At 45.4% G+C, this 144,179-nt stretch overlaps 1 protein-coding gene across 1 annotated transcript; it reads left to right on the top strand.

The window, feature by feature from the left end:
- Positions 1-26,316: 26,316 nt before the first annotated feature.
- On the top strand, positions 26,317-89,101 carry LOC147748407 (volume-regulated anion channel subunit LRRC8D-like). Its single transcript, XM_086961232.1, has 2 exons — positions 26,317-26,919; positions 84,412-89,101. Exon 2 carries the CDS (start codon positions 84,414-84,416, stop codon positions 86,883-86,885), a length of 2,472 nt encoding a protein of 823 aa, XP_086817358.1. The 5' UTR covers positions 26,317-26,919; positions 84,412-84,413; the 3' UTR covers positions 86,886-89,101.
- Positions 89,102-144,179: the final 55,078 nt, after the last annotated feature.

Consider the following 144,179-nt stretch of genomic DNA (forward strand, 5'->3'; position numbering starts at 1 on the left):
GAAGGCAGCCAGATTTTCCACAGAATCACTGGATGTTGAGCCACGCTGAGACTCGAACCCGGTTACCCAACTCCGAAATCGGCAGCTCTAGCCATTAGGCAAAGTCCTCTCCAGAATAATAAGTGGCGGGGCTCTAATTTGGAGGCAGTTTACACCAGCAAATTTCTCCTGTTAGCGCTGCCTCCTGAGGAGAGCCCCGGCACTTTTTATTTTACAAATTAACCACTGACAGAGCCTGACAAGACCTCGCCTCATGGATCCCTCTGACCCCACTGCACGACTCTAGCACAGCTGAGCCCCGTGGAAGGCGCCGGGACCCATGGAAGCAGGTACCTTGAAAAGTCAACAACTTGCTAACAGTGCAGCTCCTGAGGCCTCCTCGAAGCTGTGCCCTGGGGACTGAGACACCCTGACAACGAGCTCCACCTGCACCGAAGACCAGCCATCCACACTCCACGAGATCTGCGTGGGGCCCTTCTGCCTGTGTTCTGCTCGACGCGTTGTTCGGTTGATGGCCCGTTGGCTAGCAGCCCCTGGTGATGATCCTTTGTGAAAATCCATCGCTGGTCTGGTTGCTCCAGACTGGCCCTTGCTTCCTTGCAAAGGTGAAGTACCTCAGACCCTCCTGGTCTGCACCAGAAGCTCTTGTGTATCCTGCGTGAGTTGCCTTTGCTTAGGCTTGTTGGCTCTGATCTTGAAGCCGACCCCTCCATCTACGAGATCCTTCATGGGACAGCTCCTCCCCAGCACCTGATCATCCTCGACACCTCCTGGTCCGCGTGGCTGCAACTACAAGCTTCACCCCAGCACCTGATTGCTCCTCAACGACGTCTGGTTCCTTCCCTGGTTCCATTCGGTCACTGGCTAGTGGCCTAGACTCTGTCCCCTCTACTTTCAGGTCCTCTTCATCCTCGATCCACCCTTGGATCCACCCGGACATCTTCCTCCTGAGGTTCCGTGAATTCTGAACCCATTTCATAAAGGTCATGGTTTCGTTACGAGTTTGATAGTAGCGAACCGTAACCAGTGAGTGCGGCATGTACGAGTGATTTCGCCATGCTAGACCGATGGATTCACTATGTATTCATGGATTCTGTTCTGAACCCTCTGGTTCCATTTTGTGTACGGCAGCCATTTTGTGGTTGCCCTCACATAGGCCGATGACTACGGCCGAACGAGTCTTTAGTACACGTACACCTTAGCTCGAGTTTGAGCTGCCTTCTGAATGACCTAAGTGAGCTGACCTCGTTGCCTGAAGCTAACCTTGCTAAGCCAGTTCCTTGTCCGGTAGTTGATCGAGATTAGGATCAAAGAACAGGACATTGTTGAGTTTATTACACACGCACACAACCTTCATCTTGCTTCTTATCTGTTTCTGTTTCTTCTTTTATGGTCTATTTATGATATGGGTTGTGGTCCATTATTATGGGTCTGTCCGGCCTGTCCGAGCAAGAATGTTGGGCTTTCCCGTGTAATTGATGGTGGGCTGGACAACTGAAAAGTGGGTTTGTCGACATGCGATACCTTTTGAAATGTTACCTTTGATTGGACAATTCGTAAATAATGGGTGTTTGTCAGGAATGTGATTTTTAGCATAAAAGACGATGTCTCGCAATACGAAAATTGAGCAGTCTCCGACGAATATACCTGTGTCGTACTTCGTGGACTTCTGTTCCTGGTTGCAGCCAATAAATTTGATCTATCACGCCACCGAGAAGTATCCCGTGTCTCTGTATTCTAAGACAGGTGAACTCGAAGACTTTGGGCGTGCCCCTGGCGCCGCTGGGTTCTAAAACCTGGTTCTTCAGTTGGCGCCCACGTGGGGAGACTTCAGTGGTACCAGTCCAAGCCTGAAGATCGTGAGGAGCTTCGTGAGAAAATTCTGGAGGAAGGCCAACCACTTCATCGACCCCTGTATGTCGTCGTTGTCCGAAGGTTTTTGCTGCGAGGCTTCCCGCTTTCCCACGGCTACGAAGGACTGCTGCCCTGACTGTCGCCCTGTCTTGGACCCTTTGTGAAGATTTGTAGAGCAAGACGATAAACGGGTCTTCTGGTGACGTGATCGATACTTCAGTAAAGTATAAGTGGAACGTTTCCCAGTCCTTAGTTTTGGTTTCCTTCGGGATCTTTGATTTGGAACTTGCAAGTGCCAAAGTCGAGGGACTCGTATATTTGCGAGACTATCGTGTTTGGTAATCCCTTGAAGTTTGAAGCTAGATTAGTGAGCGGAGATGCCTGGTCTTAGCAGAATTTGGAATTTATTTTGTTGTAGTTGTAACAGGGATTCGCAATTGGAGGACTCGTGTGCGATACCTCCGGTTGGAACTCCGACTTATGAGCTCTATTCTAAACATGGTGTGGGCCCCATTACGTATAATGAACTGTGGGTTCGATACACTAGGAAGGACGGTGTTCTAAAATGGCCCCAACATGGTAGCTATGACACAGAGATTTTAGATAATTTAGAAGTTAAACTATTTAAGAAGAAAGCCCGGCCTGCGATGTTTGACTCTTTTCGCCTCTGGCGTACGGAAGCCAAACAGAGAGAAATTAAACATGCAAAGAGAAATAAAAGAGAGAAGGGTATATCGATAATGCAAGCTGCTATACAGTTTAAAGATAATGAAGAAGAACAAGCGAGTGAGCAGTTGCATAGGCAACATAAAATGGCCATCGATAAATGTTATCCAGCTTTGTCACCTCTCCTATAAGGTGCAACGAAGGACCCTGAAAAGGATCCTTTGATGTCACATTTGTTGAGTTCGCCACCCCCTTATGTGCAGAGTGCTACGGCACCGCCACAACCTTTAGTTGCGCAACCTCCAGCTGTTCAGCTTCCTGTTGTTGCACAGCCACCAGCTCACCTTCAGCTGGTTCCTTCTCCTTTGGCACAGCCTTCTCTAGGGCCGCTGACTTTGCTAACAGTTCCGCCTCCAATTCCTACGACTTTTTCTCCTGTATTTGCTACTTCTTCTGTTGCTACTCCTAAGTTTGCTTTGTCTCTGCCTGCTTTGCCTCCTGTCCTTATGACAGCTTCTCCTTCTGTTCGACAGAGGATGACTGATACTGTTACTGGTCTTTTGTCTCCTTTCTTTGGGTCATTGACTGTGACCCCTGTTTCGGCGCGTAAACAGTTGCGTAGCCAGCTCCCTGGTCCCGAAGAGCGGGCAGTATTGGATCATTTGGCTCGTAAATGGGTTACTAATTCTTCGAATTATGATTTAGAGTCGGTTATGGATGTCTTCCGACAACGGGAAGCACCAAAGCAGAGGTATGTCTTCGACATCATGTGTACTTTTCTTCGTGAAGAATGGGAAGATGGTGAGTTGGGTCAGACTCCATCGGAGTTGTTTATTGTACATCCGAATTTGTGAAAGGAACGATAGTGGGTTATGATGTTGAGAAAGCAGTTACGACGTTGCTTGCCTTTAGGAGTGAGCGTCCTTCTCGGTTGTTGTTTGAGCCTGATTTCTATTTCTATTTCTATTTAAAATTATTTATACAGCGCACGTACACCAGCGGTTTCATGGCGCTAAGCTGACCGAGAACTGGGCAGAAAACCAGGAGCTGAAATTGGAGAAAGAAGATGAGCAACTAGTGTCTTAATTAAAAAAAAAGTAGCAAAAAGATGTGACTTGAGCTGTTTCCGGAACAGGAGGTATGAAGTTGAAGCTCTGAGCTCTAGGGGCAAAGAGTTCCAAAAAATGGGAGCGAGGGTCGCAAACTTCGAGCCTCCCCATTTCTTTCTCCGGAACCGAGGAACTGTAAGAAGGGATTGGGTAGACGAGCGTAGTTCCCTGGAGGGAACATAGGGGATAATCTCAGATGAGATGAAGGCCGGTGCCGTGCCCAGTCGTGCCTGAAAGGTGATAGTGGCAAGCTTAAACTGGACACGAGCACAGACAGGAAGCCAATGAAGGGACTTTAGGAGGGGAGTGGTATGGTGGGACTTTGGGAGTTTGAACACCAGGCGCGCCGCCTGGTTTTGTATCTGCTGCAGACGCCGAAGACTATAAGCAGGTATACCTGCATATAGGGCGTTGCCATAATCCAGGCGGGATACGACCATGGCAAGGGTAATCAGTTTTAGGGCATCAAATGAGAAAAAACGGGACACCTTGCGAATGGTTCGCAGTGCCAGAAAGGAAGAAGAAACCACAGAGCTGACCTGGGAGTGAAGGGTGAGTTGGGAATTGAGCTTGATGCCTAGAGTTTTAACTGAGGTAGTGGGAGGAGGTGGGGGACCAAGGGAGGGGGCCAAAAGATGGGGGACCAGGGGCTGGATGAACCACCCGTCAACACCAGCTCAGTCTTGTCTGGGTTGAGTTTAAGATGGTTGTGGTTCATCCAATCTCGGATGTGGATCATGATGGTTTGAAAATTAAGAGCAGAAACGGGAGAAGAGGAAAGATTGAAAACAAGCTGGAGGTCGTCCGCATAATTGAATACGGCGACCTCCATTTGTTGCAGTGAAAAGATAAGAGGGGAGAATAAAGGTTAAATAAGAGGGGGGAGGGGGAGGAACCTTGGGAGACCCCACACCGAACATCGCGGAAGTCCGCAGTAAAATCGCCCAGGCGAACTGCCTGGGTGCGGCCCCTCAGGAAGGACATAACCAGACCAACGCAGTGCCCCCGATCCCCGCCGCCCTGACACGGGAAAGCAAGATGGAATGATCCACCGTGTCAAAAGCGGCTGAGAGATCGAGGAGGACCAAGGCCTGAGGTTCGCTGGTGTCCATTCCCTCCCTGAGGTTATCAAGGACCGAGAGCACTACGGACTCCGTAGAGTGCCCGGGGCGGAACCCGGCCTGGCGGGGGGCGAGAGCCCCGTTCTTCTCCACGAAAGAGCTCAAGGCGCAGGTGACGTGGCGCTCGAGTACTTTCGCCAAGAATGGCAGGAGGGAGATGGGGCGAAAATTAACTGGGACTGAGGGGTCGGCGCCCGGTTTTTTCAAGATGGGGACGATGACAGCAGATTTAAGTGAGTTAGGTACCACGCCCTGAGAGAGAGAGCAGTTGAGAAGGTGAAGGGGGGGGGGTCTGGACAGCTAGAAAAGATGTGGCGGAGAATATGGGCCGGGCAAGGATCTAGCGGGGAACCAGATTTGACAAGTGGAATTATGGCAGTCAGAGCTTCCTTAGTTAGAGGTGGGAGGGCAGTAAGGTGTTCCTTGGGGGGAGGACACTGGGGGTCCACAAAGGTAGGGGAAGGAGGGGGGATGTTGGCTTTAATAGCAACAATTTTTTGAATAAAGAAGTTATTGAGGGAGTGACAGAGTTCCTGGGAAGGAGTGGGTTTAAGGGAGGTTCTGTCCGAAAACGCCAGATTGTGTACGATTGAGAAGATTTCCTTGGATTTGTTTTCGGCTGCGAGGATTTTGGAGGAGAAATAGATGGTTTTTGCCTCCAGGATGTTTTTTTTATATAGATTCAGGATGTTAGTAAATTCCAAACGCAGAGAGGGGCAATAGTTTCTCCTCCAAGCCCGCTCCGCTCGGCGTACCGCCAATTTCGTGGCTTTAAGATCTTGATTGAACAACTGATTGGCGTCCTTCTCTTGTTTGGTTGAGACCCGTTTCAAGGGGGCAATGGAGTCACAGCCTGAAGAGAGCCATTGTTCAATGGCCGTGACCTGGGAACAGGTAGATAGACCTTGCAGGGAAGGAAGGGAAGTGGTAAGTAGGGAGGATAGACTATCAGGGTCCACTCGACCCCAAGCACGAACCCAGATGTTTTTGGGGAGTGGGGGCTTGGCCGGGGGATGAAAGGAAAGAGAAAAGGAGAAAAGCGCGACAGTACCCAATGAGAGAGGTTCCTCCGGTATGGAAAGAGGAAGTTCAGGCCGATGTTAACAATGGTATTGCAGCTGTAGAAGCTCATTTTCATCGTGTTTGGGTACATGTTCCATGGAAGCGAGCTGAAGTTTTGGCTCTTAAGCAGACTCTACCTGATCCCCGAAAGAATCCTGCAGGGTATTATAATGAGTTGTCACAGACAGCTGATGCGTGCATTATGAATTTAGCCGATATAGATATGTTGGTTGGTAATGTAGTTCCTCAACCCTTGTGGGGAACGATTCGTCATGTGGATCATGCGCAAGAGTTAGGTGATACATGGGCTAACATTATTGCTGCAGATGGTCTTCAGGGTGGTGGAGCTAAACCTGAAGCTTTAGTTGTGGAACTCCCTGGTAGGATTATTAATTATATGAAGACTTTGATGCCTGCTATGCGAGTGAATTGGGATAAATTGTCTGCATGTAAGCAGAATAAAATTGAAAGTGTGTCTGATTTCTTCACTAGGTTTAAGGAGACGTTTATAGATCATAGTGGTCAGGACATGAGTACGGAAGTTTTTTGATACGTTTGTTCATAACTTGCTTCCCGAGTTGTGAAATAAGTTGAAGGATTCAGAGAGTTCATGGACTGTTTCTTCGTCGGCCCAGATATTGGCAGCTGCACAATATTATGAGAATAGGGATAAGGATGAGAAAGAGAAGGTAGAGAGAAAGACTAAAGATTTAAAGACGAAGGTTCTCTTGCAACAGGCGTATCCGCCTCGTTATAATCAGCGTGAATTTAAGCAACCTCAGCAGTTTCAGAGAGGATCTCAAAGGACCGAGTCTTTTCAGCAGCGTGTTCCTGTAGGCCCTAATCAGTGTGCGTATTGTTGAGAAGAAGGTCACTTTAAGAGTGGTTGTCCGGTTCTGTTACAGCGTACGAATGGCGCTTCTGGTGTGAGAGGTTGAGGTGTTCAGCAAGCTCCTAGAGGTAGAGGACGTGGTGTGTTTCCCCAGAATGCACGATCCTTTCCTTCACAGAATACGATGAATTACTTTGATTAGCAGAATGTTGTGTCTGGTAGATCGACTCAGTACTATGCTGATGATTACTATGTTGAGAGTAAGAATGTTGACGGTAATGATTGCTAGGACAGCCATAGACAAAGGGAGGGAGTTGTTTCAGTAGATCAGAGTGGACCTTATGTTGAAGTGATTACATCAGGTGTGTCAGAGCCTTTTCTTTTGGATACTTGTGCAGCGAAGAGTTCTATCATGCACTCTAAACTCCCTGGCACACCTTTGTCTGGCTTAACGAATGTTTTGGTAGGATTCTCTGGCGCCCCAGTTCGTAATCCAGTTTCTCGTCCTTTGTCTCTTTCGGTTGGACCTTGTGAATTGGAATCACCCATCATTTTGAGGACAGGTTGTGCTGAGAATTTGTTGGGTTTGGATTTGTTGAAGAGGTTACATGCAACATTGTATTGTTCTCCTTCAGGTGTACAGCTTACGTTGGGTAAGAAAGTGATTTCTCCGATGTATTTGTCTAAAGATCGGCTCCCACCTGAAATTGAGTTCTCTCCCTGATACTCTTTGGGCTACTGGTCCTAATGATGTGGGTCTTTTGGAGATTCCACCTTATGTTGTGATGCTTAAAGCGAATGTTAAATTGCCACGTATTCCCCAATATAGGATTTCTAGCAATGGTGAAAGAGCACTTTTAGCGATCATCTATGATCTGATTGAGAAAGGTGTAATTGAAGAGACTAGAGGTAATGTGTGCAATAGTCCGGTTTTGCCTGTCCTGAAACGTACTGATTCTTCGCAACCGCCTGTGTATAGGTTTGTGATCGACCTTCGAGAAGTGAGCAAGATGGTCGTGCCACAGTTTCCTGTTGTTCCAGACATTACTGCTTTACTGACTATGATTCCTGCTTCAGCTACCTGGTTTTCGGTTATTGATCTGAGGAATGCTTTCTTCCGGTTTAAGAGCGCTCCTCAAGGTTATTGTGAAAGTCCCTCCATCTATAGTCAGGCGTTGAAAACACAGCTTGATACGATTGTCTTGCCTGATGGTGCTACTCTTATTCAGTATGTAGTAGATTTGTTAGTTGCTGCTGATGATGAGGAAACTTGTAAAGAAGCTACTCTTTCTTTGTTGCGACATTTGTCTGCCCTTCATCATAAAGTGTCACCTTCGAAGTTGCAGTATTGTCGACAAGAAGTGACCTACTTAGGTCATCTCTTATCGAAGGAGGGAAGAAGGTTGACCCCAGAACGAATTCAAGCGATTGCAAAAATGAATGTGCCAACTACACAGAGAGAAGTGTGTGCTTTCTTGGGTATTACTCCGTGCAGTGGATTCCAAATTTTTCGTTGCTTGCGAAACCTTTGTTAGCACTTACTCTTAAGGATACTCCGAATCCTCTTCCTTGGTCTGACGAATGCCAGAAGAGTTTTTCTGAATTACGTAATGCATTGTGTTCGGCTCCTGTGTTGGGTACCCCTGACTACAGTAAGCCTTTTACACTCTATGTCCATGAGAGAGAGGGATGTGCATTGTCAGTTTTGACTTAGCAGTTTGGCGATAAACAGTGTCCATGCGCATATTTCACGTCGACGTTAGATCCGGTAGCTAGAGCGTTGCCGAGTTGTTTGAGAGCTACAGCGGCAGCAGCTGTTTCTATCCGACAGTCTGCTGGTTTGGTATTGGATAATATTTTGATTGTGATGGTTCCACATGCAGTGGATACTTTATTAAACAGGACTAAGACCCAAAACTTGACTAGTGCTTGATTGTCAGGTTATGAGTTGACACTTTTGGCGAGTCATGTGCATATAAAGCGATGCAACACGTTGAATTCAGCTACGTTGTTGCCGATTTCTGTTGAGACGGATGTTCAGAAACAGCATGATTGTTTTCTTAGGACAGGGGAAGAAACAAAGGGTAGAATTGATCTGATAGACACTCCTCTTGCTAAATCTGATGGTACCTTATGGGTAGATGGTTCATTCTTTAAGCTTCCGATTAGTGATACGACGGCAGCAAATGTGGTTACGACTTTGCATACGATTGTTGAAACTGCACTTATCCCACAAAATTCAGCTCAAGCAGCAGAGTTGATTACACTGACGAGAGCGTGTGTGTTGTCGAAAGGAAAGAGAGTGACTGTGTATACCGATAGCCAGTATGCGTTTGGTGTTGCTCATAGCTTTGGGCGTTTGTGGAAGGAACGTGGATTCCTTACTTCTCATGGTACGAAGATTCAGCATGGACAGTTGGTGAACGAACTTCTTGAGTCACTTACATTACCGATGCAAGTTGCGATCGTGAAATGCAGTGCACATAAGAAGGTTACCGATGACGTTGGGCGTGGTAATGCGTTTGCAGATGAAGTTGCAAAAGAGACGGCGAAAGATGTGACGAGTCGAATGTATGTTGCGGGTCCAGCGAGATGGGTTCCGGATAGAGGAATGTGTGAGGATACGATAGAGAGTGTGAAATTAATTCAGGCTGAAGCTACTGAGAAAGAATTGAGTGTATGGAGAGAGAGTATGGGAAATTTGGATTTGACTGGTTGTTGGATTGAGTTGTCAGAACATTAGCGATGGTTGTTACCTGATGCATATGTGCTTGCAGTGGTTACAATGGCGCATGGAATGGCTCACATTAGTGCGAAAGGGATTTGTAAGTTGTTGGCTCCAGTGTGGCAGAATGCTGGAATTCCTAAGTGTACGGAGAATCTGGTCAAGAATTGTATGGTTTGTTTGATGTATAATCCTGGCAAGGGAACCCCAACTCCAGCTGGTCATTTTGCGCCTCCCATGTACCCGTTCGAGGTGTTGCAATTGGATTTTATCCATATGGAGAGATGCAACAACTTAAAGTACGTCCTTGTAGTTGTTTGTGCCTTTTCGAGATGGGTAGAAGCATACCCCCTGAAAGATAATACTGCCTTGTCCACTGCTAAAGTCATACTCAAGGAATTTTTCCCCAGATATGGTTTGCCAAGGATGGTGTGGAGTGATAATGGAAGAGAATTTGTGGGTCAAGTCATGAAGAGAGTGTGTGAAGGTTTGGGCATCAGGCAGAAATTCCATGCTGCAAATCACCCCCAATGAGCTGGTTTAGTCGAATGCTATAAAGGAACATTGAAGCTGAAGTTAGCCAAGATTCAGGCGAGCTCTGGTCTTCAATGGCCCGATGCTTTGCCATTGGCACTTTTGTCAACCAGAACGACAGTACATTCTCGAGTGGGCCTTAGTCCGTATTAGATTGTGTTTGGTCGCCCGGGAAATGTATGGGGAGTGCCGAGGCCAACAAAGTTTAGCGAGATTGAACATCCTGTGCTGATTGACTATTTGTATGAGTTGACGCTAAATTGCGTGTCTTACACCAACAGGTTTACGATACATTGCCACAAGCATCTGAAGATCCAGGGCACGCCATTTATCCTGGCTCGTGGATTCTGGTGCAGAATTTTCAGCGGACAAAGCGATCAGCCCCGCTGGACTGGAGCATTTCAGGTCCTTTTGGCGACGCGTACCGCAGTGAGAGTTCACGGCAAAAAGAACTGGATCCACTGCGTACATTGTAAGAGGGTTTCTTTGCCTCTGCCGTATGACCAGTGGGTCCAGGACTGAGACTGTGCCAAAGTTCATTCCATTCAGTGATGCACGTTTGATTGGGACAAGCTCTGAGCATGAGGATGACGATATTTTACAAGCAGCTGTGTCTCGTTCTTTGAGACTGGACACTACTGAGCCTGAGTTGTTGTTTCGAGATCAGACAGTGCCTGGTAAAGGCCGTTATAATTTGCGACCAAGAGTCGATGAACAAATAAAATAATTCCTTTTTGTTTTTGAAACTACGCTCTCTCATCCAAAACGCTGTTTTGACCTATTTTTCTTTTTCGAACCGCCATCCGGGTTCAGCTGTAGGGTCGCGGTATCAAGACTTAGGGTGTACAGCCGGTAGATACAAGGTTGACGGTTCTGGTTTGTTCTAGGGTGCTCCCTGGGACATTCAGATGTACATCTGAGCAGAAGAGAATCAACTGCCGCGAACAGCACGGTTAGAGGGTGGAGTTTTTTGAGATCAAGAGAGTTGTTGAAGAAATGAACTTTAAGAGAAAACTGTGTAAATTAATGAGTAGAAAATATTTTTTGATAACGTGTCTTTTAATGCTACTTAGCATGACGATGTTTTTGGTGGGATATGTTGTTTTCTCTTTTCAAGTGACGTTTGCACCCACCACACAACCTATGTCTTTTCCTACTACTTCTTCACATTCTTTTCATCCTTTGCCGAACATGAATCTATTAGAAGATCGGAATTCGTAAATAATTCCTTTGTGCAACTTTTGCATCAGCATCAGTTAGTAGTGAACACCACTGATTGTTGGGTGTGTGGGCTTATGCCTCATACTACGGATAAAGGTATCCCTTATTTGGTCCTGCCATTTAGCTATAATGGATCTGTGTGGGCATATAGGACGATGTTCATCTATGCCCATGAAGTTTATCCCCTGCGTTCCATGAAAGATAATCCGAGTAATAGTGCTCTTGTGAAGGGAATAGTAGATATGATTAGAGGTATTGATTCCAATGAGACTATTCCTAAAGAAGAGACACTAGCTTATATTGGATGGAACGTGACTGGATATGGTGTTAGTCTGAGTGAAAAGCAGCAAGGGAAAAGGTCATCCCCGATTTGGATCGTACCCCATTGTGGTCATTTTTTGTCTTCAAGGTAATGGCAAGAATCCGAGAGCTCAGTTAGGGAAGAGTGTTTGTTCTGAGATGAATGTTTTTGCGTTCCAGACTTCCCCACCATTTTTAGCAGCTAAGGGTACGTATTTTGTCTGCTATGACAGAGCATATACATGGTTGCCCCCTGATTTTTCAGGAAAATTTTATGTTTTGTTTCTGTTGCCCCCTACGTATACTGCAGCGGCAGATTACCACAGAACGAGAATTGTTAGAGGTGCCTTCAGTAAGGAAGATACTGTAGGACAAGAATTGGGAGACTTTTTTAAGGGTTTCCTGCCATTTTGGGGACCTATGGTAAACAGCAGGAACATACGGCAATTGACGAGAGTGGTTGAGTCCACCATAGTTGAGACTTCCGGTGCCCTTAGTAACTTGACTGCTGAGCTCCAGTCTGATCGTCTTATGACGTTGCAGAATCGAGTTGCGTTAGTTGTCATACTTGCAGATAGAGGAGGGGTATGTAAATTGATTCAATCGAGCTGCTGCATTTTCATTCCAGACAATGCTCCGAACAGTGTACCAGGCCATTTCTAAGCTACATAAGATCTCTGAGTCTGTACATGTGGACGAAGGAGATTGGTCGTTGACTGGATGGTTTTGGGAATTGTTATCCACTTGGGGATGGAAGATTCTGATGATCAATGGGATGGCTTTAGTGATTCTTTTCCTGTTCTGTCTTTGTGTACAGTGTGCTACTGCTATATGTGGCCTGTGTGCTACTATGTGTGTAAGGAAACCTGTCTCGAGAGAATTACTGAGTAACAGGATCATGCTCCAGCAACATCTTGATGATCTGATGAATATAGACCTGGATTCAGATTGACGTGAGTTTAGGTTATTGCCTATGTAAGGGCAAAAGGAGGGTCTGAGGTTCTGTGAATTCTGAACCCATTTCATAAAGGTCATGGTTTCGTTACGAGTTTGATAGTAGCGAACCATAACTAGTGAGTGTGGCAGGTACGAGTGATTTCGCCATGGTAGACCGATGGATTCACTATGTATTCATGGATTCTGTTCTGAACCCTCGGGTTCCATTTTGTGTACGGCAGCCATTTTGTGGTTGCCCTCACATAGGCCGATGACTACGGCCGAACGAGTCTTTAGTACACGTACACGTTAGCTCGAGTTTGAGCTGACTTCTGAATGACCTAAGTAAGCTGACCTCGTTGCCGGAAGCTAACCTTGCTAAGCCAGTTCCTTGTCCGGTAGTTGATCGAGATTAGGATCAAAGAACAGGACATTGTTGAGTTTATTACACACGTACACACCCTTTATCTTGCTTCTTATCTGTTTCTGTTCCTTCTTTTATGGTCTATTTATGATATGGGTTGTGGTCCTTTATTATGGGTCTGTCCGGCCTGTCCGAGCAAGAATGTTGGGCTTTCCCATGTAATTGATGGTGGGCTGGACAACTGAAAAGTGGGTTCGTCGACATGCGATACCTTTTGCAATGTTACCTTTGATTGGACAATTCGTAAATAATGGGTGTTTGTCAGGAATGTGATTTTTAGCATAAAAGACGATGTCTCGCAATACGAAAATTGAGCAGTCTCCGACGAATATACCTGTGTTGTACTTCGTGGACTTCTGTTCCTGGTTGCAGCCAATAAATTTGATCTATCACGCCACCGAGAAGTATCCTGTGTCTCTGTATTCTAAGACAGGTGAATACGAAGACTTTGGGCGTGCCCCTGGCGCCGCTGGTTTCTAAAACTCGGTTTTTCACTCCTGGTCGCCTGCAGCCTCTTTCTTCACAGGCTCCATAGACTTCAACTGCGAAACCTGACACATCTTCACACCTATGCACCCGCTTCCTGTGGGTGAGGTAACGCGAGTACTTCGGTGCTCTCAAGGGTATTGACTATCCACGTGTCTAAGTTTTTAGTTGTATCCTTCTAGCTAGAACAGAAGTGTCCTAAATCTTCATTTACTTACCTTTTACGTTCCTATTGACTTTCTATTGACTCTCGCGTGAGAGTACTGACTCTGCACGCGCCACCTGTGGGCCTCCTACTCCTAACCTAAGGGTCAGATAGTGTAGCCCCAGCGATTCCCTAGGCCCTAGGCCTTCTCCTTTCCCAAGTCGTGGTTCTTATACCACTTACTTAGTATATGGTTTGACGCGCCCCTAGGGCCTAACTGTACATTGTGCTATTTAAAGTATTTCTAAGTGTAACTTGTTATGTGCTTTTGCCTCTGATCTCATAAAGAGTTCAGAGGAGTGTGTTAGTAAATAAATACACATATATTTTATATATATCCTGTGTGGTGTCCTTTCGTTTGATATTCAAGGGGTTACATATGGTAAAACAGCTGGCTTTACACGCCCTCAAGAGTCTTTTAGCCTAAGGCTGTTCTGTCCCCGCTACCTCTAGGATAGCTGGTCTATAAGGTTGACTTTACAACCATCACCATAAGGGTTGTTTGGACTGGTGCAAGGTGCTCACTAGAATAGTGAACATCATATACCAGGCCAACTTCTCACACTTGTAATGTAATCTAGGAAAATAGTACTGAAAAAGAGGATAATAAATGATCTAGTGCAGATCAGGGCCCACAAATAGTTGCATCGTAGTCAAGTGCATTACAAGAGGTTGGAGCACTGGCATATAAAGCTGATGAAATTTTGTTATGTGCATTTATGTATCATTAAGACGTCACTTGAACAATCAAGTACATTATAAGTGGAGACTTCCAAACTCAATAGGAGTGGTCTGTGACTAGCTTTGTCTTAAATGGCTTTGCGAAGGCTAGTGGAGCTATGCTGTTTGCAGGGCTCCTCTGCTCCAGGTGACAGCAGCTACATGGATTGCCAGCCTGTGGGGGATTTGGAGAAACACACTTTAGTGAAGTCACCAGGTATGCAGTATCTCATTGAAGAAAATGTTGTCAAATATGATATTTGAAGCATTATTTGGGAAGGATGTCCATATTGATTCCTGATGTAAGGAAACCAGTACAGTGAAAAAAGTGTGGCTTTGTGATAGAAGACCTTTGGTTTATTTCTCATATTGGAAACAGTGCTCCATAAATGTATATGTGGAGAGGTAAATAGTCTATCCGAGCAAATCAATAAAGGAATTACACATTAAATGAGATGAGGCCAGAAATATCTATATGCAAATTCTGTAAAACTTGAACTGTATGTTCATTTTGCCCTTGCCGTTATAGTTGTTATAAAACGTGCCAAATAATGATTCATATTAATTTACAAATTAGTTATTTGTGGCAAAAAACACTTCAATGAGGGAGTGGTAGGCATGTAAATGGTCCTCTGGGTGAAAATTTAAATGTGTTGTTTTCCCCCGGATGAAGGCATTCTTTGAACCAGATATATGACTAGACAGAGCTAATGAAAGGGGCAACTCATCTCCCGTTAAGAAGCAAAGGTTTTGCAGTGAGAGACATAGGGCTGGGAGTAAGGGTGAAAAGAGGAGGATAGTCCTGTTGCCAGGCAATTCTGAGTCCAGTCCTGTTTGGCTCCAAGAGTAACAACCCCAGCAGTGACCCCTTCACATCTTCAACATGCCACAGCAGCATTAAAATATAATACTCTCGTGCATCAATACATCAAATTAAGGAGATGACAAGACATACCTTTTGTGGTCTGACCCCGTTTTATCTAGACCGTTCCGATCACATCGTGCAGAAATCCGACTCTGCTCTTAGAACATAAAACTGCTGAGCTAGACATTTGGCTTAAGCCTTCATTAACTTGCCCACCTCAGTTATTATCTCTGATACCAACACACCTGTCTATACTCCAAATGGGGGGAAAAAGAAGATTTCTCCTTCCATACATACCGGTAAATCCTAACAACACAGAGGCAGAATACAAGGATATGCACTCACAAATTAAGCACTCCAAACTACTTTTCAGAAACACAGGACGGTCTCATATCTCAGTCTATCAAATCACCTGAAATCAAAGGTAAACATGAGTAAGAAAGTGCAGCAAAACTAATAACAACATTAAAACACACTTTCACTGTGAATTTCATCTGGAATTATTAAATTACTTGGGAAAAAATGTAATCTGTAGATAGAAATGATCAACCCTGAAAAGTTGTCTGATTGGTAGGGAACACAACAGTTTGCTAGAAGTATAGAGAAGCCCTTTTTAAGGGGTAAGACTACATGTCTGGATGTTGCTGTAGACTAGAAGCCGTCACTCTTATGTTATGCAAGTGACTGTGCAAGTGTAACTACAGCAAATGGTTAAACATTACTATGCATATGATGATAGGAGCACATCATTAAACATTGGTGTTTATTTTATTTACCGTTTAAACAAGTCAGAGTACCTCAAAGGTAGTGCCACTTCAGGGGAAAGGTACACATTCCTAATTTATAAAAAATATATGTGTAACTTTCTGGCCAGAGCGCTGCAGTGCTACTGACTGAAATGCCTGCAAGGCAGAGACCGAGATTCCTGTCAACACTCAGCTAAGACTTCAGTGATCAAAGTAGTGACTGCAAAGCTCAGTCATCGTGCCTGCCAGTCAGGACATGGCATCGGACGGATTATTACATATACCAAGAATATACTGAACAGCCATAAAAGGGCCGTTCTCTTGTTTTCGAAAGCAGTTTTGAAAAATCAATCCACCAGTTGCAGTTTACTGTACAAAAAGAGAGTAAACTCACATCCCCCCATAGTTTATCATGCAAAATCATGACTGAACCCGAAACAATCTGCGTGAGTGACACTGTTTTTCACTTTTGTAAAAGGAGAGAGGAAACGGGAAATCGAAAATGTGCAAATTGTCACTGAGCCACGCACTGCGTTTGCTCTGGTGCTGGTCGATGTCTGTAGAGGGGGAGAGAAACGGGGGCAGCATTTCAGTCTCGCAGTGTTTGGGAGCATGTCTAGGGGAGACCTATAAAAAGGTGTCTGGAGAAGCCATGTCTTGGAGAAGATGGCCGCTTGGAGAAGAGATGAAAATACCAGGTAGTGTTTTGTGGAGGAGAGTGGTGTTGTTCACAAACCATTAAAGGCACGCTTAACGTGACAGCGCCGCCGTTCACGACACAATAAAGGCGAGCTTAAAGTGAAAGCAACACACATTCACAAATAAATAATAAAGGCGTGAGACCATGCTGAGTGGTAACGTGCAGTGCTCACCTCTGCCACTTTTTACATTTCGATTGACAGGGGTACCATGGAGAAGAACTAGAGAAAGGTGCACTGCTATGCTGCTAGTTAAATTTAAAGTGAACGCAATGTTCCAATGCACTTTAAAACTGGAACGGAATAGTGTGCCATGCCTGCTTCAGCAATTTAAACAAGTGCAGCCGTGAAAGTTAAAGCGACGCGCACTCTTGTGGAGGTGAGGTGAAGGGGGCGTGCATGGGGACCAAACACACACAGCATTTCCCTGCGGGAGCGAGCAGGCAACATCTGTTTTGAAGATAATTACTAACAGATGGTGCCGCTGCTAACTCCCACAGGGAAACGGCAAACTTGCAAGCGTTGCAATACAAAGCAATGCAAAACGTGCACACGTTTAGGCAAAAGTGGTGATCAATTGCTAAAGGTCCCCTCCTTTGCAGCGCTTGCAGGCTGCATGGCGAGACCTAAAAACTGCCCTAGGGAGAATGTGTCCTCCTGGTAGAAGAAATCCCAGCTGCACATGTTTCATCTGTGCCTTTGGCTCAAATACCAGGTGTAGAGTAAATGGTGTGCCCTTGTGCACACAGTGATTGTTGCACACAATTGTGTTTCCCATCAGGCTGTCTTTCGCCCTCTTCAGACAAAGCAACGTACGCACTGATATTCCATGGGCCTTAAATTTGTGGACTCAGAAAATAACAGGGTGAAAAAAAACAACACTGTCCTACCAACCTATGTATGCGTAAGTACAAAACAAAGCTGAGCTCCCTTCTGTATATGCTGTGAAATGGGTATATTTTATCGCTAGCCATTCAGGGAATGCGCATCCCCTCACAATTTTATTCCTGTCTCCTCTCAGTGGCATAACAAAACTGGAGGTGGCCCCCGGCTAAGTATGTGGAGGGGCCACCTACACTCCAGACCCAGTGAGGAGCTCTCAGGCCAGAAGCCCGCCCCATGCACAATACCAGATAGGGCCCCCTGGAACTTGCCCCCCCCCCCCCCCCTCCCGCGCACACCACAGACTGCAGGGGCTAATGTCACTTCCCTGCCACCTCTCCTCACCTGCCAAAGTTTGGGAAGTAAGCCCATGAAGAGTGATTTTTTTCCGGGTTGTGGAAGCGTTTACATTTTACAGAAAGCTTGAATTTTTGTTTCATCAACTTCCATAAATGTTTGCATTGGGATGAACATGGTCCTCTTGAGCCAGTAGGGTATCTTTTAGCTAAACTTCAAATCTCTGCTATGCCAGCTTACAGAGAAGTTTATCAGGAACTGGGATGCAAGTTGCTGATTTCTCAAGGAAAGACCAAGCCTAGGACTCTGGAGAAGCTCTTTTGCTGTACCCTGTCCAGGAAGAAGGTACACTTTCCAGTGTGCAAAAGAGCTGGCCTTTGATTAGGAGGACAAGAAGCAGGCCCAGCTAACCAAAGCCCGAAAAGTTCAATTGAATGAGCCACCAGGAACCACGAGGACCTTGTAGATCGGCTGACTAAACCAAAGCCAAAGACATCTGCGATATGAGAAGGGCCAAGGCCCTGCAGAATACATTCCAGGACTGTGAAAGTGGCTGGCCTGTGATACTCAAACCGCTGGGTAGCATGGCTCATTCTGTGGGAATCTATAATGCCTCTTTTCAAGGCAGAGATGAATATTTTTTTTCTTTTTACTCTAGAACTTGATGTGGCAGGTTGTCCAAAACATGCCAGTAAAGAAAAGAGTTACTTTTAAAATCTGCTGCTAAACCTATAAAGCCCTTCAGTAAAAAAGGTTCCCAACATCTCTGTGAGAAACTCAAGCGCTATCTTCCCACTAGGAATCTGCGTTCCTGTGATAAACAGCTGCTTGTGATTACACGCATTTGACGTGCTAGATATGGTGCTAGAGGCTTTTCTTATGTGACCCCCACCGCCATGTGGAACAGATTGTCTTTCTCTCTTCAAACTTGCCCTAACTACACCAACATCAGGAAAGTATTATAAAACAGTACTGTACGATGAGTGTAACGCTAATATAATGTCATCAATAAAAAATTTATAAAAAATAAACAGTACTGTTCTAGATCACAGGCTTGAATTGACCCAGCGCCGAGATACCCCTGCTGTGGTGATTTTTGCGCAATATGAAATGGTATTAATAAATAATAATAATGTGGTAGTTGGAATTGATCACCATGGTTCTGGAACTGTTTAAACCAGGGGTCTCCAAACCGGTCTTGGAGGGCCGGATCCATGCCAGATTTTTGGGATATCCCCATTGAGATACATGTAGTAATTTAAAAAATCTGACATGGATCCAGCCCTCCAGGACCGGTTTGGAGACCCCTGGTTTAAACCATCAATTTACCCCATGCGTTTTTAGAGATATTGTTATTTGAAGGCACAGAGGGATTATAACTTTAAACCCAAGTTTGGCAGTTACTTCTGGGATTTTTTTGGTTTGTACTGATGCCCTGGTTCAACCAACCTCACCAACCAAGAACCTTCAGAGTCCTCAGGTTTCCAGGCCAAGTATATTGCCTTGGTGTGCAGGCACTAAAATGTGGGCTCAGGTCTTTGGTACAGATGGTGATCTGGCATGCTTTTGGATTTATTAGATTGTGTCTAGTTTTAAATCTACTTTTTGCATACATGTAAATAAAGAACCTGCTATTGTTAAGGAAATAGCTCTGACCAGACATTCAGCGCAATGACCATTGAGTCTGAGTTACGAACCCTCAATAGCTTCTTAGAAATAAACCTTGACTGCTCATCCTCAGGGGAGAGAGAATATCAAGTGCACAAAAGAAGTAACCCGGTACTCAACTGGAGTTTGAAGCCCTTAGACACCTGTGTAGCAAGAAGGTAACCACTGAAAACCCCAAAATGCAGAGAAAAGGACTCACGGACCCTTGTGAGAGATGATCCATTAAGTCTACCCCACATCAAACTATTACCAATATCCAACGGGGCACCAGAAACACTTGGTTGAAGGACTTGCTTGTCTCTAATGGATGGTACTGGCCTTTATGTCTATTATATAGCCCAAGTAAGACATTCATGAGCTCTAGGATACCAGTGAATGTAGGAATAATTCCAACGTAGATTTCAGTATATTTAAACGCTATTGTGTTTTTTTTCTCAAATTCTTACATTACCAAAGACTTGGGAATCCCTCCTTCACTTAAACTGTATCTGACACTTCACAATATTGGGTATGTCACATTAGGCTTCTGGCTTCATTGGCTGTCTGTGTGTTTGTAAACAAAGTAGTTGTTTCCTGAATCCTGTTGGCTTTGTTGAGATTGTGACCCGACTGCTTCCAAGACTTCCCTTAGTTAGTCCATGAGGAACACTCAAAGGTTCAAAGTACAAGTAGTAGGCGCCATTTTGTTTTATGCTCTGAGAGACGACATAAATCTTTTTAGGATTAAATCACTAGAAGAGCAAGTGCTGGGCGTGTCTTGTTTTCATTCCTGTTGCTCATTTTAATATTATTTCTCTCATGTGAGGTATATGTTAAAGACATTCCTTTTCACAGACATGCCCATGACTGATGTGAGAATTTATGAGGAACATTGGATGTGAAACCAACCTTCACTCATTTCCTTTGAGTAAGCCTTAACTCCCCCATCACAGTTCACTGAAGCCCTATTCTAAGCTAATGGGGTACCCCAATTCTGCTATTAACACAGCACCGTGGCTTAATTGGGTTTCTAAGATATGGAAAACTACCTTACTGAGGATGTTTTGGCAACATATTCATCACCATAACCAGGTAGAGTATGACTCTGGGAAATAGGCAAGGATCCAGCAATTATCTATGCATAGTAGGGAAAACACAGTGCTGAGCCATGTCTTCAAAGGTTGGCCTACTGCTGCTCTCCTGGTGCTCTTACAAGGCTTTCTTAGAGCACACTCACCTCTGCACCTTGGTGCATGGCTGTGCATTGTGTGTCTGGCGTAGAATTTGTATTGACAGCATAGTTTTCCAGTGCAAATTCCAATCTCTAGACAAACACTTGAAAGGATCCTATGCATGTAATATGTGCTGTGCAGAATACATTCAATGCATCTTTGTTTTTTAGAAATTCATTGTTTAACCCTGCTTCAAGAGCTGTAGTTTTTTATGCAAATCGGATTCTGGTTATTTTAGGAGATCTGGCTATATGCCAAAACCTATAGGTGTTTGTGTTGATCCGTCCCAGTAATGTACATGCCAATACACCTGATTCAGGCTGGAGACTCCTGAGTTTTGATGCCAAAAATGACTATTTTAGTTGTCTCCAGCCAGAAATTGCCTCTGCTTTGATAGACATCAATGGGGAAAATACATTGACCCAATTTTTGTTTCAAAATCTCCCACTATCCTGTACTAAAATGTTGGCATGTTTGCAGTACCTAGCTGCCCCTTGTCACAAAATGATGCAAAGCAGCACAAAAAGGACACCTTTCGAGTGTAAATCACTGTTTCCCCTAGAGAGTATGTACCATGCTTAGCCCTGCAGAGTTTCCTGATTCCACACTTGACTAGCTGACACAGGCAAATTTTCCCCTTTGAATTTTGGAACTTGCAGCCTTGTTTACTCCATTATAAAACTAAAAAAACAAATCCCAGAATTGAAAGGAAAACCCCTGGCCTGGATTAGCTCCTCATTTATGCAACTTGGAAATTTGGCAGCCATGCGGCGCAGTTTTACACCATTTTCTGTTGATGCAAAACCTTAGTAAATCTGGGACAGAGATTCCCATCTGAGATTGGCCTAACCCTGGTTCACAGAGAAGGGACGAAGATAGTTTAAAATCTTGTGATCAGGAACCTAAATTGGGTGGACACCTGGAAGCATATGCATGGAGCGCAGCGAGGTAAATACCTTCCTATCGGCAGTTCATAAATCCTTTTCCAGGCTGGATTACATATTTGTCCCTAGGGCAGTCATAGGTAGAGTGGAGGCAACAGGCATACTGCCACGCGGGCTGTCCGATCACTCCCCAACTACTGTGGTTCTTAGTCTAGATAGGCGGAGACAGCCATTTCGCTGGCATTTATCCGTCTGGCATCTGCAACTGTTGGACTATCAAAAGCATATGAGGGTGGCCATAGCTCACTATTTGTTGGACAACTTGGGGACGGTGGCAGATATGACGACATTGTGGGAGGCGATGAAACCCACACGGCGGGGCATAGATATTGCTTGGTGTGCCGCGGCTCAGAAGAGGCGCAGGGAGGCCCTGGACCACGCGGAGGCGGAGATCAGGGATCCTGAGCACCGTAGTGGCATCGAGGGGGAGGACCAGACGGTTGGCAGTTATTGCTGGCACAGCAGTCATATGCCTCACTTTTGTTGGATGAGGCACGGCAGATGGGGCTGGCGACCCGTAGTAGAGTGTACCAATGGGGCGACAAATCAGAGACGATGCTCCATAGACTGTGTCAGGGCCTCTTGCAAGCTCAGACCCTCCCGAGGATTCAAGATGACACGGGGTCCCCAATCACGGATCCCAAGACACTAGCTGAGGGCTTCGCGGCCTACTATGCGGACTTGTATGCCCCGAAGGAATGCATTTCCGCAGAGTTAGTTAACAAATTCATAGCGGATCTACCACCGCGAGCAGTTTCGGATGCAGCCCGGGACTGTCTTGAACTCCTGTTGACGAAGGAGGAAGTGGGTGTCGCTCTGGGTGAGCTGAACACTGGCAAGGTCCCTGGCCCAAAGGCTTCCCCAGCGAATTTTTTTTTTAATTTCAACTTCAATTCGGGGCCCATTACAGGGCGGTGGTGGAGGAGGCAAAGGAGCGGGGCAGCCTGCCCTGGAATGGAGACATGCTGAGGTGGTGGTGTTCCACAAGCCCAGCCGGCCCCCGCAGCAGCATGCCTCGTACCGCCCGATCTCCTTATTAAATGTGGAGGTGTTGGCCAAGGCGCTGGCTAACAGGTTGTTGCCGTATATTACGGAGCTCATACACCCTGACCAGGCTGGCTTTATGCCCCAACGGGCGACACGGCATAATATTAGGCGGGCACACGTGGCGGTGGCGCAATCTGCAGGGCTACAGGCGGCGCTTTTCCTGGCCGACATGGACAGGGCGTTCGATTCGCTTAGGTGGACATATCTGTTCTCGCTCCTGCCCCGACTAAACTTTGGACCCAATTTTATGTCCTATTTGAGGTTGTTGTACACTGACTTAACGGCTTCGGTCAGGGTGGCGGGGGTCCAGTCTTCGAGTTTTGTCATCGGGAGGGGTACCAGGCAGGGCTGCCCCCTCTCGCCTTACCTGTTCGCCTTGGCTATGGAGCCATTGGCTGCATGGGTCCGAATAGATGCGCAGATGAGGTGTTTTGGATGGGAACGTGGCCTGTCGGATAGGATCGCTTTGTATGCGGACGATGTCCTGTTCTTCTTTACGGACCTCAATAGGTCGGGCCCCGTCTCCTGCGCATCCTGCAATCCACACTATGGGTTTTGGGGAGTGGCCCGACAGTTGGGGACTGGGCCTCGGCGCTTCAGATGGCAGTAGGGGGCATTAAATACTTGGGGGTATTTCTATCCGAGATCCCCGCGGTCTCCTGGGAAAGAACCAGTTGCAAAATTATCCTTATTCTATTACACCTCCTTGTCTCAAACAAGTGGACTCCGTCCTCAGACAGTTTCTTTGGGGAGGCGGCCCGGTCCGGGTGGTGCTGCGCACATGCTTTCGGTCAACGTATAGTGGGGGCTTGGCGACCTCCGATGTCCTCTCCCATTACCAAGCTTTGTATCTCCTAGTATTGAATGAATGGTGATATGGGGACAGGGGGGATCCGGCCTATGCCCGGGAGCGGCTCTTGATGTAACCCCATATGCTTCATACTCTTCTATATGTGGCGGAGAGGCGTAAGGTGCTACCACCTGTGACACAGGTGGTCTTTACGTTTTGGAGGCAATGTTTGCGTCAGATGGGGTGGTGGCAGACCCTGACCGAAGAAACTCCCCTTTGGCATAATGGCCGCCTACCTGGCCTAGCAGCACTACAAGGCTTTGCAGGCCGGGACAGCATCGGGATCTCTAAATTGGGGGATGTCATGTCAGGGACGTCACTCAAGTCATTCCGGGAGCTGAGCACAGAGTATAATATGCCCTGTACCCAATTCTTCCGCTATCTACAGTTCCTTCATGCTCTGGCCCCACACCTGGAGGGACTGGCCTCCCTTCCAGAGTTTAACCCCCTAGAAGCTAGGGTTTTCATGGGCGATATTGAGACTAAGAAAATATCAAGCATTTACCAATCTCTGATCATACACTGCTCCTCCACACTGCAGAAGTTGAGGGAGACCTTGGAGGAAGATGTTGGGACACTGGAGGAGGAGGAGGATTGGAATGAGGCTCTGGCAAGTCCCAGAGGTGCAGCCATATCGGTCCGTCTAAGGTTAATCCACTTTAAATACCTACACAGGGTGTACTTCACTAGGCGAAGGCTGTGGCAGGCGGGCCTCATTGTATCCCCGGACTGTACTAGATGTGGTCGGGGTGGAAACTTTCCTGCATATGGTGTGGAGCTGTAGCCAACTAGACAGGTTCTGGAATGAGGTATGGAATAGTCTGGATGAAGCACTTGGGTGGGTGCTCCCACGTACGCCACGCCTCGGCCTTCTGCATGTGCTGGATGGGGTGGGGGGTAACCTCTACAAGAGACATTTATTATTGCTAGGGCTTACAGTGGCCAAAAGAGATATAGCCAGGGCGTTGAAGGACCCAAGGGCCCCGTCAATAGTAGCGTGGAAGAGGGGACTAGACTTTTGCATGGGGCTGGAGAAGCCCATATTTCTGGCCCAGGGATGCCCTCGTAAACACTATAAAATCTGGCAGCGGTGGGCCGACTTCAGGGGTATATGGCTCGAACCTCCGCCAGAACAAGACCCAATACCGGATCTATGAGAGTGCTGTGTTGATAGATGTCTATATATTGATTGCCAAGAAGTTAGTAACCGTGGAAGGGGGGGGGTTCCGGGAGAGGTGGGGGGTGGGATAGTTGGGGGGGGGGCTGTTTATGGTATTGATTATGTTCATTTATTTCATATGCAAAAACTCTGATGGATTACGATGTCACATATATGTATCTTTGCCTGGCAGATATCTCTGGGGTACAGAGCTCTGCGATTTCCATGTGATAAATCTAGCACATCCCATTCTGCAGCTCTTTCTTCAGTAGCCATTATAAGATTTAACTACAAGACTCCTGCTAACAGCATATTTTTTTTTTCTGAGGCCTCCTGTTGATGACCAATTTTAGATCAGTGATCTCCCACCTTTTCCGTAAAAAGAGCTTTGCATGTTAAATTAAATTCATTCAGATCTACTAATATTATTAGTGATGTAATAATGACCATATAACACAAGATTACATCAATGTGGCTGCCATATGCAAGATCATGAGCGATGATCACCTCAGTCTCTGCATAGATGCCAGCAAAATTGTAGAAAAGGCTTTGTCAATAGTGGAATGCCTCTACTTGGGTCATGCATAACAACCATTGCTGCAATGCCAAGGACACTGAGGTGGTAGTAATAATTCTCCCCAACACTGTATGATTTATCACTCACATATCAGTGTTAACTATATTGGGGATTTTCATCCATTTTTCTCTTAACAACTTATGATTTCTAAAAATGCACACTTTTTTTGTCTCAAACACACACTTTACAATTTTGGCATTTATATATTTATTCAACCAAGCAAAGGCTTCTGATTTAGTAAGGATGGGCTGCCCACAGGACAGCTGCATAGAGGTAGCAGGAGAGCTTCCACTAGCTCCAGGGGCAGGCTGGCCGTACCAGGTGTTACGCGTTTCCCCGGGAGGCATGAAGGTTGGAGGCCGGTTTTGTTACTGTGGGCTGGTTTTGCAGTGGTGATGCAATATACTTTCATATTTCACTATACTAATTCACCACTAATCCTTTAAGGGTTCCGGAGTTGTGTGTTCCTCACTGAAAAAGCGCTTCAACACCTCATCAGGGATAGCAAGCGCTATATAAATGCAAACCTTTTCCCTCTTCTATCCCTCCACTATCCTTATCAATCCAAATAACTGACTAACACATCCACCATTCAAATGGCTTTCATATTGCACTATACTAATTCACCAGTAATCCTTTGTGGGTTCCCGAGTAGTGTGATACTTGCTGAAAAAGTGCTTCTACACCTCGTCAGGGGTAGTAACTGCTATATAAATGCAAACCTTTTCCCTCCTCTATCCCTCCACTATACTTATCAATCCAAATAACTGACTAACATACCCACCACTCAAATTACTTTCATATTGCACCATACTAATTCACCACTAATCCTTTATGGGTTCTGGAGTAGTGTGATACTTGCTGAAAAAGCGCTTCTGCGCCTCACCCAATGCGCCTTTTCAGCATATTCTTCGTGCTGAATGCCACCTTAACCTATGGAACCATGGCCCCCTTATTTGAAATGCAGCTGCCAAGTAAAGCCTCGTGTGCACCACATTCCGCCACTCTTCACTTTTATGCTCCACCCTTTTAGCATGCTGAGATTTGAAGTTTCTGGTTGTCTAGTCTAAGCTTAATCCTACAAGTCCCAGCATGCAAAGTGCTGTTAGTTAACGAAACCAGGACTGGCAGAGCGAGTGACAAACATGTGAAGAGGCCGCTTGACAGTTACGAGGCTCTTAAAAGCCCTGCTCCTGAAGAGATAAGCTCTTCAAGGCGCCTGTTTGAACATGTTGCACTTGCAGGAGAGAACTATAAACTGTGAGCCATCCACAGGCTGCTGGGCCCGGCACTCCCGCAAGATAACTCTGACGAAGAGGAGGAGGTTCCGAACCCGCGGAGAGGAAATCGAGCACGTTCTGCAGACTTTGTCTCACATTCGCAACGTGGTGTGGTTTCTATTTCAGAGCCTCCAGGGAGCCCTTGTTTTGATTAAAAGCAGGAAGTTTACTACAATCACGACCCCCGCCCCTTTCGCGCAGTCCTTGGCGGGAATCCCTGCCTCCTCTGCTGGGATGTTTTGTTCCTGGTTTTAATGGCCTTTATTTTTAGAGGGAGACTTTTTCCCTGGGGCGCGAGGCGCTGCCTTGGCGATTACAAAGGGAAGCGGGTCACGTGGCCCGGGGCCAGGGCTCCGCGCCAAGGGAGCCCAAGGTTTGGGAAGCGCTGAGTCGCTGCAACAACCGGACGGGAGCCAGGGAGGCGCAGTCCGGCCACCGCGACCAGAGCATCGGCGTCGACTCAGACCCCACCGGACGATGCCAGGCTGTCGGCGGCAACGGTAAGTCGGACCGCACTGCTGGTACCCAAACAGGCCAATTTTAACGTGCCCACGCTGTTGCTCTTGCAAAAGGGATTTTATACAAAGGGAACACAGAATCCGGCATCTGGGGTGTGTGCTCGGCAGAGTTTCCCTCCCTTGAGCTGTTGTTAAACGCAGGGCATGGCTTTAACCATTGGCGCTCCGGTCCTGGGAGCTGGTGGCCGGCCAGCACCTCGGAAGTATGTGGCATCAACATGTGGAGAGATTTTTTTTCTGGTGCGCTTTTAACAGTTCTTTGTAATTTTTATTACCATGTGGGCGGCTGTGAGCGCTTGGTTAACACGAAGTGTGTCACCGCTTCCTGGCGTTCATGCAAGACCAAACTTTTGTCGTTACATCTGTGGCAGCTTATGTCTGCTAGTTTGATTTTGCGCTAAAAATGAGCCTTTTGGCCACGCCGGAGTGTCATGCCATATTCCTTGATCTGATTGGCTGTGGATACAATTGGGAACGTTAAACATTGGTTTCTGTTGAATTCTATGGATATTGTACTTAATCGATATGGCTGGCTGCAATCAGACTGGCAGAGTTAAACGGGTACTAAACAGTCAATTAGTGAGGGTGAAAGCTGTGGTATCCGCAACTCGTTGGTCACACACAGCGAGTCACGGCCGTTCAACTTCGCTTATGACTATTGGTGACAACATGACGCCATGTCACCAGACACACCTTTTCCAGTGCTGGAATTTGATTTCATATCTCAGTGCGTTACGGGGGTTATAGTCTTCTTGTTTCATTTTAATTGAGCCAATTGGAGAATATGTAACAGGAAAGTCCAATGATAGAAGAGCCGTGTGTCCCAGTAGTGACATGGCGACATCTCGTCAGCCATGACTGTATCTGCGAGTCACTTCTTTATCGTATGATCCGAACAAATCCGTTCTCAATTGTTTCTCGAAGTCTAGGCGGTGAATCCAGCCCTGCAATGTTTTCCGTGTCCATTCATGTCTAGCTGCTCCACTCCACGATATTGCTTTGTTTTTATTATAATACCAGTACTACACGTCCCAGAATGCAAAGGGGAAAAAACCTAAGCTGGAGCACCTAGTCATGCATAGACCATGGAAACCTGCAGCTACGCGTGCCATGGCCTTCGAGCTACATGCAGGGAGCTCCAGGGACCCTAGCCAAGCACAGAGCTTAATTTAAGCCGGTGGGCCGACCGGCACTTAATTTTACCACCTCAGAGGTATACCCAGGGTAAGAGAGAGAACGCACAAACAGAGGAAAGAAGATCGAATGGAATTATAGAAAAAGAGTTCAGAGAAACAAAGCAGGGATGAGAGGGAACCTGCTAGAGCAATAAAGGGGCAGGGAGTGGCTGGTCGTGGACTATAGAGGCAATGAGCTGGAATAACGACGACGCAGCCTTGGTAACCATTGCACCACCGACGTCCGATAGCCCCGCTGTGGGCCCGGGCACTTATTCGTTTACACTTTAAGCACTATGCGGGCCCAGCATGACCATGCTATAGTCTTACGCAGCAGCACTCACGGACTGCGCAGCAAAGCTGTCATTTTCATAAACAGTGCAGTGTGCACGCCATGCCCTTAGTGCCAGGACGTGCGTTGGTAAAGCACTGCAGTGCTCTGTGGGCGCCCAGCATGACTGCGTCATCCTTTGTTGGAGCGGTTCAGTGCCCACTTCAGCCCTGGAATGTCTGGGTGACGGCTCATGTGTGGTCTAGCGCTGGCATGGCAGAGCCATGTTTTGGTCAGTAAGTGGAATGCACGTTGCAGACCACCTGGCACGAATAGCCCCTGGTTTCTTGAAGCAGTGCGTGCAGTGTGCCCCGCACAGCAAGGCCATTCGTTAGCCAGGCAGAGATATGTCCCGCATGAAATTGCACCCCAATGTTTGGACAGTCTGTGCCGTGTGCTCAGCTTGGCCCATATGACAGTAACACGCGCTAGCCCCCTTCCTTGCCGTCCCTTGGCCCCTGCTGGCATACATCTACAAAACCGTCATGCGCGTGAGGCAGCTGGGGCAGGTCTCGGAATGTTTGTGTTCAGGGGGCTGCCCCTGCTGATCCAGGAAGTGATCAGTGAACACTAAAGAGACTCCTTTAGCCTCGTTTAATTCACTGCCATCAGCTGGGGCGCCACATTTCTCTCGGCCCGGGGCGCTATCTCGGCTCTGGCTGCATGCGTGCACCTGTGCGCTCACGTGCCGCCGCCCGACACTTAGGCGAGTGCTGCCTGCGGCCGTGGATTCCTTGCAGAGAGCGCGTGCGTACAGCCTCCTCCAGGCACGTCTGACACGAGAATCAAAGACGCTTCAAGACCGATTTTTATCTCCAGCTTAATCACAGTTTCCGAGTTTCTTGGAGGGAAGCCCCACAGGTTCTTGCTGGGCACTAATTCCATGGCACGTGGCGTCTCCTGGCATCTTTGGGTTTTATCTAGCCCTTTATTGACAAACAACACCAACAATGGTGTGGAGAGACAAGAGGGCAAAACCACGCGCTGCCCCACTTATCAAACGAGAAGCGTGTTTATTCGTCATCCAACCCTCACAGCCTGTAAACATGCCGGTGCGTCACTTTTAACATGGGAAAAAGTGACGCACCGGTGACGCAAGGCTTTCATAAATGAGGCCCGTAGTATTTGCTACATGACAGCAGAGCGCTGTCCAGAGTCCAAGGCAAAGATACAGTCCACAAGTGATTGTGGGGCAGCTGCGGAAGTGGACTGTTCCTGCACCATGATGTAGGTTTCTTTGAGGAGAGGCATCTTTCGCCCTTTCTTAAATTGACACAGGGTGGGGTGGGGTGGGGTGGGGGTGGGGGTGGGGGGCGGTCCTGATGGATGTTCTTCCACATACTCGGTGCACACCTAGAGAATGACTGTTGCCTTAGTTTGCTCATTTTCCTACCTTCAGTCTGGTGGTGCCCTAGCTGTGCCTGTGCGAGAGCCATCGAAAGTGGTGAGCTTGGCTTGTCAGCCGATAGGAAGGGGTATGAGGGTTCCAGTGCTTATGACTTTTCAGGTGATGTAGCTGATTTTGAAGATGGTGCAGGCTTGCAGGTGGTGGATTCCATGGTGGCCAGAGACAAACTGGGCTTTTGCCTTATAGGGCTATGAGACCTAACTAAAAGCAGCGGACAGTGTGCCTGGCACAGTGTGACGGACTAGATGACCAAGCAGTTCTGTTAGCTCTCAATGCTGAAAAAGCATTTGACTCACTGTAGTCGGTGTACATGCTGGCCATCCTATGGAAGAAGGGCTTTGGCCCGAACTTCCTGTCTTTGGTTGGGCAGCTGTATAGGGACCCCGTGGCCAGGGTTGGTGTCAGCGGAGTGTTCTCAAGAAAATTTGGTATGTCCAGGGGTAGTAGGCCAGGGTGTCCGCTGTCTCACCTGCTTTTCACAGTGGCATTTGAGCCCCTGGTGGCCTGGATCCGCACGCATGCCCAGATTCGTGTTTTCCAGTGGGACCTTGTGTGGAAGAACGTATCCTGTTATACCTAGCAGACCCACAAAGTTCCATACTGAATATATTTAAGAATCTTAGATATTTTTGGATCCTATGCAGGGATCCGCATTTATTGGCACAAATCGGTGGCCTCCCCACTGTGAGGGTAGTCGGGAGTGGAGACACCTCCTCAACTGGGAGACTGGGTTTTCAATATCTTTGAATCTTTAACACTGGATCCAGATATTTTTCTCTAACATAACCTGACGAGGACCTGGTGGCATATAGAAACATGGAGCAGTCATGTAGACTCCCACACTCTTTACTGGGACAGGTGGCTCGGCAAAATGATTTATGTATCCACATTCTTCTATGTCTTGCAAAATACCCCTTTTGATGTCCGAGATACATTTTTCTAGGTTGTCGATGTAGCTATACGGGTGCTGTTGTGGGATGGAGGGGTGCCCAGAATTGCCCTGTTGACCTTGGCCAGACGTCCCGCAGATGGGGAGATCTCCCTTCCGAGTTTCCGCCTTTACTACTGGACCACACAGCTTCTACTGATAAACGATTGGGCTTTGTGGATGCAAGATGAACCCTCCCTGATGGCAGATAGGCATGCAGTGGAGCCGGAATGTAATGTCTGCAGACTGTATGGAGGGAGGGGGCTGACCCCCCTGCCCTCTCAGACAACAGTGTTTGTTAAGACATTGACTGGGTGACCCCGGGCTGTGGGATGGCAGGGCAGATTGACATTGGAGTGCCATTGTGGGACTCTGACCTCCTTAGCAACTTGCTCAGGATTGGGGGAGATATGAGAAATTGTATTTGCTCGGAAACTCCAAGTTGGGGGACGTCTGGAAAGATGGGGGAGGCCAACTCCTACAGTATCAACGATTGAGATCTCATGGGTAGGTGTATAGCACTCCAGAAGGAGGGGACAGAGCAATCTCCACTAGACTGGGTGCGCCTCTGACGAGTGACGCAGTACCTCTAAATTTATTCTACTCTCCTTCACAATAGCCTCCCACTACTTAATACGCTCTGAGAGAAATGGAAGAGGGACCAGCAGCGGCTGGCATGACTCGCGGGTAGGGGGGCTAGGAGGGGTTGCAAGGAGGGGGTTGTGATTGAGGGAAGGAATTTTTTTTTCTTTTTTTTTTTTTACAAAAATCACTTACTTTGTCTCTACCCAGTCCTGCGTCGCTTCTCCTATTTCTGATTTCAGGAAGCAAGGCGCAAGGCTCCCTCCCCTGAGCCGTTCACAATGCTGCAATTGCAGCGTTGTGACTGGTCTGAGTGCCGTGAGACGGCACTCAGCAATGGGCTGTAGGGGTGGCCCTGTTCTCCATGCAGGCTGTAATGCAGCCTGAATGGAGAAGTGCGAAAGTGAGCATGACTGGTTGGCCGGCCTTTGAGGGCCGACCAAACTGTCACTGCACACTTTTAGGAGTGGGCAAACCCCTCCTCTTCTGCCCTGCTTGCCGATCAGAGCAGCCCCACCGCCGCAAAGCAGGCAAACATAAAATGATAATAACTGAAAGTTATTATAATGTCATGTTTTTGCTTCTGCATTGCTTGAAAGCAGTGGAGCAACGCTCCTTCGCCATAGTGGTTGATAACCAGGGTAGGTAGCGATCTGGGCAGATTTCCGGTTAATATAACTGAAACTTTTTCACAGGGCATATTATACTAGGACCTGATAATTCCAAATGCGTATGTTTGCCGATGGCCGTTGTCTCCGGGGCAGTCAGTTGAGGGGTTCTCGGATTCACGCTATTTGGGATTGTCCGGGGGTCCGAGCATAATAAGAGAAGAAAAGGGACCGTTTATCGGAGGAAATAATTTTTAGAGTGACTATTGCTCAGTAATTTATCTCCAAGGCATATGTGGGGGGGAGCAATCAATTGATCGTTAAGCTATGCTCTTTAGTAATGTTGTCCTGATGGTGGCATGGAGAAATTTGATTAGAAACTGGGGGAAGAGATTGCTGCCAACCCTGTAGGATTGGGAAGAAAGTATGGATTGGTGTATGGGTGCAGAGAAGTTAGTGTACCAAGCAAGGGACTGTCCAAGTAAATTTGACAACATATGGGGCCCTTGAATGGCAATAAGAGACGTGACATGACATGGGTACGGAAGTGGCTGGGGGTGCAGCAAAGAACTACAATGGATAGTTCCGCTGAGGGTTGGAGTCCATCCGGGACTATTAAAGAGGTTATTTTTTATGTATGCTTGATCTCTTGTCTTGTACAGCTGGGGGTGGATCTGTTGTCTATTTCTGTATGAAACTTAATAAAAGTATCTTCCTCAAAAAAATAAAAAGGATGGTGCAGGTTGGGAAAGGAAGCCAGTGAGGCCCCATTAGGGTGAGAAGATGTGGTCATATGGCTTGAGGTCCTTAATGAGCCCTACCAGAAGTATTCTGGATACCCTTATGGATGGGGAAGTGTGGAGTTAGGCAGGCCTTGGCTGCATCCAAATCTGGATGTCAGCCTCCTGAAGAGTGAAGTTGTATTCCTCTGTTCTGGCACAATTGGAGCATGAAGCACCTCAGCTTTGTTCAATGCTGCATCTTATGCACCAAGCCGCTTGGCTGCTGCATAGACTACAATCTGGCCTTCAAGGATCACTTGAAGTAGGAAGACCTAGCAGCTTGGTTCCAAATCCGCTGTCTACGCAAAACCAAACCCTTTCTGCCCCCAATACTTCACAATTTATGCCCTGGACTTGTTCCTTGTAAACAGTGACAACACCCTACCAGCAGACCTGGCCCGCCGGAACGCTGGCAGGTCACAATGCAACCAGTGGGCTAATATTTACTTATTTCTTGTAACAATGCACTCCATGTCAATGAACCGTTTATTCAGTGTAAATATACAGAGTTAATGCAGTTTACTTTGGAACAGATGCATCAGTCCACTCAACACTCTAGTCACCCACACTGGATTCTGGTACTGTTCCAGCACAGGTAGTGACTCATTTTTAATATTATTATTGTGTACCGTGCTGGCTTGTGACAGATTGTGTCTACGAAGGATGTTACGGTAACTAGATGTCTCTTACTTGGATGGTGAACACAGGGAACAGTGGTTCAAAGTGGACACATTCTACAACAAATTCACAAATATCTGGATACGGAATATAAAACCAGTGATACATTGAATGGTAACTATCCAGCCAAACAATCCTAAAAAGAAAAACCATCCACTATAATGTAAAAAAAAGTTAATTTAATTCCTTGCACCAATATTTTCACTTAACAAAGAAAATAATTTGTTGTCAAAGAAATTATCACGTAGTGCACAAGTGAAGTGGAGGAAATAAGTTGTATATAAAAATTCAAAATGGCCGATTCAGGACTTGGGGGTAATATAGAGGGGGCCAGTTGCAAAAAGGAGGCTCGAACTAGGAAAAGGCACCAGAAAGGCAGGTCCCGGACACTAGCTGTATAAATGTCAACAACAGTTCCACCTTTGGATCAATGATCAGGACCGAGGTAAAGTCAGAGCACATTTCGACTGTTGAAAAGCTGTAAAGGTACTAGTAAGGCTGGACATATATAAGTGGGGTGAGGATTGGATTTACATCAGACCAGTAGCCTGCAGCAGTCAAGAGAAGCAGTTTAATTAATGCAGTCATACCCAGTGGTTCCTTCTTTTAGGAAAACTGCAACCGGCCCTTCCTTATGATTCGACTGAATGCTTATTTTTTAGCATCACCGGAAGCCACCCTTGACATTGCACTAGTTCTAGTGTCTCTCTCAACTACAGCCAGATCAATGGCTTCTCTTATATGTCCAGCCCCCACTCTGCTACAATCCCCCTCTTCTATGCACATTTCACTCCCAAGGGGTATCCAGGCACAGAGTTAGAAAGGCATGGCCTGATGGCCTGACCATCACTGGGGTGGTTAAAGTAGCCAGGTTTTCGATTTTATTCTGAAGTCAAGAATAGAACTGGTGGAGCAAGTGGATAAGGGTAGCTTGTTCTAAGCTTTAGGGGCTAGATAGAAAGAGCGAACGCCCCTCCCCCAACTTCTGGTGCGAAGGATGCGAGGCGTGTGAACAAACAAGATGGAGGTAGATCGCAGTCTTTTGGGAGGGCCGTGGAAGTGAATCCTATTGCTAAGGTATGGGGTAAGTAATTGCCAGCCTTGTAAGTATGACAAGACCACTTTGATATAAGCATGCATGTGGACGGGAAGTCAGTGGAGAGTTTGCAGATGATTTGAGACTGACGGTTGATGAAGATTAAGTACTAGCCTGGCGGCTGCATTCTGACCCACCTGTAGCCTCCGGAAGAGGTGGGCTGAGATGCCAACATAGAGAGAAATACCTCTATCTAGGCTGCTAGTTCCAAGCGCTTGAGTGACTATCTTTTTAGAGTTTAGTGGCACCCCCTTGAATATTTTTTGAGCATCAATAGGATGCCAAAACCACTGTCCTGTGATTGGTCATTGCAAGCTCGCTGTCGATAATGATGCCTATGTTCCTAGTTAATTGCGTTGGTTGAGGAGGAGGTCCTAGATCTACAGGCCATCAGGAATTAAACCAGTTATGTCTTAAAAAAATGACTACTTCTGTTTCATCACAGTTGAGTTGAAGGCACTTAATGCACCCATTTGGCTACCTTTGTCATGGAACAGGTAAAGATGGCCCAGGCATTTTGGTTACTTCAGAAAGTTAATGGATCAACTGCATTCAAAATAATATTAAAGCCGAAAGGTCTGATAGTGGCTGCTAGTCAGGGCTGGACTGGGAAACCAGAAGCAGCTCTGGCATAAGTACTCAAAGCAGTCACACCTCCTTAATAAAAAAAAGATATATATATATATATATATATATATATATATATTTTTTATCTCGAAGGTGTCCACCTTTTGAGTAGCACGCGAACAGCAGCTTGGTTTATGTATAGGTGAGGATGGGGATCCACTCGTAGACGCCGCTCCGTACGGGATCTGCCCGACGCGTTTCGAAGCTCCATCTGCTTCTCTTCAGGGGCTTTAACGGAAGCGGTGTGCGCAACCGCCGACCCACTTCCCCATTTTATGTATAACACACCCACCGATGGGAGGCTCAAATGAGACTGTGCATTCTGGGAAGTGTGGTCCGGGAAGCACACAATCCAGTCCTGTATGGACTCCACAAGTGGGCCTGTCCTCGATTCCAAGTACGACTTCTGCTTCACTGTAGTGACCCCCAGGGTACCGGGGTGGTGCATACTCCGCAGCTGGACGGCCTCGTATAAATCAAAGCTCGAAGGTGTCCACCTTTGAGTAGCACGCGAACAGCAGCTTGGTTTATGTATAGGTGAGGACGGGGATCCACTCGTAGACGATTGCGATTGGCAAGAAACAACGGGAATGAAGACGTCCCATTGCTGGCCGTTCATTGGCCAAGGATACACCTATCAAATGGCAGGACTGTTTAAAAGACTGTGGCCAATCATCGATGGCTTTTCTGCACTGATGAAGGCAGAAGCCAGAAACGCGTCTCCGGATACGACTAAGCCCACTAATGCCCCGTGTGTGTACCGAAGTTGCCATGTGTTTGTTGATCTTTAAAGCGGCTCCACCTCCGCTTTTCGGTTGCACCCGCCGAGAGTTCGGCTGGCCCTGGGTGGAATGGTGTCTTTCTATTAATTTGGGCTGCCAGAAACGCCGCTAACAGATACTGTCGACCGAGTAGGTCGTTGCTTATACAAAGCAGGAGTGTCTCTCTAATACGTGGGGCACTCACAGGTGTGGAGCGGCAGGCGAGGGGACACAGGACCACAGCAAGTGCAGCTGTCATTTGATTTCGACGATGGGTGCGCCATGAACATTGCGATTGGCAAGAAACAACGGGAATGAAGACGCCCCATTGCTGGCTGTTCATTGGCCAAGGATACACCTATCAAATGGCAGGACTGTTTAAAAGACTGTGGCCAATCATCGATGGCTTTTCCGCACTGATGAAGGCAGAAGCCAGAAACGCGTCTGCGGATACGACTAAGCCCACTAATGCCCCGTGTGTGTACCGAAGTTGCCATGTGTTTGTTGATAGATATATATATATATATATATATATATATATAAAACCATCTCAAATAATACTGTGGAACTATATTGTACTTTTTGCATAGAGTGACATTTCATTGTATTTATAGTGTTTGTCTAAATTTGATTTACACATTATTTGCGAAATATAAAAATGAAATGTTAAATGTAAATGCGAAATGTAGCACCACACTCCCACAGACAGGAGTAGTATGTCTTTAATTTCTGTGAAATTCTGACATCACGTGACTGGGCGGGCTGATTGGGTGTGCACTGCATTATAAAATTAAAAAACTCTATCTGGCTCACTTGCATGTGAACAAGGGCTTTTCAAGCCCGAAAAGCGTAGCGCCCTCTTGCCTACCGGCTTTCCTGCAATAAAGTTCCTGTGAAGCGCATCTGGTGGTCCGTCTCCTATATTTCCTCGCCGGTTTGACTCCCGTCTGATTCGGAAGTGGTGTTTGGAGTTTCCGCATATATATATATATATATATATATATATATATATATATATATATATATATATTATATAATCTCTCTGTGTATTAATAAAACTTACTGATGCTGATTCGTTGTGGTCCGTCTCCCTTTGCTTGCTGGTGTGCTAGGCTGTGCCTGAGACGCCGAGAGATTCGAGGAGGAGCTACACGGTATATGTATGTATATATATATATATATATATATATTCTCCTCTCCCTCCTCCCCTCTCTCCTTCTCTTATCACATTTACTCGACTTGCCCCTTCTCTCTCTCTCTCTCTCTCTCTCTCTCTCTCTCTCTCTCTCTCTCTCTCTCTCTCTCTCTCTCTCTCTCTCTCTCTCTCTCTCTCTCTCTCTCTCTCTCTCTCTCTCTCTCTCTCTCTCTCTCGATATAGAAAGTGAAAGAAGCACCAGAAGAATCAACTCCCCTAAAAAAAAACGATCTCCAGCACACAGGGGAAATGCATAGTGGAAGAAAAGGCCTGTCCAGACCTGCTAGTAGCAGTGCCATGTAAATATTACAAAGGGTGAGTTTGAGGACGCAGCACAGGATGCTGACTGGGTCTGAATGAAACAGGGGGAGAAAAACAGCTAGGGTCTGATGAGAAAGAAAAAGAATAGAAACACTAAAGTCCCGCGAGGCACCTGCCCATGTCATGTAGGAGCTTCAGGGGAATGAAGTGGGACATCTTATCGAATGCTGCTGATGGACCTTGAAGAAGAAGGCAGGCGCTTGCTTCCTTGTCAATAATGAAGCAGATGTCATCAGTGGCAGTTTAGGTGCTGTGGGTTGCCCCTGAAACCAACCGTATGGGATCGAGAAGGTGGCGAGATGCGAGGTAACACATAGCTTGACGTTTGTCAAGTAGATGAGTCTGTAGTTGGCCAAGATCTTTGGGAGGGTTTCTTGAGTAAGAACAAAACCATAACAACTTCAATTCCATAAGATAGGAAGCCAAGTGAAGGACTGAAAAGAGGGGTGAAGGTCGCACAAGTGGGTTTATGTCCTAGTGAGAAGTTGTGATGGGGGCAGGGGTCGCTAGGTGATCTAGATGTAACCGAGAGCATGGATCTGATTACATCCTCTGTATTGAGAGGTGAAAAAGTAGGCAGAGCTGGCCCACTGGAAGTAGTGGAAGCTAGGTTGATGAAATCTAAAAAGTATTAGCAAGGTTTAGATCCAAACTTTTCGTAAAAGCACTTGATTTTCTTATGAAAGTGACAGGAGAGGGCCATGCTGAGGTTAAGGGAGGGAGTGATAGTTTTCAGAGGAGGCAGGAGGTTGCAATAATTCTGTTACAATGGTCAATATTTTATGAAGGACTTGGCTCTTTCCTGAATGTGAGAGGCTAGGGAGAGTCACCTAAGTTGCTGCAGGGGGGAGTGGTAGTTGTGGAGGGTTGATCTGAAGGTGAGTCTGTCATGAGTGGAGCAGCTACGTCACCACGATGCTCTTGCTGCTTTCAGTAGTGTTTGAGCTGCCTAAGATCTTCTGTATACCACTAGCATGTGGAGTACACTGGGGGTCGTGTGTGTTTTGACATGAGCGAAAGTATTGGCAAATTATTAAGATTAGCATTGGCTGAATTTGTGTCAGTGCCCAGATGTGTGTGATATTTGAAGAGTTCAGAATTCCTGGTGTCGAGAGAGAAAGTTTAGACAAAGGTGAAGTCTTAAGGTTGCATGAAGTCGTGGAGCTGGACAGTGTGGTTGGGATGTGGAAGGCTGTTAAGTAGTGGTCTGACCAATTTGAGAGAATCGAAAAATCCACCTTGATGAGAGGATGTTAATGAAAATAGGGTCAAGCAAGTGGCTTGATCTGTGGACCCATCTGTGTGTCTGGTGTTCCCCCTAATAGTACCTTAATACGTTTTTCACCTCTTAACTGGTGTGCTGTTTGGTCACTTCCTTGAGCACATAACTGAGTTTTTTTTTTGGAGTACTGGAAATATTGATGCAAGGAATCTGGGACCAGATGTGTCAAAGGGTTTTACCCATTCTGTGTCTAAGGAAAAATGTGTTCGTGCATATGGCCCTCAGTTGCCCTTTATTCACTATTATTCATGGATGTTCTTTTTATAATTGTTTGGCTGGACAATTGACATTCAGCGGAATATTATTTTTACATTTTTTATCCAGATGTGTTACTTGGCTACAGAATAAGCATGCTTTGAACCACTGTTCCGGGTTTTCACTGTAAATGCCAAGGCTTTTATGGGTATATTGGGCTGCCCTTGTGCCTCGTAACATCTTGCTTGAGTAATGCATCACCAAAGAAAGTGGTCTGCCAAAGTTCCTACCTTCAGGTCCAGGCTGCCCTGGGGTTTTCACTGCATACAGAGAATACATGTATCTTCTTTGACTGATCCTGGTTGGGTAGACCTAATGCTTTCATGGAAGATAATGAAGATATCTTTCGATTCTTATTTTCAGATTTCCTTTGAACAATGCCAGCATAAGTTGGCTTTTCATGATGGAATACAGAGCCTTCCAAAGCTCAACTCCCATGACACGGACTGACTTCACACCATGAGTCTTTCGATTTCATCTAGCTTAAACATGCTGATTGACATTGATAGAGCTCAGGTTTTCTTCAGACCATAAGGCAACAAGCATTTGCAATGCAACGGTCTCGCCTCTGCAAAAGTTAGAGCTATTGGCATTGTAAATGACAAAATTGTTATTTATGTGTTGGTTTTGAAAACAGATAGATAAATAAATGGAATTGTCATTTACAATGCCAATAGCTTAATCTCTCGCAAATGTTAGACCTATTGCATTTGCAGAGCCACACACACACACACACAGCCACACACACACACACGCACAGAGCCACACACAGAGCAACACACTGAGCCACACACCCACACACTGAGCCACACACCCACACACTGAGCCACACACCCACACACAGAGCCACACACCCACACACAGAGCCACACACAGAGCCCCCACACCCACACACAGAGCCCCCACACCCAGAGCCCCCCCCACACACACACAGCCCTACACACACACACACACACACACACAGAGCACCCCCATACACACACACACACACGGAGCCCCCCCATACACACACAGAGCCCCCATACACACACACAGAGCCCCCCCACATACACAGAGCCCCCCCACATACACAGAGCCCCCCCACATACACAGAGCCCCCCCCACATACACAGAGCCCCCCCCACATACACAGAGCCCCCCCCACATACACAGAGCCCCCCCCACACACAGAGCCCCCCCCCACACACAGAGCCCCCCCACACACAGAGCCCCCCCCACACACAGAGCCCCCCCCCACACACAGAGCCCCCCACAACACACAGAGCCCCCACACACACAGAGCCCCTCCACACACACACACAGCCCCCCCACACACACAGAGCCCCCCCCCCACACACACACACAGAGCCCCCCACACACACACAGAGCCCCCCCACACACACACACAGAGCCCCCCCACACACACAGAGACACACACACACAGATGGCACAGGGTAAGTAGGAAACAAGACGTGTTGTAAAAAAATTAAAGCGGTGTGGGGGCGGGAGAGATGGCACCAAATGTGACTTGAACAGCATTTGAGCTTATAAATTACTCCATCTGGCAACATTTAATGTGCAGAAAATGTGGCAAAGTGTGGACCTGAGGGAGCAAAAATACCACCCTGCTTTACACTCAAATGAAGCTGAGCATGTCGGGATTCTACTGCACATTCGAAAACTCAAGCATACTCCATTCACGACATCCAATCGTGTGTGCGGGGAGGGCACACATTTACAGAACATACACAACTTGTACAGAAAAAGACAAAGAAATTTGTTCTGAAATGACCAGCATTAAAAAACATGCACACAAGACGCTGTGATAACTATGCAAACTTTTGTTTGTGAAAAGTGTCTTCTCCCACCCCACATGTAGACAGCATGCAATGATGCGGGGGCAGACTGCATATGCGACAGCTGCCTCTTTCAGGCTCACGCACATACGCGTAATATTCAGAATGCTGGGTTTTAGCTAGGTGCGGCTATACAGCGCTCAGGCATTGACGTGAGGTGCAAGAGCATCCCTGGCGAAGCACTCACGCACACGACGCCCACTCGAGGTTCAGGGTGTTGAATTTAGGAAGCAGTGATCTAGGGTGCAGACAGTATAGGCGTGAAGCATCTGGGTAATGGTATCGCTTTTTGAACATCGACCCGCGCGCACACATCAGGGGTCGGGATATGGGGTTTTAAGATGCAGTAGAGGGCACAGAGTGAGTATCTGTGGTCCCTTCTCTCACCTATCCTCCATCCATACTTACAGGATGATAGCAGGGGGTGCTGAAACTTGTCTTCTGGGCTCTCCAGCTTTCGCCTCTGCAGGTACATGGACCGACCCTGCCCCTCCTTGGAGAAGCCCTGATAGAGCAGCGTGTGGGACGTGGCGGGTCTCATCTTCGCGTGGGAGAGGGTGCCCCTGCTGCCTCTGCCCAGCTCGGGGGGAGCACGCTCTTCCTCCCGCTTCTCCTCTTCCTCTTTGCTTGGCGCGTGGATCAGGGGCAGCTTGTTGGTGACCACGGGCAGGTTGGTGACCACCCGCTGCCTCCTCCGGATGGGAAGCCGCTGGCGCTCCTGCTACCCGTATTTGGCCTTCCAGGACACCCGGGTGAAAGCCTCTTTCTCAATTAGCTCCTTCCAGTTGTTCTGGTTCCTGGTGGTCAGCAGGTCCCTCAAGTTAACCCCTTCGGGGCTGATGACGAGCTGGGCTCGTCATGGCGTAGCCTCCTCGCACGCTGATGCCGAGCCCAGCTCGTCATGAATAATGGGATTTAGAAAATCTGAGCGTGCGAGCGGAATTCCGCTCGCACGCATGTGGTTAAGGGCTTTGAGCCGGACTCTGGTGGGTGGAAACAGCCCGGCGCGTAGAGGAGCGCTGTGTACAAACCCAACGCCTCGGTCTCCAGGGAGACTGCCCTGTGCTGGGGGCAGGACTCGCTACCAGACTCCCCGGGGAGCAGAGGCAGGGCCACCGGACAGGTAACTAGATACAAAAGACCATCAGCAATTGACACAGTAACCGGAAGCAAGCAGAGGAGAGCAAGGTGTCATGACACCCACACACTCAGACACAGACAGGAGTTCATTGCAGAAAGACGGGTCAGTGACATTCATGTTCTTCCAGCCCCGCTGCTCTGCTTTGATGGAAGGGGCAGGCTTTGCTCCACGTGCTCGCCATTTGTCACTAAGCCCCGTCCTTTGCAGACTGGGGGGGTGTTAGAAGGCGACCGCAGGGGAGGGCAGGAAGTGTACCCGACCACCCTAGGACCCACCTCCCTAGGTACGAAGACGAGCACTGGAGGGAGACTTCTCAGGGGGAGAGTCTCGAATCTAGGATCGCACACACTACACAAGTACCAACGACAAAGAGAGACCACACCGTAGCTGCTTAAGAACGTTTCTTTATCTTGTGATTCAAAGGATCTTTATGATCAATGAAAGCTGGTAGTTACAAGTAGAGCCGGAGCTCAAAGAGTCTCGGTCAGGGTAGGGGTAGCGGGACAGTCTTAGAGGATCAGTGTCCTTGTCGTTGCGTTTCCGGCGCACAGCTCTCAATCCTAGAGCCGGGGGATACGGGGCGATCTTTCAGGGTCCAGACGGACCAGGAGAGTCAGGGAGCCGCGAGTCACTCAGCAGGGCTCAAGCAACATGTCGGAGGTCTTACGATCTTCAGGGGAGCCGCGAGTCACTCAGCAGGGCTCAAGCACGATGTCGGAGTTCTTACGATCTTCAGGGGAGCCACGAGTCACTCAGCAGGGCTCAGGTGGTTCCGGCAGAAGTCCTTCTCTGCCAAACGAGCCGCGACCACGTCAGCAGGGCTCTCGATGTTCCAGAATCGAATCTGACGATAGTCCCGGAGCACGCCCAGTTATAGGACTGCTCCTCTTTGATCTCCGGAGTCTGGTAGGCAGGGGACTTGTCACCTGGGGGCGGCTTGTTGGGGTTTCCTGCCACGCGGCCCTTTGATCCCTTAAGGTTGGTTTCGGGAGGAGTCCCAGACACACAACAGGTGTGGAGCCAGCCCTCTGGGCAGACGGAGAGGCGATCGAAATCCACTTCTCGAGGAGAGGTCGGAGGTGTGAAGGATACTGCTCCTCCCTTTCTCACTCGCTGGGAGCGCTCTGTCCTCCCGCCAGGGTGGTGCCTCTCTGCGTAGGCCGCGCTGGCTCGGGCGGCCATCTTAGGTGCCGAAAAGTGGGCACACAGGGCCTACGGGCCGGGAAGATGGAGGCATGGGCTGGGAAGTCTGGGAAGGGTTAGGACTTAACGTGGAGGGAAGGGTTGGTTAGGCCGGGGGACTCAGGGGTCTGTTGTGGTGGAAGCTCGGATGGGAGTTGCTACGGGTCAGGGAGGACCACGCCACGAGGCCGGGTCTTAACAGGGGCGTGTTTTTCTTTGTCCCCTCTTCTCCATTGACTTGTTGTTTACATTCCAGCCAATGGAAAGAGGAGAGAAAGAAACAAAAAAAACACCCCCCACCCAATCCAAAAAAGACAGGGCCTAGAGCGAGAGAATGACGTAACTGAGACCTCTTCTCCAATGGCTGGCCGCCGTTTAGGAGGCCAGCCAATGGAGAAGAGGGGCGGGGTTAACCCTTGCTACTCAGTCAATAAATCTCGCGAGCGAGACTGCGCAGCCTGCGCCACGTGAGACCTAAAAACGGTGACTGGAGAGACTGTGGGCGGACTTCCACCCAAATGCATTGGTTTTTAACTTCATTGTCTCCACCACTGGCAGTCGAGGCTGTTTAAAAAAAAAAAAAAAAAAAAAAACTATTGCAGCTATGTTGCAGAGAATCCACAAATCTGTGGCAAATATATACTTTTTTTTTTTTTTTTTTTTTTTTTAAAGCGTGGGCTCCCTCACAGTAGAAAAGAAAATGGCCCGACGTGGGCCAGGGCCCACAGGGGTGGTGAATGTCATTTAGGGGAGGAGGGTGCATGGCCTCACCCCAAGCCTGAGGCCCCAAGGACCAGACCCCCGGGGTCAATATTTAAATGAAGGTGAGGAGGGTCTGTGCTGCCCTTCTCCCCAATTCTTAAAGGGCCCCGGGGACCCCATCCCCCAGGACCGATTTCTGCTAAATAGGGTAGTGGGATTGCACGGCTCTCCTCCCTGTGCCAGTAAAGGCACTGGGGGGAACACCCACCGGTCCCCCCCCCCCGGGCCAGCTCACAGCCTGTGTCCCAGGGAACCCACCCCCAGGACACAGTAGTTTCCCTGCCTGCATCAGCACGGGAAAGGAAACCTATATTTGCTCCTGCCTGGCGGGTACATTTTTAAATCTCCCGCCAGCGGGGACAGGGAAGGGATTTTCGCTTCCAGCTGGTAGGAGATATAAAATGGCTCCCGCCAGGTGGGAGCAGACTTCTGTTTCCCCGTGGGCAAGGAAACAGATCTTGCTCCAACCTGAAGGGCGCAAGCATAAACTGCTTCTGCCTCCGGGCAGGAGCAATGTTGTTAGCTCCCGCAGTAGGTGGGTAGCCGGCTGGGGCCATGGGGGCACTGGGGCTCCCCTTGTAGCCCCTAACTAGTGGTTTGTGGGTACCCTTGGTGGGCACTGGGGCACCCAACTCTGGCCCCAGCGAAGGGGTCCCAGGATGCCCAAGGAGCCTCGAGGAGTGGGAACACACACCCCATCCCTTAAATATTGGAATGTGGACCCAGTGATGGTGTACCTGGGGCTTAATAAGGCTATTATTAATGGTTGGCCCTGAAGACTGGGGTCCAGAGGCTCATTTGGGCGGGGGGTGGGTAGGTGACCCCTCCCCTAATATAAGTATATTTTGCCCTGGGAATGGGGTCACAAGGGCCTATTAAGGCTCAGTGAGTGGGTTAATCGGGGAGGGGAGTTGCGTGGAAATCCACTTTTCTTATGGAATTCTGCCCCGGGAGATGTTGTACCCGGGGCCTATTAAGGCTTGGGTAGGGGGGTTTGCGCCTCCTCCCCTATATTTAAGTAATGTCCCAGGAGATGGGGTCCCCCGTAGCAAATATTGTCTCAGGGAGGAGGGTCGTGCATGTTGTGTGGTTGGCTGCCTACAGGTTGTCCTGCATCCAATCCCTCGCTGAGCCAGTGCTTCATTTGTGCCTATATTTTCCATTGTTAGTCAATGGCACTTAATTCTCAACACCGGCACTAATGACCGTCTACCACACGGTGGTGCTGTAGGTGTAATTTGAAGATGAGCGCGGCAACTGTATTTAATAATTCAATATACAAAATGAACAAATCCTGCTATCCACAGCTTTTTTTGTGGCTTGGGGTGCCCTCAAATAACTGAAATTGTCAAACTTGTAGCGGTTTGATGGTTAGTAGTTGTGTTGGTACTCTCACTGGCAGAAGCAATATGTGGTGAAAGGTGCAGCAGCCTCCTGGGTAGGGCCCTGGCACTTACATTTTTACAAACTAAGCACTTTGAGGGGGTTAGCTTTATGCATGGAAACAAAATATTTCTTTACATTAATAAAAACACTAGAAATTCACTGGAAAAATCTATAGTTTAACATTATAGTTAGGTGAAAATTTCAGCTACAATGTAACATTTTAAACTTGCAAAACCACTGAAATTCACCAGTTATAGTTGGCTCTGGTATTTATAACTTGTATCCTAAGGTAACTATATCTCACGCCCTCGCCATGCACTTCTAATTACACCACATATTGCATCACTTATGACCTATCCTAAGACCTCATTGATAATATCACTGCAATATTTTCAACATTTGCTATTAAATTATTGATGAGAAAATTGTGCATGGTGGAGCATGAATTATATTTCCTTTAGGGCATGAGTTATTGTTGCCAAAGGCAACTAGAACTGGTGAATTTCAGTAGTTTTGTATGTTTATAACATTACATTGTCACTGAAAATTCTCACCCAACTAAAACTTTACTTTATCCTTTGATTTTTTCTGTGGAAAACAAAATATACATTTATATATTAGCCAAATCGCAAATATTTTTTTTTTAAAGGGACAGGGTAGGAATACCACGACCCCCCCCCCCGGCCTAGTGCTGTTGTCCCAAGATACCATGGAGGCCCCCCTCCTAGGCCATATTTGTCCCCGGGGACCACCACCTCTCTGGTGCTTGGCCAACATGCAAGAAAGGGGAGGGTGTTTTCGGCCCTGGGGACGACCACCTCCCCGGGCTGGCCCTAAAAAAACAAAGAAGGGGGCTTCGCAGCCCGCCTCCTGGAGCCATTAATGGTCTTGGAACCCTCCAGGGCCAGCTCCCTATGTCCCGGGGTGGCCATCCCAGAACATACCTGTGTGCTCTTGCTTGGCAGGAGCTTTAAGAGCTCCCACCAAGTGAGAGCCCAAGTAAGTCCGCTCCCAGCAAGTGGGAGCAGAAAAACTGCTCCCGCCCACTGGGAGCGGACTTTTCATCTCTTTTCCTGCCCACTGTCAAGCGGGTAGGAAAACCGATGAAAGAATTCCTCCTGCTCGTAGGGAGCAGCATTTGTACTGCTCCCTGCGTGCAGGAGAAATGCCGGCTCCCACTGAGGAGGGGAGCCAGCAAAGACCATGAGACATTGGGGCTCCCCCAGCGCTCCCGAACACTGGGTGGGCTCCAGGGCACCCAGCATCAAGAGGCGGGCCCCAGGGAATGGGTCCCCTCTGAATTGCCAGCAGCACAGAGAAAATAAGCAGCGGCCTGCCTTTAAAGATGAAACACGCTTTAGTACAATGCGGCAGCACTTTTATCCAGACGCGTTTTGTCATATATAACAGCCTTAATCCTTGATGGGCAGTCTGTGGTGTCAGGTGACTGAATTTAAAGGCGGACTGTTTGATATATAGGACTTTGTTAAAAGAAAGCTATCATTCTTTTCTCAGACGAGAAAATAAAACTTGTTGTTCAAACCATAGAAATGCCACCCCTCCAAAAAAACGTAACTTGAAAAAAGCTTACGGCTATGATTCAACCCCTTTAAAAATAACAAAATTGTATATTCAGCAATAAACCATACAACCATAACTCTCTTGCATGCGCTGCTCAGATACCCATGTGACATACTAGACATTGAGTACCTCGGCACTGTCTAGTCATTTCACTACCACGTGTAGCAGTATAACCAGAAGCCCAAGCCCAACCCATGGCATCGCGCAGCCTGTTGGCTGGTGTGTTGTGTTCCAAGAACCTTATGCCAGGCTTGTGACAGCCCTCTCAGGGTATGAGTAGGCTCCAGGGGCGAATCAAAGCCCCCTCAGGCTTACCCATACTGGAGGGGGGGCCCTCAGCCCCTACTGATGAGTGTGAGGGGCCCCTTCACCCTATCTTGCGGGAGGGCCCCCTCACTTATGGTTACCCCACTGGTGGGCTCTTGGGTGATTCAATTGACTCTCAACTGGAAGAATCTGACTGTGTGTTAATCTCCATTATTGGGGGACCAGTATGATGAACCGGGTGTATATTGCTTGACTCTACCTACACCTACATTTTGTTCCCGTTCAGATCCCGGAGTCTTCCACTACACCTGCACCGTATCCAGAGGCACATACCTCATTTACAAACACTGTCTTAATAAGCAGCTGCCCACGCTTCCTAACAGCACAGCACTTAATGTACATCATTGTCCAAGCAAACGGGGCTCCCAGGTCTCATTGGCTGCCCCCTGGCGGCCGAAGATCTGAAAGTAATGGCAAGGTAGTGAGATACAGTACGTGCAGACTTACACGAAAACATATGTGGCCAGAGCCCAGAGGTATTTAATTTCAAATAAATAGATTCTGTAATTTACTATTTAAAGATCGCACACAATGTGACGCCCAGAAAGTCACAAGTCTTCCCCTCACCGGCCATTCTGGAGGCGTGAATACAAAATAGTGTAGGGACAAAAGAGAGGAAATGGGACCACAGAATACATTTGTGACCATTGTACTATGTGGCAACTTGTAGTCAAGTCAGCACAAGAACCTCCTTCCTTGGTCCGAGACACCAGCCTTCTGGTCGGAAGTCTCCTGCACCACAAGGCAATGGCTGCGTTTCTCTGTGGTGCCCAGGGCTCCCTCTCCACCTAAGAGTGGGTGCAGAATGTTCCAAACACTTCCGGGTGACGCATCAAAGGCGTCGGCAGTCTCCTCTGTGGATCATTTAAATAGTATGTTGCCACAGCCTTTATACCAAGACCTCGCCCCTGTGAGTAAAGAGGACAGGCTGTACAAAGCTAATACTAACGTTATATGTGTTGGTGACCTCCCCCAGGAAGGAACAACATAGACGAGTCAGCGACGCATGTCTAGAATGTAGGGGTAACAGATTGTGAGTCCAAGATTGTGTGTTTTTTTTTGTTGTTTTTTTTTTTTTAAATTTTAAATGTAATAATTAGGAACTTGCTCCCGAGATCTTTGCTTCAGCTGCCCTGAACATTTACTCCTTACCACGGGCCGTTTCTGGCAGGACAAAGGGATTGGTTTACTGGTTAAATTGAAGAGTTAAGTAATCGGTGGCTGGGTGCAAATACCAGCTTCTTGCACGTCTGAACTGTATAACTGTGAAGTCTAACTGCTATACGGAGGGAATCCCGACTGGTGTGCGGAGGGCACCACGAACAGATTGCTCCAGTAAGCCTGTAAGGTGTTGGGCGGCTCTCCAGACAGCAGCGCTGTAGGGCCCAAGTGGGTTTCCCAGAATGCTGTGCGCCAGGGAACAGTCCAGCCCGAACTGCCAGGCCAGGTCCTCCCTGGACTGGAAACAAGCATCCTAGGACTGGTTTCGAGGTTTCACCCCTCATCAGCGAGGCTATCTTGACTCCAGTGGCATGGAGAGCACGGGGACCCACATTTGGGGATACCCACCCTGTGACCGACCTCTCCTAGGAATACAGCCGAGCACTGGCGGGAGACCCTTCTTCGGAAGAGTCTCGTATCTAGGATCATACGCGCTGAGCTAGCACCACTTCGACAAAGAGACACCACACTGTAGGTTCTGAAGAACGTATTCTTTATCTAGCAAGATATCAGGATCTTTATGATCCGCAAGGTTCGTATTTACAAGTAGAGCAAGGGCTCATAAAGTCTCGGTAAGGGTAGGGGTAGCGGGACAGTCTTGAGGATCAGGCTCAATGCAGGTGCGTATCCGGCGCACAGCTCTCAATCCTCTAGCCGGGGAATAGGATACGATCTTGGGTCCAGCCGGACCAGAACAGTCTCCGAGCCGCGACCAAGTCAGCAGGCTCGAGCAAGGATGTCGAAAGTCTTACCATTTTTGGGGAGCCGCAATCCAATCAGCAGGGCTCAGGTGTTCTCAAGGTTGCAAGGGAGCCGCGACCACGTCAGCAGGGCTCAGATGGTTCAGGCAGAAGTCAGTCTCTGCCAGGTGGTAGCCGCGACTGTCAGCAGGGCTCACCAAGGTTCCAAGGTCCGAGTAGTTTCTTCTTCGATGTTTCATTGAGCCGCGACCACATCAGCAGGGCTCTTAGTTCCAGGATTCAATCTGCCGATATAGTCCTAGAGCGCGGGTCTTGTTATAGGTCTGCTCCTCTTTGATGTCAGGAGTCCTCGCAGGCAGGGGTCTTAGCACCTGGGGGTCGCTTGTCGAGGTTTCCTGCCACGCGGCCCTTTGATCCTTTCAAGTTGGGTCTGGAGGGATCACAGACACACAGCAGGCGTGGAGCCAGCTCTCAGGGAGGCCGGAGGGGCAATCGAAGCCCATCTCTCAAGGGGGAGGCTGGAGGTGTGATAGAAACTGCTCCTCCCTCTCTCGCTCACTGGGAGCTCTCTACCCCCCCAGCCGGGCATGGAGCGTCTAGGGCCGAGGTCGCGCTGGGGCTGGGGCTGGGGCGGCCATCTTGGGTGCAGGGGAATGGTCACCGGAGGCCTTCGGGCCGATAGGGTTTGGGTGCGTCCGGGACTGGAAAGATGGGGGGTGGGGACGGGGGAAGTCCAGTGTTGTCTGCGGGGTCATGGAGGGAGTGGGCCGGGTAGGCCATGATAATCAGGGGCCTGGTGTGGTGCACGGGTCAGGGAGGACCACTCCACGAGGCCGGGTCTAACACCCTCACCCCCCTTCACACCCTCACCCCCCCTTCACACCCTCACCCCCCCTTCACACCCTCACCCCCCCTCACACCCTCCCTCACCTTCACTCCCTCACCCACCGTCACCCTCACCCCAGTCATCCTCACCCCAGTCACCTTCACACCCCCTCACCCTCACCCTCACACCCCCTCACCCCCTCACACCCTCCCTCACACCCCCTCTCACCCTCACACCCCCTCTCACGCCCGTCACCTTCACCACGTCACCTTTACCCCAGTTATCCTCACAACCCCTCACTCCCTCACACCCCCTCACCCCCTCACACCCCCTCACCCCCACACCCCCACACCCCTCACCCCACACCCCCTCACCCCCACACCCCCTCATCCTCACACCCCCTCATCCTCACACCCCCTCATCCTCACACCCCCTCATCCTCACACCCCCTCATCCTCACACCCCCTCATCCTCACACCCCCTCATCCTCGCACCCCCTCATCCTCACACCCCCCTCACCCTCACTCCCCTTACTCCCTCTCCCCCTTACTTCCTCTCCCCTTACTCCCCCTCCCCCTTACTCCTCCCCTTACTCCCCCTCACCCATACTCCCCCTCACCCTTACTCCCCCTCACACACCCTCTCACACCTCCTCACCCACACACACCCTCACACCCCCTCTCACCCCCTCTCACGCCCGTCACCTTCACCCCAGTTATCCTCACAACCCCTCACTCCCTCTCACACCCCCTCAACCCCTCACCCTCACACCCCCTCACCCTCACACCCCCTCCTCCTCACACCCCCTCCTCCTCACACCCCTCCTCCTCACACCCCCTCATCCTCACACCCCCTCATCCTCACACCCCCTCATCCTCACACCCCCTCATCCTCACACCCCCTCATCCTCACACCCCCTCATCCTCACACCCCTTACTCCCCCTCACACACCCTCTCACACCTCCTCACCCACACACACCCTCACACCCCCTCTCACCCCCACACCCCCTCTCACCCCCACACCCCCTCTCACCCCCACACCCCCTCTCACCCCCACACCCCCTCTCACCCCCACACACCCTCTCACCCCCACACACCCTCTCACCCCCACACACCCTCTCACCCCCTCACCCCCTCTCACCCTCACACCCCCTCTCACCCTCACACCCCCTCTCACCCTCACACCCCCTCTCACCCTCACACCCCCTCTCACCCTCACACCCCCTCTCACCCCTCTCACGCCCGTCACCTTCACCACGTCACCTTCACCCCAGTTATCCTCACAACCCCTCACTCCCTCTCACACCCCCTCAACCCCTCACCCTCACACCCCCACACCCTCACACCCCTCCTCCTCACACCCCCTCCTCCTCACACCCCTCCTCCTCACACCCCTCCTCCTCACACCCCCTCATCCTCACACCCCCTCATCCTCACACCCCCTCATCCTCACACCCCCTCATCCTCACACCCCCTCATCCTCACACCCCCTCATCCTCGCACCCCTTACTCCCCCTCACACACCCTCTCACACCTCCTCACCCACACACACACCCTCACACCCCCTCTCACCCCCACACCCCCTCTCACCCCCACACCCCCTCTCACCCCCACACCCCTCTCACCCCCACACCCCCTCTCACCCCCACACCTCCTCTCACCCTCACACCCCCTCTCACCCCCTCTCACCCCCTCTCACCCTCACACCCCCTCTCACCCTCACACCCCCTCTCACGCCCACACCCCCTCTCACGCCCGTCACCTTCACCACGTCACCTTCACCCCAGTTATCCTCACAACCTCTCACTCCCTCTCACACCCCCTCAACCCCTCACCCTCACACCCCCTCACACCCCCTCCTCCTCACACCCCCTCCTCCTCACACCCCCTCCTCCTCACACCCCTCCTCCTCACACCCCCTCCTCCTCACACCCCCTCATCCTCAGACCCCTTACTCCCCCTCACCCTCACACACCCTCTCACACCTCCTCACCCACACACACCCTCACACACCTCCTCACCCACACACACCCTCACACCCCCTCTCACCCTCACACCCCCTCTCACCCTCACTCACCCCCTAACTCACCCCCTCACTCACCCCCTCTCACCCCCATCACCTTCACCACGCCCCCTTCACCCCAGTTATCCTCACAACCCCTCACTCCCTCTCACACCCCCTCAACCCCTCACCCTCACACCCCCTCAACCCCTCACCCTCACACCCTCACTCACCCTCACACCCCCTCCTCCTCACACCCCCTCCTCCTCACACCCCCTCCTCCTCACACCCCCTCCTCCTCACACCCCCTCCTCCTCACACCCCTCCTCCTCACACCCCCTCCTCCTCACACCCCCTCCTCCTCACACCCCCTCCTCCTCACACCCCCTCCTCCTCACACCCCCTCCTCCTCAACCCCCTCCTCCTCACACCCCCTCCTCCTCACACCCCCTCCTCCTCACACCCCCTCCTCCTCACACCCCCTCCTCCTCACACCCCCTCCTCCTCACACCCCCTCATCCTCACACACCCTCTCGCACCTCCTCACCCACACACACCCTCTCACACCTCCTCACCCACACACACCCTCACACCCCCTCTCACCCTCACACACCCTCACACCCCCTCTCACCCTCACACCCCCTCTCACCCTCACACCCCCTCTCACCCCCGCACCCCCTCTCACCCTCTCACCCCCTCACTCACCCCCTCACTCACCCCCTCACTCACCCCCTCTCACCCCCTCTCACCCTCACACCCCCTCTCACCCCCTCTCACGCCCGTCACCTTCACCACGTCACCTTCACCCCAGTTATCCTCACAACCCCTCACTCCCTCTCACACCCCCTCAACCCCTCACCCTCACACCCCCTCAACCCCTCACCCTCACACCCCCTCACACCCCCTCCTCCTCACACCCCCTCCTCCTCACACCCCCTCCTCCTCACACCCCCTCCTCCTCACACCCCCTCCTCCTCACACCCCCTCCTCCTCACACCCCCTCCTCCTCACACCCCCTCATCCTCACACCCCCTCATCCTCACACCCCCTCATCCTCACACCCCCTCACCCTCTCACCCTCACACACCCTCTCACACCTCCTCACCCACACACACCCTCACACCCCCTCACCCTCACACCCCCTCTCACCCCCTCTCACCCCCTCTCACCCCCTCTCACCCCCTCTCACACCCTCACCCTCTCACACCCTCACTCACACCCTCACTCACACCCTCACTCACACCCTCACTCACACCCTCACTCACACCCTCACTCACACCCTCACTCACACCCTCACTCACACCCTCACCCCACCTCTCAACCCTCACACAACCACACACCCTCACTCACCCCACCTCTCAACCCTCACACAACCACACACCCTCACACGCCATCCCATGCCATCCCATGCCCTTACCCACCCTCACAACCCCTCACCCACCCTCACAACCCCTCACCCTCACACCCTCACACCCCCTCGCCATCACAACCCCTCGCCATCACAACCCTCACACCCCCTCACCATCACAACCCCCACCACCTCACCCCCTCACCCTCACACCCCCTCACCCTCACACCCCCCCTCACCCTCACCCCCTCACCCTCACAACCCCCTCACCCCCTCTCCACCCTCACATACCCTCACCCTCACATACCCTCACCCTCACCCTCACACCCCTCACCCTCACACCCCCTCACCCCCCTCTCACCCTCACAACCCCCTCTCACCCTCACAACCCCCTCACCCTCTCACAACCCCCTCTCACCCTCACAACCCCCTCTCACCCTCACAACCCCCTCTCACCCTCACAACCCCCTCTCACCCTCACAACCCCCTCACCCCCTCTCACCCTCACATACCCTCACCCTCACCCTCACACCCCCTCACCCTCACACCCCCTCACCCCCCTCTCACCCTCACAACCCCCTCTCACCCTCACAACCCCCTCTCACCCTCACAACCCCCTCACCCTCTCACAACCCCCTCTCACCCTCACAACCCCCTCTCACCCTCACAACCCCCTCTCACCCTCACAACCCCCTCACCCCCTCACAACCCCCTCACCCCCTCTCACCCTCGCACCCCCTCACCCCCCTCTCACCCTCACCCTCACCCCCTCTCACCCTCAAAACCCCCTCACCCCCTCGCAACCCTCTCACCCTCACATACCCTCACCGTCACAACCCTCACTCACCCTCCCCAGCACAGCATAACAAAACATAGCTAAGCATAGCAAAACAAAACATAGCATAGCAAAACAAAACATAGCATAGCAAAACACAACAAAACATAGCAAAGCATAGCAAAACAAAACATAGCATAGCAAAACCAAACATAGCATAGCATAACAGCACAATAAAACATAGCAGAATAAAGCATAGGACAGCAAAACTAAGCATAGCATAACAAAACCTAGCATAGCATAGCAAAACAAAACATAGCATATCACATAACATAGCATAACGAAACATAGCATAGCTATCATAACATAGCATAAGCAGAACAAAACATAGCATAAGCAGAACAAAATATAGCATAGCATAGCATAACAGCACAACAAAACATAGCATAGCATAACAAAACATAGCATAGCATAACAAAACATAGCATAAGCAGAACAAAATATAGCATAGCATAGCATAACATAGCATAGCACAACAAAACATAGCATAACAAAACCTAGCGTAACATAGCGTAGCGTAACATAGCATAGCAAAACATAGCATAGCATAACAACACAACAAAACATAGCAGAACAAAGCCTAGCATAGCAAAACATAGCATAGCAGAACAAAACATAGCATAGCAAAACATAGCATAGCATAGCAAAACATAGCATAGCATAGCAAAACATAGCATAGCATAGCAAAACATAGCATAGCAGAACAAAACATAGCATAGCAGAACAAAACATAGCATAGCAGAACAAAACATAGCATAGCAGAACAAAACATAGCATAGCAGAACAAAACATAGCATAGCAGAGCAAAACATAGCATAGCAGAACAAAACATAGCATAGCAGAACACAACAAAACATAGCATAGCATAACACAACAAAACCTAGCAGAACAAAGCATAGCATAGCAAAACATAGCATAGCAGAACAAAACATAGCATAGCAGAACAAAACATAGCATAGCAGAACAAAACATAGCATAGCAGAACAAAACATAGCATAGCAGAACAAAACATAGCATAGCAGAACAAAACATAGCATAGCAGAACAAAACCAAACATAGCAAAACCTAGCAAAACAAAACATAACAAAACAAAACCTAGCAAAACAAAACAAAACCTAGCAAAACAAAACCAAACCTAGCAAAACAAAACAAAACATAGCAAAACAAAACATAGCAAAACAAAACAAAACATAGCAAAACAAAACATAGCAAAACAAAACCTAGCCAAACAAAACCTAGCCAAACAAAACCTAGCAAAACAAAACCTAGCAAAACAAAACAAAGCAAAACAAAACAAAACATAGCAAAACAAAACATAGCAAAACAAAACAAAGCAAAACAAAACAAAGCATAGGATAACAAAAAATAACATATCATAACAAACATAGCATATCATAACAAACATAGCATATCATAACAAACATAGCATATCATAACAAACCTAGCATATCATAACAAACCTAGCATATCATAACAAACCTAGCATATCATAACAAACCTAGCATATCATAACAAACATAGCATATTATAGCAAACCATAGCATAACAAAACATAGCATAACAAAGCATAGGATAGCAAAACAAAACCTACCATAGCATACAGCATCACTCAGCACCACCACAGCATCGCTCAGAGGCACCACAACATCACTATGCGCTACCACAGCATCACTGAACGCCGCAGCATCACTCGTTCGCCATCACAACATCACTCGACACCACCACAGCATCAATCTGTGCAACCATTCAACAGCTGGTTCAAATATGTTCTCGCAATGTTTCAAGCTTTATTATAAATGTAACAAAAAGATGTTAATATTTCACTTCTGTTCTTGGATTTTCCTCACAATAAAATACACTGAACATAATCTTCACAAAAGTTATTTACAAAAGTTTAAGCTATTGCCATTATAAATTACAATAACTTTTATTTAAGTATTAATTATTAAAAAAATTAAGACATTGTTATTTGTAATATCAATACATGTAAGTTATGTAAATACAACACATATTGCATTACAAATGCTATAGGTGTCACATTTGCGAAAGTTATAACTATTGGCATTGTAAATGACAAAGCTATTAATTTCGCTATTTTCAAAAACAAAACCTAAATTAAAAATTTGTCATTTACAATCCCAATAGCTCAAACTTTCCTAATGCGAGATCTATTGCATTGCAAATGCTTGTTTGTGTTGTACTTGCCTGTAAATACCGTTTACTATGTCTGATTAAGAATTGAAATGTACTATGTGGTGGGTAGCACACTACCGGGGAACCCAAAGTTAATAGTTTATTCATTGGTTATTACTTATTGTTGTACAATAATTTATTTATTTAGTCTTGTGCCCTGGAGAAACTGAAGCATTTCCTACAGTTTTTAGTGGTGGATTAAGTTATTAGGCGTTGGGTGTAATTAGGAGAGTGAGTTCATGCAAGTTGAAAAAGTGAGATTAGTAAATAGGGTGTTGGAAGTTCGATATGAGATTGTAAGGAGATGTTACACAGAAGGAGGAGTTTTGATTGATGAGAGTGGGTCAGCAGGTTTAAATAGGTTAGATTATGCAGATCTGGTTACTCAGACGGACAGTTTGTTTTGTAAGGAGGGGTATGGTTAGTATGTTGCAGAAAGTAAGGTGGCAGGTAAGTGAAAGAGTATGGTACTCTCAGAGGTATGGAGGCAGACAGAGAATGGAGTGCAAGGAGAGTATCACTCAAATAACAAGCATTTGCAATTCAATAGGTCTCGCATTTACACGAGTTTGAGCTATTGACAGTGCAAATGGCAATGCCTTTTATTTTTGTTTTTATAACCTAAATAAAAGGCATTGTCATTTACAATGCCAATAGCTTAAACTCGCGTAAACGCGAGACGTATTGCATTGCAAATGCTTGTATTTCTTTAAGTGTGCGCGCTCCTTCTCTACAAACAGATCTCGACACAGAAGAAATCTCCAACTCGATCACACATGGGACAAGGAGCATTCCACCCCTTCCACCCTTCTTTCATGTTCCCTCACTGACTTCTAAAGAGCTTCTTTCTATCTTGACCTGTGCTTTTTACTTTCACCTACACTTCACTTGCTGACATGTTTGGGTCACTACTTGCAATGTAAAAAAGAAACTCAAAATCCCAGAATGCAAGCTGATGTTGGTTAAAATGCCAGCACTGAGTGAAGGCGTCACGCTTATCACGAAAATCCTTGGCAGCTGCCCTTTACCCCAGAATCAAGGCATATACAAGAGCTAGGTATGTTTGGTGTAGGTGTTCTTTATTGTATGCTTGGACAAACAGAAATAAGTCACAGCAAACCCTTGACGCTCTCTTTATTGAGTGCAGAGATACAGACAATGGTTAGAAGACTGCATACCTGTCGTTATGGTTCTCTGCATTGGGAGCAGCACTACAGTTTTGTTTTTTTACATGTCTGTTCTGAAGCAGCGATTAGTATTATCGAATGTAGTGCTGCATAGAAACAGGCCCAGTGTTTGAGGATATCATTTTGTGCTATGGTACTTGAAGGCCTGCCTGGTGCGACAACCGGAAAAATACTACACATAATGCAAAGTGCTAAATCGCCCGCGGGTTGTGGTAAAAGGTTTACATCTTTCTCTATTGCACGGTATAAACTCAGCCTGCCTACACACAAGCTACCTCAGGGTAATGACCAGTCAAACAAGCCTCCACAATTTCCTTGAAAAAAACTTCAGCTGTAAATCTAAATAATTAAAAATAAAACCGTTCCCATTACGTGAGTGCCCCTCCCCTTCCGTCTATAATCTGCCCCATTTACAACACCCCAAATACGTGATATTATGTTTACAGGTGGACAATTTAAAATGCAGTTGTTTCCTTTCAGGCATGAGGAATGAAAGCCACACTGTGCCGACCCCCACCCTAAAGCCATGCAGCACTGGGACCACAGCTTAGCTGCAGAGGTTACCATCTAGGAGCTGCAGATATTTTGTTACAGTGACCCATCCCATCAGCTGAAAGGCATCAGAGGCACAGCTGGGGCGGCAGTATCCTAAAGCGCAAATCAATTATTGCCTCTCATTATGGGGCCTCAATCGTATGGGATAAAAAATGCCCACTGGCCCAAGAAAAGAGATGCAGGCTCTCCAGGGAACGCGGAAACCCCTGGGAATGCAGAGTTCCTCCTTGGGAGATGTTCATGAAGTTGAGCTCCCTACGTGTCACTGAGCTTTTCCAATAAGTTATAAAACAAGCAACAATGTATGCATTGAAAACTAGCATCTGTATCATGAATAAATGAGTTATTGGCTTTTGTGCATGTATCAGTGGGGCCCCCAGAACTGAAAACGAGACGGGCCCTGAAGGAAAGGGGTAATGGCCTCGGGGCCTTGATCCCTGATCTGGAGTGGGAGCAGCTCGGGCCCGCATATCACAAGACCACGCGCCACTGAAGGCCGGAAGTCTCCCCAGCGTGCAGCAGGCTGGGCAGGGGTTTGAATGGTTAGGTATGTATAGGAACCTGTTATTGAAGTGTTGGACGTGAAACGTTCATGGAGGAGGCTTTAGAGTTTAGAGCCTTTAGGGGTGGGCAGTGTTTAGGGGTGGATGGTAGAGGTTACTGTTAGAACCTTGTTTAGGGTTTTTACCGCATGCGGCGCCTGCGACTCTTACTGGGTTGCAGGGTTTCTGGCCTTCGCTTTCTTTCAATAAAGCAGCCTTTTCCGCCAACCCAACGCGCCAAGAGCGGTCCCTTCGTCCCCCTGCAGCAGCTGGCGGTGGCAGAACTGAGAATCCAACACTGCCACTCACGGTGACGTTACCAAAGGAATGCAGAGACCACAGCGTGACATTTACGATACAATCCCATTAGCGCTGCTCCGTTTTTTTACAGTTTCAGAAACCTTATCCTGCAGAGACCCGCTTCCTGCAGTGTGATGCACAACAAAACAGCGAGTCAGCAAACAAACTGTCTCCGCAGGGGGAGGGAAAGTGAAGTGAAAGAACGCGATGTGCACGTTGTAAGCACGCCGTGAGGGTGCACATCGGCGTGTCCTGCGGCTTGTGCCCAGTGGCGGCGCCTGCGGTCTTCTCCACTGTGCTTGAGGAGTGCTGCGTAGCCCTGGGAGGGAGTCGCCAAAGCAACAAAAACAAGTGTCTCTGAGTGCATCTTTCAACCCCTCTGAAAAGTCAAATAACCCCCGTCTCCTCCGGGAGGCAGGATGAGATCTCTCTCTGCTGCCTGAGCAGCGTCGGGTATGGAGTCACCTGTCACTATGCCGGCACCCACCATGCCCAGCCCAGCAGCTTCACCACCTTTGCCTCCCCCACTTCTCCCACCTCCAATGCCGCCTGTTCTCCCTGTGGGACCTCTAGACCAGGAGGACGTTTCGGGGCTCCCTGACTGGGCGCTGCCCACAGCCTTCATGAAAAAGACACAGCGAGAAGATCGAGGACTCGCTCAGAGCTGGAGGATGAAGGACCGGGTGAGTAATTCAAACCCTTAACGGAAATACACATCCCATTCCTTCTTTAAAACCTAAGGCTGTTGGGGAATTAAGGACTTGGTGATTGACATCCACAGAGAACCCTCTTCACGTTATCCTCTCTGACAACCAACCAATAGCTCCTCCCATAGCTGCCAAGGTTTTAGTTTGTGATGTGACATTTTCATAATTTATGTGAGCTAGCAGAACCTGGAGCTCAATGCCTGGCATGGATAGTGAAGTAAAGAGTGTGGGTGTGGTGGGGAAGCTTGGATTCTTGTAACCCCTAATAGCATGGGGTGGAGGGAAATGGAAACAAGAGCCCGGTGAATTAATGGGAAGCGGTGTGTGTGTGTGTGTGTGTGTTTTTTTCTGCAAATGTGGAGCAAGAGATGTGCACGGCGCCAGGCTGGACTTGCGCGTCCACACACCAGAATCGTCGTGCGTGCCCCGGTCTGTCTCCCTTGAGAGGCAACTCCACGACAATAGGTCTCGAGAGCGAGACCTAAAAAGATAGGAGAGAGAATAATCCATAGCTATAAATCCGGTGAATTCTTTTTGCAGGATTTTGAAATATTGAGATAGGATGCAATCTGGGAAGAATAAAGAGTAGAAAATAAAGTTGATTACCTTAGGGCAGGTGATTTAAGTTGTTGCTTCTTGGGTTGTTGTGTTTTGCTTATGATGGTGTTGATAACAGCAGTCTGTTTTTACTCAGATATTGAACATTATTAGAAAGGTTTGTCTTTGTACTTGTTTTTTAAAAAAGGGCTATTGTGTTATGTGGTATGTCCACGTAGTGAGTTGTTTAGGTTTACCTGAATCTATTTTGAGCAGTGGACATCCCCTGTTGTTTTCAATGAACACTCCATTATTTGTTTGTTTGAGGCTGATACATGGATGGGCAAGTTTCTAGTTGGATGCAATTCCCTCTGATATTGGGGGTTGTTTGTAAAAGGACTCTGCTGCTTTAGCATGTCCTTAATCTAAGGGGGCTCCTGGAGGGTATTTGCCTATGTGCAGAAAGTGAGAATGTGTGGATTTTCTGTTGGAGCATATGGGAAATATCCAGGTCTTAATCGTCTTTCTGAACTCAGTTACTTTTAGTTGTTCTGATCTATGCACAGATGGAATTCCATACTTTTGTGTTATGAAGAAAGTTAGGGCACCAAAGTTTTACATCCTGTGCACAGGAATTCTTAAGTCTGGAAAGTAAGTTCCTGGGTTGGGAGTATTGTGACTTTTGCTTGAATGATTGTTTTGCTGGATTGTCATTGATAGCTGTGTGTGTGATGCACAGTCGTTTGAAAGAGGATCTTCTTGCTATTGCGAGCCAGTGCAGAGGATCGGTAGATGTGAGTTTGTATATTTACCTGTATAAGTAGTCTTGCTGCTGAGTTAAGCATTCTTTGTAGCTATCTGATAGTTGAGAGCGGTATGCTGTGGTAAAGACCATTAGTTCAGTCAAGTTTGGAGAGGATGAGCCACGTTGTTTCTTGAACTTTTTGAGGACATCCAAGATGTGTGAAGATGCGTAGAAGTGATTCCATTATGTAGAAAGTTGATTGGGACAGCCTGTCTACTTGAGTATTCATGGAAAGTGCAGAGTCAAAGAAGAGTCTGACATTTTCCACGCTTTTAACTAATTTTGGTTTGGATCCCAGCTGATCTAGCCAGAAAGACGAGGTAATGATCTTGCTATTCCCTACAGGTCAGTATTTTAGTTTTGAAGAACTGAGCTTAAGCTGCTTCCAGGCCATTCATCTACAACCCTGAGGCAGATGTTAAGGGGTCCATTAGGATGGCGGGCGGATTGCCCCCGCCAGGCTGGCGGTAGCCACCGCCAGCCTGGCGGGGCAATCCGCCCGCCATCCTTCCCTCTATCCCCCCCCGCCATATTAGTATGGCGGGGGGACCACTGCGGAAGAACACACCGCCCGCCACTTTTCTGCCCCGGTCGCCTTGCGGCCGGGGCGGAAAATGTTTTATATGGTGGCGGTGTCTATTAGACACCGCCAGCCATATTACGATGGCAAGAGTACAATGCCCCCTGCGGGCCCCCAGAGTGAAGGTGGGTGGGGGGGTGCACACGGGGGGGTGCCTGTGGTACCCCCCCTTCATTTTCTTTTCCAAAGCGGCAGGCACCACGCGTTGTCTGCCGCTTTGCAAATGAAAATGCTGTGATGTATTATCAGCATTGTGGCTGGCGGTGCAGAGAGCACCGCCCACCACAATGCTGAGAATACAGGATGTGCCCGCCACTGTGGCGGGCACATCCAAATGGCATCCCCGGGACCCCCGCCCTTAAGGCGGGTGGTCCTGTTTTCCGATAGGGTGGAGGGCGGGCATAGCCCGCCCACCATCCTAATGAGGCCCTAAGTGTTGATGATTCTTTATCCTTAGGATTTTCCTGTTTAAGAATGATCTCTGGCATCTACGACTTGTAGCATGTGAATTTGAAACTGTTAAGATTTAGTAATTAATTCATGTGTATGTTAAAAAGAACTGGGGAGAGGAAAGACACTTGCAGAAGGTCAGTTTTTATCCAGTAATGATTTGAAAAGAAAGGTGATGTGTAGATCTCGTACAATCTCTTGCTGATAGGAGGATGTAGAATTAAGAGTGATGCCATCTAGTCTGACTTTTTCACTCTATGAAGTAAGGCCTCATTGTGTACTGTGTCAAAAGCTGCTGAAAGATCCCGGGTTAGCAATACAGCTGCATCCTTTTGTCAACTGTTTTTAAGCCCTTTCAAATTGCAACCAAGGCGGATTAAGTCCCTCTCCCTTGGTAGAATCCTGTTGGCCAGTCTAACAGTAGTTTTTTTCTTCTATAAATTGGCCACTCCGTGTTCTTTATTCTTCATTTTTACGTTTTTTCTTTTCAAATGTTGTGTTGATGTCATTATCAACCAATAGTTTATCTTTTCTGTACTCTCGCTCAGGCTTCTCAGTCGACTCTATGGGACAATAGAGGATATGGATACGAGAAAAGCTCTCATACTGTTCTAACTCTGCAAGAGCAATTGATGGAATTGCTCCTAACTTATCCCTCAGTAGACCCAGATTATCTTCTTCACCTACAATGAAAGTTCTTAACCGAGAAGCACTGACCACTCACCGCATCCTTTCCATCACCACTTAATGCTATTAAATGTTAGCACCCTCATGCCCCAAAGGTGTGACATGCTCAACAAAGAGTTTTGTCAATCGGAAACAAACGACATCATTGCAGCCAGAAACTTTTTTTTTTTTCAGGAAAATGTGGTCTTCTACAGATAACATTGTTTCAGAACCGATAACTCGTCCAAAATATTGCCTTTTGAAGTCCCTGCCTCTAGTTTGAGAATCGGATACACATTTCACTCAGTCTATCTACCATTGTGAAAGTTAACCTCGAAAGCTTAATACCTTGGAGAGCTCCCAGGTGTACAATCAGGCGCATCACTCCTTTCAATCACTTTCTTTTGTACACAACATTTTCTGACTTGACGGAGACTGTCAATAAGATGATGCAAAACTAGATAGCATATGAATACTATTACCATGACCAAAATTTCCATGACTTATCACTGCTACTGTTAAAGGTAGATGTAATTGCATAGGCTCTATGCATTGAAACGATCTAAAAGCCCAGCCTCCCAACAGAAAAATCTAAATCTAAAAATATGGACTTGAACAAATTAATTTTGTTTACTGTATCGGAAGCACTAGAAATTTCGAGAAAAGATGAGGGGAAAAATCCTCTGAGAGCAATTATGCTAAGAGGGTTGTGGACAATTGACCTTTGCAAACCTTCCCAGTGCACGAAAATAGACTGACTGTTCTGAACTCGTGTAGTTCAGAAGATCCACCCTTTGAGCAGCCCATGATCACTCCAAATTATAATTTGAATACATCTGCTTATTAATATTTCCTCTAAAATGCTGATCCTTACCACAGGCGCAGGATGTTGCATGTACACAAACCTTAACTCGGTTGTTAAAGGGCTTTCTCAGGTGTCAATAATGCCACGGTAGGTAGCAATATAGCTGGGCTAGTAAATCACTCACAACTGATCACTGTGTACAGTTTGCAAGTCAAGGTTTGGAATTCCACTTCGCCGGCCCTGCCATGCTTGAGAGATCGAAATATACTCAGCACCACGGCTAAGTTGAAGTAACGCCTGTTAGAGCAACAAAATAGCACTATGCGCTGTAAGAGAACTAGTTATTGTCCTGTTTAATTGAGTGTGCAGCAGAAAAAATCCATGCTGTTTATGCTCCAAGCGCACACTTTTAACCAGTGGTTTTCAAGCAGCGCAACTTAGTTTAACAAGCATTGGCAAAGCCAATAGGTTCTCACCTATGAAAGAACTGTTTGCTTCGCAAATGTGATTTAGCCATGTTGTACACCAGCTTGGATGATGTTCACAATGGCTACAAGTTAGTGTTGTAGATTGTTTCTAAAGGACTGTTAACTTCATTCTTCCACAAGTGCCCGCTTTCTATAAACAGGCTATGCTCCAAGGGAGGGACTAACTCGAGCTGGACAGCCTAAAACAAACACAGCCTGCAAATAGAAAGCAAGCAACTGCGAGTTGCAAAACATAAAAAGCCAATGGTAAGCAATGGGCTGAATGCATTCATAGGGACACTTTCAAAATGTTCACAGGAACTCTTTAGGCTTGGAACTAAATATTCTCTTTAAGCAGGGGAGGAGCAGAAAGAACTCTTCTGAGGCACTGAAATCCTCAGCGGATCATTAAAACTGTGAGAAAAACAGATAATAAAATGGCCGCTCTAACTGTCAAAGTCCAACAGATCAGGCGTTTACTGTCTTGGATCACCGCCATGTTTGGATTGCACTGATTACTGGTAAATTCATTGGAAGTTCATTGTGTGAAGTCACGCACTGCAAAATCTCAAGTGCTTACTAGGAGAAGACACGTTTATTTAGCCTGGGGTAAAGCCAGCTGGCTTTCTTAACCAACCAAGCACACCCTAGACTCGACAAACAAACTTTTCAGTGAAATCCAAGTGAACCAGGATATCCTGCAGACGTTCAGAATCTCTCCGAGCACGTGGCTGATGAAGGCATGGAAGGCATGGAAGGTCTGTTCATGCCCCAATGGAAATGTCAAGCTACAAACCGTCCCCACGCTGGGATTTTAAACGAGGTTTCCCGTTCACTCGTGTGATTGCTGAGGAACCCTGGTACAGCGCGTTTAAAGACCCATTAGCCAATGGCACGAGGGCTTCTTCAGCTGCCCATTCCACAGAGGCACAGCTTTGGCAATCAGATCTTTAAACCACTGTTCGAGCCAGGGCTACTGGAACTATGCAATTGTGCAGCCGCAGCGATTTTAGCGCAATTATAGAGTTGCAGCATTTGCCACATATTCCATTATCTGCCGCATAACTAGCAGATTCAAACCAAGAGAAAGTTTCTAGCTCCACCTGTTCGGAAGCTACTAAAAAATAAGCAACAGGTGTTACAAAGTGCCCTTTGTAAATGCTATATGTCACTTTTTTGTTGCTAATTGCTATATTTGAGCGTTAAACTGGTACTAATGAGGTGCAATCAATGCCCAGACAGGGTTACCCGGTTTAAACAATGAAAAAATAATGAAGTAATACTATTACAAAATGTGTCGCATCGTGCCGCATAGTTCACCTTTTTTCTTGTCTCATAATTTACATCACCCTCGCCGCATAATTCGGCCCTCTCTTGCCGCATAATTCGAGTGGCCTTAGTTTAGCTGCAGAAACACTATCCACGCCACATGGCATGCTAGCTGCTGCTCTCAATTTACCAATGGTAACCCTGCTAGCGGTGGCGTAACGCAAAATGATAGGCCCTTCCCTGCAGAATATGAAGAGGAGACACACAGTCGCCTATGTTTCAGAGATATTCATTGGTCTTGGGCTAAATGGGCGCCCCTAAAGGGGTAGGGACACCCCTGCACCGCGTGTTACGCCCCTTCCTCTAGAGCTGCACATCCTTGAGCTGCAGCGCGTGGCCTGCTTCTGTCCTCCAGCTCTGTTCCCTCATTGGTGTAGCAATTGAAAAGGCCTTTACCTGCGGCCCTGCCCTGCCACAGTGCCACTGCAGTATGGAAGTGGATATTATTGAAGGATCGCTTTTCAAGACACTAGTCAGTACATGTCCTCTTGGTCCCTCAGATCTCGCCTTCCAGTTTTCTTCCAGATCTGCAGCTCAGTTGCCCTCTGACATATCAAACACGTGTTTTAAAATGCCACTTGGAACTACTTCAATGTCTCCCACTGTCCAATATGTTATATTGAGTGCAGAATCATGATTTGCACCCACAAGCCATCCGATCCTTAGCTACTCAGTGGCAATGAGTATAAAATCCTGTTTCACAATTGGACCCAGGGCAATTGTGTCCAGGACATTGCAATGCTTTTGGCGTCACTTCTTCACTAACTTAAGCCAAATTTAGATTAGATCCTCATCCATCGCCCAGCTAGTCCAACTTGCCAGACCCCTATTGCTCTTTTGATTACCTTAAACGTTTTATGGACACGTTCTTCTTTGTTACTTACTATACCGGGTGACTTGAACTTGCAGTTCAATGACCCGATTAATTCACTGGCCAGCCATGCGGTTAGTCATCTCTCTGACCTTTTCAACAATTCATCTAGTCTGATGAATACCCAATTGACCTTTTCATCTTGCACTCAGTCGATTGACTCAGTATGACCATATGCTAATACCTAGGGTATAAGTCCTAAAAAAAGAAGTGGGGGGAATAACCAAGTTAGGCAGTATGCAAGTGACATCATGGCGCTCGACATCAGTGCGCACAACATCATGGTGCATGACATCATGGCGCATGAAATCGCACATGGCGTCACAGGAATTGACATCATAGAAAGTGCCATCACAAGCCACGACTTTACAGCCAGTGGCATCCCAAGAAGTGACATCAGATCTAAAGCCCTCACATATACGTTTAGCAGGTCTATCATGTGTTCGTTTGAGCGTATTGCGAGGATAACAGCACAGTGTGCTATGGAAGATGATATGTGACTTCTACACCTTGCAATCCCCCAGGTTTTTGTAGCACATCCTGTACATTCATTTACAAACATATAATTTATTGTACATGTAATATGCACATGTTGATGTAAATTGCTCTGACACCCTGCATTGGAATGAGTAGGGCTATACAAGAAACAAGCATTGGAAATGCAATAGGTCTCGCATTAGGAAAGTTTGAGCAATTGGTATTGTAAAGGACACTTTTTTTATTTATGTGTTGGTTTTGAAAATAGCAAAAGTAATAGCTTTGTCAGTTACAATGTCAATAGTTTTAACTTTCGCAAATGTGACACCTATAGCATTTGTAATGCAATGTGTGTTGTCTTTACGTGACTTAGATGTATTGATATTGCAAATAACAATGGCTTTTAATTTTGTAAATAATTAATACTTAAATAAAATTTATTGTAATTTATAATGGCAATAGCTTAAACGTTTGTAAAATAATTTTGTGAAGATTATGTTCAGTGTATTTTATTGTGACGAAAATCCAAGAACAGTCAGAATACTGTATGAAAAATGTGGGCTTTTCTCTCCACGTGAATAAATCCGGGGTTAAGCTCCGTACATGCTTCGGCATTGACTTGATAATTGCTTAACTGGCTGACTGTTTTTTGCGTTTAAATTGGTAAAAACAGAGACATCTTCCACAGGAATTCGCGGCTCCCGGTGACACCACCAGTTATTGTTCTTGGGGCGGGAGCCATCGAAAAATCCTTTCAAATGCGGAGAGGGCAAAAATCCCGGACTATAAGTCATAAACAACAAACAAAGAAAGCTGTTAAACATGCCTCTGTGGCTCCTGTGAGGATTAAAAAGGAGAGTTCCAGACAATTCCCCGGATAACAAAATCACTTTGGAACTGATAGGTTTAACTGCGACATAGTTTAGCCACACATGAGACAAGGGGTGCACAGGCGGGAGTGAAGAGATAGCGTACAAAGTTGTATGTAAAACAATGCGGAAGGGATAGCAGGCTTGTTCCCCTGGTTAGGTGTTGTCGCAACAGGCCTGCATTGCTGTGGGGAGGGGGGAGGAGAAATGCGACGCGGCAGGCAGGGGAGGGGGCGGAGTGGGGGTGTGGGAGAGCGGATTAAGGAGAGCGGGAGGAGGCAGCGAGTGAAAACGGAGGGCATTGCTGTGGGGAGGGGGGAATGTTAAATATCAAGATCCACTAAAGATATGCCCTGGGCTGCTATGGCCACTGCCAAACAAAACACTCTTGTTCACGCAACCATGGTGTGAAGCTGGGGAGTGCAACATCAGGATGCCAGAGAGAGACTGACAGCTCAGAACAGCTGATTGTGAGAAACCCGCGACTCACCGTCTAACTCTAACCCATGGCTCGAACGTGTCTTAATCCCCTGATATTTTTCACTCATGAAAGACAGATTTCTGTACGGGCTCCGCGCTAACGTCGCCAGGGAGTTCAACAGACACGTCAATAAAGCTGCCCTCGGGGCACACTATGACCCCACACAGCGAGGGTCTCGAATGTTGCCAGACTAGAAGAAAGGTGCACGTGGTAGGCCGGCTCGCCATCCTTTTGAAGAACTACTACGCAGCAGCGCAAGCCGGCGTGCTGCGCAGCGGTGGGGGAGGGGAAGAGTTGCTTAGCAACAGCGATGTCACTGGTGAAGCCACTGTAAAAACACTGGTTTCCAACCACGTGGAAGCACGCTCCGTATTGTCAAGCAGAGAAGCCGCGCGCACGCTTCCAGTCGCAGCAAAATTCACTAATAGTTATCACGGACGGTCGCGATACAACGGCAGAGTCGGAGGAGGCGCGCCAATGCGCTCCTGGTTAATGAACAACAGGTGGTGTGTGCTTGGGCTGCGGCGGTTCCAGGAATTAGTCTAGGGCAGGGGCATGTTGCAAGAGAAGCAACACGAGTACACAGCAGGAACTGGTTGCTAATTCAACTGGCCTCACTCAAGGGAGCTGCTCAATGTGATCCACATGTGTGGCAGCGCCATGACATACTAAGGACACCAAAAGAGCCGCGGCCGCTGCAACACAAGCCTGCTCGCTGCAGCCAGGGTATGCGCATAAGGAAGGGCGCGTTTCTGCAGTGTTTAACAAACGGAGGGAGGTATATCCGGAGAGTGGCAGCAGACGGCCAGCTAAACTATAAGTCTGCAGACAATGCACAGCTGTAGCCATAATTCCAACACGAACACCCTGTGGGTGATGTAGATTCTTCACTTTTGATCGAGTGCTCTTCTCTTCTTGGACCACATATTAGAGGGGTGAATATTACAACGCCATCGTCTCAAAATGCTGTCGATAAATTAAATGATTCGGATGATAACTATTTTTGGGATACCGACTATAATGGCAAATACGTATTTAAAAACAGATTATTCCAGTTGATGTGGTCCTCCAGAAAAACAAGAAAACAGAACAAGACGGAGGGAAGGAAGATAAGGGGAGGGGGAGGAGAAATGCGACACGGCGGGCAGGGGAGGGGGCGGAGCGGGGAGAGGTGCGACACGGCAGGCAGGGGAGGAGAGTAGGAGGAGGAGGGGGGAGTAGGAGGAGGAGGGGGAGGAGAGTAGGGGAGGCACGGCCTAGCGCCCGTGCAATCAAGAAGTGAGGGGGCGGAGCTGGGGGAGGCTGTGACAGAGAGTAGGCAAGGCAGGCGGCTGGGGGCATGTGCACGCGCTTTTAAGCTCAATGCGCATGCGCATTGAGCTTAAATTTCTCGTGCACTGCAAGGAATCGCCACGATTCCTTGTAAGTTGGTTCAAGAGTGGATAAGCCCCCATAGTCTCGCAAGCTCGATGCGCATGCGCATCGACAGGCGAGACCTAAAAATAGTGGTACTTAAATTATTTGAACGCCTCCTCAGGATAAGTAAGCTTGATATAAATGACATTTGTTTTGTTTTAAATACTGGGAAAGACCAACACATCTGACATTCTTACACTGCATGCATATCTCCTAAACCGGGACTAAACAAAGTGAAAAGCTGCCTCTCTTAAGTATGTGTGAAGTGCTAACTAGGTGTGAGCCTTTGTTTCCCCTCCGCTTCATAGGCACCGGATCCCCCAGCATGCTCCCCGCCCGCCAGGACAACAGTATAACCCACAGTTAAATCATTCACAGAGATTGAGTGGGTGTAAAATGGCCATGTTTAATATCGACATTCATAAACATGACTAAACATTTCATATTCATCATTAGATAAATCAGTAACAATAACGGGGGCGCAGTCCCAGGAGCGTACAGCCGGTCCAGTGCAGGCGAGGAGAAAGAGACCGGGACTACAGCTCCCAGAACCTAAATAGGTCCCAGTCTCTGCCCTCTCATGCACCGGACGTGCGTCACCCAGTGCCCCGGAAGTAAAAGGCAGCCGGTCGCCGATAGGGCTATCCAGCCATCACCTGATCTGTGGGCGTGGCGGGGGCAGGGCCCTAGAGGCGCGCTCCTAGAGTCTTGCGCTCGGCATTTGCATGAGGTGTGAGGTTTCTAGCTGCTCCCTGCCAAGAGACTTGAACAAAAGGAGGCCTAATGACACCTCAAATTCGGCCTTTGTTATGGACCCACCAGGAGTCTTAAATAAGAAAGCCCCATCCTGTCCCCGCCTGCACATTGTTGCTTGTTGCAGAAGGAAAGCAGACAACGTGCAGGCGCTGCTGAAAGTGTCCCGGTGTTTGGAAATTACACCAGGATGAGTTCAGCACATTATTCGGTGGGGCCCAAATTCTTGGCAGGGTGGATGGCGTTCACTCTGTGAAAAAAGTGGGTGTACGCCGTCCACCTGCGTGTAACCCCAACTTGTGCCCTCCTAATACCTTATTTTCCTGGCACACCAGCTGTCTTAGTGTGGCATCACGTGAACCTATGCACACTATCCTTAAAAATTTCTTTAGAGGGTAGCTTGCTGTCAATATGGGGCATGACATTGACATGGAATTACTCTGATTGCAGGAGTAAACGTAGTTCCAACAGGCAGGGGCAGAACCTAACTCCTGATATCCACCGATTATCATTGGATCTAAAATTAGTGAAAGTGGTTACTCCGAGAGCTGACGCCATATGGGAAAAACATAATGGACTTAAATCCTCTGCCAAGTCTTTAACATTCTGGAATGTGACCATGTCATTGGTAAAAACAAGCATTGGCATAGCCAATAGGTCTCGCCTTTGGGACCTTCTAAGTATGTATCCATGCAACAGTTGATGTTGTTGCACCAATAATATTGTGCTGCATAACTAAATACTTATAAGATCACAAAAGCAAGACCTATTGGCTATGCTATTGCTTGATTCGCTTAAAGTAGGGGATCTCCTTTCCCCTGAGCGTGCCCAAAGCATACAGGGAAGACACATGAGCTGAGGCACTGTTTCAACTATGGAGTGCCCCTGCAATCTGACACCGTAGTCCTGTAAATCTGTTCCCAGCTCCTACTGTGCAGAATGACATACTTCTGTTTGGGAAGTCATCCTTCACTTGCTGTAAATCTTACTAAATGATAAAAAAGTAGACTTGCTATCTATGACACCAGACCACATCCAACCTAGTGAGGATTCTTTATTTTACAGTTATCTTTACAGAGTATTGCAGCATTTACTATCCACCCTCCTCTACAGAAGACCAGAGTACCTCATCTCATGGTCTAGATTACACACACCGTGCCCTGAGGTCACAGGTTGTCTCGCTCCTAGTGCTTCAGTATTACACATTTACATAAGTTTGCTCACTATCATGTAACCCTACCCTCCCAACACACACACACACACACACACACTCACTCAAACACATGCCAAATGCATCACCCATGCAATGACCCATATCAACACACTGCACAGACATACATTCAACATAACGTTTTTGGGAGGGGTACTAACATAGATTGTTGCACCAGCACCGCCAACACTAAAACCGGCCCTGTACGCTGGCTTCTAGGAGGCAGTTAGTTTAGACAGAGGGAGCCCTGTAGCCCTCAGACCAGCCTCTGCATTTCATCTCAAGGTGAGAAGTACTGCTGGGTCCCCATGGCCAGCCCGGTCAGATGCTGGGAAGGTTCTTGCCAGGGTTGTAAGTGGAATGAAGAAACTGGTGGGTCTCTCAAAGGGGCGTGGCCAAAGTGATTAACCCCCTCAATGCTGAGCGAATTCCGCTGCGGTGCTGAAGGTTCTAAAGAACCTATGGACTCATGACGGAACGGTTCCGTCATGAGCCCAGGCCAACCGACGCTCATGATGAAACCGTTCCGCCATGAGCACCGAAGGGGTTAAGGGCATGGCTTAAAAACACTTAAGCTAAAAATCTGTGTTTAGCATAGTGTGCCGCCCGACTTGCAGTTTGCTGTTTCTGTCATTGCATTTAAGATATGATACAACAAGTAACATCATACCTACAACAAGTCAGGACTATTGACTTTTTCAATGGTTTTTAGTTGCATACAATAAATAATAAGCAGCAACTGTTGCTTGTATATTATATTGAAAAAGCTTCCACTTACAGCCCTGGTGACACCGGACAATGTTGCTGCTCCTGAGTTTCAAAAAGAGAAGGGAAAACCAGAGAGAAAATGACTATCTTTAAAGGATTTCCCTTCCCCTACAACGCTCACCTCGCATGACGTCATCTCATAACTTCTCCACAAGTGAGAAGTGAACAGTGTGATCAAGCGCACATCTATGTGCCTACTGTCACTGCAGTACGGAAAAAACGGACTGCCTGTGCCAGGGCACAAAACCGAGCCCGATAGAGACCCGTTTCGAGGCCCCATTTAAAAAACTGCTGGTGCTCATCACCGGTGAGACCCAGCCCACTTAAAGCCCTGGTTCTTGCACAATTCAGCAGCAATCCCAGTGACTCCGCAGCAGCTCGGTAGGGGTCATCCTAGAGCAAGCACTTCTTTGGGACTCATTAAATAAAAATGCATAACATCCCACGGGCTTGCCCCTTTCCGGTCCCGTAATCATGTACCTTGCAGTTGACCTTAGAATAGCTCCTCAAAGGGATAGTGCTGATGACATCACTTACAGGTCACAGGCCATCCCATGCCTTAGGAGATGCTAGCCCCCAAACATTATATTTGGTGGCTCCCACTGCAAACACCGGCTCAAATTAAGCACTGCCAATATGTAGATTTTCCAATTCACTGTCGAATCTATAGTGAGGTGGCATTAATATCCCCGCTCATGTAACTGCCCCTGATACTGTTGATACTGGTATACAAGGCAAGGGTGTGGTATTATGGTTTCATTATCTTATTTATTTGACACTGTGTGTTTTTTATGTAGGTATTGGATCCAGACCAAAACCTTCTTCTTAAGATTTCTTCTCCGTAATTTGCAAGGATTCATTTTAACTAACATTGATTAATCACCGATGTTCATACCAACCATATGTTCCCTAACAGTGTTTTGCCAATCTATACAATAAATAAAGAACATTTTCACTTGCAAAGTTGAGTGAAACGGGACCTGTAGCTGTCATGATGAGAAAAGCAGTGGGGTGCAGTCAGGCGTCGAGCGAAAGACCCACAACTGATGGGACAGCAGTCCATAATACTGCCATGCCAGTAAATCAAGAATGTATGTCTTAACACCAATATTCTAAAGACTGTGCGCAAAAAAGCAGGCTTGTACTTTGTCACGCACACGGATACATTAATCACTACCACTGTATTGTAAATATATGTATCTTACGCTTTCTACCTCAAGAGAGGCGTTCCTCCTTTTAAAATAGAAATCGATTGATCCTTTCCCCCCCCCCCGATCTTTAATGACCCCTCTTGCATGTCATGCAGGCTGTGTTTAAACAAATGTTTGAGGCTGCTACTGCACCGCCTCCAACACCTTATCCTTCTTATGGAATGGACATCAACAGAAGGGGCAGCGTTTACGATGTAAACAAGCTCTGGTGATGTACAAGAACTAGAAACGCATGAGCAATATGGCCGGAGTCTGGTGAAACCAGGCCTGCCGGCAGCAACAGAGCCACAAGCGTCGCTGACTGATCCTCCGCAGACCCTGAACTGCAGAAGGAAGGCCACATACCCCTGAAACTAATCTGTATTTTGGTTTAGAAATGAAAGTAAGTCGCAGAGCTCTGCTGAAAATACAGACTCAACAGCTGGCCCGGTGTCATATCATGTCCCAACAAACCTGACGACACAGCTGCTTCATCTGCAGTGATTGTGCTTTGCATGTGCTATTTATATTTTGTCAGACTCACAGTTCAAATCGACGTACTGTGAATTACAAAAGAAATCCTGTAAGAGCGGCCATGTTTATTAATGTAATTTATTTGAATAAATTTGTGTCGTCTCCCTCTCCCCCCCCCCCCAATGAGACTAACAGTAATGGTAAAGAGTTTAGACTGATGGGACAGTAGTCGCTTCGCACAGTAATACAGAACCTAGTCCGTTGATTCAATCCGTATGCAAGAGGTGCTCTGAGCCCTCAATCTCTGCCGTAGGATTTGAAACACAGATTAAATTACATTAGTTTGCATCAATCTCGGTCATAGCAAAAAGGACAACGAAGCATGGCTGACATGATGTCTGAGAAAATGACCAGCAATCCTGTAAAAAAAACGTAAAAGAAGGGAGAGCAAGGGTGAGAGCGAGAGTAGAGAAATGTCAACAAGCACGCGCGGCGATGCTAATTGAAAACAGATGGCCCCTGCAAGCCGCTGCTTACTGCAAGGTGGGTGCCAGCACAAGCACGAGTCCTTGAAAAGAGCTGACCAATTTGTACAGGTCCTCTCCTAGAGCAGCGCTTGCGCGCTGCGCTAGGCTCGACCTAACCAGCACTGGCAATTTCACCAGATGTGCCTGTAATATATAGAATAGGCACATAGTGGCACCATAGTTCATACATGCAAATTAGTGAAGTCGAAACCTCATTATAAACCTCTTTTATGTGCCAGATGCTGACAAGGCCTTTGGTTCAAAACTATAGAGCAGTGGTTCTTGACCTTTTAACTTGTGTACCTAAGCCCCCACCCAATAAATCAATATTGTAAGCCTGAGACCCCGAACAAGTAATTTCTACTGTTTGAACCTCTAACCAAAACCCAAAAGTAGAGCAAAAAGTATACTTAAAACAAATACACACAACATGAAATATTTTATGTAATTCACCAACAAAACAATTACTATACTCAACATTGTAACTTTAGCGGGAAGTTTGACGCTTTTCAAAAGTAAGTATTATTTCCATGGGAAGCGATTTATTAGACTGTAGCATATCACAGTCTCTTTGTTCTTCATGTATTCTCTTTTAGCAGAGCATTTTAACATTTTCAAATGAAAATGTTGCTTTGTGTGTGTATATATGTGTGTATGAATGTGTATATTTGTGTGTGTATATGTATGCATATATATATGTGTGTGTGTGTGTGTGTGTATATATATATATATGTGTGTATATATATGTATATGTTTTTATATATATATATATATATATATATGTGTGTGTATATGTTTATATATATATATATATATATATATATATATATATATTTATTATTTAATTTTTCAAGCCCCTGTGGACCCTCTTCGGAGGAGTCTCAGACCACCAGGGGTCGACAGACTACCGGTTTAAAAATAATGGTAAAGAGTAGGCCTCTAATGGGGCAAAGGTGTAGTTTAGAATAGTGGCCTACTTGAATAACACTCCCGACAGCATGGCAAATTCGTTCCAACTACCTTCACTCTGTTTTTCTAACAAAAAATCCTTAAAATAAGATATGGTTTGATTTGGAGGCGCAAGAAGGGTGTTGGACGGTTGGAGATCCCTAACTGGAGAATGGAGAGAGCTCAGTTAGTGAGTTGTTAAGGAAGTTCAAGAGAAAGAAGAGCTGAGGAAAGTGGTGCAATGAATTATGGGGGGGTAGTAGCACAAAGATTCGGCTATTAAGGTTGTTTAAATTTTTCTGGAAAGGCGGGTCACAAAGTCTTTAACAATGGTGGGGGGGGGGGTTCAGGAAGGAAATGCAGGAGATGGGATATGTTATTCTCTTCCAAACTGTTTGAAAAGCTGTAAGAAACAGAGCTCTCTACCAGTGCTCCAAGGAGAGAATGCATGTGTGGTACAAACCAGTAAAATGCAGCCTGTTGACAGCTTTTATCAAGGCAGTAGGACTCATCTGCTCCCCCATCTTCCAGAGCACACCCTCTTTGTGTTCTTCAGTCTGAGCCTCTTTATATGGCTTTGAGCAGACTGTCTTTCTCTCTTTTATGTTCCAGCTTCCCCTCTCTCAGCGGGCTGCAACCCCGAAACACGCCAGTCTCCAGTGGCGGATCCTCCATGGGGGCGTTTGAGTGCCGCCCCACTACTTTCTCGCCGTGCGATAAGGCAGAAGCAAATAGTAGAATACTACCATTTGTTTCTGCCTTCTCGCACGGCGAGAAAGCAGATTAAGTTCCTGGCTGAGAGAGTGGGCGTTACTCAAGGGCAGGGGGAGTGGCTTTCCCACTGTTAATACTGCCTGTTTGGGCAGCCTGAGAGGCTGTCCAAACAGACTGTATTAATTGTATTAATAACAGCGGGCAAGCCGCTCCCCTCTGCCCTCGAGTAACTCCTCCCACTCTCCCTGTTCTCTGTATTCTGCAGCATACAGAGAAATGACGTGGTGTTGGGGCAGCCGGCCGAACGAATCCCAGCGCTGTGCTGTGGTGGAGGGGAGGGAGGCTGCCTGCAGCCTTCCTGCCTGAGCGTGACGACGACGAGCACAATGGAAAGCAATTCAGAACAGGACGGCGGGAGTCGGGGAGTCGGCAGTTGAACTTGAAGGCGGGAACTTGAAGGAAGGTACTGCAGACAGAAAATGCACATTCAGGTAGAAGCGCTTATCTTTCTGCATACTATGTGGCAAGTGCTTCTGCTGTTTTCGATGAAAATGCATTTCATGGTGTCTTTGTTTAATTGTTTTCTAATCAGTGTTCAGGATACAGGCACGTTAAATGTATGGAAAGCAGGACGCGCTATTTATATGCTAATGTGCCAGTAGAAGCCATGTGTGGTTATCGAAGAGCTGTAATCAATGGCCTTGACAAAGAGGCAACGCCCAGACTGGCCGTCGGCGGCCAGTAGCAGTGACATGTTAAGTCCCAGCCTCGCTGCAGCCTCTCAGCCTTTCTGCCCTCGCCTTTATTTCAAAACTTATGTGAGGAAAGCACGCGGGTTCGTGTACCACGGCAGCTTCGGTTCAGATGGTGCTGCTATGCGAATTTACTTTTCGAACTAATTACAGTAAAAACAATATGTGCGGTAATTTCTGGGCACATTTCTTAAAGCAGGAAAGGATTTGTTACAAAGAATGACTTCAAGACCGGAAAAGCAGTCTGACAGAAATGGCACTGTAAATGCCAAATGCCTCGTGAATCAGCAGTACTTTTTAATATCCGTGCATATATTTTCATTTTTCCCTCTCAGTGATTCAAAATGCAAGGGCGGCGGCGGCGCCATTATGTATCTAAGAAGGTATATTAAATATACCTTTCAAATTGTGCATGAGGTGAATGTTTTTTCTCACAGAAGTGACAATGACCTTCGATCGTCCAATTATATTGTGGCTTCTGTTTCAAGGTGAGCTCTGCTCTCGGTGCTCCACAACAGAGCCCGCTGGCTTCGAGCAGTTAGACATTCTCTGGGTGGGAGCTGTTAATGAGCAAGGTCACAAACGACTCTATTGTTGAGTTATGGGGGACGGCAAAAATCTGGGAGTTTGGAGCTTGCTACCCCCACTTGTCGCTGCTTGAATAGATAATGCAGTTTGGTGTGTGTGGGAATGTGTAAGTATGGATTATGGGGTAAAGGTCGATTAACGTGAACTGTAAAGGGATGTTATGATTGGTAAAATATAGAAGAGGTGTGTGATAAAAAAATAATAATAGGTTGATGTTCTTTATCTGAAACTAAATAAAGGACACTGTATTAATGACACACTACACGGTGATGAAGGAGAAGTGAATTTGAGTTAATATCCACAGGTGCACCCAGCTGGGCGGCATAACACAATCAACATTCTAAGGCTGCCTCCAGGCTAACAGCCTGGGTTGAACCATCTTGGGGGAAAGGGGAGGGGTGGGGAAGCGGGAGGCAGGGAGGAACCATCTAAGTTATAACACATCTTTTTCCCTAAGGGAACAGAGGGAAGGAGTGAAGGAGATAGGCTAGGGGAACAAGGGAATGTAACAAACTGTGGTCCGCAGAGCAGACCTATTATTGAAGTACAGAGCCTATGTGAATGATACAAGGTAAAACTCTACGACCCTGAGGAGTCACCTCATGCTATACTGCCGGTGCCAGGACGGGATGGTCCTTTTCCTGTGACTTTCCCTGCGGTGCCCCAGCTCCCCCGCTCTGTCCCCTGACTCTGCTCTATCCTCCCTTAACAAATCTCTCTTGGTAGCGACAGGGACCACCCTATCTTGACTCCACATTCTTCCATCCTGCATGACTACTACATTGCTCTTGACCTCCCTTATCCTCCCAGGGGGGTAGAACCTGTCCTCACTTTTCTCCATTCTGTCCGGCTTCCTGATGTACACCAACTGTCCTCTATTGAGTCCCTTTTCTTTTGCACCCCACTTCCTGTCGTACCACTCCTTGTACTTTTCTTGCTTGTCTTCAATTCTCCTTCACATCTTCCGGATCAACCTCTAGATGACTTCCTCTCCCCATCCATTGTGGGGACAGCTTTGATCCCGCCTTTCTTCCTCTCATAAGTTCGAAAGGTGAATGTCCTGTTGTCGAGTTGGGGGTGGTATGGTAGGCCCACAAAGTTTCCATTATAGCTTCTTCCATATTTTTTTCCCAACTTTCCTGCCAGCTTGATGCTCTCCTTAAGTAATCGGTTCTCTCTTTCCACTTTGCTATTAGCCTTGGGGCAATACAACGACGTGCGGATATGGGAAATAGAACAGTCTTTTAAAAATTCTGTCATTTCATCCGAAATCAGCTGGACCCCGTTGTCCGTTATTATCGTAGCGGGGATCCCCTCTCTCGAACACCTCTCTCAAGAAACTTATTAAAGACTTAGTGTTGATGTTTACTACAATTTTGTGGGTAATCCAGTTGGTATAGTAGTCTATTAGTACCAACAGATACAAATCTTGTGATCCTTTTCCATGAATGGGTCCCGTGATCTCAAATCCCATTTTTTTCCACGGAGCCGAAGGTACCTCCACTGGTATCAACGGAGAATGCTTGGTTACTTTGGACTTGTCACTGATGCTGCATGCGTAACAGTCTCGTACCCTTTCCTCCATCTCTCGGTCCATCTCCGGGAACCAATAGTCTGCTCTTAATCTGGATTTGCACAAGCTCCTGCCCAGATGACCTTCATGGGCTAAGGTGATGACTTGCTGCCTCACTCCCTCGGGTGGGACTGGTTCCCCCGACTTCATGATCCAGTTCGCCTCAACTGAGAGATCCTCTCTTACATGCCAGAACGGTTGGATGTCTCTTTCCAACTCTTTGCACTTCTTTGGCCACCCTTTGATTATGTACTCCTTCACCTTCCTCAAAGTCTCATCTTTTTCCATATGCTTTTCCCAATCTTCCTTCATCACAGCTGCCACACTTAACACCAAGATGGAGTTATCGACCTTTTCCTCTTCTGTCTCGCTGAGAACCGGGGCTCTTGAGAGGAAGTTTGCTACTCTGTTCTGTTGTCCTGGTATGTACACTGCTCGAAAATTATATCCCTGCAGGCCCAGGACCCACTTGGCAATGCACAGAGTCATTTCCTCCATATTCTTCTTGGTGAACAGGGGAACCAACGGTTTGTGGTCCGTGTGCACCTCGAATGGTACTCCCCACACATAGAATTTGAAGTGCTTGATGGTCCAGTATACAACGAGTGCCTCCTTTTCCACTGTGAAATAGTTTGCTTCTGGGGAAGTAAGAGTTCTCGATGCGAAAGCTATTACCTTTATTTGCTTCTCTTCTCTCTGTGATAGGGTTGCTCCTATACCCCTGTTGCTTGCATCAGTGGTTATTATTATTTCTTTCCCTTGATCAAATTTGCCAATAAAAGGTGCCTGAATTATGGCATTCTTTATGTCTCTGAACGCCTTTTCTTGCTTCTCACACCATTCAAATTTGCTGTCTTCACCAATTCTCTCATGGCATGTGTTCTGATGGCAAAGTCTTTAATGAACTTTGCCATGTATTCCGCCAGACCCAGAAATGACGACAATTCCTCTTTGTTAGTCGGCGTAGGTGCATCCCTGACTGCATTGACCAAATCGCATTTAGGTTTGATCCCTTCTTCGGAAATGGTATGGCCCAAGTAGTCCACGGAGCTCACACCCAATTTACATTTGCTCAACCTAGTGGTGAATCCTACTTTTTTCAGCCTCCTTAGCACCCCTTTTAAGTTTTCACTGTGTTCCTCCACACTCGAGCCATAGATGAGAATGTCATCCTGGAAGCACATGGTTTTCCTGCATTCCCTGAGGATGTGCTGCATCACCCGTTGGAAGGCTGCTGCCGCTGACGCCAAGCCGAAAGGCATCCTTAGAAATGTGAAATTGCCAAACGGCGTAGTGAACGCTGTCAGCGACTGTGACTCAGGGTGTAGCACAATCTGATAGTAGGCCGAGGACAGATCCATCACACTAAAATACCTGGCCCCCTGTATGGTGGTCAACATCTCTCCAATTCTTGGGAGGGGGTACCGGTCTATCAAGATGTTTGCATTCAAGTCTCTAAGGTCTACACACAACCTTATGTTCTTTCCTCCATCCTTGGTCGTGATCACGACTGGGGTCAACCAAGAAGAGGTCTCTATTTCCTTGATCACACCTTGGCTGACCAATTTGTCCAACTCGACCTTCAAAGGCTCCTTCATGCGCAGGGGTATGGATCGTGTTTTGTGTATCACCGGTACTGCCCCCTCCTTGAGTGTAATCCTGTGCATATAGTTCTTTAGCACCCCTAGTTTTTCACTAAACACTTCCTTGAACTCCTGGGTGACATCTTCTGCTACACTGGAGGGTTCTACCAAGATCACTTGTTCACTGTTGTTGGGATCTGGCTTGATGCCTAGTTCCTTCTGATGTTTCCAACCCAACAGATTAGAACCTCTCCTGGAGACATACACTTTCCCTACCGTGTGCCTATCTTTAAAGGTTATTCTCATTTTAGTCATCCCCTCTAGTGGTATACTCTCCTTGAAATATCCAACTGGGTTTATGTCAGCTTTCTCTAACACTACTCCTTGACCCTCAAACTTCTCAAACTCCCTCTTGCCTATGAGTGTGTATGGAGAGCATGAATCAGCATAAACTTCAATTTTTTTCCCATCCAAGGAAATCTCACATTTAGGATATACATTACATTCCTCTTCTTTCTCATCCCCCACCTGAAAGATATACGTTTTCTCTCTCTCATCCTCAATTACTACATTTTCCACCATATGTATTTTTTGGTTGAAATTTTTACACACCTTAGAAAAATGCCCTCTTGTTGCATTTCCTACACAAAGTATCCCTGGCAGGACACTTCCAGTTGTTCACTAGGTGGTTTGGGCTACCACATTTGTAACAAAACAATCCTTGTGGGTTGTTGCGCTGATTGACCTTAGTTTTCTCTCCCACTTTACAAATGGTCTCCCCTTCTTGTGCCCCTTTGCTCTCAATCTTATCTCTTATAGCTCCCTCATGTATTTTCATCTCTTTCATACACATGGCTGTATGCTCTAATCCTTTAGCTATGCTCAATGCCTCATCCAGGTCAGGATTCCGTGTAAGAAGTTCCTCTTGTATCCTTGAGTCATTCGTGCACCTTACAATCTGGTCCCTTATCATTGAGTCAGTCAACGCCCCAAATTCACACGTAGCTGCTAAGCCCTTCAGAACCGCTACATCATTTGTGACTTTCTCATCCTTTTTCTGGACCCTTTTGTAGAACTTATGCCTCTCCAACACAACATTAAGTTTCATTTTAAAGTGTTCCTCCAGTTTTATCAAGGTATACTCATACACATTCACCCCCTCAACCTCCTTGTTCATCATCTACTAACCTTCCAGTTATATCTTCGAACACTTTTCTCCCATTTATGCCCAAATTATGTAATCAAATATGTTGTTTTCTCACATTGTTATAATTCCCTCCTCCAACCGCTATTAAATAGGATTTGAAAATCCCTACCCATCTCTTCCATGGTATTTCCGGCTCCCCCCAGCTCATTTAGGAATGGTGGGGGCTGACTCATTTCTGCTCCTGCCATGGCCATGCACTAAGTAAAACTTAATCACTGTGCTGAAAACAAATTCTTAATAACTCTGCGTCTGGAGGAGGAGGGAAAATAAGGGTGCTAATTTAGGTCAATTAGTTCAATTTTGTTTAAGCCTTATACATAGAAGTAATCAAAATAGTGTTTCCACTTCCCCTAAAATCACCTATAACCAAGTAGAAACGAGAACAGGCTTTCCTATCCCCCTGCTGAGTAAACAACTCAAGTCCTGTTTCTGTCTCTTCGTTTCTCCACAGTCCTTGGATCTGGGCAGGAACTTCCTGTGGCGAACGTAGACGCCTCCCCGAACTTCGCCGTGAGGAATACTGTTCCCACTGTACAATGTTCAATTGTGCTGTGCTCCCTCTCGCCAAACCGCCAAGAAAACAGAATAGGGGCACACTGCTTCCACCCCTTCATTCGCACGTAACGGAGACCATGGAGCAATCGCGCCGAAATTTAACTAGAAACTCGGACTTGCTTCGCTTCCGTTACGGCGCTGACTGGAGCTGTAAAACCCACTCGCTCCCCCTCAGCCTCTCCACACGAAGGCGGTGTAGGATCCCCTGCCTCAGCGGGTTGCGCAGTTGATACAGCCGAGTTCCGCTCACCACCCAAGCTCTGGCGAATGCCGTTTTTCTTCGCTGTCACACCGCCGGCTTCACCCTCCTCAAGCGACAACGGCTCCCTCGCCATCGCCAGCCTCAGACGCCTCTGCCCTCCGCCGCTCACCTTCATCAAATCCCTTGACAGGCGATGATTCAACCTCCTTACAGTTGACGTTGGACCACCTGCAGCACACACCGCTTCCGAACCTTCTCCACCTCAGCTTGCGGCCAACATTTGGATATTGCCTGAGTGATCGCCCTCTTACAATTTCGCTGTAAGCTGTGGGGTTGAGACGTCCCCGTGACCAGGAACGCTGCAGTGATGCCGGGCAAGATTTCTCAAACAGGGTAAGTAGAAATTTCTTCACATTTTCCGTCCCTGTGACGTTAATTCCAGGGGGGTGCACCACGCTGACCCCGGCTCAGCTCCGTTGACCCTCGTCACCAAAAAGTGTAGTAATGACACACTACACGGTGATGAAGGAGAAGTGAATTTAATGAGTTAATATCCACAGGTGCACCCAGCTGGGCGGCATAACACAATCAACATTCTAAGGCTGCCTCCAGGCTAACAGCCTGGGTTGAACCATCTTGGGGGAAAGGGGAGGAGTGGGGAAGCGGGAGGCAGGGAGGAACCATCTAAGTTATAACAGACCCGCAGTAAAATATAGCTTTTTTAAGTGTCCTCAACCCTGCTGAAGCAGCGCATCCTGTTATGTTTAAAAAAATGTTCTATGACTTGTCTTATACAGTTATAACGGGTCGGGAATACTACAGGCACCAGAATGAAAGGAAAGTAGCAGAGCTGGGGCAAAGCTACTTGCACCTCCTCTGGTATTTCTCGGGAGCAGCTTTAAAGGTTTTTGTGTTTGTGGCTTAGAGGCTCGTGGCTTTGTGGCTGGTCCACTGTACAGTAGAGCCGTGTCTGTAGTGCCCTCTGCAGTGGAGCGTTGTCGGTACACTGCCTGTAGTGCATACTATAGTAGAGTTGTGTCTGTAGTGCCCACTGCTGTCTAACAGTGCCTGAACATTGTCTCCAGTGCTCACCGCAGTACACCAGTGCCTCTACAGCCCAGTGCAGTGCAGCAACGCCTGAGCATTGCCTCCAGTGCTTTTTCATTTTTTTTCTAAATTAGCCTAAAATGCACTATTTGCCCTTTTTTCTTTAAAAAACGTCTGAGGAAGAACCCCTCCCCCTGATCTTTACTTCTATTGGTTGGGCTCACTTGGGCCTAACTTTTTTACACTTTCGAAAAATTACAAGCTGCCGCTGCTTTGCTTATTTTACAAGCTCAAACAGATAAGATGAATGCTTTAAAAAAAAAAAAGGCATTTTGATGTCAAATGTGCTATATATGAATGGTACTCAGCATTATCTCGAAGTCTGTTATAAAGTTCTGTGATTATACTGAATAAGCAACTACCTATGTTATGATATTGACATCTCTTTATTAACGTAATATTTCACACTGCTTTTTTAACCTTCTTGCTTTCTCAAATCTGCTTGAAAATACACCATTTGTCCACAGTTTTCCCAAAATTTCTCGGGGGGGACCCTCCTTATGCCGATCGAGCTTGCTCACCGCTGTACGGCTCACCACTTTAAAATGTCACCAGCCGCCACTGCCAGTCTCCCTCTTTGGATGTGACGCAATCCTTGGGGCACAGGTTCACGTCAGATCCTCCTCTTTGACGCACTAGTTTTTGATCATAAATCCCCCATTGTTATTCTTGTGGCCTTTTGAACTCTGAGATCTCCAACCCGTTGCTTCTCAGACGGCTCATTCCCTCATCACACTCCCCAACTCTTCACAAATTAACTCCACCTCTTTTCCTCCCAGCATCTACCAAGCTGCATGCCATAGTCTTGAAGCAAAGTGCAGCTAATTAACTTTTCCAGGAAAATAAAATATATATGTTTTAAAGACTAGTTGTTTTACTAATTTTCCTCTTTTTCTGCATTTTCCCTCAGAAATGTTTACCATTACGGAAGTTGCTACACTGAACGACAGTCAAAGCGCCTTCAAAACCCTGAAGCCCTGGTGGGACGTCCTGATGGACTATCTGGTCATCTTGATGCTCATGGTGTCATTCTTCTCTGGAACTCTCCTGATCTCCAAAGACCAGGTTGTCTGCTTGCCGTTAGATGAAGATTTGAACAAGACTGTGTCAAATTCTTCACAGGTGTCCACTGTTGCATTGGCCACCACTGCCACCACTTCGACTGCCACCTCTGTCCTCATGCACGAAACCAGCTCTGGAGCAGCAGATGGAGAGGAGCCACATCTCCCTTTCTCCAGAAGGGCCTCTTCCAAGACAGGAGGTCATCCAACCAACCTAGACTATCAACAGTACATCTACATCAGCCATGTCTGCTACCAGAAAGCGCTGCCATGGTACTCCAAATACTCCCCTTACCTTGCCTTGATGCATTCTCTCCTCTTGCTCATCAGTAGTAACTTTTGGTTTAAGTATCCCAAGACCTCTTCCAAGATTGAGCACTTCATCTCAATTCTGAAGAAGTGCTTTGAGTCACCCTGGACCACCAAGGCTCTTTCTGAGACAGCTTGCCAACACTCTGAAGAGGACTCTGGACGTCTCAAGTCATGTGCTTCACGGGCCTGCGAAAGGCGGACAACAGATGAGGTTGCTTCTCCAGGCTCCTACAGAGGAGACATTCCCTTTGAAATCTCGGAGGTGACCTCCTCCAATATCTTGGACAAAAAGGATGGAGAACAGGCCAAAGCACTCTTTGAAAAGATTCGCAAATTCCGAACACACACTGAGGATGCTGATCTCATCTACAAAGTCTATGTTGGACAAACAGTTTTTAAGGTTGTCAAGTTCCTTATAATTTTGGGGTACACTTCCAGCTTCGTGGGTGCGATCCGCTTTCGTCACATCTGCAAGCCCAACATAAAAAGCTTGACTGGCTACTCCATGTTTTTCTGCACCCACAACTTGGCATTTATACTCCAGAAGTTGTTGATTGCTTACATAGGCCTAGTTTGTATATATGGGCTGGTTGGTATCTACACTCTGTTCTGGATTTTCAAGAAGTCATTGAAGGAATATTCATTTGAGAAGGTCCGTGAGGAAAGTAACTTCAATGACATCCCGGATGTTAAGAATGATTTTGCCTTCCTGCTGCATATGGCCGACCAGTATGACCAGTTGTATTCAAAGAGGTTTGCCATTTTCCTCTCGGCAGTGAGTGAGAACAAGCTGCTGGAGCTCAACCTCAATCATGAATGGACGTATGAGAAGCTGCGGCAGCACATCAGCAGGAACTCAAGTGGCAAGCTCGAGCTGCAGCTCTTCATGCTCTCTGGTCTGCCCAAGGCTGTCTTTGAGATGATGGATCTGGAAGTGTTGAAGCTGGAGCTCATCTCTGATGTCAAGCTACCTGCAAAGATCTCAAAGATGAGCTGCCTCACTGAGCTCTACCTCTACCACTGCCCTGCAAAGGTGGAACACATTGCCTTCAGTTTCCTGAGGGACCACCTCAAAGTGCTGCATATCAAGTTCACAGACATCGACGAAATCCCTCTTTGGGTCTATTCCCTAAAGAATCTGTTGGAGCTTCACCTGTCTGGCAACCTCAGCTCAGTCAACAACAAAGTCATTTCATTGGAATCACTAAAGGAGCTGAAAAATCTCAAAGTGCTGACCATCAAGAGCAACTTTAATAAAGTCCCCTCAGCTGTGACGGACCTGGCTAGCCACCTCTCCAGGCTGGTAATCGAGAATGATGGGACTAAACTGGCGATTCTAAGTAACCTAAAGAAGATGTCTAACCTCTTAGAGTTGGAGCTCCATCACTGTGAGCTGGAGAAGATTCCCCATGCCATCTTTAGCTTGACCAGTCTTCAGAAACTTGACCTTGAGTCCAATAGCATCCAGGCGATTGAGGATATGGCAAGCTTCCAGCATCTTCGCCGTCTCACCTGTTTAAAACTCAGTCACAATGCCATCTCTTCGATCCCAAACTCCATTGAGGTTCTGAAAAACCTTGAGCAGCTTTTTCTGACAGACAACAAGCTGGATTCCGTGCCGTCAGCCCTCTTTACTTTAGGTAAGCTGCGACATCTCGATCTCAGCAACAACTTGATCCAGGTCCTCCCAGAGGAGATTGGTCAGCTTGGTCTTCTGCAGGTCCTCTCTGTGAGTGGCAACCAGCTTGAAGATCTCCCCAGCCAACTTTTCAAATGCCTGCGGCTGAAAACTTTGCATCTAGGAAGGAACAAGCTGTCTTCTCTCTCCCCAGAGATTGGAGAGTTGATTCATCTGACTAACCTGGATCTGAAGGGGAATGTTCTGCAAGCCCTGCCACCAGAGATCAGCTTTTGCTCACTGCTGAAGAAGAGTGGTCTCACTGTGGAGGAAGACCTTCTTCAAACATTGCCTACCTACATTAGAGAGGGCCTGGTGGAACATTCTCTGTGAAAGAACTCGCAGCACGAGCTTACTCTGTATGTTGTTAATATTAAGAGGTCTAATAGCACAAAATGAAGGGGTAGTTCACTTCTAGATATTTATTTCCAACATTACTTCGAGGTGATAAAACTAATTGCGAAAGAGGATAGGCCTGCGTAAGTGCTAGTCCCTGAGCTTAAGAGTGAACAGGGACAGGCTCTTTGGAGGTGCAGGAAGGATCACTGGCTACATATGATGCTCTAAGAGATGTTGCTTAGGAAGGTTGAGAAGTTATGCGTTCAATGATTTCACACAGTGAGAGAGTTATTACCGAAAATGTCTGCAGGGACTTAAAGTGTTTATTTTATATGAATTGTTCTAAACTTTGGTGTCTTGGCACCTCACTGGATGCTGCTGTGATTTCAAAGAGTGTAAATAACGTGGCCGGACCTCCCGAAGCCTGTAGGATGGGGCTGTTTTGAGAATTCCACGAAACCAGAGCTGATGAACAGCTATCTGAACCTACTTCATAAGTGGTTGCTTTAAGTCATACTGGGCAATAACATAACCTGGCTCGTGGTGAGATTATAGAAAGGTAAGGGCAAATCTTTATGGGTGAGCTGTACCCCTCAAACGTATAATTTAATAGCACACCCAAATTGTTGGGTGGATCGTGTGAACCACGAATCATGAGACAATGTGCCCCATGGACAAGGTTCAAAACAGCATTTTAAAATACTGTCAATGAAAGGACTGACTTAAAAAGTGAATTATGGAGCAGATTTTAGAAAAACTGAATTTTTATTACAAAATTCAAAAGACAGAATAGTAAAAGTGCAGATGCAGCAATAGTCTCATTTACATGCATGAAATCATGGTAATGAAGGCTGTCAGTAATTGGTACAATGCAGAATAAGCAAAATTAGAACTGAGCCTCAAATTTGCAGCAAAATCTATTAGAAATTAGGCAGCATCCCTACTAGAGGGCAAACGTTTCTGTCTCAACCGCAACTTTAAGGGTTTATATACAGTTTTGTTGCATAGAATTTATGCAGAATGTCAAAGTCGGCGTGGTATGATCATTGCTCCAATGAATCACAGTTTTACAATTAAAAATTCACATAGCCCTATCACCTTACAACTAACCTGCTGCATGAATATTGATTCAGCACTTCTGACCAAATGTCATCTGGAGGTGTCAGAATAAACTAGCTACATAAACAACTGTGAACCATAGTGAATAAATGCAATACCGCGAGGAAGTGGAAGGTCACTGGAAATTGTTACTAAAGCTTCCTCTGGTAGGCCCTCTTGGAGAACAGTGTTATTCAGGAAAACACATGTCCATGTCTTGCAGCAGGTAGTGTAAGGCAGAAATAAAAACAGAAAATAAACATTATGAGACAGCATCTGTTTTGGTCAAGATGGTGTCGAACTAACTGTAGCGTAGCTAGCTTAAGCCAGGAAAACACACTTTATTATGTAGCATATTTGTTTCAATTGTAATATCTCCATATCTGTGTACACATGAATTCAAGGGTAGGTTAATTGCTGGTCCCACTATTATTAATACAAATGTTGATTTAAATGCACAAAACTCTCAATGTTTTTTACATGGTAGCATATCTGAGTGGGATTGGCTCCTGCCACTGTGGTTTGCAGGAAATCGGTTAGAAATGTGGTAGTCTACTCAGCATTCCATTCTTTGAGTCGAGATACCAATGGCTGTTCATTTAAAGATGTAAGTTAGTATTAATAAGAATTATATAAATAACGCATTATTATAATTATGGAATGGGTAAAAAAATATCTCCTAGTCTGCCTTCTGTGTCCTGGATTTAGTCAAAAATTGTTAACAAATGTTAAATTTTTCTCAAAGCAATGTGTTTCACTCTACTCCACATTCAGCATTCTCCTTCCATTATTGACCCTGCACTGTTTACCGCCCCTCCTCCTCTTCAAGGGCCACCCCCACACATGTTTTTCAGCCTTGAGTGGCCCCACTTTTTTGGCTCCCTATTTCCAGTTTAACCATAGGAGCGTGAAACCCCTCTGACAATATCCTACATTAGCCTGCTACTTCCATAATTAATTCTTTCACCATATGTATGTGATGTATGAATTGTATATAAATGTGCATATTCTGGAATCCTGGCATAGATCCTGCTGGCAAGGAACCAGGTGCTGCTGACTGACAAGCTCCCTTGAACAGTATAATGCTGTAGCATTAAAGGTTTCCTACAAAACCCAGCTTGAGAAATTGATTTTACCTTTAGAGATATCACAAAGGAAAAATGTGAATACAGCAAAGTGCCCCATAGCCAGGAGCGGCCCAACAGCCTTTAACCCCTTCGATGCTATTGACAGAACGGTTCCGTCATGAGCGTCGGTTGGCCTGTGCTCATGACTGAACCGTTCCGTCATGAGCCCTTTGGCTCATTAGAATGTTCATCACAGCGCAGGAATCTGCGCCGCGCTGAAGGTGTTAATGCATCCCAGCCGATCTGGCATTTGCCCTCATGAATTCATGGTCAGCTCATCTTTGTTCTTCCCAGCTCTTGAACCTTTTTGCTAATTGTTGTTGCCCAAATTACCATTGACTCATGGTAATGTGTCAAAACTCGACATCAGTTTACATGTTCCATTTAATGTACTGTTTTGGGGTAGAAGTGAAGGTAATCAACCTCAGTGTCTTGTTGGATGGCCGCCATTACAGCAACACAGTATTCTACAACACCCACTGTGCTATATGCGGGAGACGTAGTTGAGAACATTGACTGCTCCCTGCCGAGTGTGAGAACACTATGCTCACTCACAGTGCTTCTCAAAAAACATGTGGTGTGATTAATGTATTTGTTTTGATAAATAACTTTTACAGCAGTAAAATGTATATAATTAGTTTAAACTTGTTTTGTGTTTACATATCTATGCATCTACATACACACATATATATTTCTTTTTCAAAAGTGTTATTAATATCAAAAAGACAGTTACAGCGGTACATCATGTACAGTCATACATTGATTCCAGAGCATCTACCCCGTTACATGAATATATATCGGGGCATCCAGGGGCAAAGTGAATACATATCCATTACATCCACCAACATTTAACCCATATCGAACAGAGCTTTAAACATAACAAATTCCAAAGCATGCAGTGATTAACTGATCAGGCTTCAGCCCAAATTGGGGTGACCATTTCCAGCCAAATTAAAGCGGGCAAGTAGGGCCATCCCCTCAGGCTCCCCCGTCTCCTTACCAACAAAGTAGCCAAAAGCATATAGGACGTTTCTGGGACTGTAGTAAGTCACTATACAGTTCTGATTGTGCATTGCAATAGACCATATCCTTAGACCAATCTACAACAGATGGCACAGGCCCTCGAGCCCAACGCAATGCAATCCTGCGCTTTGCAAGCAATAATCCCATGTCTATTATTCTACGCATGTCTTTCTGCAATTGCCTTGTGTACCCCAGTAGGACCAACAGTGGGTCCCATGGGAGTGGAGAGCCAGTAATTTCGCTCAACGTCCGGAAAACTAGTTCCCAATACTTCACGATCACTGGGCACAGCCAGGCTATATGCAAAAACCCAGATAGGCTAGCTCTACAGCACTCACATTCTGCGGTATCTCTTAGGCCATAGCGATGTAGCCTCTCCTGCGTAAAATAAACTATATTAAGAAATTTAAAGTGTATGTGACGATGTCTCCAGTTCAAAGAGACATGATGTGATAAATAGTATTTTACAAGCAAAGCAAAAGTACGTTTCCTATGGGAACGCTGCCCTAACTATATATGTGTGTGCGTGTGCACTGAAGTGAAAAGTTTTATTGTTTCAGTTAATTAAAACCATAACAATACATTTTATAAAATCAACTACTCATTGTGTGCGTGTGTGTTTTTATATATATATATGTATATGTATATATATATATATATATGTATATGTATATGTTTTGCTTATAACTGGGCACTGATTAATGAAACTTCAAGGAAATTTCCCCAAAAGTGTTTTTGTGCTAAATTTGTGTGTGAAAAATTTCAAGGGTGATCTGTCAAGCGGGGGCTGAGGGAAAAATGGTGTCCCAAAATCTCCATGCATTTTCCAAAACTTTCTTTAAGAAGCACTATCACAAAAACTGCTGAACAGATTTGCAACAAATTTGACCAAAAACAGTGCATTAGCTTAAAGTGTCTGGATCAAAGCCAGCGATAGTAGTTAAATGGATTAAATGAAAGATGTGTAAAAGTCCCCTTTAGGCTATATTGTTAAGGTGTACGCTGTGTTTTGTTGGCCAACCGGGAGTATTAAGAGAGGAGATCCGGCCTCTGCCACATTTCCTCCTCGGATGTGACTGTCTCAGAGGATGTGGAAATTGCATCCAAACCCGAGCATTGAAGGACATGAGGTCTACCCGTAGGGCCCCCCACCCAGAAATGCCAACACATCTTCGGGTAGGAACAAAAGGGAGCCCATGCCTTCTTGAATTTGGGCAGGTTAACACATACTAGAGCTGTTTTTTTGTTGTTGCATATATTGACCATATTTTGGAGCACCACACAGGAATAGGGTGATTAAAGCTGGTTTCCAGAATTGAGCTAGTGCTTGCCGATTTCAAGAACTGAGCTAGTGTTAGGTGACCATCTATGAGCAGATGAGTATGCCAGACAGGGTGGTCATTGGATACATGGAAGTGTCTCACCGGGCCCCGAACAATAGTATAAGGGGGTCCAATGGAAGTTTTGTCTTTGTAATTGCTTCACTTTCTGAAGGATCTGCTCCCTATAATTGAAGGCTAAATTGCATGACCACCACAGGATCAGGTCACACCTCTCCCCACAACTACGCCAACAGAGATCGTGCCTGCTCATGATTGCTTTTAACCTGATTGGTGTAAAATGCCATCTCTTTAATAACGTGTAGGCATTTTCTTTATGCTGTACACTTTAGGATGATTTCGCTCCTCTGGTTTAGATCTATCCCCCACATTTCATCATCTATGTTGCGGCATAGGTCTCTAGTTCATGTTATTGTATAAGTGGGAAGGCATGAGCCTGCCCAGATAGGGTGATTTCTATATAATGGGGACATTAGCTGACCAGCCCACTTGTAAAGACAAATAATTTCTGCTTCAACCCCATCATGAATCTAGAGTAACCCAAGTATTGCATTGGGTAAGGGCAGGGGCAGGGGTGGCCCTTCCCAATACCTCTGGGTATGGACACAGTTTGAACAGCTGTTTTGCAAGAAAATCAAGAAAAAAGGGACCACACTTTTTTACATCACACTGAACCGATCACCTGAGTCCTGTCTTCCCACTTGTACCCTAGAACCCAGTTTTAAAAATAGTGTTTTGATTGGCCCAGGGAGCTTTTGTTTTGATGGGCCATCTCGCTTCCATGGGAGTCAGATGCCCTGGTGAACAAGCACACTGGCTGCCAGCAAAATTAAGGATATTTTTCCTGCCAGTCATAACAGGGCCCCGGGACTTAGTATTATAAAATAGAGTTAAAAAGTTTTTAAAAAAGGACATCCTGCCCCTCATAGGCCTTGTTGGTGGGGTGGTGGGGGGGAGGGGCGACCTACGGTAAAAATAAAAAAAGAAATTGACAATTTTTGCCACAATCCCGTGGGACTCCTGAGGGATTGCGGCAAACAGACAAAAGAAAACGGCGGTCTGTCATTTATTATAGATTACTTGGGGAGGAGGCGCGAGTGGGGCCTGCACTCCTAGAGCTTTGGGCACTGTACATTAATTACGGGAAGAGGGTGTAGGGCCTGCGTGCCTGGTCCTTATGAGGCCCCGGGGACCCCGTCTATTAGGGCTGAATTCATAAAAAAGAGGAGCCTTAAAAGACCCATGGACCCATCCCCCGTGGCAGACCCAATTACTCCACCCGGGGAGCCCTCCCCCAGGACAGGGAAAGATACGCTTTCTCCCCCTCCCCCATTTTTTAAGTCTCCCGCCGGGCGGGAGCAAACACGCCTTCCCAGTCAGCAGCTCAGGCAGAGAAGGCATGTCAGCTTCCAGCCAGCGGGAGATTTAAAAATGCTCCCAATGGGTTGGAGGAAACGTCTCCATCTGGCACAGATGCTCATTTTACAGAAATAAAACCTCCGCAGGAAGCACTTACAATATGAACATAGCAGGTGCACCAGTTGAAGTTCTCACTTCTGTAAAGGATATACCATTCGAACTTATTGTGCTTGGCCAATGGAAAGCGTGTTTTCTCCACAACTCCACGTATATAAATAATCTGAAATGTATTGTTGACTTATTGGAGCACAATCTCTTCTGTACTAACTTTCCAAGATGAGTAGGTTCTTTCTGGTCGGCTTCTGGTCTGAGAGCAGAGCCCATGGTTCTCCCTTTTAATTACTGCTGAATATACAAAGTTTGTAAATCACCTATAAGCTCAGGCCCAGCCTCATCCATGTTAGTGGTATAACTTGGTCTTCCTGCCCTTTTCAAGGCTTATGGACAGCTCCACTTACCAAAGGGCCCGCCCCAGTGCATGTCCTAACCGTTTTGGTGAAGCTTTCTTGATGCAGAGGAATAAAACGAAAATCTCTACCAAATAGTATAGCTCATACTTTGTTTAATTAAGAGCAAGTATCCTTTTTGGGTGGAGAATCAACTCGTTGTTGTCTTCTCAATACAAGGGGTCATTGTAGAACAGAATAAAGCCACCTGAGTAGCAAACTAGGGGTGGGCGTAACTTGCGGAATTCCATTCGACTATGCTGAAAGACACAAGATGTTGTGTCAGAAAAATGCCAATGATGCTGCTTTTCCTAAAAAAAACAGTGCAGAGGCCATTTTTCTTTAATGTCTGCTCCAAGCCTATCCATTCCCTTGTATTCCTGTTACTCATTTTAAAAATATATATTTTTTCACTTTTTATTAGTTTCCTACTCCCCTGTGTGTTTATTTTGATTTTCCATACTCTGCCCCTTCTCAGTTAGTCATTTTGTATTTATGTACCTGTCCCACCATGACAGAGGAAGGTAGGGCTGCTGCATCTCTCTGTGGAAGACGGCAGCGTAAGGGGATGATGCCCTGTCACTTGTTTAGTGAGGCGGGGAGGTAGTGATAGATTTGTATGTGCAAAACCACCTCCTGCTATATTGGGGTCTCCCGTACCCAGCAGCATGTGACTCGCTGCTGTGCCAATGTAATCGTCCATTAGCTGGGCCTACTTCATCATCTGGGAGTGAGAGTGGTGGTGCTAGATAAGTGTACTTTTTACCTAAAAAGTGACCTTCTAGGAATTGTAATTATCACACAGTAAAAAAAAAAAAAAACATAGAAATTCACTTCAAAAAACAAAGGTTAAAGCTACGTTGTTATTAAGAGAAAGTTTCAGTGCTATTGTAACATTTTGAACAAACCAATACACAGAAATTCACCACTTCTAATTTGTGCCCCACCACGTAATGCTTATTACCTTGCATATTACATCACTCATGACATGTTCTATGATATCATTGATGACCTCTCAAGTGGCGCTTGCCACTGTGTAGGTATAGTTAAGTCCAAGTTTTCATCGAAAAAGCTTTTTTTTGCTTGCTAATAACTTTGGCACCATGTGATGAATTTTTACAAAACTATCCCCAAAATTTCCTCCACCTCAGCTTCTTCCTGGAATGTTTGTTGTGATCGTCAAGCGGGGACATTACAAAACTGGGGGAGGGGGGTCAACAGGCCCTGAACCTAAGGCAGTTCCTGACTATCGGTGGCCTGCACGACCTGGGCTCTTTACTATTTACCCTGGGCTCCTCACCATGGCTATGCAATCCTGCTTCATTGAAACCCTGGGAGAAGGTTGAAGGAACACTTGGAGGGCCAGGCCCATTATCCTTCATAGCCAGGACAGAATTCATACATTTGCACTGCCCACTTCTGGCCTATAAGGGAACCCACCAGGAGACATGCTACCCCTTCTCGGAGTAGACTATCTCTGTTCTTCAAGCAATTGAGGACTCTCTGCTTTCCCTGGAAGGGAAGGTCAGTTAGCCTAATCTAAAGATCTCAGTATGCCGACAAGATTTGGGAAACCTATTGGATAGGGTTGAGGAGGAGTACATCTCTGGGGCAGAAGACTTCATTTGTGAATTGCAAGCTAAAATTGCACATTGGTGGTGCATCAGCTAGAAGCCGGTGTGGAGGCTGTGGGGTGCTTCTGGCAGAATAGCATTTGCATTGTGTGAGTTCCAGTGGGGACAGAAGGAACCGATCTTATGCCATAGATTATGAACTGGGTGAAAACCTGGGTCCCTGCTAGGAATGTCTAGCCGTGTTTTTTGTTGGAGTGGGTGCAGATTCCTGATTTTCTGCACCCCGCTGGTGGCCACCACCAGAGCCCTCCATTGCCTGCATCTTCAACTATGCACACAGGGTTGCTATCTTAATGGCCTCCTTACAGCTGTGCACTCTAACCTGTGGCTTAGCGGAAGTTGTGATGTTCCTAGATTTCACCTGAAAAGTTCAACAAAAGCCTCGGTCCTATGCTACAGTGAAGCAGGAAGCAGGCTCAACCTGGCCTACCTCTGGGACCTAGAGTCTAGGTCCTTTTTAAAAAATAAGATTTTATTCTTTGACATGCCTTAAGCTGCTTGGGATTGGGTGGAGAAGCTGCCACAATCGAGGTGACTCTCGAAGACAGATGCCACGACTGATCCAGCGAACTAAATGATGCACTCAACCTGAGGATGTATCATCAAATTACTCCAAGCAGTAGCGTCCGTCCTCTGCGATGGCCATGGAATTTGCCACCTCTCTGGAGTGTGTGTGTGTGTGTGTGTGTGGGTGTGTGTGTGTTCGTGTTCGTTCACTTTCCTTCCTTGGGCAGAAATTGGGTTTTTGCTGGTGGAGAACCCTGCCCCAGATTGAATACCTATTGGTTAGGGAGTTGTATTGCATTGGCTTTGAGTTTGGTAGGGCAACAGGCATCCTGTGAATTGGGGGAAGCAGACAGTTCAAAGCTTGCAAACACAGCAAAATGGTGGCATTGTTACTGAATCGCATAGGGACACATGCTGGAGTCGCATAGCCATGGAAATAGAGTATTCTCTCATGGAACGTTAACGGTTTGGAGAGCAAGATCAAGAAATGGGTAGTCATGGGATACCCACAGAGGTGTGTTCCAGACGTGGTTCTCCTTCAAGAAATACAAATCAAGGGAGAAGATATAGGCTGTTGGACCATGCAGGTTTCACATCCGAATCAAAAGGAGTGGCCATACTGATTAAAAAGTTTGTTCCTTTTATGGAGGCTATGAATTTTGTGGAAGTTTGGTGGATGCATCAGCCCACTGCCAGGCAGTGCTCAATTTGAGCTAGGGCTTTTTGGTGCTCAGCACTGACACTTAATTGGTTTCCAGTGCTCTGACACAGGCACCTAATTGTCATCACCATACTTAGATCAGTCTACCACACAGTGGCGTTGCTCATCAAAATTTAGAGAGGAGCAGAAGAACGGTTGTTTAGGAACACAGTATACATAAAAATTGCTAATACCCGCCTCCCAACCCATTCCTTTAGGTTTGGGGACCTGGAATAATCGGAACTGTTGCATTAAAATGCGCAAGAGATGGTCAGTTGTTTTGGCAGCGATGACAAGGGCGATGGGTGGTGCAAGCTGCTGTGGCCTCCTGGTCAGAGCCCTGACACTCAATAATTTACAAATTAAGCACTGCTGCCAGACAATACTTTTTTTTAATCAGAGCTCACCATAGTTTTTCCCACATTGACATTGCCAGACACGTGAGCACACCAGTGATCGGTTTCAAAACACCAAATATTTGGCGATTGGGATATCTGTGCATTTCCCTGTTTAGTGGACTTCCTGGGCAGGGAACTGTAGTCTTACCAAACTTGGAGGCTAGATCCTGGATCCTGAAAGATAGGCTAGTGAGGGCAAAGCTCCAAGAAGATACAGAAAACAATTTTTCAGAAAATATGGACTCTGTCACTTCCCCTGTGACACTGTGGGAAAATACACAATTGTTATTAGGGGGCCAGGCAATTTCAATAATGACTGCTCAAAACCGGGAGCACATTGCAGCGGCTGCACAGGTTGCATGGTGCTTGGGATTGACACGGAGGAGCTACAAAAAGTAATTAGTGAAATACGCGAACTTGAAAAACAACTCCGAGACCAAAATACCACCACTGAGGCCAAAAAACTCCTTGACCAAATACAAAAAACAATCGAGGACTTCCATAAATTTGAACTTAACAAAAAGACAATAAAAGTCAGAAAAGACATAAAAAATGTCTCCCAAGAGAGAACATATCCATACCTAAACAAAGACTACTACACTAATCGTTCTTATAGTGGTCCCCAGAACCAAAGACCCTGGGGCAGGTTCAACAGACGTCAAAACTTTGTGGGTTTCTCTGATGGCTCAGTGGACTCATCTGAACACTCAGATCAAAGTGAAAGCCCGGGCCCTCCCCACAGGAATTTTTTAGGCCGAGGCAGAGGTCAACCAGAACCCCCAGTAGTTGGGAGAGGGAAACCACCACAGAGATGGCCCAAGCCCCCAGGCGAACGGTTCACCCGTCGGCAACATTACCGATTGTAACCAGAGTAGCTAACCCTGTCAGCGTCAGCAATGATACTGAACAAGAGAATGTCCTTCTCCCCATTTTCAATCTTACCCAGCACACGCTCTCAAGTGGCGAAATGTCATTGCTTAACAAAGCTTAGATCAATGAGAGAGAGGACTAGATAGGCTAGACCGTATCCCCTGTATTATGTATATATATATATATCAATAAGGACTAGCTAAAAGAGGATTTAGGAGACTCAGGTAGGTACGTCAATACATAAGAAAAAACATTGTTTTCCTTATAAAGCCCTCACCCACCGACCTAGTCGGTGGCATGCTTCATCATCGGGCCCACCACAGTGGCACCGAATGTGCCCCGGGTGTGCTTCCAACGCCAGGAGACAGTGAGTGCATATTGACAGTAAGTGCAACTAGAGTACAGACACAATGAGTGCAGAGTGACAGTGAGTGCAGAGTGACCGTGACAGTGAGTGCAAAGTGACTGCAGAATGACACTGAATGCAGAATAACAGTGAGTGTACAGTAACAGCGAGTGCAGAGTGAGTGCAAGTAACAGTGAGCGCAGAGTGAGTGCAGAGTGACAGTGAGTGCAGAATAACAATGAGTGTAGAATGACAGCGAGTGCAGTGTGAGTGCAAGTAACTGAGAGCAGAGTGAGTGCAGAGTGACAGTGAATGCAGACTAACAGTGAGTGCAGAGTAACAGTGACTGCAAAGTGAGCACAGAGACAGTGAGTGCATATTGACAGTAAGTGCAACTAGAGTACAGACACAATGAGTGCAGAGTGACAGTGAGTGCAGAGTGACCGTGACAGTGAGTGCAAAGTGACTGCAGAATGACACTGAATGCAGAATAACAGTGAGTGTACAGTAACAGCGAGTGCAGAGTGAGTGCAAGTAACAGTGAGCGCAGAGTGAGTGCAGAGTGACAGTGACTGCAGAGTGACAGTAAGTGCAGAGTGAGTGCAAAATGACAGTGAGTGCAGAGTGACAGTGAGTGCAGACTGAATGCAGAGTGACACTGAGTGCAGAGTGAGTGCACAATGACAGTCACTGCAAAGTGAGTACAGAGACAGTGAGTGCAGAGTGACAGTGAGTGCACAGTGAGTGTGAGAGTGACAGTGAGTGCAAAGTGACTATAGAATAACAGTAAGTGCAGAGTGAGTACAAATAACAGTGAGTGCAAAGTGAGTGCAGAGTGACAGTGAATGAATGAATGAATGAAACTGTTCTTATCTTGCGCATACTTAGCCCGATGGGCGTCAAGGCGCCTAAATCAAATATAGAAGCTAAGTCCCCCCTTCTGCAGCATTCTCTCATTGGTAGGCCCTCTTAAAGAAGCAGGTTTTAAAAGCCTTTTTAAATGACTCTATTGAAGGAAGAGTTTTAATTTCAATTGGGATAGAATTCCAAAGCTGCAGGGCAACCACGGATAAAGCTCTGGCTCCCCATCTAGCAAGTTTGAAACGAGGCACAACAAGTTGACAGAGTTCCGCAGATCGAAGGCCTCTTGTAGGGACATAACGCGTGAGAAGAGAACCAATAGCACTCGAGGAACCTTCTGTCAGTGCTCTGTAAGCCAGACACAGAATTTTAAAGGAGATTCTGTGCTGGACAGGAAGCCAATGAAGGTCCTTCCTGGCCGCAGTGGCAGAAGAGGTTTTCGGAAGAGCCAGGACGAAGCGTGCTGCAGCATTCTGCACGATCTGCAGTCGGTGTATCAGGCTTTTGTTGGCTTCCATATACAGAGAGTTGCAGTAATCTAACCTCGAACCCACCAGGGCGACTGCAACCTGTTTACGCGCCTGGGGGGATTTTGTTGAGTATCCTGATCACACCCCAGCAAGTGACCACGGTCCTGTTGACTTGTAGGTACAGAGAAAGCGAGGTGTCAAATATTACACCAAGATTTCTGGCAGATTGGGAGGGAGTGGGGCAGGTGACAAGAGAAAGTGGCCACCAATCACTCGACCAAAAATCAACACCGCAGTTTTTTCGCCATTCAGTTTGAGGGAATTTATAGTCATCCAGTCTGCCACATACTGCATGCACACCTTGAAACTGGCGGCAGATGTCCTGACAGAGGAGTGAGCCAGTGACACCATAATCTGGGTGTCATCTGCGTAGGACACCACCTCCATCCCCTGCGATCTAACTAGTCTTGCCAGGGGAGCCACATAGATGTTAAACAGGGTCGGACTTAAAGCCGACCCTTGTGGCACCCCACACTGCAATGACTTAGCAGGCGTGAGGTGGTTCCCAAGCATCACTCTCTGCTCCCTTTCCAACAGAAAGGAATTGAGGAGACTCAAGGCCGGTCCCATGACACCAGCTTCCCTAAGCCGAGGTGTAAGAATGGCGGGGGACAGGGTGTCGAACGCGGCCGTGAGGTCTAGCAGAACCAAAACCGTAGTTTGGCCAGAGTCCACTTTGCGTCGGATGTTATCGACAACAAAAGTGAGAGCAGACTCAGTGCTGTGGTGTTTTCTGAAACCATGTTGCGTGTTATCAAGGTATTCAGATAAATCAAGAAAGGAGGACAGATGAAGATTCAGATGCGCCTCAAGCATCTTAGCGGGAGCAGGGAGAAGGGAAATCGGCCTAAAGTTTTTCAGAAGGGCCGGATCAAGGGATGGCTTCTTAAGAAGAGGTTTCACAATTGCTTTCTTCCATACAGGAGGAAAAGAGCCCTGGGTAATAGCCTTGTTCATAACCTCAAGCATGGGAGGAAGAAGGGTATTTCTACACTCTTTCAGTTTTTTCAGAGGTAGAGGATCCAGGGGGGAAGCAGATTTGGTCCTGTCAAGTAACAGGTTCAGTCCTTCCAGGGATAAAGAATGCAGAGTGAGTGCAGAGTAACAGTAAGTGCAGAGTCGGTGCAGAATTACATGAGTGCAGAGTAAATGCACACTGACTTCAGAGTTACAGTGACTGCAGAGTGAGTGCAAGAGTGACAGTGAGTTTAAACGTAAGTGCACAATGACAGTAAGTGCAGAATGACAGTGCAGAATAACAGTGAGTGTAGAATGACAGCGAGTGCAGAGTGAGTGCAAGTAACAGTGAGTGCAGAGTAAGTGCAGAGTGACAGTGAATGCAGAGAGGATGCAGAGTGACAGTGAGTGCAGAGTGACTGCAGAATGACAGTGAGTGCAGAGTGAGTGCACAATGACAGTCACTGCAAAGTGAGTACAGAGACAGTGAGTGCAGAGTGACAGTGAGTGCACAGTGAGTGGGAGAGTGACAGTGAGTGCAAAGTGACTATAGAATAACAGTAAGTGCAGAGTGAGTACAAATAACAGTGAGTGCAAAGTGAGTGCAGAGTGACAGTGAATGCAGAGTGAGTGCAGAGTAACAGTAAGTGCAGAGTCAGTGCAGAATTACAGTGAGTGCAGACTCACACCAATAGACTCACCACCACACATAATACAACACACCCACGCACACAACAAACACGGTCAGTGCAACTTTCACTAAATACACACACACACACACCAACAGCTGACAGTGCACCAGCCACTCTTTCAAATTCCACAATCAACAGCTGACAGTGCACTCCAAAAAACATGCCTAAAACATTGCCATTCACAATGCCATTATCTCAAACTCAAACAGCCTGAGCCCTAATGCATTCCTAATGCTTGTTTAAGGATGTAAGGACATTTTTTTCGTTGATTGTAATGTTATAGGGAACAAATGACTTGATTTTCCATGGTAGTGAGGTCATTAGAGACCAGTTTCTCAAAAGTGGGGATTTCCGGTGGAATCATTCCTCATGTGGGAGAGAATTTAGAAGGTGGTTTAAAAGGGGTATTGGAGTGTTTCATGGGTGATGGGTTCAGGAGAAAAAAGCTGTATAGCCTGACCTTTCTGAAGAATCTCAGAAGCTCCGTTTGGGCATCCAGATAGTTTGGGCGAATGGTAGGAACAAATGAAAGTCCTTTGTTAAGCAATATATATCAATAAGGACTAGCTAAAGAGAGGATTTAGGATACTCAGGTAGGTACGTCAATACATAAGAAAAAACATTGTTTTCCTTATAAAGCCCTCACCCACCGACCTAGTCGGTGGCATGCTTTATCATCGGGCCCACCAGAGTGGCACCGAATGTGCCCCGGGTGTGCTTCAACGCCAGGAGACTGCGGAGCTGGTATGTTGCCGAGTGTGCAGTGAAAAGGGTGAGAAAAGTGAAGATTTTAAAGCTATACAGTAGGTCCCAGCACCCGAGGGTTACTTATCTTTAATGAACTGGGCCTCTGTTAGAGTGTGAGTTATGACCTCCAACGTCTAGTGTGGTCTACATGTTTCAGCCAGTGCCTTGTAGATTTTAAGCTGGCTTTCCTCGGGACCATTTAGATATGTGAGAAGGTGCAAATTAAATAATAAACTTAAATTTAAGTGATTGTGTGGTCTTTTGACTATGTGTAGCGCACGCTAAGGCGCTATAACTGTTAGAGGGGGATTCCCTCAAGCTTGACTACAGTTAACACATAGGACAAAGACAAGACGTACATGGTAGAGTCATATTAGTATGGTATATTGTTATACCACAAGTCGCCGACTTATAAGGTGGTGTGCGACTTATAATCGGCTATGGTGAGTTCATGCCAAGTGCATGAAGCTGGTGAGAATTTTAGACCAAACCTTTAGTGTTTGGTGGTGGGCTAGAGAGCGTATTTACAAGATGAGGTACAGGTAAGTATAATACTAGGTCCTCACTCTGTTTAATCTTGTAAAAAGCTTCAAGGGTCGCCTGGCAGAAAAAGAGACCCTGTTGGGATGAGAGATTGATCAAAATGTGTCCAACCTGTAGGGAGAAAGAATGATGGCTTACCCCATTTGTAGTTGTAGTGGATCAGTTTTACTCACGAGTATTTCGGTCTGGTTCCTCCTTGGACCTATTCTTCCTTCCGCGGCGCCCGTTATGAGGGAAAGGGGCCGCCGGTCTCTTATTTATACATCCTGTTTGATTGGTTTCACCTGTGTAAGGTAGAAAGAGAGGGAGGGGTGCGCACTGACCGCCATGTCATTGCTTCCCTGTTGCCCATGCGCTAAGGAGTAGTGCGCGATTTGCGCATGCGCGAGTGTGTAGCGCATGCGTACTGATGCCGGCTGGGATTCTGTTTCGGGGCAATGCTGTGCGTATGCGCGGGTCTGTGGCGCATGCGTAATAGCGCAGGCGGAGGTAGGCGGATCACAATTCGCGATTATGTTCATGGTTTATGACAGGAACAATTAAAAAATAGCCGGACATTGCGGCAGTGATAGCCATGAGAGTGGTAATTTAGAACCTGGCATGTTGATAATACAACACGGGGGTGGGAATGGCTATTCATAAGTGCACATGAGTGCATCGGGGACTCACTTAGGTGGGGGGGGGGCACTCACAAGTGGTGCTTGTTTGGGGAAGATAGGAGCCAGGACGGGGACGCTCATGCAGAGATACCCTGGCACAGATATCAGTGCAATGTGGACTGTTTCATACTTCAGAGAGGGTTTATACAGCTAGAGAGTTCCAAGGTATGGCGTCGTTGAGGCCATGAGTATGTGTGGATAAGCGATATATCCATCTTTGTTCCTTTTGTAGGAGAAGTTTTTCGTTGATAGTGTTATCAAATTTTTCAATGACGGTCCAGGAGAAGTCATTGGGGGTGTGGTTGTGGGTAAGGAAATGGTCTGTGAGTTTGCTAATATTTTTGCCACACCTTATCGTACTCCTGTGCTCCGTCATTCTTGTCCGGACTTTCCGGGTGGTCATGCCGATGTATCTTAGGCCACATTGGCAGGTTATCAAGTACACCAAGTTTGTGGAGTTGCAGTTTGTGAACTGTTGTGTCCAGGTTTTTCCTGGTTCCAGGCTCAGTGTTTTGGAAGGCAATGTCAGGTGGCACACACTGCAATTGTTGCAGGGTTGATGGCCAGTGATTCTGGGTAGGCCCCATGCGTTGAGGATGGTGTTGTCATTGCTACGTGTGTTTCGCCGTGGTCTGGTGTTCACTAGTTGGTCTTTAAGGTTGGTTGCTCTTTTATAGGCAAAACGTGGTTTTTCCCAATTCCTTGTACCGGAGTTGATGATCTTCCAATTTCGTTGGATGATGTTGGCTACCTGGTTGGACGCTGTGTTGTAGGTAGTCACACAGGTCAGGGTAGGTTCTTCCTGCGGTTTCTCAAAAGTTTCCAAGAGTGCTTCTCTGTTCTGGTTCCTTGCTCTTTTACATGTTTTGTTTATTATCCTCGAGGGATAGCCACGGTCCTTGAGCTTGTGTACTAGATCGTTAGATTGTAATTTGTAGTCCTGGATGTTGCTACAGTTACGTCTAATGCGTAAGAATTGCCCGTAGGGTAAATTTTCCCTAAGGTGACGGGGGTGAAAACTGTCAAACCTTAGTAAGGAGTTCCTTGCTGTGGGCTTGTAGAAGGTGGTAGTGGTGAGACCTCCATTCTCCGGTTTGATGTTCAGGTCAAGGAAGGCTAGTTCGGTGGAACTGCTGGTGCTTGTAAAGCGTAAGTAGGAATCTTGGTGGTTGATCCAGATCATGAAGTTGTCCAGTTGTTCTTGGTTGCCTTTCCATATCAGGAATATGTCATCAATATATCGACGCCACATTTTTATGTTGGCGGAAAAAGGATTGGTTGGTTGTTGTATGTAGGTGTACTCAAAGTGTGCCACGTACAGGCCTGCCACACTAGGGGCGAAAACGCTGCCCATGGACGTTCCATTGGTCTGCAGGTAGTAGGTTCCCTCGTATTCGAAGTAGTTCTCTTTGAGGGCCAGGGTGGCGCAGTCCAAGATGAAACTGCGGGGGGTGTTGTATTCCCAGGGGCTTGCCATTAGGACATCGTGTAGTACCTTCAGTGTTGCGTCCTGTGGTAAGCTGGTGTATAGGCTCTCTATGTTTAGTCCTACTAGTAAATCAGTGGTAGGGTCGAAGTGGATGTCTTGGATTACACTTAAGAGGTGTTTGGTATCCTTGATGTAGGAGGGAGTTTTTTTAACCAAAGGGTTGAGGAAGAAGTCACAAAAACGCGACAGGGGTTCTAATAGTGACTTTATTCCAGACACAATGGGTCTACCGGGTGGTGGGGTGGTACCCTTGTGTATTTTCGGCACTGTGTAAAAATATGGGGTCTTTACATCTACAGGACATAAATAGTCCGCCTCTTGTTTAGAGATCTTTTCACTATCCTTCGCATTTTTGATCAGGAGGTTGATGGTGTTTTGTAGTTGTTCAGTGGGGTCCTTGTTGAGGCGTTTGTAATTCCTAGTGTCACTAAGGAGCCTCTTGCATTCCTGGTCATAGTCAGTTTTGTTCATGAGGACTATGCCGCCTCCTTTGTCCGCGGGTTTTATGATGAGGGTGGGGTCATTTTGCAGACGTTGAATAGTACTCCTGTCTTTGTTAGACAGGTTGTTGAATGTCTCTTTTTGTTGAAGTTGTTCCACTTCTGTGTATACTGCCTGTTCAAATGTCAGGATTTCAACTGGGATACTTCCCGGTGGGGGAGTGAAGGTGGATTTAAGTCTGAGGCCTGTTTCGTTAGGGGTGTCTTCCCTCTCAATGTTGGTGTTGTCTTTTTTTCTCAAAGAATGCTTTTAGTTTAAGTTTCCTGAAGAACTCTGCGAGTTCTATGTGTAGTTTGAACATGTCCAGTCTGGTAGTGGGGACGAACGAGAGGTCTTTGTTGAGTACTTCTGTTTCTTTCATGGTTAGTTGAGTATCAGACAGGTTGAATACAAGTGGGCATGGGGGTTTTATTTGCTTGTTCCCGGTTGTTCCCTTGTTTTGTTTCTGGTATTGGAGCTCACTGGTTCTTCTTCCGGTGCCCATTGAACACGCCCCGGGTTCCGCCTCTTTCCCCGTCCTCTCCTGCCCTGGGATAAAAAAGGATATCGTTGATTCTGATTTCCTTGGAAGAACGGCATATTTCCTGGGGGGTACATTTGGGGATAACCAAAGTATGGAGGTGGTAAGTGGCCGAAGTGGGGTGGTGGTGGGCCAAAATTATAGTTTTGGGGGGCTTGCCATGGTTGTGGCCAGTGTTGTCCTCGTCGGCCCCTGCCTCTGGATTTATTTGATTCTGTGCTTGAGGCGCTTGAGATGGAGCTGTTGTCAAAATTCTCAGAGGATTTTTTGGGAGGGGTGTAATCATCATCAGCGTACGGGTAGGTCTTGGAATAGCTGAATCTTTTTAGATCCTTTTCAAACTTCTTGATTTTGGTCTGGGATAGGTGGTCTTTGTATTCCGCTATTTCTCGATTTTGATCATCAAGTTTTTTCTTATAACCAGTCAGGGTGGTTTTGAAGTGTGACTCTGTCGCTTGGATCTCTATCAAGATGGCATCTGATAGGCGTTTTGCAGTTTTTATGATGAGGACTAGCCAGTCCCTGGTGCAGTGCCAGGCGATCTGGGCCCAGTCTTTACGGAATGCTGCGTCATCCAGGAAGATCCTGGGAGCGTTTGTGACCAGAAGGCCAGTGGGGGCTGTGTTGGTGCATAGATATTGTGCCAGTATAACACCATGCAGAACAGTCCGGATTCTGTTCCTCTTCTTCTCCGTCAGTGAGTCCCAGTCAGTTGATTGGGCTACGGTAGCGGAGATGTTGAAATCTGCCAGGAGTGAGGGGTCAGATAGTATTTCACTGACATCCTCAGCGGTGAATGTGAGGCCAATATTTTCAGCCATGTTTATGGGTAGATAAGACTCTCGCAGCTGCGCGCTGCTTATTAATGCTTAGATCAATGAGAGAGAGAGAGGACTAGATAGGCTAGACCGTATCCCCTGTATTATGTATATATATCAATAAGGACTAGCTAAAGAGAGGATTTAGGATACTCAGGTAGGTACGTCAATACATAAGAAAAAACATTGTTTTCCTTATAAAGCCCTCACCCACCGACCTAGTCGGTGGCATGCTTCATCATCGGGCCCACCACAGTGGCACCGAATGTGCCCCAGGTGTGCTTCAACGCCAGGAGACTGCGGAGCTGGTATGTTGCGGAGTGTGCAGTGAAAAGGGTGAGAAAAGTGAAGATTTAAAAGCTTTGCAGTAGGTCCCAGCACCCGAGGGTTACTTATCTTTAATGAACTGGGCCTCTGTTAGCGGATAAAAGGCAAGAAGACGTAATTTGGAGTGTGAGTTATAACCTCCAACGTCTAGTGTGGTCTACATGTTTCAGCCAGTGCCTTGTAGATTTTAAGCTGGCTTTCCGCAGGACCATTTAGATATGTGAAAAGGTGCAAATTAAATAATAAACTTAAATTTAAGTGATTGTGTGGTCTTTTGACTATGTGTAGCGCATGCTAAGGCGCTATAACTGTTAGAGGGGGATTCCCTCAAGCTTGACTACAGATAACACATAGGACAAAGACAAGATGTACATGGTAGAGTCATATTAGTATGGTATATTGTTATACCACAAGTTGCCGACTTATAAGGTGGTGTGCGACCTATAATCGGCTATGGTGAGTTCATGCCAAGTGCATGCAGCTGGTTAGAAACAGGGAAGCAATGACATGGCGGTTAGCGCGCACCCCTCCCTCTCTTTCTACCTTACACAGGTGAAACCAATCAAACAGGATGTATAAATAAGAGACCGGCGGCCCCTTTCCCTCTTACCGGGCGCCGCAGAAGGACGAATAGGTCCAAGGAGGAACCAGACCGAAATACTCGTGAGTAAAACTGATCCACTACAACTACAAATGGGGTAAGCCATCATTCTTTCTCCCTACAGGTTGGACACATTTTGATCAATCTCTCATCCCAACAGGGTCTCTTTCTCTGCTGGGCGACCCTTGAAGCTTTTTACAAGATAAAACAGAGTGAGGACCTAGTATTATACTTACCTGTACCTCACCTTGTAACTACGCTCTCTAGCCCACCACCAAACACTAACGGTTTCGTCTAAAATTCTCACCAGCTTCATGCACTTGGCATGAACTCACCATAGCCAATTATAGGTCGCACACCACCTTATAAGTCGGCAACTTGTGGTATAACAATATACCATACTAATATGACTCTACCATGTACGTCTTGTCTTTGTCCTATGTGTTAACTGTAGTCAAGCTTGAGGGATTCCCCCTCTAACAGTTATAGCGCCTTAGCGTGCGCTACACATAGTCAAAAGACCACACAATCACTTAAATTTAAGTTTATTATTTAATTTGCACCTTCTCACATATCTAAATGGTCCTGAGGAAAGCCAGCTTAAAATCTACAAGGCACTGGCTGAAACATGTAGACCACACTAGACGTTGGAGGTTATAACTCACACTCCAAATTACGCCTTCTTGCCTTTTATCCGCTAACAGAGGCCCAGTTCATTAAATATAAGTAACCCTCGGGTGCTGGGACCTACTGTAAAGCTTTTAAATCTTCACTTTTCTCACCCTTTTCACTGCACACTCCCCAACATACCAGCTCCGCAGTCTCCTGGCGTTGAAGCACACCTGGGGCACATTCGGTGCCACTGTGGTGGGCCCGATGATGAAGCATGCCACCGACTAGGTCGGTGGGTGAGGGCTTTATAAGGAAAACAATGTTTTTTCTTATGTATTGACGTACCTACCTGAGTATCCTAAATCCTCTCTTTAGCTAGTCCTTATTGATATATATTGCTTAACAAAGGACTTTCATTTGTTCCTACCATTCGCCCAAACTATCTGGATGCCCAAACGGAGCTCCTGAGATTCTTCAGAAAGGTCAGGCTATACAGCTTTTTTCTCCTGAACCCATCACCTTCTAAATTCTCTCCCACAGGAGGAATGATTCCACCGGAAATCCCCACTTTTGAGAAACTGGTCTCTAATGACCTCACTATCATGGAAAATCAAGTCATTTGTTCCCTATAACATTACAATCAACGAAAAAAATGTCCTTACATCTTTAAACAAGCATTAGGAATGCATTAGGGCTCAGGCTGTTTGAGTTTGAGATAATGGCATTGTGAATGGCAATGTTTTAGGCATGTTTTTTGGAGTGCACTGTCAGCTGTTGATTGTGGAATTTGAAAGAGTGGCTGGTGCACTGTCAGCTGTTGGTGTGTGTGTGTGTGTTTAGTGAAAGTTGCACTGACAGTGTTTGTTGTGTGCGTGGGTGTGTGTTGTATTATGTGTGGTGGTGAGTCTATCGGTGTGAGTCTGCACTCACTGTCACTCTGCACTTACTCTGCACTCACTGTCACTCTGCACCCTCTCTGCATTCACTGTCACTCTGCACTTACTCTGCACTCACTGTTACTTGCACTCACTCTGCACTCGCTGTCATTCTACACTCACTGTTATTCTGCACTAACTGTCATTCTGCACTGACTTTGCATTTACTGTCATTGTGCACTTACTTTTAAACTCACTGTCACTCTTGTACTCACTCTGCAGTCACTGTAGCTCTGCAGTCAGTGTGCATTTACTCTGCACTCATGTAATTCTGCACTGACTCTGCACTTACTGTTACTCTGCACTCACTCTGCATTCACTGTTATTTGTACTCACTCTGCACTTACTGTTATTCTATAGTCACTTTGCACTCACTGTCACTCTCCCACTCACTGTGCACTCACTGTCACTCTGCACTCACTGTCTCTGTACTCACTTTGCAGTGACTGTCATTGTGCACTCACTCTGCACTCACTGTCACTCTGCATTCAGTCTGCACTCACTGTCACTCTGCACTTACTCTGCACTCACTGTCATTTTGCACTCACTCTGCGCTCACTGTTACTTGCACTCGCTCTGCACTCGCTGTTACTGTACACTCACTGTTATTCTGCATTCAGTGTCATTCTGCAGTCACTTTGCACTCACTGTCACTCTCACTCTGCACTCACTGTCACTCTGCACTCATTGTGTCTGTACTCAAGTTGCACTTACTGTCAATATGCACTCACTGTCTCTGTGCTCACTTTGCACTCACTGTTACTCTGCACTCCCTGTTATTCTGCACTCACTCTGCACTTACTGTCACTCAGTCTGCATTCACTGTCACTGTGCACTCACTCTGCTCTCACTGTTACTTGCACTCACCCTGCACTCGCTGTCATTCTGCACTCACTGTCATTCTGCACTCACTGTCATTCTGCACTCACTGTCATTCTGCACTCACTGTCATTCTGCACTCACTTTGATCTCACTGTCATTCTTCACTCACTGTCATTCTGCACTCACTGTCATTCTGCACTCACTTTGATCTCACTGTCATTCTGCACTCACTTTAAAGTCGCTGTCACTTTTGCACTCACTCTGCACTCACTGTTGCTTTTACACTCACTCTGTACACAGTCACTCTGCACTCACTGTCACTCTGCACTCCCTCTGCACTCACTGTCACTCTGCACTCCCTCTGCACTCACTGTCATTGTGCACTGACTCTGCACTCACTGTCACTCTGCACTCACTTTGCATTCACTGTCACTCTGCACTTACACTGCACTCACTGTTACTTGCACTTACTCTGCACTCGCTGTCATTGTACACTCACTGTTATTCTGCACTTACTGTCATTCTGCACTCACTTTGCACTTACTGTGATTGTGCACTTATTTTGAACTCACTGTCACTCTTGCACCCACTCTGCAGTCACTGTCAGTCTGTAGTTACTGTGCATTTAGTCTGCACTCACTGTCATTCTGCACTTACTCTGCATTTACTGTCACTCTGTACTCACTCTGCATTCACTGTCACTCTGCACCCACTGTTACTTGTACTCACTCTGCACTTACTGTTACTCTATAGTTACTTTGCACTCACTGTCAGTCTCGCACTCACTCTGCACTCACTGTCAGTCTGCACTAACTGTCTCTGTACTGACTTTGCAGTTACTGTCACTCTGTGGCAGACCCAATTACTCCACCCGGGGAGCCCTCTCCCAGGACAGGGAAAGATACGCTTTCTCCCCCTCCTCCATTTTTTAAGTCTCCCGCCGGGCGGGAGCAAACACGCCTTCCCAGTCAGCAGCTCAGGCAGAGAAGGCATGTCAGCTTCCAGCCAGCGGGAGATTTAAAAATGCTCCCAATGGGTTGGAGGAAACGTCTCATCTGGCACAGATGCTCATTTCACAGAAATAAAACCTCTGCAGGAAGCACTTACAATATGAACATAGCAGGTGCACCAGTTGAAGTTCCCACTTCCGTAAAGGATATACCATTCTAACCTATTGTGCTTGGCCAATGGAAAGCGTGTTTTCTCCACAACTCCACGTATATAAATAATCTGAAATGTATTGTTGACTTATTGGAGCACAATCTCTTCTGTACTAACTTTCCAAGATGAGTAGGTTCTTTCTGGTCGGCTTCTGGTCTGAGAGCAGAGCCCATGGTTCTCCCTTTTAATTACTGCTGAATATACAAAGTTTGTAAATCACCTATAAGCTCAGGCCCAGCCTCATCCATGTTAGTGGTATAACTTGGTCTTCCTGCCCTTTTCAAGGCTTATGGACAGCTCCACTTACCAAAGGGCCCGCCCCAGTGCATGTCCTAACCGTTTTGGTGAAGCTTTCTTGATGCAGAGGAATAAAACGAAAATCTCTACCAAATAGTATAGCCCATACTTTGTTTAATTAGGAGCAAGTATCCTTTTTGGGTGGAGAATCAACTTGTTGTTGTCTTCTCAATACAAGGGGTCATTGTAGAACAGAATAAAGCAAACTAGGGGTGGGCGTAACTTGGGGAATTCCATTCGACTATGCTGAAAGACACAAGATGTTGTGTCAGAAAAATGCCAATGATGCTGCTTTTCCTTAAAAAAACAGTGCAGATGCCATTTTTCTTTAATGTCTGCTCCAAGCCTATCCATTCCCTTGTATTCCTGTTACTCATTTTAAAAATATATATTTTTTCACTTTTTATTAGTTTCCTACTCCCCTGTGTGTTTATTTTGATTTTCCATCCCCTGCCCCTTCTCAGTTAGTCATTTTGTATTTATGTACCTGTCCCACCTAACCCCGAGCCATGACCGAGGAAGGTAGGGCTGCTGCATCTCTCTGTGGAAGACGGCAGCGTAAGGGGATGATGCCCTGTCACTTGTTTAGTGAGGCGGGAGGTAGTGATAGATTTGTATGTGCAAAACCACCTCCCGCTATACTGGGGTCTCCCGTACCCAGCAGCATGTGACTCGCTGCTGTGCCAATGTAATCGTCCATTAGCTGGGCTTACTTCATCATCTGGGAGTGAGAGTGGTGGTGCTAGATAAGTGTACTTTTTACTTAAAAAGTGACCTTCTAGGACTTGTAATTATCACACAGTAAAAAAAAAACCATAGAAATTCACTTGAAAAAACAAAGGTTAAAGCTACGTTGTTATTAAGTGAAAGTTTCAGTGCTAATGTAATATTTTGAACAAAACAATACACAGAAATTCACCACTTCTAATTTGTGCCCCACCACGTAATGCTTATTACCTTGCATATTACATCACTCATGACATGTTCTATGATATCATTGATGACCTCTCAAGTGGCGCTTGCCACTGTGTAGGTATAGTTAGGTCCAAGTTTTCATAGAAAAAGCTTTTTTTGTTTGCTAATAACTTTGGCACCATTTGATGAATTTTTACAAAACTATCCCCAAAATTTCCTCCACCGCAGCTTCTTCCTGGAATGTTTGTGGTGATCATCAAGCGGGACATTACAAAACTGGGGGAGGGGGGTCAACAGGCCCTGAACCTAAGGCAGTTCCTGACTATCGCTGGCCTGCACGACCTGGGCTCTTTACTATTTACCCTGGGTGCCTCACCATGGCTATGCAATCCTGCTTCATTGGAACCCTGGGAGAAGGTTGAAGGCACACTTGGAGGGCCAGGCCCATTATCCTTCATAGCCAGGACAGAATTCATACATTTGCACTGCCCACTTCTGGCCCATAAGGGAATCCACCAGGAGACATGCTCCCCCTTCTCGGAGTAGACTATCTCTGTTCTTCAAGCAATTGAGGACTCTCTGCTTTCCCTGGAAGGGAAGGTCAGTTAGCCTAATCTAAAGATCTCAGTATGCCGACAAGATTTGGGAAACCTATTGGATAGGGTTGAGGAGGAGTACATCTCTGGGGCAGAAGACTTCATTTGTGAATTGCAAGCTAAAATTGCACATGGATGGTGCATCAGCTAGAAGCCTGTGTGGAGGCTGTGGGGTGCTTCTGACAGAATAGCATTTGCATTATGTGAGTTCCAGTGGGGACCGAAGGAACCGATCTTATGCCATCGGTTATGAACTGGGTGAAAACCTGGGTCCCTGCTAGGAATGTCTAGCCGTGTTTTTGTTGGAGTGGGTACAGATTCCTGATTTTCTGCACCCCGCTGGTGGCCACCACCAGAGCCCTCCATTGCCTGCATCTTCAAATATGCACACAGGGTTGCTATCTTAATGGCCTCCTTACAGCTGTGCACTCTAACCTGTGGCTTAGCGGAAGTTGTGATGTTCCCAGATTTCACCTGAAAAGTTCAACAAAAGCCTCAGTCCTAGGCTACAGTGAAGCAGGAAGCAGGCTCAACCTGGCCTACCTCTGGGACCTAGAGTCTAGGTCCTTTTTAAAAAATAAGATTTTATTCTTTGACATGCCTTAAGCTGCTTGGGATTGGGTGGAGAAGCTGCCACAATCGAGGTGACTCTCGAAGACAGATGCCACGACTGATCCAGCGAACTAAATGATGCACTCAACCCGAGGATGTATCATCAAATTACTCCAAGCAGTAGCGTCCGTCCTCTGCGATGGCCATTAATTTGCCACCTCTCTGGAGTGTGTGTGTGTGTGTGTGTGTGTGTGTGTGTGTGTGTGTGTGTGTGTGTGTGTGTGTGTGTGTGTGTGTGTGGGTGTGTGTGTGTGTGTGTGTGTGTGTGTGTGTGTGTGTGTGTGTGTGTTCGTGTTCGTTCACTTTCCTTCCTTGGGCAGAAATTGGGTTTTTGCTGGTGGAGAACCCTGCCCCAGATTGAATACCTATTGGTTAGGGAGTTGTATTGCATTGGCTTTGAGTTTGGTAGGGCAACAGGCATCCTGTGAATTGGGGGAAGCAGACAGTTCAAAGCTTGCAAACACAGCAAAATGGTGGCATTGTTACTGAATCGCATAGGGACACATGCTGGAGTCGCATAGCCATGGAAATCGAGTATTCTCTCATGGAACGTTAACGGTTTGGAGAGCAAGATCAAGAAATGGGTAGTCATGGGATACCCACAGAGGTGTGTTCCAGACGTGGTTCTCCTTCAAGAAATACAAATCAAGGGAGAAGATATAGGCTGTTGGACCATGCAGGTTTCACATCCGAATCAAAAGGAGTGGCCATACTGATTAAAAAGTTTGTTCCTTTTATGGAGGCTATGAATTTTGTGGAAGTTTGGTGGATGCATCAGCCCACTGCCAGGCAGTGCTCAATTTGAGCTGGTGCTTTTTGGTGCTCAGCACTGGCACTTAATTGGTTTCCAGTGCTCTGACACAGGCACCTAAAATGTCATCACCATACTTAGATCAGTCTACCACACAGTGGCGTTGCTCATCAAAATTTAGAGAGGAGCAGAAGAACGGTTGTTTAGGAACACAGTATACATAAAAATTGCTAATACCTGCCTCCCAACCCATTCCTTTAGGTTTAGGGACCTGGAATAATCGGAACAGTTGCATTAAAATGCGCAAGAGATGGTTAGTTGTTTTGGCAGCGATGACAAGGGCGATGGGTGGTGCAAGCTGCCGTGGCCTCCTGGTCAGAGCCCTGACACTCAATAATTTACAAATTAAGCACTGCTGCCAGACAATACTTTTTTTTAATCAGAGCTCACCATAGTTTTTCCCACATTGACATTGCCAGACACGTGAGCACACCAGTGATCGGTTTCAAAACACCAAATATTTGGCGATTGGGATATCTGTGCATTTCCCTGTTTAGTGGACTTCCTGGGCAGGGAACTGTAGTCTTACCACACTTGGAGGCTAGATCCTGGATCCTGAAAGATAGGCTAGTGAGGGCAAAGCTCCAAGAAGATACAAAAAACAATTTTCCAGAAAATATGGACTCTTTCACTTCCCCTGTGACACTGTGGGAAAGTTACACAATTGTTCTTAGGGGGCCAGGCAATTTCAATAATGACTGCTCAAAACCGGGAGCACGTTGCAGCGGCTGCACAGGTTGCATGGTGCTTGGGATTGACATTGCCACGGAGGAGCTACAAAAATAATTAGTGAAATACGCGAACTTGAAAAACAACTCAGAGACCAAAATACCACCACTGAGGCCAAAAAACTCCTTGAACAAATACAAAAAACAATCGAGGACTTCCATAAGTTTGAACTTAACAAAAAGACAATAAAATTCTGAAAAGACATAAAAAATTTCTCCCAAGAGCGAGCATATCCATACCTAAACAAAGACTACTACACTAATCGTTCTTATAGTGGTCCCCAGAACCAAAGGCCCTGGGGCAGGTTCAACAGATGTCAAAACTTTGTGGGTTTCTCTGATAGCTCAGTGGACTCATCTGAACACTCAGATTAAAGTGAAAGCCCGGGCCCTCCCCACAGGAATTTTTTAGGCCGAGGCAGAGGTCAACCAGAACCTCCAGGAGTTGGGAGAGGGAAACAACCACAGAGATGGCCCAAGCCCCCAGGCGAACGGTTCACCCGTCGGCAACATTACCGATTGTAACCAGAGTAGCTAACCCTGTCAGCGTCAGCAATGATAATGAACAAGAGAATGTCCTTCTCCACATTTTCAATCTTACCCAGCACACGCTCTCAAGTGGCGAAATGTCATTGCTTAACAAAGGACTTTCATTTGTTCCTACCATTCACCCAAACTATCTGGATGCCCAAACGGAGCTCCTGAGATTCTTCAGAAAGGTCAGGCTATACAGCTTTTTTCTCCTGAACCCATCACCCATGAAACACTCCAATACCCCTTTTAGACCACCTTCTAAATTCTCTCCCACAGGAGGAATGATTCCACCGGAAATCCCCACTTTTGAGAAACTGGTCTTGAATGACCTCACTATCACGGAAAATCAAGTCATTTGTTCCCTATAACATTACAATCAACGAAAAAAATGTCCTTACATCTTTAAACAAACATTAGGAATGCATTAGGGCTCGGGCTGTTTGAGTTTGAGATAATGGCATTGTGAATGGCAATGTGTTTTAGGCATGTTTTTTGGAGTGCACTGTCAGCTGTTGATTGTGGGATTTGAAAGAGTGGCTGGTGCACTGTCAGCTGTTGGTGTGTGTTTAGTGAAAGTTGCACTGACTGTGTTTGTTGTGTGCGTGGGTGTGTGTTGTATTATGTGTTGTGGTGAGTCTATCAGTGTGAGTCTGCACTCAGTCTGCACTCACTGTCACTCAGCACTTACTCTGCACTCACTGTCATTCTGCAGTCACTCTACACTCACTGTCACTCTGCACCCTCTCTGCATTCACTGTCACTCTGCACTTACTCTGCACTCACTGTTACTTGCACTCGCTGTCATTCTACACTCACTGTTATTCTGCAGTAACTGTCATTCTGCACTGACTTTGCACTTACTGTCATTGTGCACTTACGTTTAAACTTACTGTCACTCTTGTACTCACTCTGCAGTCACTGTAACTCTGCAGTCAGTGTGCATTTACTCTGCACTCATGTAATTCTGCACTGACTCTGCACTTACTGTTACTCTGCACTCACTCTGCATTCACTGTCACTCTGCACTCACTTTGCACTCACTGTTATTTGTACTCACTCTGCACTTACTGTTATTCTATAGTCACTTTGCACTCACTGTCACTCTCACACTCACTGTGCACTCACTGTCACTCTGCACTCACTGTCTCTGTACTCACTGTGCAGTGACTGTCATTGTGCACTCACTCTGCACTCACTGTCACTCTGCATTGTCTGCACTCACTGTCACTCTGCACTTACTCTGCACTCACTTTCATTTTGCACTCACTCTGCACTTACTGTCGCTCTGCAGTCACTGTCACTCTGCACTCACTCTGCGCTCACTGTTACTTGCACTCACTCTGCACTCGCTGTTACTGTACACTCACTGTTATTCTGCATTCAGTGTCATTCTGCAGTCACTTTGCACTCACTGTCACTCTCGCACTCACTCTGCACTCACTGTCACTCTGCACTCATTGTGTCTGTACTCAAGTTGCACTTACTGTCAATATGCACTCACTGTCTCTGTGCTCACTTTGCAGTCACTGTTACTCTGCACTCACTGTTAGTCTGCATTCACTGTCACTCTGCACTCACTCTGCTCTCAGTTACTTGCACTCACCCTGCACTCGCTGTCATTCTACACTGTTATTCTGCACTCACTGTCATTCTGCACTCACTTTGAACTCACTGTCATTCTGCACTCACTTTGAAGTCACTGTCACTTTTGCACTCACTCTGCACTCACTGTTGCTTTTACACTCACTCTGTACACAGTCACTCTGCACTTACTGTATCTCTGCACTCAGTCTGCGCTCACTGTCACTCTGCACTCACTTTGCATTCACTGTCACTCTGCACTTACACTGCACTCACTGTTACTTCCACTTACTCTGCACTCGCTGTCACTGTACACTCACTGTTATTCTGCACTTACTGTCATTCTGCACTCACTTTGAAGTCACTGTCAGTCTGTAGTTACTGTGCATTTAGTCTGCACTCAGTCATTCTGCACTTCTCTGCATTTACTGTCACTTTGTACTCACTCTGTATTCACTGTCACTCTGCACTCATTGTCTGTACTCAAGTTACTGTTACTTGTACTCACTCTGCACTTACTGTTACTCTATAGTTACTTTGCACTCACTGTCACTCTCACACTCACTCTGAACTCACTGTCAGTCTGCACTCACTGTCTCTGTACTGACTTTGCAGTTACTGTCACTCTGCACTCACTCTGCACTCACTGTCACTCTGCACTCATTTTGCAGTCACTGTCACTCTGCACTTACTCTGCACTCACTGTCATTCTGCGCTCACTGTCTCTGTGTTCACTTTGCAGTCACTGTATATTCACTGTAGTCTGTACTTTGTGGACTGACTCTCACTCTGCACTTTATCTGGACTTACTTTGCTCTCATGTTCCTGTCACTCTGCGTACACTGTACATACTCATGTTTCTTGGCAAACTTATTTAGTAATTGCCATTGACACTTAGATTTCATAGAATGTTGTCTATAGATATCCACATAGTGCTTATCCTGAAGACTCATACACTAGACCTAAAGTATGTGTTTGTTACTTTCACCTGTCTGTGAAAGAGACACTTTTTGCGAGTAAAACGTGTTTATTGATAGTGAAACGAAAATGTTTTAATGCACACAGTTGTACATAAGAGCACACATTAGTAAATGTATTCAAATGAAATATAAAATGACTGTATATGGAATACTGCAAAGTCTTTTAAGCAAGCAGTAGTTGTAGTTAGCATGAATAAAGCACAAAATATCCTATCTGAAATAAAACAAAATTGAAGGATCACACATTTGGTGTAAAATAGCACAAATATTAAAGTATCATAAAATGTTAAAAGTAAAAGATATGTTATAGTAGTAATGAAAAGTCAGTGTAATGCCACGTGCTGCATTTTAAAAGCTTGTAAAAGCAAACATGTAGTCAATAGCATACAAATTGTAAATCGTCTCAGTATTAAAAAATGCCAAATGTATGTAACGATACAATTGCACATGATTAGTACCCATTATATAATTGTACTATATTGGAAATAATGCTAACATACTTTAAACACACTATCAAAGGTATATTGCACACTTTTTAAATAAGCAACTTATATGACAATGCCACACAATATTAAATTGCACTGCTGAAAAAATAGGCTAACATTCTTTAATTAGACATAAATGGAAATGTCTGAACACCTTAGCTGCTATGGAACGTCCAGCTCCAGTGCTGAACGTTCCATTGCGCAGGTGCAGTTCGAACGTTCAATGGCCGACGGCAGCACTACGGAGGTAGTGGTGTCGTCGGCCACTGAACGGGCGCAGCACTTATGAGGTTAATTGTGAAAAATGTACAGTACAAAATACTTTAAACATATGTTATTGTGTTGTAATGTTTTGTTTAATTTCTGTAAAATGGCCATTACAGAAAACAACCTCATATGTTTGCGGCAAAAATGGCAAGAGTTCATCTTATAAACTTTCAATATATTCAGAAATGCCGAAGTAGTCCATCAGAATATTATCAATTTTCATTGACTGGTATGTGTCACTACTGAGTACTTTTGTTGTTAATATAGATGTTTCCTCTGATGTACTCTCAATTCCAAATATTTCCACGTTAATAGTTTGAGATGGAGCTTCAGTGACCTTTGAATAGAAAAGGAACACATTAATATACATTTTTAACATTTAAACAGCTTTTTAGTGAAGTTGCTCTAAATATTTTAGGTGTGTACAATTATTAGAACATTGGAATGTTGGGCGCTCCATTGAAAACAATGGAGTGCTCCGGGCTTATAATGGATGGTATAAGCCTGGAGCTCCAACATTCCAATGTTTCTTTGTCCTCAGCTCTGGCTGTGAACAAAGGCTTCAGGGAACCTGAGGGGATTCCAATCCCCTCACGCTCCCAAAAGGCTTTGTTTTTTGTTGTTGGAACATTCTGTCCTCTAGTGACAGAATGTTCTAATAGCCTTATAGCCCTTCGTAGATGGGCTATACCGCTATTAAAGTCCCTCTCCCTTGTTAAAGGCCCTCGCCTTCGGCTCGGGACCTTTAACGCTGGAGAGGGCCTTTAATAGCCGGTATAGCCCTCTACGGCGGACTATAAGGCTATATACTAGTTCAGCTGTTGATATGCATAGAAAAGTACTAAAAAAGTAGTACATTGTTTAGGAGCAACAATGTATAATTCTTAGCTACAGAGTGGATAGCAGTAAGAACAGTGTTAGAAAGTAAAATAGTAGTACTAGAATTTTTTATAGAGTGTTACCTAAGAGTAGCGAGTTTCAGAATATTTATGGAAGTGTTGAGACTGAGTAGTATTGGAGTGTAGAAGTTACTAAAGTAAGTAGTTCAATATAGAGTACTTGAGTTAGTAGTGGAGAACATATAGATTTACTAAACTATTTATAAAATATGAGCAGTGACGATCACATTATTTTTATGAATGAGGAAATAGGAAATATTTACTATTAATGAGTGGGAGTTAAAAGGGCATAGTAGATACTGAGTGTTAGTGATTATGTGGTACAGTAAAAGGTAGTTAAAAAGTAGTAAGGAGGAATGTTATAGGAAATTCTGGGAGTGAATTGTCAAAAGGGAGTAGTGATAATACGTAGCATGATTTGTAGAGTGAGTAGTATAAATTTGTTTGAATCTTGCTCCACGTACCTTAGATACAAAGTGCAAGGGAAGAAAGCATGATATCTGTGTTGTAAGTAGGAGTATTTGAAATTTCTTCATAGTTCGTATTAGAGAGGGAGTTCTAAGTTTTAGAAAGTGAGTACTTTTAGTAATTGATAGAAAGTGAGTAATAGGAACAGATTAATACAATTATTATTTGTAAATGACTAGTAAAGTTAGAAATAGAGAGGTAATAGTACACGGAAAATAGTATTAAGTATGTGTTACAAATAGTTGAAGATTGAAAAGAATACTAAAGAGTAGTAGTGAAATTAAGTTGTAATGAGTAAGTGGATAGAATAAAGAGTGAGACACAGAGTTTTGGAATTTGTACACAGTTAGAGAATTATTACTATAGAATTCTATAAAGTTAATATAAAGAGATAGAATACTATAAAGAGAGCCCTAAAATGTAGTGTAGTTTGAATAGAAAGTAATACTCCAGAAAGACTATTATAAAGTGTTAGAGAAAATAGTACAATTAGTAGTTTGTGAGTATTACAGAGTTGAGTGGTAGTGCGTATACAATTGTACAGTTTTAAAGAGTATCAATTAGAGAATTGTACAAGTTGTGTTGTAGAGAGAGAGTGTTAAAGACAAGTAGTAAGTATCTATAGAATATTTTGAAAAAAGTGTGTAGGAGTGTAAATAGGAATTAGCAAGTAGTTGGTGCAGAAGGTTGTTGGCCTATCTATAGTTTTTGTTAAGCAAATAAGTAGTACATAAGTTATTAATACTGTAAATAAATGTACTGCATTGCCAATGTTGTATGTATCGTCTGTAGTTAGGCATGTGTACGGTGTTTTTGCAAATATACTGATGCTTTTCAAAATGCACAAAATATGCTCCATGTAATGGAAATAATGAAAATTTGCACACAAGATACATAATATTGTACATGTGAATGCTTTCTGATGACACTATAAAATACTTCATTTAACATTACCAGTAGTAAATAACATTGGTTTAACATTTTCATAATGTTATTTTCTGTTCCTTGTACTTTATTGACAAGTAAGACTTCTTTTAATCAAGTTGTACGACAATTTGTAAAAGTAGGCTCTTTTGAGAGTTTTATTTTTAAATAATCAGGGATCTATTACTAATGCCTCTAATTACTTACTAAATGAGTAAAAGAAATGTTACTTAGTCAAGTCAAATTAAAATTTGTATAGCGCACTACTCACCCAGAGGGTCTCAAGGCGCTTGAGGGAGGGGGGGTGCTTTACTTATCGAATATCCAAGTTTTTAGTTGTTTTCTGAAGGAGAGGTGGTTCTGTGTGAGGCGGAGGTAGGTGGGGAGAGGATTCCAGGTCTTGGTCGCTAAGTAGGAGAAGGATCTCCCCCCCATGGTGGATCTTTGGATACGTGGAATTGCGGTGAGGGCTAGATTGGACGATCGAAGTTGGCCGGTGGGGGTGTAAAAGGACAGGCGCGTGTTGAGGTATTCAGGTCTTCGGTCGTAGAGGGCTTTGTGTGCGTGGGTGAGGAGACAGAACATTACTCTCTTGTTGACTGGGAGACAGTGGAGGTCTTTCAGGTGACCGGAAATGTGAGCTTGGCGGGGGATGTCTAGGATGAGTTTGGCTGAAGCGTTTTGGATGCGTTGGAGTTTTTTCTGTAGTTTGGTTGTGGTTCCAGCGTAAAGGGTGTTTCCGTAGTCCAGTCGGCTTGTGACCAGTGCATGGGTGACCGTCTTTCTTGTTTCGGTGGGGATCCAACGGAAGATTTTTTGGAGCATACGTAGGATGTTGAAGCATGATGATGAGACGGCGTTGACTTGTCTGGTCATTGAGAGGGAGGAGTCGAGGATGAAGCCCAGGTTACGTGCGTGGTCCGTTGGTTTGGGTGCGTTTCCCAAGGCCGGTGGCCACCATGAGTGGTCCCAGGCGGAGGGGGATGATCCTAAAATGAGGACTTCCGTTTTGTCCGAGTTCAGTTTTAAACGGCTGTTCTTAATCCACTCGGCTACTTCTTTCATCCCTTCGTGTAGGTTGGTTTTGGCGGTGTTTGGGTCTTTGGTGAGGGAGAGTATCAGCTGGGTGTCGTCTGCGTAGGAGATGATGTTGAGGTTGTGTTGGCGCGCAATGGATGCAAGGAGACTCATGTATACGTTGAAGAGGGTGGGACTGAGTGAAGATCCTTGTGGTACGCCGCAGATGACTTCGGTGGCCTCTGATCTAAAAGGGGGGAGGCGGACTCTTTGGGTTCTTCCGGCGAGGAACGAGATGATCCACTCCAATGCTTTTCCTTGAATTCCGACGTTGCTGAGGCGTTGTATAAGGGTGCTATGACAGACTGTGTCGAAGGCCGCGGAGAGGTCAAGTAGGATGAAGGCAGTTGTTTCCCCGTTGTCCAGTAGAGCTCGAATGTCGTCTGTTGCTGTGATGAATGCGGTCTCGGTGCTGTGTTTGGCTCGGAAGCCGGACTGTGAAGGGTCGAGGGATTTGTTGGATTCAAGGAAGGCGGCTAGCTGACTGTTGACGGCTTTCTCAATGACTTTGGCAGGGAATGGGAGGAGCGAAATGGGGCGGTAGTTCTTAAGTTCAGTGGGATCTGCTGTTGGTTTCTTCAGGAGGGCGCTGAGTTCGGCATGTTTCCAGCTTTCCGGGAAGGTGGCGGAGTTGAGGGAGCAGTTGATTACGTCTCGGAGATGGGGTGCGATAATGGAGTCTGCTTTGTTGAAGATGTGGTGGGGACATGGGTCGGTTGACGATCCTGAGTGGATGGAGTTCATCAGGCGGATGGTGTCTTCAGTGGTGATTGGGTTCCAGGCGCAAAGGTTGTTGGAGGGGGCTTTTAGTTCGGAGGTGGGTGGGGTGGACTGGTCGCCGAAGCTGTTATGTATGTTAGCGATTTCGTTGTGGAAGAACGAGGCTAGAGAGTCGCAGAGGTCTTGGGATGGAGTGATGTAGTTGGTGCCGGCGGTGGGGTTGGTAAACTCTTTGACAATGTTGAATAGTTCTTTGCTGTTGTGGGCGTTGTTGTCGAGTCGATCCTTGAATGCTTATTTCTTGGTGGATCGGATCAGTGGTGTTTGCGGGTGGCGTTCTTGAATGTGGCCAGGTTGTCAGTGATTGGGTTTTTTTTCGCCAGGCTTTTTCGAGGGTGCGACAGAGCTTCTTGGATTTCTTGAGGTCATCATTGAACCAGGGGGCTTTTTTGCTACCTTGCTTGATTTGGTGGTTTTTCAAGGGTGCTAATTCGTCAGCGCTATGGGTGATCCATTGTGTGAGGTTGGTGGCTGCTTGGTTTGGGTCCGATGATTTGGCAGGGGGGTTTTGGTGAAGCGATGAGAAGAGCTGGTCGGTGGTAAGTTTGTTCCAGTTTCTGCGGGGAATTGGTTGTGGGTGGTTGTGGGTTGTAGTCTTTTTGTAGTTGAAGTGAACGCAGCTATGGTCCGTCCAATGGAGAGCTGTGGTGTGATTGAAGGAGATGTGCTTGCTGGAGGTGAAGATTGGGTCGAGCGTGTGTCCGGCTTAGTGGGTGGGGGTGTCAACGAGTTGTTTGAGTCCGAGATTGGCGAGGTTGTCCAGAAGGTGGTGGTGTTGCTGTCGTTGTTCTTTTCTATGTGGAAGTTGAGGTCTCCCAGTAGAATGTAGTCCTCGGAGGGGAGTGGGTGTAGGCTGATGAAGTCAGTGATGTCTTCGCTGAAGTGTGTGCGGGGTCCTGGTGGCCTGTAGATGAGGGTGCCTCTGAGTGTGGTCTTGGGGTCGGTGTGGATCTGGAAGTGAAGGTGTTCGGCGTCTGCTAGGTTATCGTCGGAACTGGTCGTGATGCGGATGGTGTTCTTATGGACGATGGTGATGCCTCCTCCTGTTTGGTTGTTGCGGTCCTTTCGGATGATCTTGTAGCCGTCCGGGATGGCTATGGCGATGTCGGGCGTTGATGAGGCGTTCATCCGGGTTTAGGTAAGGAAGGCGACGTCCGGCGATGTGTTGTCGAGTAGGTTCCAAAGTTCAATGGCGTGTCTGTGGACCGAGCGGGTGTTGAGCAGGATGCACTTCAGGTTGTTTGTGTCGGAGCTCTGTTTGGAGTTTGTGGATTTGGTGTGGGTCCTGATGCAGTCGAACTTGCAGGAGTGGCAGGTGAAAGGTCCATGGGTGTGTCCTGGGGCGGCTTGGTAGCAGTTTGGGAGTCGGCCGGGATTAAGTGCTGAGAGGGATGCGGAGTCGTACGTTATGCGGTGGAGTGGATTTTGTGGGGGCCAGGGGGTCTGGAGCTGGGCGCGGTCCAGGCACGGACGGGCGTAGACGGGCTTACCTTTGGTGCACCTTCGGCGCTCATGGGGCGCGTCTGCTGCGCGTGAACGCTGCATGCAAAAGTCTTCGTCATATGTGGATAGTGGAGGGGGCGAGGGAGGAGCAGCTGGGAGGCGGGAGCGGGGTGGAGAGAAGAGCTATGAGGCACAACAACAAAATGGCTGCAAAGCAAAAGCGAAACAGGGCGAGATTGGGGCACAGTCTGTGGTGTCTCAAAGATATGGGCAGGGGCACAATCGGGCACAAATGACTCACAAAGCAATGTGATCAGTGCAATTAAATGTAGTTCCACGATCGTACCAGGCAGCTCCTAGTGACAATGCAGGCAATGAGAGCAATGCTAAAGCAATACAGCTCTACGATATTACAAACAAGCACAAACAATATTACAAATGACAATGCCAGCAAAGTGAGTGATGCCCAAATCAGCTGTCAGCAGTAATGAACAGAGTGAGCGTAATAGCGCTACGATACCAAGAGCCAGGGAGCGTAGGGAGCAACCGCTTCTGAGCGAGTCAGGAGGGTCACATCGCAGGAACAGACGGGACGAACTACAACTATCTGTGGGAGGGAGGAGCAGCTGGGAGGCGGGAGCGGGGTGGAGAGACGGGCTATGAGGCACAACAACAACAAAATGGCTGCAAAGCAAATGCGAAACAGAGCAAGATTGGGGCACAGTGTGTGGTGTCTCAAAGATATGGGTAGAGGCACAAGTGTCTTGTAGTGTTTAACACTTTCTCGTTGTTAAACTCATGTACAGTAACATGAGTTATTTTTATATATCGTCCAATGCGTACTGGGAAATTAGTTGCCTCCCTCCACAAAGTAATTTTCACGTCGTCTGTTTAGTCCTTCAATGTTATTGACTTTAGTAAAGTTTCTTTTCCTTTAATAATAACAGTTTTTGTATCTTGTTCCTACAGAAAAAGGAAAAAAAATCATTTTGACTGTTATTACTCTTTTGACTGTTGATACTTAGTAATTTTGCAATTGCACTCACTGTGCCCCAGCACTCCTTCTGTACTGACTCTGTAAACACGATCAGTCTGCATTCATTTGGCATGCAGTCTGCACTCATACTCTGCATTGACTCAGTATTAGTCAGCAGTGATTCTGCACTCACTCTGCATACATTGTGCACTTACTCTGATTCAACAGTTATTCAGTTGCACTCTACACTTTGAACACACTCTGCAGTGTCTGTTATTGTGCACTTAATTTCCTTGTGTACTTCATGTGCACTTAATTGACATTCACTTTGCAGTCACTGTCCCTCTTTTTTAGTACTCACTTTTTCTGGACTGTACACCTGCTCTCCCTTTGTACGTAATCATTGTGCAGATACAGTTACCATGCACTCATTCTGTAATTGCACTCACTGTGCCCCTAGAATATTTATGCACTCAGTCTGCAGTGTCGTACACTCTGCAGTCACTTACTAGCACTCTGCAGTCATTGTGAACTTATATTGCAATTTAGTACCACTCTGCACTGTCAGTTTTTCTGCACTAAATTTCCTTCTGTACTTAATGTGCACGTACTTCAGTCACTGTGCACTCACTCTCATTTTGCAGTCACTGTCACTGTACAGTCATTTTGTAATCACTCTTTCTGCACTTACTCTCTCTGCACTCCATACCTGATCTTACTTTGCACCGACTGAATGTACAGCGGCATTTTTGAAGTGTATTGAATGCAGTATAAAAGACTTTAAGGCGTATGGTATGAAGTATAAAAATAAATACAAACATGTAGCAATACTTAGTGTTATTATTGCATATTTGGAGAGGTGGGACGGAGGAACACTGTCGTAGTGGTGAGAGGTAGGAATTAGCGGTAGGCAGTGTGAGTGGGGGGGAGAGGTGTTATTTGTGGCTGCCAGGTATGTTGTGCAAAGATGGTAAAGTGTAACGTATATAGGGCAAGGATAAAGGGACACAAGAGTATGTGGAACAAGAGTTCATTTTGTAATAGCAAGTGGCACAAATGGTGAGTAACAGATGGGAAAAGGTGGTCAGAAAGGACGGTAAAAAGTTTGGGGCGGGGGGGCAATAGGTACCAAAAAATTGTGAATGACAGGGGTGGTGTACAAAAAGGGAGTAGAGCATGTGGGGCAAGTGTGAAAAGATGCGAACTAACTTGGTGGTACACATATGGCCATTACAAATGAATGAAAGAGAAAACAGCAAACATTACAATTTTTTGTAATTACTCACATTTGTTTTCCACTTACTTCTGATACAGTCCCACAAACAGTCATTAAAGACTTTAACATTGTTCCTTTCACATCTTTTATTGGAGATGGTGGAGGTGGTGGTGGTTGCAATAAATTTCCAGCCATTTCAGTGATATTGTCCGATAATGGTAGTGGAGTGATCCTAGTTATTTTTGTTTGCTTCGTGACTAAATTCAGTTATTTTTAACTAAAACATTTCTTATAAGCAAACCAGTATTTGGTTTTGTTTGGTTGTAATAGTTCTCATTGTAACAAGTTGCCTTGATTGTCCCAGTTGTCTGCTAATGCCAAATGGTATAAAACTTTATCATCTTCTTTTGCATTCCGATAATACGTTTTCTCTTAACATTGCACTACATTGACCTTTATAGGTTTCTGGTAAGGTTTAGTAGCATCAGTTGGCTCTTTCATTATGCCTTGTACTGTAAACATCTGCAATAAAAAAGGAAAGTTTATTCATTTTAAATTGAAATCCACAATGATTTATGATCACTATAATATGATTCTAAAGTTGCAAATGCTGTTATCTGTTCATTACTGTATATGTGGTCCAATAATTAATTCTAATCTGTTGTGTATGTGTTTATATGTTGTTTGCATTGCAATGTTGTTTCTATAAACTGAAGAAGCTTTGTACTTTTTGGGGATGTCACAGTTAAGTCTATGTTAAAGTCGCCCATTATTATGTACCGAAAGTGTGGGTAGTATGTGATAATGTTAATAAGGGCTTGTATTAATGTATCTACTAATACTGTGGGTGGTTTATATAATATTATAACTAAGTAGTTTGTATCATTTAAAAAAAGTGTGAAGTGTACTATGTCCATTTCTTTGTGTGTTGTAAAAATTGGTAAAATGAACTGTCCTTTCTTGTAGTAAAAAATAATACCATGATTTGTTTGTTGGTGATGGTATTTATCAAAAATAATGTGATTGTATTGCTGGATCAGGAACTTGTTATATGGTGCTTTAGTAGTAGTGTTAATTTCAGTTAAACAAATAATATGAGCATTCATAATGTTTCTATCTGATATTACAGACTTGAAATGTTTCTGTAATGAGCGTACATTCTGAACTACAATATTCAAATGTGTGTTATATAATTGTAATTGTGGTACAGAAATGTGTAATAACATATGCTTTCTAAGTCTTTCCATTTCCTCAATGACTTTTGCATGTACTATTATCTTTTCTTCCTTAACCCCTTCGATGCTGGTGACGGAACCATTCCGTCATCAGTCACGGTTGAGCTGTGCTGATGACGGAATGGTTCCGTCACGACCACACCCATTATCATTGGGGCCCAGCACAGGGGAAAAATATCAGCCGCAGCAATGGGGTTAAAGTTTTTAATGTATATGTTACTTATAGATTTAGCTCTACTTAATGCAACATAATGCAAGTGATGTATTTTACTGTTATTAAAGTGTATATAAAGTGGTTCTATGGTTTCACCTTGTGTCCTATGAATAGTTCGTGCAGATGCGTGGCGTAGTGGAAATTGCTTTCGTGCAATTGTAATAAATTTCTTTGTAAATTAAAATTGTCTTGTTATTGGATGTATTGGTGTCCATTCTTTGGAAATGCTATCGTGAAATAAGTGTCTGTTTTGCTCCAGTGCATTTTTGCCAATTGTTTTATTATCAAATGCAATCCAAATAATAATTGGGGAGCAATTAATAATGTCAACAAACTGTACTATTCCTGTAGCTCCATTAGTTAGTCCATCATTAACATCAACATTACTACTTACATCATAGCGTAACTTTAAACATATTTCTATAGTATGTGCAAGGCCCATTGTTTTAGTAGCATCTTTTGGTAACTGTTTTAATATTGCTTCTTTTATTTTGTCTGAAACATCTGATATTACAATATCTTTAGCTATTGTAGTATAAACTGGATATTGCTGACTATGCTGTAGTAACACTTTTCGATTAATGTCATTCACTGCTTTGTTAGTTGACATTATATATGCTATATTTTTAGCAGTGCTACTAGCAGGCTGTTTTTCCCGTTCTTTAATGCATTTAATGTCGGCACTTGTATGTTTCCTTTCTCTAAGTCTGTTTAATAATTGAGCAAATATAAGGTCATCTTGTTGGCGCATTATTTTTGTTAATTCAAATAATTGGAAATGCGACATCCATATGTTTGTACTTAATGGCCCATACAACTGTTTACTATTTTCAAAGATATAACTATCGAAAACTGGCTTTAGTTGATAGAAATCTCCAATAGCTATTAGAGTAAGTCCTCTAAAAGGTTGATTAGATGATTTTATTTCTTGCAGTCTGTTATGTACAAAGTTGAAAATCTTTCCTCCAACCATAGAAATTTCATCTATTATTAATACTTTAGCATGCGCAAATAAAGTTTGTAGACTACTTCTGTGCTCATGTGTTAATGCTTTTTAAGTTAAACTTTGTGATACTGGTATTTTGAAAGTACTATGAAGTGTTCTACCATTTATATTGTGAGCGGCTTTTCCTGTTGGAGCTGTAAGTAATACATAAATATTGTCAGGGTTTTCTCCAGCTTTGGTATTGTAATACCGTAGCAATGTTTGATATAATGCAGTAATAACAAAGCTTTTGCCTACTCCTGCACCTCCAGTGCAAAAAGTGTAGCATGGAATTTCTTTTGTTTTTAACCAGTTTAAATGATGGTACACAAAATTGAGTTGTTCTTCTGTTAGATTATGCATAATAGCATAATATTTGTCCTCGTCTATAATATTATTAGTTATACTTTCTATTTCAGCTACGCTTCTCATGCCTAGATCTAATGATAAGTCATATGTTAATTTTTCCCCATTAAAATCTAGCTCCTTTTCTGCAGTATTTGAATACCCTATTATTGGTGAATTGTATTTGCTATTTAGCATCTCGGGTTCATTTATAGTATCAGTTTTTGTTATTAGCTCATTGTTTGTATTATAAGACTTATATTGATTATCTACACTACTTTTGACTTGCAAATAGCTTTCATAATATGCGGAGCTATTTAACAATATTTTGTCTTCTTCTCTCCATGGATAATAAAGCATTAATAATTCCCGATAATAGTTTTCAGAGTCATCGTTTTTGTTAAACCTGCAGTATCGAATAATTTTGGGAACAGAGCGTCTATGTAAAATATAGTTTTGTTTTAAGTTATTATATTCAGCCTCTTGCTCTATGCTTTCAATTTCGACCTCCTCTTCGTATGAGCTATAAAAATTAGTTTCAGTAAGTAAATTTTCACTGTCATTTTTGCTTTGGCTAATTTTATTTCTCCTTGTGATATCATATTTAGATACAAAGTCGGCTAATGTACACTGTTTTAATTCTTTGCATCGTTTGCTATATTGAACTACAATATTGTTACATTGGATATCACTTGATGAGTCTGGTAATGCATTAATAGTTTCTAGATCTTTTAGCAAATAAGTTCTTTTGTTTATCGGACTTGTATTAATAAATACAAATGCATGTGAACTTTTCCTTAATGGTATTTGTAGTATTAGATATGCTGCCTCCTGAGCACTTATTTCTGTACAGTTTAAGAATTTTATGCCTATGTGGCGTAATTGCTCTTTAATGTTAGAATTATGAGCAACCTCTTTTGCAGCTTGTGCAATAATTTTGCTCATTCCTCTTTGTGATTTACTAATGTAGGCTATTATGTAGACAGCACACGCATATGCGTCTATACAAACTGCAAATCTATATTTGCTCTCCATGCTCGAAGAAGTACTGTATTATAGTTATTTATAAAGCATTCAGATGGAAATCTTTTTAAAAAGATAGTTGGTTTTTCAATTACAGATTGAATGGATGTAATATATTGCTTATTATCCATTCTGATAAACTGTAAGAATTGATTAAAATCTAGTGTATGAAACTCTGGCATATTCATTGCTTCATGAATAGTTAAGATATTTCTTTGCATTTCTTTATCTGTATTATTGTTTGCTAAAGGCTCTAGTATAGTAGTTTCTGCCATTGGGTATCTAGGATATTGATATTTGCAAGTAAACTTGTTTTTTCTTCTGCAATTCTTTGTGTGTGCATGCTTTTGTAAAGGTATTAAAAACTCTAATTCAGAATGTTGCAATTTATTGCAACTTATGTATTTGCCTATAAAGGCAATTACTTCTGCTAACTGTGATACTCCGTATTGTGGAGCATTTTTGATCCATAATAATGCATGTATATGTGGTGAACCTCTTTGCTGAAATACTACTCTGTAAAAAAAGTCACGCAAAATTCCTATCTGACTACTTTTACCCATTATGATAGTATTAAATAATTTTCTAACTTGGAAATCAAAATGGCGTGCACAAGTAATTGGATCTTGCTGTATTAATTTACATTTTGTTTCCCATGACATCTCTTTACCCCATGCATGCTCATGACGGAGCCGCTCCGTCATGAGCCGCGGTTGCGCTGTGCTCATGACGGAGCGGTTCCATCATGGCCCTGCCGCCGCGCCTGCGCGGCGCTGATTTCGCGCCTGCGCGGCGCGTTCTATTGAGCGGGCGGGGCCATGACGGAACCGCTCCGTCATGAGCACAGCGCAACCGCGGCTCGTGACTGAGCGGTTCTGTCACGAGCATGCGAGCGCCGCTCGGGCCCCCCCCTAGCGCTGCGGCGGAATTGCCGCCGCAGCGAAGGGGTTAAATTCCTCTTCTGTGCACTTTTTTTCTTTTGCACTCGCAATAAAATATTTATTAGATGGTGCCATTTTGTTTCTGCTGCAGATAGAGTGAGAAAAAAAGTTAATATTCCAAGTTGTCTTATCATAGCAAAAAGATTTTTTTTGCAGTGCTCCCAATATGGTGGTGAACTGCGTATAGTTTTAAGTATTTTATATCCTTCATTATATAGCATAATTCTTTCAAAATTGTATTTTATATCTCTTGCAGCTATACATTCCCCATTGGTAAAATATTTGCGCAAAGAAATGTTTATTTTACCTTGGATTTGTTTAATATGCAATTTTGTAAGCTCAAAAAATGTTAGTAACACAGTTAGCTACTCTTCTATCATAGCTCCTTAATTCCCATTGGTATATTGTACTATAATATACTGGAATTATTCTATCTTCATTACTTGGTCTCCGAGTGCCCCCAAATATGTTTGGAAAAGCTAGAAATTCAGAATCTTTGTCTTCATATAAACCTCTAGGTGTATTATGTTCAGCAGGTGCTAAACACAACACATTAGCACTCTATGTAGTTATTGCTTCATTTATTAGTAATGTATCGACATTTCCACTTTCTATGTCGTCTGATGAACTTGCTTCATTAATTTCTTCTACACTTTCAGTGCTATCAAATACTTCTGGCTGTATGTATTCCCATTCTTTATTAACAGTTATTCCATACTCTTTAAACATAGGACTATTGTTTGCTAGCCATAGTGCTGCCTCTTTTACTCTATTTGGTCTAACATTTTCATAATGGGTGTATGATTTATAAGATAACTTTCTCTTTAACTTTAGGCTATCGTCATATCAGCACTAATTTGCCTTGGCAAAATTGTTACGGTTGTCATAACATCTGCTGGTACATTAACAACAGCCCCTGATAGTGATTTCTGTGATCCGCGTGGTAGTGTTTTTATTTGTAAAAAAGGTATTCGTGGTGACACTAATCGCTCTTCTAAATTATACAAATGTAATTGCGGTGGTATTTTCTCAAACTTCATTCCATTTATAAAAGAACTTTGCGGTACTTTACCTTCTTTAATTTTGGTACAGCAAGTGGCACATATATAGTTAGTTTTGTATATACTAATGTTACATTTGATAAACATTGGATGTCTAGAAATACTACTTGTTTTTGTTAATGATTGGCTATGCCATAACTGGTTGCATATAGTACAGATGTACTCTGGCCCATATAAAATTTCTGTATGAAAAGCATTTATTAACCTTGTTGTAACTGCATCTACGTCTACATCTATACTATTGCTTAGTTTTGTCTGTGTATTGTATTGTATATCTGGCCTTGTAAGTAATGGTATTACTTTTCTTTTACTCGTAAGAGATACTTCATTATACTGACTAGTTATTTTGTCTGCATTATTTTCATTCAATGTAGTACTGACTTTATGCAAAGCACTTCTCAATGCTATAGTATCTGTTTCTCGTTCGATATTTATACTATTGCTTTGTACTTTGGACATGTTGTCTTGCTTATATTGCCTTTTAGCTAATGGAACTACTTTTGTTTTAGTACTATGACATACTCTTTTATACGGATTTGTACATTTATTAGCACTATTACTATCAGTAACTGCAGGAAGTCTTGACGTATCACTTACAGAATTCCTTACGCTTACACTACCTTTACTGCTATACTTTTCAGCTGTAAAAGTTGTTTCAATATGTTCAGGTAGGACTATTTCCTTCATGCTGTCTATACTTTTTTTACTTTTATGCACAAATAATGGTTTAATACTTTTGAAAAGTAAAACAAAAGGTTTCCCAGTGGGATATACAATTTCCTGCTCATAGATCAGGGCTCAAATCTCAAACACCATTCACACCATTCATTTTTATGGAACGGGAAAGCACTCACCAAAAAGAAAAACCACCTAATGTAATAATACAGTGAAAAGATATAGTAAAGAATGTACACTTTATTCTAAAATATACAACACTAATCGATAAGTCAAAAAGTAAAAGAACACTTAAAAAACACAATTGAATACACAGTTAAAAAGCCACCTAATGTGGACGTGGAGAAAATTAATCTAAAGAGACACTTGAATCTGTCTTTAGTCCGTCATTTCAGAACCTCTTTTGTCAACACTACGAGGAAAAATATTCCTTTCGTTCAGTTAGAATGTTGGCAATGCTGAATATGACTTTGGAGTTGGCGTCGACGCGTTTCGGAAGCTTAAGAATTGATAAGGGCTTCCTTCCTCAGGACGGTTTGTATACGTTTTCTCCACAAATTGATAGACAACCTAATGTATAAATAACATAAAATATGACTATTAGTACCCTCTTCTATTTTACACTTATTACTGTATTCGACATTACTATTTTGGTTATACACAAAATTTATGCTCATTTTATAAATCACGATGGGTGGTAACAACATCAACAACAGTTCATAATCCCTGTAGGTTTGTCAGAATTATTGAGGCCTTGCTTTTTACATAATTCCCATGCGAGATACTACACATTTCCTACACAGGGTTGGCCATTCACCCAGTTGCAATCATGGGAAAAAAAGGATTTTTTAAGAGTAACATAAACACAGAATAACATGTCGAGCTGTCAACCACTTTATGTATCTAGATCCTCTTTTTGCATACTACTACCATAGCGTTTTAACCCTGCAAGATTAGCATCTGCCACACGGGGTCCTAATTTTTTTTAAAAACCCAACAACAGAATGGCCACACATTAGAGCAGGAAAACTACACATAAACATTCCCAGTTAAAACACATATCTTTGCATCTGAAGCCATATGTCCATCCATTTTCAGACCTAATTACAACGTGAGAGACCTTTGTTCTTTTTCGCTTTCTATACAAAACGTTTTGCCTTTTGGTTCATGTTATCCACGTTCTATTGCAAGAAATACCACATTCATACTTCAATCATACTCACTGGCAGCGATAATACACTAACCGTAATGATTGTTATTTTCGTAACGAGGCCACCCAATGTATGATGATCCTCAATTTTGCTCCCGTGACAGTCACCTGGCTTTTCTTTCCTGCCCCACCTATGAGTTAGAGCAACATTACATTAGGTATAAGCTTACAGTTATTCGCTTTTCCCCTGGTGTGCTAGATTAGAATTATATTCACCTTCATGTTATGAAAGATGTTTTTTATCCTGACACTCGTCTTTTTTCAAAAAAAGGAGATATTTCTCATCAGGAGGAGGCTTTAAACAATCCTGCATTTATAACAGAAATACACCATGTTATGATTCCCTATATGCTTAGCGATTATTAATTCTAATGTCTGCCAGATTTAAACAGGGGAATACCTTAACAGTCGCTCAATGCGATCTTTATTTGAAGTTAAAAGTCTTCAGGTTAAAAGTTTTCAGGTGCTGTTCTTTGCTGAAAAAACGGAGAAAGGCGCATGGCGTCAGTTTAAATCCAGGGCGTAGTTTAACTTATCACCCAAGTATCAAAGTCACGTATTTTATCTTACCCGAATTAAGTGGGTTTTCTATCCATAAGTAGGACTGTTATCCTGCTGCTGTTTAAAATAATGCACGAGGCTGCATGCAAAAACAAACAATGAGAATTTTACTAAGAAATACATTCAGAAAGGAAGGCTTAGCCTATTCGAGTCTAAACTCCCATTCCGCTTCCGGTATTTACTCTTACCCGGAATACTGCACTCTCGTTCCTTAATTGGGGTTCCTTTTCAGCAACCGGGTACTTTAATGCGCGTGGCTGCATGCAAGAAGATTAAAAAGGTTTACTCAAGATTCCGCTCGGTAACGGAGGCTTTGTTTATTTTAGCCTGAACACCCTTTCCCTGGCTGTCCTTACCTAGTGGATGCACACGGCTCGCGTTCCCGGTGCTCTGTCTCGTGGCGTTTTTTCAATCACCGCTTTCGTCGGGAAATGTTTGCACGCCCCATTGGACGTCGCTTTTTAATCTCGTGTAGAGATCACGTGATTAAAAAAAGTGGTGGTAACCCGCTTAGGTCTGTTTTTTTATTTATTTATAACGGGAAAGCGACTGCTCCTGAATGAGCTTTATTGTTCCTACGTGGACAATAACTGCAGTGTTTTCCGTTATATTTGGCTGTTGTTAAGCTGTGGTATTCTTTTTTTTTGGCTGTTTATCGCTATGGTTATAATTGTTATCAAGTTTCATTGCTGTATTCAAGTCGCGTAATTGTCCCCTCTTAAAGGGTCCGGATTGAAACTGAGCACAAAAATAACCCAAAATAACCGCCTGCGCGCCGAGCCTGGCATGTTTATACGTTGCCAGGTTCGAGGAGAAACATGTGTTCAATGAAGCGTCGCCATTCTTTGAAAACATCTTGTTATGGCGGCGCTTCATTGATGACATTTTTTTCATATGGGAAGGTGAAGATGATACACTGGAGGAATTCCTAGAATGGTTAAACCTTGGAGATGAGAACCTCCGCTTCTCAGCAGAGTTTAATCGAGAATCAGTGAACTTTTTGGACATCACAATAAAAAACACCAATGGCATACTTGAGGTGGAACTGTATTCTAAACCTACAGACAAAAACACGCTATTGCACTATAGCAGTTACCATCCTCGTTCCCAGAGGGACAATGTCCCTTTTGGACAATTCCTTCGCCTCCGGAGGAATTGCTCCACCCTGGCCGATTACTCAAAACATGCCAACATTCTAAGTGAGAAACTGTCAGACAGGGGATACCCTAAAAAGTTGATCAAAAACTCTTGTAAAAGGGCACGATTCTATAATCGGGACAGTATGATACATCCAGATCAAAGTAATAAGAAACAATCTGTATGTGACTCAAAAATTGTTTTTGTAAGCCAGTTTTCAAGTATCAGTAATAAACTTAAAAACGTTATTCATTCCAGTTGGCACATCTTAAACGATGGGAAAGAGACCAAAATAGCCAAACCTATTTTTGCATTCAGACGGAATGAGAATATCCGTCAGAACCTGGTCCACACGTACAGAGAACAGACTCAAAACAACCAACTGACAATTGGAGGCTGTAAAGCAGTAGGGAATCATAAGTGCAGTAAGTGTTCCATATGCGAAAATTGCATTATTGGCAAAACGCTGACCTACAACAACTACACCATAACTGCAAAAACTTTGAACAATTGCAGAAGTAGCAACCTAGTCTACATAATTCTGTGCCCCTGCAATCTAGCTTACGTAGGAGAGACTGGAAGAGAGATAAGAGTGCGGTTATTGGAGCACAGGTCTGCACTCAAAACGAATAAAGAGAATGCCCCTATGGTGGATCATTTCCACAAACTACAGCACAAACATACAGACTTCAGATGGTTTGTAATTGAAAAAATTACAACATCCAAAAGAGGAGGCAATATTGAGATTAAGCGCAAAAACAGAGAACAGTGGTATATCTCTACGCTAGACACTGTAAATAGGGGTCTCAACACAAAAGAAGACTGGATGAAAATTGTGTCATAAGCTTTCCATGAGATACCATTTGCACCACTGTCACGTATAGCCAACACGAAGTAGATAAAATCACTGAATGCCGTGAATAGAAAGTGACTAGCATAACACCTTAACATCTCTCTTCACTTAAGAATACTCTCGGAATTTTGCAGAGGGTCCAGTGACCCTTTGTTAACATTAAAAACCTCCCCCATTGTTTAGCTTAGGATAAATAATCTGTGTGATATTACACACTATGCAAAATAAACAATATATCGAGATAAAATATTCCGCGCTTAGCTAAAAAATGTATTAAATAATACCGGTTATTTTGGGTTATTTTTGTGCTCAGTTTCAATCCGGACCCTTTAAGAGGGGACAATTACGCGACTTGAATACAGCAATGAAACTTGATAACAATTATAACCATAGCGATAAACAGCCAAAAAAAGAATACCACAGCTTAACAACAGCCAAATATAACGGAAAACACTGCAGTTATTGTCCACGTAGGAACAATAAAGCTCATTCAGGAGCAGTCGCTTTCCCGTTATAAATAAATAAAAAAACAGACCTAAGCGGGTTACCACCACTTTTTTTAATCACGTGATCTCTACACGAGATTAAAAAGCGACGTCCAATGGGGCGTGCAAACATTTCCCGACGAAAGCGGTGATTGAAAAAACGCCACGAGACAGAGCACCGGGAACGCGAGCCGTGTGCATCCACTAGGTAAGGACAGCCAGGGAAAGGGTGTTCAGGCTAAAATAAACAAAGCCTCCGTTACCGAGCGGAATCTTGAGTAAACCTTTTTAATCTTCTTGCATGCAGCCACGCGCATTAAAGTACCCGGTTGCTGAAAAGGAACCCCAATTAAGGAACGAGAGTGCAGTATTCCGGGTAAGAGTAAATACCGGAAGCGGAATGGGAGTTTAGACTCGAATAGGCTAAGCCTTCCTTTCTGAATGTATTTCTTAGTAAAATTCTCATTGTTTGTTTTTGCATGCAGCCTCGTGCATTATTTTAAACAGCAGCAGGATAACAGTCCTACTTATGGATAGAAAACCCACTTAATTCGGGTAAGATAAAATACGTGACTTTGATACTTGGGTGATAAGTTAAACTACGCCCTGGATTTAAACTGACGCCATGCGCCTTTCTCCGTCTTTTCAGCAAAGAACAGCACCTGAAAACTTTTAACCTGAAGACTTTTAACTTCAAATAAAGATCGCATTGAGCGACTGTTAAGGTATTCCCCTGTTTAAATCTGGCAGACATTAGAATTAATAATCGCTAAGCATATAGGGAATCATAACATGGTGTATTTCTGTTATAAATGCAGGATTGTTTAAAGCCTCCTCCTGATGAGAAATATCTCCTTTTTTTGAAAAAAGACGAGTGTCAGGATAAAAAACATCTTTCATAACATGAAGGTGAATATAATTCTAATCTAGCACACCAGGGGAAAAGCGAATAACTGTAAGCTTATACCTAATGTAATGTTGCTCTAACTCATAGGTGGGGCAGGAAAGAAAAGCCAGGTGACTGTCACGGGAGCAAAATTGAGGATCATCATACATTGGGTGGCCTCGTTACGAAAATAACAATCATTACGGTTAGTGTATTATCGCTGCCAGTGAGTATGATTGAAGTATGAATGTGGTATTTCTTGCAATAGAACGTGGATAACATGAACCAAAAGGCAAAACGTTTTGTATAGAAAGCGAAAAAGAACAAAGGTCTCTCACGTTGTAATTAGGTCTGAAAATGGATGGACATATGGCTTCAGATGCAAAGATATGTGTTTTAACTGGGAATGTTTATGTGTAGTTTTCCTGCTCTAATGTGTGGCCATTCTGTTGTTGGGTTTTTAAAAAAAATTAGGACCCCGTGTGGCAGATGCTAATCTTGCAGGGTTAAAACGCTATGGTAGTAGTATGCAAAAAGAGGATCTAGATACATAAAGTGGTTGACAGCTCGACATGTTATTCTGTGTTTATGTTACTCTTAAAAAATCCTTTTTTTCCCATGATTGCAACTGGGTGAATGGCCAACCCTGTGTAGGAAATGTGTAGTATCTCGCATGGGAATTATGTAAAAAGCAAGGCCTCAATAATTCTGACAAACCTACAGGGATTATGAACTGTTGTTGATGTTGTTACCACCCATCGTGATTTATAAAATGAGCATAAATTTTGTGTATAACCAAAATAGTAATGTCGAATACAGTAATAAGTGTAAAATAGAAGAGGGTACTAATAGTCATATTTTATGTTATTTATACATTAGGTTGTCTATCAATTTGTGGAGAAAACGTATACAAACCGTCCTGAGGAAGGAAGCCCTTATCAATTCTTAAGCTTCCGAAACGCGTCGACGCCAACTCCAAAGTCATATTCAGCATTGCCAACATTCTAACTGAACGAAAGGAATATTTTTCCTTGTAGTGTTGACAAAAGAGGTTCTGAAATGACGGACTAAAGACAGATTCAAGTGTCTCTTTAGATTAATTTTCTCCACGTCCACATTAGGTGGCTTTTTAACTGTGTATTCAATTGTGTTTTTTAAGTGTTCTTTTACTTTTTGACTTATCGATTAGTGTTGTATATTTTAGAATAAAGTGTACATTCTTTACTATATCTTTTCACTGTATTATTACATTAGGTGGTTTTTCTTTTTGGTGAGTGCTTTCCCGTTCCATAAAAATGAATGGTGTGAATGGTGTTTGAGATTTGAGCCCTGATCTATGAGCAGGAAATTGTATATCCCACTGGGAAACCTTTTGTTTTACTTTTTAAGTATATTGGCGCTCCATTTCCCTTTGGGTAACTAAGAGCCCCTCTCTTTTCTTCTTACCTATCTGGTACAGCCTAGTGCTGGAGAGAAATCTCTGATCGCTGTTTAGCGACTAATATTATATCCAGACTAATTAGATTGATTATGGACCCTTTTAAGACCTTCGCCTTTACAGAAGACCAATTCACCAAAATAGTTGGCTCTTCAACCAACAATACTAATAAGATTGTGGTTGTCACTGGTAACAACGATAAATGGGGCAACATATTGAACCTTAAAAAAAAGGCAGTGAGGACCGAACTCCATGCTGAGTTCCTAATACAATACGCAAGAACAGGGGTTATACCTATGGGACTACAAGTCCGCAATGAACCCGGACTTTTTACAGACAACTTAAAGTTTTTAGAAACCTGGACACACATTGCAAATAGGTGTAGCCGGGACTGGATCCTCCTTATCATCGAAACTGCACAAGATAGAGTAATATTAGAAAGAAAAGAAATAGAGAAATTAGAACAGGCCCTTCAAGAAATGTCAGCAGTGGATGACGCCAAAAAAAGGCTAGAAGAAATTAATACAGAAATGGATGGTTATAAGGATTACTTGCTAAATAAAAAAAACATAAAACTCAAAAAAGATGTCAATAAATATAGCATAGAGTTAGTTTACCCCTATATCAACAAAGACTATTACCAACAACCAAGAGAGGAAAGGAATGTTGAAAATCGGCCAATATACAATAGAGGAGCAAAGAAAGGCGTTACATTCTCAGAAACCTCAGGATCAAGTAGTGAAGATGAGGGATCCACACTAGGGAATAGTGGATATAATGGTGAACAAAACGGTGGTAACCGTTTTTTAGAGAACCATCAAAGGAGGGGAGGGAAAACATACCCGTACAGGGGCCAATATCAGAGAAAACAATATCAGGCCCCGAGGGGTGGATACAGGACGAACTACCAACACAACCAGGCCCCTCAGGAATACCCCAATACCAGAAGCCAGCGATATCGCCAATAATTCCCAACAATTCAAATACATTTCCAATAATTAACCTTTCCGACCACTTTTTAACTAAAATTGAGTTGGAGGTATTGGAAAAAGGTTTTACGTTTGCTCCCACCTCTAGCGTCAATAAATTTAACTTAGAGAAAGATCTAAAGGCCTTTTTTCGTAAGATCAGATTAAAAGAATTCTTTGAAGGAAAAGATTACACCCCTCCAAATAATGTATCAGGTCTCAAACAAAAGTCCACCTTCACTCCAGCAATATCACAAGTTAATAAAAACGTGGAAGTGTTTGAAAAGGTTGTGGAATCTAAGATAAAAAAGATCCTGGAACATACTTATCCAGATAAAAACAACATGTCCAAAGAGCATAGAATGGCAATGACAAAGTTAAAAAATGACCTGCAGTTAACCATCAAACCCGCCGACAAGGGCGGTGGGGTGGTAGTCTTCAACACTGAGGACTACGATAAAAAAATGCTAGACTTGTTAGAGGTCAAAGAACATTACCAAAGAGTCCCATTCTCTACCTTAGACGCCCTAAACAAAAAGGTCAGGGAAACTGTGAAAAATGCTTTTGACAAAGATCTTATCTGTAAACAAGAATTTGATTTTTTATATAGCAAAGATGCGAAAATTCCAGCCATATACGGGCTCCCCAAAATTCATAAGAATGTAGAGAACCCTCCCATGAGACCCATAGTTAGCTGCATCGGCTCATCATTAGAACCATTAAGCCAATATGCTGACACTTTCCTCAAACCCCTTGTACTGAAACAAGATTCATATGTGCGAGACTCAGCACATATGATTTCCTTTGTGGAAGGATTGGTGTACAACCCCAAAAAACAGATCATGGTGACCCTCGATATAGAGGCGTTGTACACCAATATACCTCAAAATGACACCATAAAGGTGGTATCGGAGATACTAGGAACCTCAGACCTTAGAGGTGCCAACTTGGAATTCATTATACAATGCATAACTTTGGTTCTAAAAAGCAACATATTCCTATTCAAAGACGAGCTTTTTCTCCAACGCAAGGGCACCAGTATGGGAGCCACCTGCGCGCCGAGCCTGGCATGTTTATACGTTGCCAGGTTCGAGGAGAAACATGTGTTCAATGAAGCGTCGCCATTCTTTGAAAACATCTTGTTATGGCGGCGCTTCATTGATGACATTTTTTTCATATGGGAAGGTGAAGATGATACACTGGAGGAATTCCTAGAATGGTTAAACCTTGGAGATGAGAACCTCCGCTTCTCAGCAGAGTTTAATCGAGAATCAGTGAACTTTTTGGACATCACAATAAAAAACACCAATGGCATACTTGAGGTGGAACTGTATTCTAAACCTACAGACAAAAACACGCTATTGCACTATAGCAGTTACCATCCTCGTTCCCAGAGGGACAATGTCCCTTTTGGACAATTCCTTCGCCTCCGGAGGAATTGCTCCACCCTGGCCGATTACTCAAAACATGCCAACATTCTAAGTGAGAAACTGTCAGACAGGGGATACCCTAAAAAGTTGATCAAAAACTCTTGTAAAAGGGCACGATTCTATAATCGGGACAGTATGATACATCCAGATCAAAGTAATAAGAAACAATCTGTATGTGACTCAAAAATTGTTTTTGTAAGCCAGTTTTCAAGTATCAGTAATAAACTTAAAAACGTTATTCATTCCAGTTGGCACATCTTAAACGATGGGAAAGAGACCAAAATAGCCAAACCTATTTTTGCATTCAGACGGAATGAGAATATCCGTCAGAACCTGGTCCACACGTACAGAGAACAGACTCAAAACAACCAACTGACAATTGGAGGCAGTAAAGCAGTAGGGAATCATAAGTGCAGTAAGTGTTCCATATGCGAAAATTGCATTATTGGCAAAACGCTGACCTACAACAACTACACCATAACTGCAAAAACTTTGAACAATTGCAGAAGTAGCAACCTAGTCTACATAATTCTATGCCCCTGCAATCTAGCTTACGTAGGAGAGACTGGAAGAGAGATAAGAGTGCGGTTATTGGAGCACAGGTCTGCACTCAAAACGAATAAAGAGAATGCCCCTATGGTGGATCATTTCCACAAACTACAGCACAAACATACAGACTTCAGATGGTTTGTAATTGAAAAAATTACAACATCCAAAAGAGGAGGCAATATTGAGATTAAGCGCAAAAACAGAGAACAGTGGTATATCTCTACGCTAGACACTGTAAATAGGGGTCTCAACACAAAAGAAGACTGGATGAAAATTGTGTCATAAGCTCTCCATGAGATACCATTTGCACCACTGTCACGTATAGCCAACACGAAGTAGATAAAATCACTGAATGCCGTGAATAGAAAGTGACTAGCATAACACCTTAACATCTCTCTTCACTTAAGAATACTCTCGGAATTTTGCAGAGGGTCCAGTGACCCTTTGTTAACATTAAAAACCTCCCCCATTGTTTAGCTTAGGATAAATAATCTGTGTGATATTACACACTATGCAAAATAAACTATATATCGAGATAAAATATTCCGCGCTTAGCTAAAAAATGTATTAAATAATACCGGTTATTTTGGGTTATTTTTGTGCTCAGTTTCAATCCGGACCCTTTAAGAGGGGACAATTACGCGACTTGAATACAGCAATGAAACTTGATAACAATTATAACCATAGCGATAAACAGCCAAAAAAAGAATACCACAGTTTAACAACAGCCAAATATAACGGAAAACACTGCAGTTATTGTCCACGTAGGAACAATAAAGCTCATTCAGGAGCAGTCGCTTTCCCGTTATAAATAAATAAAAAAACAGACCTAAGCGGGTTACCACCACTTTTTTTAATCACGTGATCTCTACACGAGATTAAAAAGCGACGTCCAATGGGGCGTGCAAACATTTCCCGACGAAAGCGGTGATTGAAAAAACGCCACGAGACAGAGCACCGGGAACGCGAGCCGTGTGCATCCACTAGGTAAGGACAGCCAGGGAAAGGGTGTTCAGGCTAAAATAAACAAAGCCTCCGTTACCGAGCGGAATCTTGAGTAAACCTTTTTAATCTTCTTGCATGCAGCCACGCGCATTAAAGTACCCGGTTGCTGAAAAGGAACCCCAATTAAGGAACGAGAGTGCAGTATTCCGGGTAAGAGTAAATACCGGAAGCGGAATGGGAGTTTAGACTCGAATAGGCTAAGCCTTCCTTTCTGAATGTATTTCTTAGTAAAATTCTCATTGTTTGTTTTTGCATGCAGCCTCGTGCATTATTTTAAACAGCAGCAGGATAACAGTCCTACTTATGGATAAAAAACCCACTTAATTCGGGTAAGATAAAATACGTGACTTTGATACTTGGGTGATAAGTTAAACTACGCCCTGGATTTAAACTGACGCCATGCGCCTTTCTCCGTTTTTTCAGCAAAGAACAGCACCTGAAAACTTTTAACCTGAAGACTTTTAACTTCAAATAAAGATCGCATTGAGCGACTGTTAAGGTATTCCCCTGTTTAAATCTGGCAGACATTAGAATTAATAATCGCTAAGCATATAGGGAATCATAACATGGTGTATTTCTGTTATAAATGCAGGATTGTTTAAAGCCTCCTCCTGATGAGAAATATCTCCTTTTTTTGAAAAAAGACGAGTGTCAGGATAAAAAACATCTTTCATAACATGAAGGTGAATATAATTCTAATCTAGCACACCAGGGGAAAAGCGAATAACTGTAAGCTTATACCTAATGTAATGTTGCTCTAACTCATAGGTGGGGCAGGAAAGAAAAGCCAGGTGACTGTCACGGGAGCAAAATTGAGGATCATCATACATTGGGTGGCCTCGTTACGAAAATAACAATCATTACGGTTAGTGTATTATCGCTGCCAGTGAGTATGATTGAAGTATGAATGTGGTATTTCTTGCAATAGAACGTGGATAACATGAACCAAAAGGCAAAACGTTTTGTATAGAAAGCGAAAAAGAACAAAGGTCTCTCACGTTGTAATTAGGTCTGA

The sequence above is a fragment of the Lissotriton vulgaris genome, chromosome 1_1 (genome assembly GCF_964263255.1).
Source record: "Lissotriton vulgaris chromosome 1_1, aLisVul1.2, whole genome shotgun sequence".
Taxonomy (NCBI): Eukaryota; Metazoa; Chordata; class Amphibia; order Caudata; family Salamandridae; genus Lissotriton; species Lissotriton vulgaris.

Bases quoted from the DNA above. Each gene is read 5' to 3' on its own strand.
- LOC147748407 (XM_086961232.1), top strand. From the start codon at position 84,414: ATGTTTACCATTACGGAAGTTGCTACACTGAACGACAGTCAAAGCGCC.